The sequence below is a fragment of the Oryza glaberrima genome, chromosome 5, assembly GCF_000147395.1.
Source record: "Oryza glaberrima chromosome 5, OglaRS2, whole genome shotgun sequence".
Taxonomy (NCBI): Eukaryota; Viridiplantae; Streptophyta; class Magnoliopsida; order Poales; family Poaceae; genus Oryza; species Oryza glaberrima.
The window spans coordinates 1,687,335-1,806,100 of record NC_068330.1 but is presented as its reverse complement, the minus strand read 5'-3'; the positions used below and the strand labels follow the sequence as shown (position 1 = coordinate 1,806,100).

The 118,766-nt window shown below is 41.5% G+C and overlaps 14 protein-coding genes across 14 annotated transcripts; 4 read left to right on the top strand and 10 right to left on the bottom strand.

Moving 5' to 3' along the window:
• Nucleotides 1-7,405: 7,405 nt before the first annotated feature.
• LOC127772984 (peroxidase 5-like) lies at nucleotides 7,406-9,600 on the bottom strand. The gene is made up of 3 exons (XM_052298988.1): nucleotides 9,239-9,600; nucleotides 8,729-9,053; nucleotides 7,406-8,154 (listed from the first exon to the last, which is right to left on the bottom strand). Exons 1-3 carry the CDS (start codon nucleotides 9,494-9,496, stop codon nucleotides 7,703-7,705), a joined length of 1,035 nt encoding a protein of 344 aa, XP_052154948.1. The 5' UTR covers nucleotides 9,497-9,600; the 3' UTR covers nucleotides 7,406-7,702.
• A 5,083-nt stretch (nucleotides 9,601-14,683) lies between these two features.
• On the bottom strand, nucleotides 14,684-16,561 carry LOC127773032 (peroxidase 5-like). Its single transcript, XM_052299043.1, has 2 exons — nucleotides 16,209-16,561; nucleotides 14,684-15,865 (listed from the first exon to the last, which is right to left on the bottom strand). Exons 1-2 carry the CDS (start codon nucleotides 16,425-16,427, stop codon nucleotides 15,074-15,076), a joined length of 1,011 nt encoding a protein of 336 aa, XP_052155003.1. The 5' UTR covers nucleotides 16,428-16,561; the 3' UTR covers nucleotides 14,684-15,073.
• Nucleotides 16,562-22,439: 5,878 nt separating this feature from the next.
• On the bottom strand, nucleotides 22,440-24,038 carry LOC127773070 (peroxidase 5-like). The gene is made up of 2 exons (XM_052299081.1): nucleotides 23,669-24,038; nucleotides 22,440-23,565 (listed from the first exon to the last, which is right to left on the bottom strand). The coding sequence occupies exons 1-2, from the start codon at nucleotides 23,906-23,908 to the stop codon at nucleotides 22,807-22,809; spliced, it is 999 nt and encodes a 332-aa protein (XP_052155041.1). The 5' UTR covers nucleotides 23,909-24,038; the 3' UTR covers nucleotides 22,440-22,806.
• Nucleotides 24,039-28,557: 4,519 nt separating this feature from the next.
• On the top strand, nucleotides 28,558-32,778 carry LOC127773360 (wall-associated receptor kinase 4-like). The gene is made up of 3 exons (XM_052299424.1): nucleotides 28,558-29,569; nucleotides 31,332-31,394; nucleotides 31,485-32,778. Exons 1-3 carry the CDS (start codon nucleotides 28,558-28,560, stop codon nucleotides 32,720-32,722), a joined length of 2,313 nt encoding a protein of 770 aa, XP_052155384.1. The 3' UTR covers nucleotides 32,723-32,778.
• A 1,426-nt stretch (nucleotides 32,779-34,204) lies between these two features.
• Nucleotides 34,205-35,878, bottom strand: LOC127773069 (peroxidase 2-like). The gene is made up of 2 exons (XM_052299080.1): nucleotides 35,554-35,878; nucleotides 34,205-35,156 (listed from the first exon to the last, which is right to left on the bottom strand). The coding sequence occupies exons 1-2, from the start codon at nucleotides 35,800-35,802 to the stop codon at nucleotides 34,398-34,400; spliced, it is 1,008 nt and encodes a 335-aa protein (XP_052155040.1). The 5' UTR covers nucleotides 35,803-35,878; the 3' UTR covers nucleotides 34,205-34,397.
• Nucleotides 35,879-39,505: 3,627 nt separating this feature from the next.
• On the bottom strand, nucleotides 39,506-40,905 carry LOC127773066 (peroxidase 2-like). The gene is made up of 2 exons (XM_052299076.1): nucleotides 40,625-40,905; nucleotides 39,506-40,493 (listed from the first exon to the last, which is right to left on the bottom strand). The coding sequence occupies exons 1-2, from the start codon at nucleotides 40,835-40,837 to the stop codon at nucleotides 39,660-39,662; spliced, it is 1,047 nt and encodes a 348-aa protein (XP_052155036.1). The 5' UTR covers nucleotides 40,838-40,905; the 3' UTR covers nucleotides 39,506-39,659.
• A 2,565-nt stretch (nucleotides 40,906-43,470) lies between these two features.
• On the bottom strand, nucleotides 43,471-45,854 carry LOC127773067 (peroxidase 2-like). The gene is made up of 2 exons (XM_052299078.1): nucleotides 45,506-45,854; nucleotides 43,471-44,513 (listed from the first exon to the last, which is right to left on the bottom strand). Exons 1-2 carry the CDS (start codon nucleotides 45,719-45,721, stop codon nucleotides 43,689-43,691), a joined length of 1,041 nt encoding a protein of 346 aa, XP_052155038.1. The 5' UTR covers nucleotides 45,722-45,854; the 3' UTR covers nucleotides 43,471-43,688.
• A 6,712-nt stretch (nucleotides 45,855-52,566) lies between these two features.
• LOC127773068 (peroxidase 2-like) lies at nucleotides 52,567-57,588 on the bottom strand. The gene is made up of 2 exons (XM_052299079.1): nucleotides 57,218-57,588; nucleotides 52,567-53,809 (listed from the first exon to the last, which is right to left on the bottom strand). The coding sequence occupies exons 1-2, from the start codon at nucleotides 57,428-57,430 to the stop codon at nucleotides 52,994-52,996; spliced, it is 1,029 nt and encodes a 342-aa protein (XP_052155039.1). The 5' UTR covers nucleotides 57,431-57,588; the 3' UTR covers nucleotides 52,567-52,993.
• A 7,557-nt stretch (nucleotides 57,589-65,145) lies between these two features.
• Nucleotides 65,146-69,593, top strand: LOC127773358 (putative RNA polymerase II subunit B1 CTD phosphatase RPAP2 homolog). The gene is made up of 6 exons (XM_052299422.1): nucleotides 65,146-65,851; nucleotides 66,937-67,746; nucleotides 67,832-68,046; nucleotides 68,137-68,400; nucleotides 68,909-69,064; nucleotides 69,162-69,593. Exons 1-6 carry the CDS (start codon nucleotides 65,221-65,223, stop codon nucleotides 69,264-69,266), a joined length of 2,181 nt encoding a protein of 726 aa, XP_052155382.1. The 5' UTR covers nucleotides 65,146-65,220; the 3' UTR covers nucleotides 69,267-69,593.
• Nucleotides 69,594-71,135: 1,542 nt separating this feature from the next.
• LOC127773359 (probable protein phosphatase 2C 47) lies at nucleotides 71,136-73,795 on the bottom strand. Its single transcript, XM_052299423.1, has 4 exons — nucleotides 73,425-73,795; nucleotides 72,427-72,618; nucleotides 72,078-72,313; nucleotides 71,136-71,988 (listed from the first exon to the last, which is right to left on the bottom strand). The coding sequence occupies exons 1-4, from the start codon at nucleotides 73,581-73,583 to the stop codon at nucleotides 71,406-71,408; spliced, it is 1,170 nt and encodes a 389-aa protein (XP_052155383.1). The 5' UTR covers nucleotides 73,584-73,795; the 3' UTR covers nucleotides 71,136-71,405.
• Nucleotides 73,796-88,844: 15,049 nt separating this feature from the next.
• LOC127775197 (shaggy-related protein kinase alpha-like) lies at nucleotides 88,845-92,651 on the top strand. The gene is made up of 13 exons (XM_052301520.1): nucleotides 88,845-89,036; nucleotides 89,859-90,045; nucleotides 90,125-90,217; nucleotides 90,332-90,391; nucleotides 90,498-90,770; nucleotides 90,856-90,930; nucleotides 91,049-91,105; nucleotides 91,185-91,325; nucleotides 91,417-91,467; nucleotides 91,544-91,639; nucleotides 91,729-91,812; nucleotides 91,983-92,085; nucleotides 92,186-92,651. The coding sequence occupies exons 2-13, from the start codon at nucleotides 89,926-89,928 to the stop codon at nucleotides 92,266-92,268; spliced, it is 1,236 nt and encodes a 411-aa protein (XP_052157480.1). The 5' UTR covers nucleotides 88,845-89,036; nucleotides 89,859-89,925; the 3' UTR covers nucleotides 92,269-92,651.
• Nucleotides 92,652-93,026: 375 nt separating this feature from the next.
• Nucleotides 93,027-101,145, bottom strand: LOC127775196 (probable inactive DNA (cytosine-5)-methyltransferase DRM3). Its single transcript, XM_052301519.1, has 11 exons — nucleotides 100,725-101,145; nucleotides 99,388-99,430; nucleotides 99,164-99,277; nucleotides 98,094-98,190; nucleotides 97,912-97,958; nucleotides 97,390-97,503; nucleotides 97,212-97,305; nucleotides 96,872-96,969; nucleotides 95,873-95,972; nucleotides 94,807-94,883; nucleotides 93,027-94,504 (listed from the first exon to the last, which is right to left on the bottom strand). The coding sequence occupies exons 2-11, from the start codon at nucleotides 99,388-99,390 to the stop codon at nucleotides 93,206-93,208; spliced, it is 2,043 nt and encodes a 680-aa protein (XP_052157479.1). The 5' UTR covers nucleotides 99,391-99,430; nucleotides 100,725-101,145; the 3' UTR covers nucleotides 93,027-93,205.
• A 7,387-nt stretch (nucleotides 101,146-108,532) lies between these two features.
• On the bottom strand, nucleotides 108,533-110,527 carry LOC127774862 (GDSL esterase/lipase At1g09390-like). The gene is made up of 2 exons (XM_052301153.1): nucleotides 110,214-110,527; nucleotides 108,533-109,506 (listed from the first exon to the last, which is right to left on the bottom strand). Exons 1-2 carry the CDS (start codon nucleotides 110,446-110,448, stop codon nucleotides 108,644-108,646), a joined length of 1,098 nt encoding a protein of 365 aa, XP_052157113.1. The 5' UTR covers nucleotides 110,449-110,527; the 3' UTR covers nucleotides 108,533-108,643.
• A 4,627-nt stretch (nucleotides 110,528-115,154) lies between these two features.
• LOC127772809 (nitrogen regulatory protein P-II homolog) lies at nucleotides 115,155-118,126 on the top strand. Its single transcript, XM_052298786.1, has 7 exons — nucleotides 115,155-115,436; nucleotides 115,550-115,595; nucleotides 115,692-115,719; nucleotides 115,800-115,887; nucleotides 116,959-117,026; nucleotides 117,272-117,341; nucleotides 117,797-118,126. The coding sequence occupies exons 1-7, from the start codon at nucleotides 115,223-115,225 to the stop codon at nucleotides 117,907-117,909; spliced, it is 627 nt and encodes a 208-aa protein (XP_052154746.1). The 5' UTR covers nucleotides 115,155-115,222; the 3' UTR covers nucleotides 117,910-118,126.
• Nucleotides 118,127-118,766: the final 640 nt, after the last annotated feature.

Here is a 118,766-nt window from a genome sequence, read left to right as displayed (position 1 = left end):
AGACACTGTTTGAAATATATTTTTTCACAGATTATAGAGACGGATTGTTTGCTTGATTAATAAAAAAATATTTAGAAAATAAACTTCATATAGTAGAAGAAAATATTTTAGGAAGTAAATATTTTTTAAAGCGTGAAACTAATTCATTACCCAAATTTTGGAAAACAAGCTGTTTTAGGCAAGCAAGAGTGCATCTCGACCGGTTCATAATAAAAAAGACAAGAAAAGAGTGCTTCTCTACCGGTTCAAAAAAAAAAAAAAACATGAGAGAGAGTGCATCTCTACCGGAAGGTTTGAGAGCCGGTGATAATGCAGTACGATTTGAGTCAGAGCTAGAGAGTCAACTTCTCATAAACAGGGGGAGCATGACAAGGTCCAAGTTGTTCCTTCACCTTTCTTCCTACCAGTGCCTCCTGCCTTGTCGCCTTCATGAATTATCACGGATACATGTTTTCTTCATCTAAAAATATAAGTTATATTTTATGTTTAAAACGAACTTCGACAGTGGATGTTGCATATGACAATACTATGAAAAGTAATGGGAATTGTACTAGCAATTCTCCTTGAACTCAAATATGCCCCTTATTCCTTGGCATATAAGTGTTCCCGGATAACCAAGTCTAGAAGAACGTACTACACCCCGTCGCAATGTTGGTATTTCTCATGGCTGGTAGTCGACTGTCAATGCCGAACAGGCGACAAGGTCAAGGTTTGTCAGGTTTGCAGAATGTGTTTTAAGTGACCAACACGAGAAAACAATTGACCACATTCTAATCCAGTGCCCGAAGATGCTCCAGTTATGTTGGATGGTGATCTTGCGTGGTATTGGACAACCTAACTACTTTCCGGCAAACAAGCAATCCTTCCTCCTCTAATGGTGTCATAGCTAGGAAAAAAGCACGACGGCTAGAAGACGAGAATTTGACATTGTTGAATATTCTGGTAGCCTAGACAATTTGAAACGAGCAGACCAATCGAGTGCTCAACGGTGGTTGCAAGACCATACGGGAAAGTGGCGGAGCTAGAGGGAAGTAGGAGTGCCCATCCAGGTCCACTTGGTTGCCTCATGTATTGCGAGATATCGACCTATGTATATAGTTGATTTTTCTTTTGCTCCTTGTATATATAGTTGCTGTGCTCGTGTGAAACATCTAATTTCTGATTTTAATACAAATATACGGACTTTGTTTATTTTTAAAAAAAAGATTGGGCATGACAAGCAGCGAAAAGTTCCTATAATTCACGGCATAAGCATTAAAACACCTAAGATGATCATAATTTAGCTTGCGAATAAAGACAGAGGATTCTGTCCACTTGAAAATGTTGATATAGGTCTACGTCTCCATTTAAACTGGAGCCAAGTGTAGGCACCACTAAATATCGCATCTGTGAAGGTTGTGTCGTACATAGCTAGCATAAATTGGTACTGAGATCTTGCACATGCATCCGATCCTACATTCCAGATGCCCCCTTAGTTGGTGACAAGCACTGCAATTGCCAGCCTACTACAAATCGAATTGTCTCTTTAATCTTTTCTTTTTCAAAGTTATTTTGATGACAATTTATTCATATTGTGTTACTACATGAACTAAAATTATGTGTTATCTTGACAAATTCCGAACTCACTCTTCGCAAAATTCGCCTTCAAACCAGTTGCCTCCAACAATCCGATGCTCAGAGGATCAGGCAATTTTGGTGCAGTCAATTCTGTGTTGTAGATTGGAGCCGTTCCCAATCACTTATCTGGGCCTGCCGCTTTCACTCCGGAAGCTCATGAAGCAAGATGTTCAGCCTTTGTTGGATCGGTTCTCTAAGAAGTTCGCCGGTTGGAAGCCTAAGTTCCTATCCGCTGGAGACCGTCTGACCTTGATCAAGTCGGTTCTGTTCGCTCTGCCTGTTCATTACTTGTCGGTGCTCGAATTACCGCAGTCTGCGATCAAGGAGATTGATAGGAAGTGTCGGGGATTTCTGTGGAAGGGACATGAGGAGGTGAGTTGCGGGCATTGTTTAGTGGCATGGAAATCGGTCTGTATGTCATATGAAAAGGGCGGTTTGGGATCAAAAACCTAAACTTCTTCGGCATGGCGTTACGGCTTAAATGGTTGGCGAAGAGAGGAGAGCATCGCGACAGACCTTGGACAACCGTTGAGACTAAGCAGCCGAAGGAGTTACAAGACCTATTCTTCTCAGCCACACGGCAAGTGTTGGGAGATGGGGAAAACACAAAGTTTTGGCTTGTGGATTGGCTGCCAATTGGGAGCATAAAAGCGAGATTTCCGTTAATCTTCAGTCATGTGGAGCGCAAGGGTTTGACAGTGGCGAGAGGACTACAGAACCATAGGTGGGTGCGCGACATCAAAGGAGCTCCATCCAACCGGGCCATTGGGGAGTACTTTCAAATTTGGGATGCGATCCAGGAGGTGCAGCTGCGAGGAGGGGAAGAGGATGAGACAATATGGAAGTGGGCCTCGAATGGAAGATTTACCCCTTCCTCTGCCTATGACATGTTTTTTATGGCAAACACAGAGGCGCGTTGTGGCAATCTAGTTTGGCACACGAGAGCACCGACAAAGGTTAAGTTCTTTATGTGGTTGGCAGAAAAAGGCCGTTGCCTAACGGCCGACAACCTGAGCAAGCGCGGATGGCCACACCATCAAACATGCTCACTATGCACCAGCAGCGACGAGTACTGTGAGCATCTTTGTTTCCTACCCATACACCACCAGAGTATGGAGGATGATCAAGGGTTGGGCTGGAATTGGCATCCAACTGCCGGCTGAAGCAGGGTTAGAACTAGGGGAATGGTGGTTCTTGGTGCGGCAAGGAGTTCAGACTAGCTGCAGGGGCGCTTTTGACACGCTAGTTTTGCTTGTCTGTTGGTTGGTTTGGAAGGAGAGAAACGCACGTGTTTTCCAGAGTCAGAGCCAGACAGCGGGTAGCCTCTTTGCTTTGATTAAAGAGGAGGTTGTGGTCTGGAAAGAAGCCGGGGTTTTCAAAGTTTTAGGAGACTAACAACACCATGATGTAATTGTTTTTTCTTTCGGGAAGTTGCCCTTGTGACAACATCCTTTTACTTCGATAGCCTCTTATCGAAGTTGGAACCTTGTAAATATGTACATACCCCTTTCTTAAGTAAATTTGGTCCGCTTATCTTAGGCCGGCCCGGCTACAAATTCCGAACTCTTAGTTTATTTGTGTTTGTTTGATTTACTCTTATCTGTTTAGCTAATCTAGGGTCTGAGAGGAGAAGAAAATATAATCTGACTTTTCTACTCCATTCATGCATGATTTGTTAGTCATCCATTCCTGTCAACTCATTTGTCATGGATCAATCTACACCATCACGTGTTTCACGAGGCAGCATGAATTCCACTAATCCTCTTTCTGCCGATCGAGCTTGGCATGCTGCAGCTAGCTGACGAACAGCGTGAAAATTTCATTGATTGCTCCATCAGATTACTGATTCTTTTTTATATATACTTATCTTCTGTTTTGACATTGTCTATAGTTTGGTTGCTACAATTTCTGTAATAATTGGCCTTAACATCTGCTGAAGCAAAGACTGGGTTTATTCATTATCTAAAAATAATAATAATCAGGCTATCGATCAGCGGCAAAATGCTTCTCACAATCCGTTGCTAGTTAGTACTGAAATTCAGAGAAAGAACAGCAGAACAGCAGTGGCGATGCATTCAGACGTCAGCAGGAGGGCCAGCAACTGGAGCTGATGATGCTGGTGAAAGATCCCGGAATCCACCTGATTATAATCTGGAGTTTTGGAATCATAATTATACAGATGACATGACGCCACGTGTGCATCCACCAGATTATGTGGAGTGAGTCATTGTGCATCTCAACTACCAACTCTCATCAATCTTGGCTGCAAATTGACCATAAACGAATGCATGATTGGAGAAGAAAAAAGGTTGCAGGCGTCAGCCCAAGATGACTGACCGGCAATATTCAGTTTCAGTTCAGTTTCTCTGAACATTGTTTTCTTTCCCACCTTGTGCAATGATCCACATATAAACTACCTCAAAAAGAATCATCAAAGCAGCTACTACTTGAATTTCTGCTGTTCTATCAGAGAAAGATAACTGCAGCAATATAGGAGTATATATCAGCTCCAGGCTGTGCATGTAAAAATGTCTGAAATCAACAATTGTATAGCAACATGCATGTTCAGAGTTCAGACTTGAAGCTGGCGATGCTTTTTCTGAAGTCGTCTCCAAGCTAAGGTAATCAGTCTGGTGTGGTGGTGTTGCGTAGCTGAGTTAGGTAGCATGATAGCAAAGTACACTGATTAACCAACAAACAGCAAGTTCACCTACCAAACCAAACCAATTCAGATATTCAGAGAAGCTGGCAAAAATGGACCGACCTTTACATGAAAATCCAGCAAGCAGGCAAAAACAATCTCACCTTTTTTTTCTTTTTTTTTTTAAAAAAAATAAATCAAAGGCTTTCCATGCATGGATGAATCAATTAGAAAGGTAACAAGTGATGAACACTACCAAAGAAAGCTTCAGCATACATCAGCATTCAGAAAATTCAGAGAAGGAGGGTTTTGCTAGAGTTGGAGCAGGAGCTCCAAGAGATCCTCCTCCAACCCACACTCACCTACCGCATATTCATCACCCCTGTCTTATTCAATATCACTCAAAACTAATCAAGAAAGCTAATTAAGTATTTCTGTCTTAATCATTGAAACTGACATTTCACTCAAAACTGAACCACTTGGTAGTTGGTACTCCCAGTTGTCACTTGCATACAAGAAGCCCAAACAGTGGCATTTTTCCTGGGCTGTTCTTGGTTTGAGGTCCAGTGGAAAAGGTGTCACTGGATCAATCACCCACCAGGGCCCATCTGAAAGGCCCAATCTCTCATGGCCCTAGTAGTTTCCCGTGGATCGGGCCACGATTCCAGTTTGAAGTGGACCACGTAAGGCCTCAAAATGACATGGGCTTCACATCGGCCATCCGCACTTATGGGCCGGTATCTGTTCAATATGCTAATGGGCCAGGATCTGGTCCTCAACAAAAGGAGGCCTAAAAGGCTCTTAGTATGTGGGTCAGCCCATTTACGTGATTGTCTAGGCCCAATCAAGTTCTTGCTGCTTTTTCCTTCTTTATTTCCATTTCTTTGATTCTCTCTCTATGTTCTTCTTTCGTGAAGAGCGGTCCCTTTTATTTAAAGCACTGCAGTAGAAACAAAATACCACGCAGTTAATTTAAACTAGAAATTGTGGTAAGGCTGTGTTCTTGCCCCCATTTTCCCAACCCACCTCTCCCGTTTTCCGCGCGCACGCTTTTCAAACTGCTAAACGGTACGATTTATGCAAAAAAACTTTCTATATAAAAGTTGTTTTAAAAATCATATTAATCTATTTTTTTTAAAAAAATTAATACTTAATTAATCATGCAATAACATGAGTTTCATTTTTGCGTGACGGGGAGGATCTCCTCCCGAACACAGCCTTGCACGGTACACAAATTACAACACAAATAATCTCTTCAGGAGGAGAGGAAAAAGAAGACTAAGAAGATACACAAAACAATATTAGTCATTACATATAATTAATATAGTATTAATTGTTTTAAAATTAAAAATGAATTAATATGATTATTTAAAATACTTTTCAACATATTTTTTTTAAAAAAACATACTGTTTAACAGTATAATTAAGTATCAACATGCAGTCTACATTCTTTAGAGACCTATAACTGGGGTGTAGGTAAATTTGTATGCAAATCTGCAGAAGTCCATATACGTACTAGAAATAAACCAAAGGAATGATAAGTTACAGAAAAAAAAAACAATCTGTCTAATTTTTCAGGCCAATAATCTCTTTGTAGCTAATTTGCTTAAAAATACGACAGCGAATGCGATGCATCGAGATATCAACGGAGGAGTGTGGCTTCAGCCTTCACGGTGGTCTGAGCTTTTCAATGGCGATTTTATATATGTCGGGTTGTGCAAAATTTCAATTATTTCATCGGTGAAAGCTAGACTGAATAACAAGCTAGCTTAGCATATGGTTGGTGGCCAGGAGCTTTTCTTCAGTAGTAGTACGTGCTCAAGGTTCTTCGTTGACAGGAGAAAAGATTTTTCTAAATGGAGATCGACGCTGCAAGAAAAAGTGACATCCGACCTGTTATTCTTGATTAATCACCCATTAGATCGCATCGTCGATTCTTCTTTAGTTTATTTAACACGTAGTGCAGTGATGATCATGATAAATTTGGCACATAATTAAGTATGTATTATGTCAAATCATAGCTGAATGCATGTATATAGCTGATGGGGCAGTTCAGAAATGGTATTGCTGAAGCTACCAACTTAGTGCAATTCCAGAGAGGTAACTTGTTGTCATGCACACAAAGAGTCACATCTGAATGGTTAATTATGTTTTCTATCGGTATCAAAGAGAGAGATGGTAGTTTTTGAAGTTCACTTTTTATTTTTCTTATATATCCCTATAGATAATAACCATGGCAAACTCATGAGAGAGTACCGTTTCCTTTCAAATCTAATAACTATTTTCTAGGTAAAATCTGTTGAAGTATGTAGGTTGTTGGATCAAAATCACCTCACATCCTACCTTTTCTATAGTCATCGGTCCTACTCGAAGTCGAAGTCTGATGACCATTAGCTGGCCTCACTTATTGGTCATCGATATTTATCATATTTCACTAACGTTTTAATTACTCCCACCGTTTTATAATATAAGTTGTTTTGAGTTTTTTCTAGTCAAACTTATTTAGAGTTTACTAAATTTATTAAAAGAATAACAATATTTACAACACCAAATTAATTTCATTAAATATGATATTGTATATATTTGATGATATGTTTCTTTTATGTTGAAAATATTGTTATATTCTTTTAAACTTGATCAAATTTTAAAAGTTTGAAAAAAATATAAGCAACTTATAATATGAAATGGAGGGAGTAGCGGGAGTCATGACGTCGTGTATATATAAGTAGGACGATTATGTTAGCTAGTCCTATATTACTTTTTCAGATAATAAGATTAATCCTTTAATTTATCCACAGGAAGCAATTGCACCTGAATTCAGGCTGTAATTAACAATATCGGTCACTCATTCAGTAATGCCAGATCATGTTTAAAATGTGGAGCTGAAACAGCAAGCAACTTATAATCTGTACCATTTTCGCAACGAAAAAGAAGGAAGAACCACCATTATATTGTTGATATATTGGGGAATTTGGTGGCTAGTGCTTTGTCAACAGGTCGAATCTGATGGCCAATTAGGTGAAAGGCAGCGTGTTCGGGCTTCCACATCCAAAGTATTACAAAATTCAACCGATTTTAAATTTCCAATCAAATAATTAATGTGGTACCTATCTAGAAATGAAAGAATCAAATGAAATATTTACCAAAATAAAACATGAATAGCACACATTTTACTCCTTGAATAAATTCACCCATATATATGGTCAGAAGCACAATTTATTTTTGCCCAATTGGCACACTCAGCATCAAAAGGTAAAAAATGAAACTGAAAATAAAAATAAACAAAAGTTGTTGTTGTAGTAGTAGTACATCGAATCATGCACAAACATATGAAGAAAAATAAATCAAATGAGCCTCATGCATGCATGGCAACAGGGCAGTAGTGTGTGTATATATGTGTATGATCAAAGATCACAAACTTCACGCGAATTTAATTTGAGTTAATTAGTTGATTCTCGAGCAGTTGAGCCTGATCTCCCCTTCGCCGCCGGTGAGCACGTCGAGCTTGCTGACCTTGACCAGCGCGGCGGCGAAGCGGGCGAGCCAGGCGGCGGGGTCGCCGGCGGCGTAGAGCCTGACGAGCGCCGCCGTCTCCGGCGTGTCGAGGAGGGCCACGTCGGAGGCGAACGTGACGTTCCCGGCGAGCACGTTCCTGTAGTACTGGTTGTCCATCTTGAACGGTGTCACGTCGTCGAGCTGCACCATCGTCGCGTCCTGCTGCGCCGCCGTCTCCGGCGGGCACTTGCTCTTCATGTCCGCCGCGTACGCCGCCGGCATCGACGGGTCCGTGCCGTACGTGCCGTAGTACTTGTACAGCCGGTTTGTGAACGATGAGCAGTGAGACGTGCCGATGGAGTGCGCCCCCGACAGCGTCACCATCTCCTCCGCCGTAAAACCTAAGTAATCGTATATCATTAATATGGTATTAGAGGATATTCCTTCGTTGGTTGTATGTCATCTAAATAGTTACTAATTTTTTTAAAAAATTGACAAGATAATTTAATATAAAATATAGATATCTAAAATATATCACTCTATAAACATAAAAGTCAAATTCGACTCTACGAGTTACAACCAAAAGAACAAATTAAATTGAAAATAATTATTGAACATTTGCAGTTATATTTAATACAACTTGTAAAAGTTAAATTTTAACTTGTATGTTTATAGAGTGATATATATTATATTAATCTATCTTGTTAATTTTTTTTTCATACTTTTATAACTATTTAAGTGGCAATCATAAACGTTGGGATATCCTCTCGAGGGATAAAAACACTTTCCGTATATCAGAGCTAAACAACTCTCACTATCTTGCATTCATAACTCGCTCTATGATGATTTATGGGACATCGGTATGAGGGAGAGCATTAACAAGACTTTAGATAAACTGGCAAGTGCATATGATGACCCTATGAAATTATTACCGATGATATGCGTATCTATGTAGTACAAGTATATAATATGTACCTTTAGCGGTGAAGTTTTTGAGGAGGTCTTTGGCACCGAACTCCGGGTGAGGGACGTTGGAGAGGACCTCATCCTCCTTAGAGACGAAGCCATCACGACGACCTGTTGGGATCTCGAAGTCGAGCCCACCAGCAAGGTAGGCGCTATCACGAGCCACGAGAGAGAGGATGTCGGCGCAGGAGACGGTGTGTGGACACTCCTTCTCGAGGAGGTCCTTGGCATCATCGACGACGTCAAACCCATCCAAGCTAGGGTTGTTCGCCTTGTTGTCCCTCTCCGCCTTGTTCCCTGGTGTCGACTCCAGCAACACTGATGCGTCACATCCCTAGAGAGTCATATATAGCTGCCTAGTTAGAACACATGGCACGATATGGTGCGTCAACATAAGCTAATAGCCGACTTGTAAGTACACGTGGCACGATATGGTGCGTCCACGTAAGCACAAAGCTGCCTAGTGAGCACACGTGGCACGGACACGATGCATCCACGTAAGCGGGGTGCTATACTTACGCGGACGAAGCAGTCGTGGAAAAAGAGGCGGATGAGGTCGGCCGGCGTGCCGGGCGCCTTCTCGAACGCCTTGGTCACCGTGTCCCGGACGATCGCCTCTGCCTTGGGGCACGATTCGGCGTAGAACCCGACGGACAACCCGCCGGCCGCCTCCACCTTCATCTCCGGCGCCGACGACATCATCATCAGCATCCCTAATAGTGCCGCAGCGGCCATCGGCACATGCAGAGACGACGGCGCCGGCGACGAGACTGCCATTGCTTATCTTATCGTCGCCGTGCAGAGATCGAGATCGAAGGAACTCTCTCAGCTACCTGCTAGCTAAGCTGTCTAGTGAAATGGCTGTGAGATGTTGGAAAGGACAAGAGGTATATATATAGACAAATGGTTAGCTTGCATTTGATAGTTCATGGTGCCATGGCGATGGAGCGCCATTGATTGGTAGAAAGGTAGCTGCCACGTGAACAATTCGTTTCCTTGTGCGAGATCGATCGCTATATCGGTTGTTGGAGAAAGGACCAATGCATATGTGCATGGATGGCCCACACACGCCGGATGGTGTGCTGGGCATATCTGCGAAACAAAGCTGCCATCCAGAGCTAGCTAGCTGAACTCTCAAGCTATTAATTGATTTTAATTGTAGGTAACTTGTTCTGAATTCTGAAACTAATTTATTGTTTCAAAGGGATCTCGACAACTGTATTCTATGAATATTAATTCTCTCAAGAAAAACAGCTCTAGAGGAGAGGACACTCTATGGTACAATTAGCTTTCTATGTGTTCTTTTTTCCATTCTAAATAGTTGAATGAATGAATAGCTGAACGAATCTATGATAAAATTTGAGGGTACAGACGAATTAATTAAATATTATATTTTTGAAAGATGGATTTAAAATAATTTTAAAATAAATTCATATATATACAAAGTTTTTACGAAATCTGCACCGTATAGGAGTTCGGAATGTATACCGCTGAATTAAATAGTTCAATTCCTTTTTTTTCTTTAAAAAAGAACACGCTAGCTTATCATGGTTTAGGCTCTCTTAATTTGCCACAACTCCAGATCTAAATGCACATTCGATTTGAAGTTTGTATATTAAACTATAATGATTTAAAATTTTATATTTCATTTAAGATAGAAGGGGAAAAAAAAAATCCAAATAGCCCTTAATTATAAGTCAGCTGTTTTTCTACTCTTCTCACTTTCGTACATATAAAGGCCCTCTACAAGTTCAGTTTCTCTTTTTAATTTTCCCTCTTCTGCTAGTTTTCATTGATTTATCACCGTTGGTTCAACTCCTCGACTCCTCATGCCGCCTAGCTTCCAACATAGCGAGATGAGGTATCCCCATGCCGTATCAACAAGGGAGAATACCTCTTATCAACTAGGGATATCACACTGAGTTGTAGATGTTCCGAATAGCCGTGTTGTGTTTTCTGTTGAGGTTTATTGTCGCCGTCGCTGCGCTCGTGGAAGGTAGAAGGAACCCCACCCTTATCAAGATGACATGGCCAGGGCAACTCCATTTCTCCACGTTGGATGCCCACATGGCACAAGAACCTGAGCAAACAATGATGAATTGTGGAAAATTAGCAACATGCAGAACTTTGGAAGAGAAATCTAATTTGCAGAGGGTCTTTTGTATCAGAGTGGGTTGCAGGGGGAGTGTAAAAAAATAGTGACTTATAAGGGGGTTATTTGAATTTTCCCAAAAAAAATAAAGAAAACAATGTTCCATCCAGAACGTAATCGCATATTCATATATATCCATGAATTTTGAAGTTGTAATACACCGGTCCAGAAAATTTTTAGATTCGGAGCTGTGTCAAACATAACCTTAATTTCTAAAGTTCAACTTCTAAATCTGGCAATTATTGAAAAGTAATTTTTCATCAAGACATAATTGAGCAGATAACTAAAAGGTAGAATATTTTGAAAAAGTAGAATCTATGAACTAGCGCAGTACAGAAGAATGTCAGGGTGACAATGGATGTAGTGCAAGGTGTCACCAACTTGTCGATCGATAGAGCCCAACCCCTCTGCGAGAATTGCCCCGGAAATATCTTGCTTTTCCTTTTCTTTTTTTCGTTTTCGTAACAAGCAGAGCCAGCACAGCATGCACTTGCTTTTACTTAAATCAAATTGACTCCTTGATCAATCTATATATTTTCTGGCCTGCTGGTTGGTGCTCCATGTCCGTCATATCTTGCTTTATTTTATGCTTCCTTCTAAAGTGCAGGGACTGAGTTGAAAGGCATGTAGTATGCACGTAGCTTGCTTGTAGTAACCTGCATTGTTTTTTTTTTTAAAAAAAAATATGAAATGTGACCCCCTTGGTCTTGGAATATTGTTAATAACTAACCTATTAAACATGAAACCTGTACGTTAATACCATACCGTCTGTATAAAACTGTCTCGGCATATGTATTGATGTAGTACATACTCGTAGGCCATTTACGTGAATGGTTTACAGTTCACATGGAAGTATGGAACCATCGACACCATTGAAGAAACCATTGGCAATTGATTTTTTTTTTCTCTACATGCCGCGTAGGCTATTTGGTTTCACAGCTGACCTTGGTTTGTATTAGTGACTTGTAGTCCGCTAACTAAAATGGTATAGGGACCTTAACAATTATTTATTTATTTATTTTTAATTATAAAATGTGGCTCTAATAAGCAATTAAGCATAGTATCTCAGTCACACTAACAATCGAACATACATCATAGACTTGGATTGTATGCAATACTCAAGGAACAATGTTGTTCCCCGAAAAAAAAAAGGAACAGTATTGTTGACGAGATAGCTTGAACTTAATTGTAAGTACCATAAAACTTTATGAAGATCCATCCATGCACAAACATATTGTTGTGATCATCTCTAGTTGGCTTTGACTTCTAAGTCCGGATCGTTACGGTCTTATATATATGGACCGTTTATTACACATAGACACAGGCACACAACACACATAAAAGTCGTATTCATAGTTGTGAGATACTACAAATCATCCGACGATTTGGTTGCATTCTATAACTATGGTGTAAAAACATATATATACTCCTTATCTCAACATCAGCGTCTAATAATAATCCACTCCATTCCTCAACTACACCACGCTCAGATCCACATTGATCTTGTATTTGTACCCATCTACATCTCCTTTCTGGTACCGACATTGTCTCATATTTCTTGTCCATATACATGATTCGTGCCATCGAAACCGATGCAACCAAATATCCACACCTTTGTCATCCTAGTCACAAAAGCCTCGCCCATTTCCGCTTCCCTTTTCACGCTCTGACAGCACCAACTCAACCATCCATGACTTAAAATCCGATATACTTTTGGATTCCACTCGAATTGTTCTCCAGGATTTGTGCAAATTGTAAGGCTCCTCCTGTAGCTAGCCCTGTTAAGTGTGTCACCATCATTGGCATGCTCCACAAGCGGCAAATGCGTTCATCTGGTGATGTGTTCTTTTCATATGGAAGGAAAGCTTGGAACATAATAGAACCATACGAAAAGACGATAGATATCGAGCTCAAACAGAGGTGACACATTGGGTGTCAACGACACTAGTAGCTAGGGTTAACTAGCAACTTGAGGAAGCTAGCTAGCTAGAAAAAAAGAGAGAAAAAATGTCTCTATCTAACCTTGTATGGCCGAGTTTAGTTCTAAAATTTTTCTTCAAACTTCCAACTTTTCCATCACATCAAAACTTTCTTACACACACAAACTTCCAACTTTTCCGTCACATCGTTCCAATTTCAACCAAACTTTCAATTTTGACATGAACTAAACACACCTGCTGCTGAAACGACATCTTTTTTATATTTGATATAACAATGAGTGCCCTTTTGTAAACTTGCTTTTCAGAAAGAAGAGGAGAAAATGACATCAAGTTAGATATGATGACATGGCAAGAAAACCGACGGTTCAGATCGACCCGCACCGCCATCTGACGGTCCACGATTAATTGAATCAGAGCTGATGATCACATGCACACCCAGGAGGTCAATACATTAAGCTGGTGAGTTCCTTTCCAGGAGGGATGCGGTCTGACCGAATTTTTCCATGCTTAATTGATCGATGCCACAAAATCAAGATCCACCATAATTAGGGAGATAGTATAAAGCTAAAATGCACCAATCATATATCACCAAACTGCAGTTGAGTGCATGCATGATCGATCGAGCTCGTCAGTTACACGCACAAGAAATGGGTCTCGGTTCATCATCATCTCCACAGGAGGTTCGGTCGATCGTTCGATCAACCACGCACACGCGTTATCTTACATCGATCTCAGATCATCTATATATATATATATGTAATAATCGTATGTTTTGTACTTTGGTCTCACATGATGTAACAGGACATGCTTGTAGCCCAGACAAACCATGAGAGGGCTCTCGTGGGTCTCAGACAGAAATAGAAGTGTGTTGTATTTTTTTAAAAAAAAATAGAAAAAATGCCCATACGTTGCAGCGGGTGAAGGCTATTTTAATCTTATTATTGTTATTATTGTAATTCATCGTGGGAATTCGCTTGGATTTTTTTCTTTTACAAAATCATGAATTGCAATTAGGAGTCTGATCATCTCAATTTAGCATGCATTAGTATTAAATTGCATGCATGCTGGGTGTAATCTAATTTTAGGGATGCAAGTGGGTTTTTTAGCCTGCTTATCTCACTACTCTAGTTCATTTTTTTCTTCTAAATTTTGTACTACCATGTGAGAAATGAACTAGCAAGCGGGTTTCTATGCGGGTAGCGGGACTACCCACTTGCATCCCTTTAATGGAATTAATAATAATATGTGCCATTGTATTTTAGCCACACAATATACATATTTGTGTTTTGAAACGCGCATTTTGCAGGCAAAGTACGGTTAGCACAATTTATTTACTTTCTATTTTACTCAAATAATGGCCATGCAAATCTTTGCTAATTAATCATGGATGAAGATTTAGAAATAGATTTTTTTGACAGGAAACAGTAGTAGAGACTCCTACTGTGAAAATATATTAAAAATACAAGAGGTCATTTATAAAGGGAAACAAAAAATATTTACAAAAGATTTACAAAAATATTTTAAAATGATTTAGAAATAGATGCATGCTTCCTGATTTTTATTTTTTCAAGTTTTCATCCATTTTATGGTTTGTTTTGTTCCTTCATCTTTTCTATTGTTATATAAGAGCAGATAGTTGTCCTGCAAACTTGGTAGTACTAGTAATTACTATAACTTCTGTTGAAGTAAAGTCTGGGATTTCTTGTTATCTAAAAAAATTAACTCAAATATCCAGGATTCAAACTCCAGATATGTAAATGATATACCCTTCAGATTTACATCAGTTATGTCATTACAGTTCAAGATTATGGATGAGAGCCCAGCCAATTCACTGAACTTCCATAGCCCAGTACATAGCTAGCCCTTCCTGACACGTTACAATTCATTCGGCCCAGATTGATTTACTCGTTGTTATGTGGGATTTATAGTCATAAGATGGGCCATGGTATCAAAAAAACCATTCTACCTTTACAATATAGCATTTTCCTCATTTCTGATGTGAACTAAAATCTTCTGTTTTTTTTAGATAACAGTAAACTAAAATATTTTCTCCACTCTGATTTGAAACAATATAAGAAAATCTTCTCTTGTTTGAGTTAACAATAAAATCTTTTCTTAATCACAATTTGCCACACAAAACAACAACAAAAAAAATTCCACATGATGAAATTTGGGCGTGTACTATTACTAATTCTACATGTATAAACCAGCTGCAGATGAAATTATATATACTATAATATAAGCTTAATTATTGATTGACAACTAGTAGTGGTTGTTGACCATGAAGCACTTCTCTCTGATCTCTCCCTCGTTACCCGTGAGCACGTCGATGTTGCCCATCTTCACCATGGCGGCGGCGAACTTGACCTGGAACACCTTCTCGACGGCGGAGTGGAGCTTGACGACGCCGGCGGTCCACGGGCTGTCGAGCAGCGCCTGGTCGGAGTTGAGCACCACCCTGTGCTTGAGCACGTTCTTGTAGTACTGGTTGTCAAAGCTCACCGGCGTCACCGGGTCGAGCGGCACGGTGGTGGGGTCCATCTGGTCATCGGTCGCTGGCGGGCACCGGCGCTTGAGCTCCGCCGCGTACGCCGGGTCGATGGCCGGGTCCGTCCTGCCGGCCTCGCCGCTGAAGTTGTAGAGGCGGGCGGTGAAGGAGGAGCAGTGGGAGCGGCCGATGGTGTGGGCGCCGGAGAGGGTGACCATGTCGTCGGCGGTGAGGCCCTTGCGCTCGAAGCTGGCGACGAGCTGGGCGAGGCTGAAGGTCGGGGCGGGGACGTTGTCGGCGAGCACCTCGTCGGAGACGGAGACGCGGCCGTCGCGGCGGCCGGAGGGGACCGGGTAGTCGACGGTGGCGCCGGCGAGGTGAGCGGAGTCGCGGGCGGCGAAGGCGAGGATGTCGGCGCAGGAGACGGTGCGCGGGCAGTGCGCCTCGACGATGGCCTTGGCGTCGTCCACCACCTCGAAACCTCGCATGCTAGGGTTGTTCGCCACCGAATCCTTCTCCGCCACGTGTCCCGGCGTCGAGTTTATCAGTATCGACCCGTCACACCCCTGAAATAATCAATTAAATTCAGCACAATTAGTTTAATTTCGTCCCTCTTTATAATATGAGTCGTTTTTAATTTTTTCCATAGTCAAAAATTAATTTTTAATTTAATCAAATTTACAGAAAAATATAATAAAACTTTCAACACGACACAATGATATTATCAAAAAATATATTCAACGTTACATATATAGTGAAACTAATTTGGTGCTGTAGATGTTGTTCTATTTTTCTATAAATTAGTTTGACTAAAACAGAGAAAGTATCATCTAATCATGACTAATTAGAGGCCTTAATTAATTACACGCCATTGACAGCTTCTTCAAGAATGGCACGTGATGTACTTACTCTGACGAAGCAGTCGTGGAAATGCATGCGGATGAGGCCGGCGGCGAGGCCGGGGTCACGGGCGACGGCGCGGCGGACGGCGTTGCGGACGATCTCCTCCGCCTGCGGGCAACTGTGCTCGTAGAACCCCACCTTCAGCTTCGTCGGCACCGGCGACGCCGCCGCCACGGCCACCATCGCCGCCGCCCATGCAAACACCATCCACGGCGACCTCATCATGATCAATCGATCGAAGCTAGCTAGCTTAGCTATTGATCACTATTTATCTCACTATCTAGCTAGCTAGCTCAATTAATTACTTCTCTCTTGAGGTTAATTAATTGAGAGATCGATGGATGGATTTAGATTGATTTTGAGATGGAAGACGATGATATGGAGTGGAGTGGTATATATAGGGAGGCTACCAAAAGATCGTAGCAGTTGGGAGTTGGCGCGTTTGCATGCGTCCTCTTCATGTTTGCAATTAACCGAGTCAACAACACGACTAAATCTTTGTAGTAGCTAATGATCTCCATTAATTAGACAAGCTAACAAACTTGATTTGTTTGTTAAGAAAGCGTGTCAGACGCGTGCATGAACCTGTCCATGGACTTCGGGAGAAACTCCAAAGTTTCACGAATCTCGAGGAGCGATGGACGGCTTGATCTTGATTGATGATCATATATTCATACTAGCTGAATGTCCGTGCTTTGCTATGGATAAAAGAAAATTTTAACATAATATTTTTTTCACATCTTTTTTTTTCTATGGGAAATGTTCACCTTAATTCTACTTTATATGTGGCTATCCATTTAGATTTGTTTGCTTCTTAATATTAAAGAAGTTCAAAGAGTAATTTGTAAATTATATTAAAATAGGTGAGGTGGTAGATTCCAATAAATATTTCCATGCAGGTCTATGGATCAAGAAAATTTCCAACTTTGGGTCGGCTGCACTGAGAAAGTGAGAAAGGGATATGGGTATGAATGCAAATTGAATCGTGTCATATATTACTATATGCTTGGAATCGAAGGAAGAACTAGTAATAGATAGCTGTACATCAATTAGGCCGACAAAATAAGTACAAATAATATTGTAATTGTGTGTCACCATCCACCTAATGTTGCTCAGACTTTGTAGTAACAGATCGATCTACACACAATCATTTGCGTAAGAAGGGACATTAGAAATGGGCAAAGATGTGTGTAGGTTACTTGTAAAACATTCTTAAACCACTTAAAAGACAATAGCTTTTGGTTGAGAGATCAATATGATAAAATTTGACAAGGTCGATGGGGTGACCGGGACAAAGTCGTGTGAGTTTGGAGGATGACGCATGATGTATATATACATATGTTTAGTAAGTGTACATTTCGTTTTCCTAAGTTTACCTTTTGTCCCTGAAGTTAATTACCTGGTCAAATGATATCTCATGATCATCTAGCTTAATTAGTCTACCAAGTAGCTGCAGATATATATGTAATAAATTAGATGCATGGGGATCATGGCGTCATGCATCCAAGAAAGTCTCCAAAGGCAGCTAGAAAAGTATTTTAGTAGTGTGTATGCATGCTCTCTGCAATAGTTAGTTAGTTCACTAGGTGATATACGTACAGATTATTGTCGTTGCACAGTTTGATGAAGTTGGTGAATTAATTTGAGGCTCCCTTTTGACTATATCTTAGCACAAATATACACTCCAAAAGTCAAATTTAAACAATACGTGCTGGACTACTAGTAGAAATGGTCTGCCTCTAACTCTAACGTAAGCAAACAACTTGTCCTATAACCTATGCATATCTTCCTTTCAAAACATAGATATAGGCAATGTATTTTGTGTGATTACCATGCATGAACATGTCTTGCAAAAGTTAGCTGCATTGTTACAGGTATGAAAATACACTGATTTGCAAAAAAATTAAATTTCTTATGTAATTAAGTATGATAGAGAAAGAAATTAAATGTAAGGCAATTAAGAGTAAATGAATGCACAATTAATTTACAGGGACGCGTTTACTTTTGCAGCTGTTACATCGATCATTCGCATAGAACTTTTTGGTGGGGTAGTTGTAGAAGCCAAAACATACACAACAAACTTTTTTGGTGGAATACATGCTTACATGGTGTAGAGATGAATGTTTCTTGTTTGTGTTCTTTGTTTTTTTCCGTGTTGAACTTTCATCTCCACCGGAACCACCATCGTCAGTGGGCACGGCAAGCCAAGCGATAATAAGATTCGCAAGAGGGAACGCTCTCGCGTCGTCCTCCCCTGGGCGGCACGGGAGGCGGCGACCTGGCCGCCCCTCTCCCTCCCCTCCTCCCCCTCCGCCTCGCTGCCGCCCGAGCGGCCGCCGGCGAAGTCGGCCGGCCGCAAGGACGGCGGCGCAGGGCCTCTCGCGTCCTCTCTTCCAGGCGAGCAGGGGGCCGTCCTAGGCGGAGCGGCGGTGACCGCCAGATTCGGCCCGTTTCGGCCGGATCTGGCGGGGCGACGACTGGTGGCGGCGAGGGTGGCGGCAACGGTGGCGGGAGGGCAACGGCGATGCCAAGGGCGCACGACGCTGGGCGGTGGTGGCTGAAGGAGGCGGGGACGGAGTTGGCCGATGGCGCGGAGTCGGCGGCGGTGCGGTACCTGGCGGCGATGGCGACGGTGCCCCCCCAGATCCACGCCTCTCGCCCGGATCTGGAGGGTGGCGGTAGTTGGTGGCGGCAGTTGGCGACGACGGCGGCGGCGGCAGTGGGCCGGCGGCAACGTGGTGGCTACCGTGTCAACTGGCAACGGCGGTGGAAGCCATGGCGTTGGGCTGCTAGCTACTCGGTGGTGGAGGGGGCGCAGCGGCGGTTTTGCGAAGGCGGTGGTTGGCGTCGGTGGCAGCGGCGACGACGGCTGTGACTCTGGAGGCGGTGGCGACGTCGGCGGCGGGGAAGGAGTCGGGTGTGAGGTAGGGATGATGACGGCGAGGCGGCTGGGTGTTCGGCAGCAGCGGCTGTGGTGGTGGTGACCGTGTTCGCGATCACCGGACGCATGGCGGCCTCGGTTGACTAGCCGAGGGCGTGGGAGACGGCCGCATCTGGCCGGCGCGGCACCGTTCGGTGGAAGGGTTGGAAACCGGCTTGGTGCAGAGAAGCGCAGCCGATGGCAGCGGAGGCCGGCTCGGCGCGAGAGGCGCGGGCGGTGGAGATGGAGGCCGGCTTGGCGCGAGAGGCGCGGCCGAGGGAGAGAGGCCAGATTGGCGTGAGAGGCGCGTCTGTAGAGGAGGCTGGCTTGGCGCAGAGAGGCGCGGCCGGCGGTGGAGGAGGCGACTTAGGTGTGAGGAGGAGCTGCCGGTGGGTGTGCGCGGTCTCCGGCGCACGAACGCTGGCCGGCGGGGGACGCCGGTGCAGGGGTCCCACATGTCGGCAAAGCTTGTGTGGTGGTGGAGCATCGGTGCATCAGTCGTGGTTTCGCAGGGCGATCTCGTCTGTGCCTTTTGTTGGTCTAGTGGCGGTTGGTCACGCTTAGCGGTGGCCGATCCGGTGCTAGCCTTCTCCTGGTCGTGTGTGTTGGCGATGTCGGCGTGTGGGTGGTGGTATATTTTTTCCTTTTCCTGGTTACGACTCTCCAGGATTGTAATCTTCTAATTTTTTTCCTGCTCTATCAATAAAACTTCGCACTGTCGTTAAAAAAAAAACTTTCATCTCCATGTCTCGCATGGTAATACGATTTTCAAAGGGGCAAACAACTGATTAGTTAGCGTGTTGGGCCGGAGTAGCATTTAGAAGTCCATTAGACCTAGCTGATCAGAGTTTTGTTTTGAATGGGCTACGGAATTGAACGTGCCAGCCCGTACACGTGGATGGGCCACAATTTCGGCCTATACAAACGAGGCCCTAACGGGCTGATGATTTTAGTCTCTCGGCTCAACTAGGCCCAATTAGGTTGGATCTGTTCATATGCCTTTGCACTCTTGGATAGGTAGCACTACCACTACTGGGCAGTTGACTATCAGAGATGGATTTATTTTCAGTGAAAATATATAATTTTTTTAATAAATACGCACTCTTAACTACTTGTATTCCATTTATGAATGGGAAGCATATAGCAAATATTTGCTCGAGGGATTAGAATTCAATTCCATTGAGTTTATTATGCTAATTTTATATAGAAATTTTAAGGTTTTCCAGAGGTACCAAAAGACAATAATTTTTTAGCTTAATATACCGAGAGACATCAAATTTTACACTAGAAAGATCTTCATATCGCACTTTACAATTTACATAATGTTTTAAGGCAGCTCAAACAAAGGAATCCGGGGCAGTTCGATGGTTTGGCGCCAAACAGAGGCACACGAGGATTTGCCAGTCCAGTTTCTCACTGTCATTCATCATATCCCAATCTTCACAGTGACAAACTGACAATTATTAATTAGTTGGTACTACTTGTTAGCAAACATACAAAACAAAAAGGCACACAGATGAGTTCTCTTATCAAGACAAAGAACAGCCATGAGGAAGAACACAGTCCACAGGAACGACATACACAGTGTAAAGCACCCTACATTATTCTGAAGAAAGTGAATCACTCAAGTACAGTCTAGAGGGAGATTATACACACATAAATACAGATATGCAGATACACAAAAATGCATAAACTTACATACATGTTCATGAATGATTGAGCTGATGAGATGAGCGTGCTATGTCGGGCCACAAGAATCCAAAGTGTCATTACATTATTTGGCACTCAATCGCATGCGCTCCTGCAGCGATTAGTGGCTACAACAACACAAGCATCCAAAGATGGCAACACTGCTGCTCTGACGATTCAGAAAGTTAACAGGAGAAGATTCCCCAGCCACCATCGCCAGCAACTTTTGTTTTGTTATCTGATCATCTTCTTCTAGCCCATCTTGTAGTAAAGCTACTGTCAGAGAAGCTTCGCATGCTGTCCTTTCACAAGAACAATAATCTAGTCAGAGTTTCAGAAGAACAATAATATAAGTCAGAGAGTTTGTTCCAATCAGAACACATGCATCGAGCTGATCGAGCTACCAATATTTTCAAACAGCAAGTGATGATCACTCTTGTGAATTTACTACCATATAATCTCATGTTCTAAGTTGATCCAGCATTGATCAAGTTGGGGGGTGAAAAGATTCGCGTAGAAAAGGTTGGCGCCAATATACTGCAGAGTTGTGGTCGATCGGCCGGGTCGTCCTGCTTTGCTTCAGAGTTCAGAGTTGAATTTTTTTTTCCATTGGAGGCTATATGCGACTAAGTACACTACTAGTAGAGTAGTGGAGTAGTAGATTATTAATCTAATTGAGCTGGTCAATTGCATCCAGTGACACTAATTTTGTCTCTCTTCCTTGCTGCATGCAGATCCCGATGCATATGCCATTAACTTTCAGTGCAGACTGCAGTTGCAGTTTTTGTTACTGTTCAGTAGAAGTTTCCATAGCAATTAGTCATCCCCGTTCACAAATCTAACAATTTCTATTTATTTTTAGAAAAAATCAATACAGGAAAATTTCTTACTTATATGTACAAATATATTAACAAGGATTTTAAGGTTATTTAACCAAAATTTAGATTGACGAGAAAAAAATCTCAATGTCTCTGTTATGCGATAGGTAGGTGGGAGTCGAAGGATGGTAGAGATAAGATATAAAAAAAATAAATTAGAGGTGATCAATGAGATAAGTAGTACTTTATTTTTCTTATATACTTTTAGATAAACTTTAAATGTTTAGAATGCTTATATACTTTTAGATAAATTTTAAACGTTTAGAATGCTTATATCTGTGGGTAGAGAGGGCGAGAGTTTAAGACAGATGGTTTTGTTCTCCATCCAACCTGTAGCCCCATTGCTGTCCCTGCTTGCTCTGACTCTGAATGTATATGGACTGAACTGAAACTGCACTTGTATTTTAAGGCAGAAATGCTGAGCAGCTGGTGCCCATATTATTTGCACATGCACGCATGTTAGCCTTCAGTTGATCCCATATGTGTAAAGGAGAACGAAATGTCGAAATGTAGAGAGAGAGAGAGAGAAGGAAACAAAACATGCAACACGTTGGTTTGTGTTACAACATGCCACATGTGCATCAAGATACCATGTGTCTCTTCCATTGGGCAGCAGCTGGACCAGTTCATCTTCCTCTTCTTCTACAGCCAACAAACATCTCAGTGATCGATCGAATTATATGAGCAAGAAATTTCAGCAATACACACTGTAACAGTAACTGAAAATCAATGAACTATCATGCAAGAAAATTCAGACCAAAGGTCATGGATAATGACCCTGTTCTCACTTTGCTGTAGTTGAATATTTGAATTTGAAAGTGCATAATTGAAACTTCAGAATTAGAAGAAACAAAAAGACAGAAAAAGAAAACTGAAAAGCTATCAACACCTGAACTGAACAAATGCCGATGTGATAATTCTACCCTCTCTTATGTTACAACTTACAACAATGTCATCAAGTACACATGATCATTGTGTGAAGCAGCATGAAATCGAAGGTGATGTTGAATTTTTCGATGAAATTTTGCTGATCATGTCATGTACAATAATCAATCAATCAAGCATTATCGAAGTGCGTGCATGGCTGGATTGAATATCGATCGATTTTTTTTTATAATTAGTTCACTTTGTTGCAGTATTGCCGGATCTCGCCGGGTGGGCCGGTGAGCACGTCGAGGTTGCCCATCTTGACCATGGCGGCGGCGAACTTCTGCGACCACAGCTTCCGGCTGCCGGCGTACTGCGCCACCAGCGCCGCCGTGTCGGGGCGGTCGATCAGCGACTGGTCCGACGTGAACACCACCTCGTGCGTCAGCACGTTCTGGTAGTACTGGTTGTCCAGCTGCAGCGGCGTCTTGAAGTCGAGCTGCACGACGCGGTCGAGGCGCCCCGGCGCCGCGGCGCACTTGGCGCGCGAGCGGACGCCGAGCGTGGCGTTCATGGCGGGGTCGATCTGCGGGTAGAGGCGGGAGGAGAAGGAGGAGCAGTGGGAGCGGCCGATGGAGTGGGCGCCGGAGAGGGTGACCATGTCGTCGGCGGTGAGGTTCTTGGTGGCGAAGCGGGCGACGAGCTGGGTGAGGTTGAACGACCCGGGGGGCAGGTTGGCGAGCGCCTCGGACGCGCTCGAGACGCGGCCGTCGAGGCGGCCGGCGGGCATGGCGAACTTGATCCCGCCCATGATGCGCGACGCGTCGCGCGCCGCGAACGCGACGATGTCGGCGCAGGAGACCACGCCCGGGCAGCGCCGCTCCACGACGCGCTTGGCGCGGTCGATGACGCCGAAGCCGCGCAGGCTGGGGAAGTTGGGCGGCGCCATCTTCTCCACCGTGCCGTTGCTCGCCGGGTCGGCGTCGAGCAGCACCGACGCGTCGCACCCCTGCACGCATTCACATTGCGTCGAACACCTCTCGATCATCAACTCAACCAATTCGACCAAGTGAATTCAACCAAATTATTAACTGCAATGCTACATCACTGACCCTGACGAAGCAGTCGTGGAAGAAGAGGCGGATGAGGCCGGGGCCATTGCCGGCGTCGTTGCGGACGGCGCCATGGACGATCGTCTGAATCAGGTCCTCAGCTCCGGGGCATGAGTTGTTGTAGTAGCCCACCTGCAGCCCCGCCGCCGTCGCCGCGTAACCAAAGAAGATCGCCGCAGCAGCGACGAGCACACTACACGATCGGCGGCGAGCACCGCCGTCTCTGCTACCGGCGGCCATCGAGCACACACACACACACACACACTATCTCTTCTAGCTAGCACACTGAGCTAGCTAGATAGCTCAGCTAGACGAGGAGTCTAACTGATCAAGTGAAGGTGACTAGGAAGAAGAAGAGGATGGCCATCCAATTTATATGTATCAGCTGCCATGATCGATCCAAGAGGGGATTAGTATAATCTGATAGTGATTCGTAGCTAGTGACGACCTGCACTGGGTGATTAAGCTAAGCTAAGCTAGGTAGCAGCTGCATGCAAGTGTTGATCGATGCTACTGGGAACATGGCCAGTGTGTCATGAGGAGACAAGAACATGGGGTCACAAGTTGACCGGCCTGCCTCTCTTGAGCTAAGCTGATCACACTGACACTGTCTGTTCAAGTGTAGTGCATGGTTTAGGTGAGTAATTAATTGGCGACGATTAGTTTAGCAGCAGCTTGCTGCAGCGTGCATGTTAGTTATGGTAAATTGTGATCTTGTTAATTTGCAAGGCGCCACGGGTGCTGACCTGCAGCAGTGTTCGTCGTTGTCGTCGGCGGCGATGGGATGGATGGATCTGGACTGAAGATGTCTGGACTTTCTTGCACATTTCGGATACCGGATGAACATATCATCTCTCAATTGCTGATGAAAGAAGACGCAGCATCTGATGAAAACGACGACGAGGACGCCGTCAGTCATTTTGGCAGGGCATGTGTATAGATGAAGAGGTATCTAGCACGCTATGTAGTATTGCAGTCACTAAAATTAATTGAAGAGTGATCTTGGATCGATTTCGTCAGTTCTTTTTCAGCATCACTGTCTTCACTATCTTGGTGACTTAATTCAGATCCAATGTCAGCTTCTGCTCCAATTTATTATTATTGTTTATATATATAAAAACCATGCCATTGCATGGCCGTGGCACGATCGATCGAGATGGATCCAGTAGTTTGACAGAAAGTGAAAAATGTTTGGATTGAGTCTGATCAGATTTTGCTAGCTCTGCACTTCTGCAGTGAGCCATTGACCAATATCGCCGCAAGGCTTCAAGACGCTGTCCTGCGAAATTTGGGCAAAATTGAAGGCTAACGGACTCGAGACAATACTTTTTGGCCCATCACAAACTTCGTTTATTTGAGGCCTTAACACGATAAAATCCTTTAGCCCACACAACCATTCTTACTATGGGCCCAAAAATTGTCTAATCTGTTCGGCCCATAATATGAACGATCGGTAGCCCAAAGTAGGAAAGATTGTGGGCTAAACATTTCTGAATTTGGAGGAATACGTCTATTTAACCTCCCTCAACTCGTGCCCCTGGTTGAATCGCATCCTTCAACCACAGAACCGGGTATACCCATCCACTAACTCTCAAAACCGTTGCAAATCGACTCCCTAGGTGGTTTCGTCCTATGTGGCAGTTAACTCACCGAGTCATTAAGTGGGACCCATTTGTCAGCGGCCTCCACCTTATCCCATCTTCTCCCTCATCTCTCGCCCCCTCTTTCCCTTTCATATCTTTATCAGCGTGGCGGCGATGGTGGCACTCGGCACACGTGGGAGGAGTTTGTCGGCCGGCTTCACGTGGAGGAGGAGCTCACCGGCCGAATGCACGCGGGGAGGAGCGCAAGGAGGAGCTCGTTCGCCGGCCATCCGCGGGGAGGAGCTCGCCGGTCGGGCCGGCGCGCGCCGAGGAGGGCAGGAGAGCTCGCCGGCCGTCCGCGCGCGGGGAAGGAGCTCGCCGGCTCGAGCACGTAGAGAAGGTGTGAGGGCGCCAGGGAGGAGATGACTGTGGAGGACGAGGCGAAGGCCGCGCGGGCAAACCCCTCCACGCTGACGGTTGGTAGGGAAAGGGGTTTGACCCTCGTGCTCCGTCCCCCCGCCGCCACCTCCATCCATGGCGGAACCGGGTGGCGCTATCCACCTGAGAGTGAGAGAGAGAGAGAAGCTAGATGAGAGGGAGGAGAAAGGTTAACTGACATGTGGGTCCGATATTTATTTTTATTTTTACCGACTGACATGTTGGTCCTATTTATGTTTGTTTTTATTTTAATGCCACGTAAGCACCACGTTGATGTCACATGGAATAAGGACTAAGTCAATCCGCCACGTAAACACCACGTAGGATTACTCACCTATAGAAAAAAAAGTTATATAATTTTTACATGAGTTATCTTAATGCATGTAATATCATAGGATTTATTAATACTCCCTCCGTCCCAAAATAAGTGCAGTTTTGCACTATTCACGTTCAACGTTTGATCGTTCGTCTTATTTGAAAATTTTTTATGATTAGTATTTTTATTGCTATTAGATGATAAAACATGAATAGTACTTTATGTGTGACTAAATTTTTTTATATTTTTCACAAATTTTTCAAATAAGACGAACGGTCAAACGTTGGACACGGATATCCACGGCTGTACTTATTTTGGGACGGAGGTAGTAGATTTTAATTTTCCACTTGTTGAAAATGGAAATGAACTAAAGTAGATACGTAATTTATGATTATCAAATATTTTTCGGTTGAGACTATGATGTTTAACTTTGACAAATAATTATAGATGCTATTAGGAAAAAAAAATAAACAAATGATATGTTTTCTCAAAATTGTAGTGATTTCATAAAACCTAAAAACTTTGCTCATGATTCCTTAAAATTTGTGGTTTTAGCCAAAAATAAATGTATTATAAAATGAATGGTTTTAAATATATGACATAAACAATCCTTTACATTATTTATGTCATTTATTTTTTTTCTATTTTTTTATTTTATAGAAATGTAGGATATTAATGTGGTCAGCGCACTGGCTCAATTTTTAGTTTAACCTATATTGTGTGGTTTTTATGTAAATACTTTTTTCAAATTTCTTTGTAGTTTATTCTTCTTTTTTTTTTCTTGTTTTACTGCTTGTTTCTGTGCAAGGGGCCGTAGCGATCAGGCCCAGCTGCACCGACCAGCCCAGCTAGGTACCACCCAGCCAACCCATCGCTCGTTTTTTTTCTTTTCCTTCCTTTACTTCCGTTTTTCACGGCGCAACTTCTAGATTAATCGAGAGGAGAGGACCGAACCGATGCGCGCATTTACCCAATCGCTCGCAAATTACTGCGCGACGTGGACCAATTGAACGTTGGCAAAACCACCGGCTTTAGATTAGTACTAATATGAACACAGTTGTCATTCATAGCTAAGAATACTTATATTTTGGGACAGAAGGAGTAGATACTGAATTACTGATCAGTGCCTAGGTCACATCAGAATTTCAATCCAGCGTAAGTACGATACATGGCTTATGAAAATCATTTTCTAAGTAGTACTCCGTACTCTGTAGTACTGTACCAATCAAAGTGTGTTATGAATGGCGGATGAAAGTCTGATGTAAGGACGAGAATCGTGACGTATTCCGTATTCCATCCGTTTTATAAAAAAATACGACTAGGTTTGTTTTGTATGAGCTACATGTATCATATCTAATACTAGATTTGGTTTTTTAAGATGATGGGAGTAATCCCCTCGCACATAAAACAGAGCGTATTAGCGCATGATTGATTGATTTATAGCTAAAAACATGAAAAATTGATTAATATGATTTTCGAAACAACTTTCTTATAGTCTTTTGTTTGAAAAAAAGCATTGTTTAGCAGTTCGGAAAGCATATGCGTGAAAAATTAGAGAGCCGAAGTTTGGAGAGGAGAGTGCCGTACAGAGCGTAGGCATAGAGAGAGAAGAGTACATATAGGTAGCATACCAGATAAAAGCACTACATACATACAGCTATAATATGCGATAAAAACACTGCACCTAGAAATAAGAATCAACAAGAAAAAAAAACTTTGTTTAAAATTAGCAACCATCAAGTTTGTTTTTTGATACCCCTCTATAACCATCAAAGATCGTTAAAGTGGCTAATTTCTCTAACTAGGAGGCACTGAGAACAAAGAAATTCCTAAATTCCTAGAACTATCATTTTCCTATAGCATTGATATAATTTATTGGTATGAGTACTTCATTAAAAGTTCGTTTGGTATAGCTTCTACTTCAACATTTTTGTCTCGTAAAGTTGGAGCTGTACCTAACACTTCCAAGATCCGTGAGAATATAGAGTAAAGTTACCACGCCGCTCTTAAAAAGTTATACCAACTAATGCCAGTTAAAGCTATCACTAAAAGAATACTTAATCGTAAATGCGAGAGCCAGTACTAAGTCTAGTACATGAATCCGGATGGATAGTGGTCTAGTACATGAACCTATATAGGTTCTACCACGTGGAATCTAACCAGTTGAGCTATACTCATAGTGGTTTAGTAATTTATAAGCATGTAATAATTAAACATGAAATTAATTAAGTCATATGTGCATACTTGCATATATGCAGCAACGTAGTTGGGGAGATACAGAGGAAAACTACACATGCGACGCTATGAAATTAAGGCAACTGCACATGCGACGCTACGAAATGTTTAATGATGCATCCAATACATATACTTCGTACATTCTACTCATGCCTAGCATCGTATTGCTGTCATAGGACGGGTCAGGACGACCCAATTTTTCAAATCAAATAATTTATGGCCTTAAACAACCAAAGTACTTCTGAAATAGGGCTCAATCAAAAAGCAATAATGGAGTTGCGTCTTCCTGGTCCCTATACATAGGTATATGTTACACGATGCCATCCAACTACCAAACATCACAAATTCACAAAACATTGGCATATGCTCTCATTAGTTTAGCAGCGATGATATCCAATATCACACTTGTTTTCTTGTTGATGATGTGCTTGTCAGCAGCAGCAGCAGAATCAACCTCTGGAGTCGCCGGAGGCAATGGGCTCTTGCATACAATCCCTTCCAAAAACTCTCTGGCTCACTGCCCTTCTACCTGCGGCGACATTGGCTTCTCCTACCCATTCGGAATCGGCCATGGTTGCTTCCGTCAAGGCTTCGAGCTCATCTGCGACAACGCCACTCATCCTCCCACACTGCTCCTGGCAAACACTACTACTCAGGTCATCGGCCAATCAGGCCGGACACTAGAGGTGATAGAAATCCCAGCCATTGCCTTCAACATCGCGATGAACAACAGCAGCATCATCGACTACATCCGATACTGGGTGTCTCCTGCCAATGGTTTCACCATCGTGAACGAGAGCACCTTGTTCGTTATCGGATGTGGAATCGAGGCATGCCTGTTCGATCTTGACACGAACGAGACCATGGGCTCTTGCATCACCATGTGTTCTGACAATTTGGGGATCATGGAGATGCATGATGGGGATTGTACCGGCATCGGTTGCTGCCATATCATCGTGAGAAGGGAGCTGCGTCGGTTTTGGTTAAAGCTTGATCATCCGGATGATGAAAGAACAACACCGCGATCGTATCGGGTGTTGTCTCGTGCTCAGGTTTTCATCCTGCCAACAATTAACAGCTATCAGTTCAATACGAATGATCTTGTTTCGTCCAGCTGGATGAACACGAGCTCCATTGGTGGCACTCTTCTCCGTGGTGCCATCATGGACCAGGAGACTTGTCCAGGTGCATCAGCGAGCAAAGCAACCTATGCTTGCACCACTAACACCAATTGCTTCAATGCTACAAATGGAGGATATTACTGTTCCTGCCACGATGATGTCACTGATGGCAATCCTTACGTTAACCTAGGCTGCAGTGGCGACCCTGGTACGGCTTATATATTCTTTTCTATGTATGCATATTACCTGTGCGTTGCAACAGGATTCTAATTAGATAAAATTATCATTGATCCGTTATTACCTTTTTTTTCACAAATATTATTTCTTAATTTCTGTCCTTTGATCGCACACCATCCTTTTTCCTTTCAAAAAGAAAAGTACAGAGTTGCTGGTGGTGGTTGACATGTGGGACCTCTGTCCTCATAATGTAATTTTCCCTTTCAAAATAAAAGTAAGTTGGTGATGGGGGTGGTGGTAGATTCACCACCACCACCACTACTCCATTCTAAAGGTCCATTATAAAGGAGTATAGATGTTCCAGTTTTGTATTGCCTAGTGTCATGCATGATTGGAATTATGAGGTTTAGTTCTCCCCCTGTTTTTGGTTGATTTTTCGTGTAGAAACTGGTTTTAGGTGGGTGGCTATTTTTAGTGTGCGGTTTTCTTAAGTGGGGAACTACGATGGTGGAAGAGGAAGAGGACAACTCCGTTTTCAAAGTAGTAAATTTATAAGAATCAACTAACTGAGATACCCAGCTAGATAACATATACTACCTAGTAATAGAATCAGTAAGGCACACATTGGTAATCTTTCTATATACTAATTTAGAAACCCATGGAGGAGAGAGAAAAGTAAGGCCAGAAATTTTATTCAAGATGGTTCAAAAAGGCTAGAAGAATCTCATTATTAATAAGAAATTCTTATAATTCTCATATTGACCAAGAAATTAAAACCTAGATACATAACGCATGCAATTTGTTTTACTAATGATGAACCCATGCATCCACATGATGAGCTACTACCATTGCAGAAAACATTTTTAAGCATTAGAAATAATACATATTTGTAGTTGCAAATTCAAAGTTTACAGATATTATGCTTGCAATATGGTGGGCAAAAAATTCTGAAGGGAGAAGTCTATTTTAGGATTTTGGTTTTCCCCAAATTCCAGTTTTTACTCTATACTAAAAAATCATTCATTTTTTTTTTACACATATCTTTCAAAATCGGACCAGATATCAACCCAACGAGAGCTAATCTCACAATGGTCCAAACAGTGTCGTGCTTATCTCCTCTTGGATCTAGCAAGAGTTCACATGTCACCTTTAAAGATAGAGTTTTCACATGCACATTTTTAATGTTCTAGATTTTCAAATGATTAATGTCAATTTTAACTTGTAGAACTTCTAGACTTTCAAATTAATGTTGAAATTTACTTTTGATACCTCCTGGTAATAATATAGGAGCATGCAGGAGAATATAGTAAAGGGTGAAGATGGATTGCTTGATTCATTTCAATAACCAGCATATTGCACATAATTATTACTGATGTATGGATTCTCTGGCTCCAATTTATTGTTTTTTCCTTCCAAAAAAAGAAGGGAGTTAGTGGTGGGGGTGATTGACATGTGATCCTCTAGTCCTACAGTTTTTTTCCTTTTCCACAAAAGTAGCGAGTTTGTGGTGGGGGTGGTGGCACCACTAATTTCTTTTTAAAAAATATAGATTATACAATTCTAATATTATAGATATGCCATACCGTGTATACTCGCACTTACTAACACTGGGGATACAACATACCTATTTTTATAGGTAAAGGTATTACTAAGTATGGATAAATATATAATTCCATCCACTTAAAAAAGGACTTACCTTTGGCTAAGTTTTGTCATATGTACTTGAACCCCGATATTTGTCTCTAAAATTAACAGGTTCCACTTTGGTTTTTGCTTCCCTCTACTATTTACAGATATTGAGTGTTTAACAAAAGGAAAATGTACGGCATCAGCTAAGAGACACAATCTTATTGTAGGTAGGTCACTTCGAACAAAATATATTCAAGTATAATTCATAAAATGCATGACGTCTTCATGAATACAAGTGTTATATATTGAATGAACAGGTATGACAATTGGAATTGGGTGTGGCCTTGGCTCAATCATTCTTGCACTCGGTGCAATAGTACTAATCAACAAGTGGAAGAGAGGTGTACAAAAGAGAATTCGAAGGGCACACTTCAAGAAAAACCAAGGCCTACTCTTGGAACAATTGATATTAGATGAAAAAGCAGAAGATAAAACAAAGATATTCTCCTTGGAGGAACTAGAGAAGGCAACGAACTACTTTGATGCTACTCGTGTACTTGGCTCCGGAGGACATGGCACAGTTTACAAAGGGATTTTGTCCAATCAATGCATAGTAGCCATTAAAATGTCCAAAATAGTGGAGCAAACAGAGATAGATCAATTTATCAATGAAGTTGCTATATTATCGCAAGTCATTCATCGCAATGTGGTAAAGCTTTTTGGGTGTTGTCTTGAAGCAGAGGTGCCTTTATTGGTGTATGAGTTCATATCCAATGGGACACTATATGATATTCTTCACAGTGATGTAAGTGTTAAATGCTTGCTATCATGGGATGATCGTATTAGGATTGCAGTAGAAGCTGCAGGAGCTCTTGCTTACCTACACTCAGCTGCAGCAATTCCAATTTACCATAGAGATGTCAAATCTTCTAATATATTGTTAGACGACAACTTCACCACAAAGGTTTCTGACTTTGGAGCTTCAAGAACCATGTCACTTGATCAAACTCATGTTATGACAAATATACAAGGCACATTTGGTTACTTAGATCCAGAGTACTATTACACTGGCCAACTAACAGCGAAGAGTGATGTCTATAGTTTTGGAGTTATACTTGTCGAGCTTCTAGTAAGAAAGAAATCGATTTTTATAAATGACCAAGGTACAAAACAAGGCTTGGCTCATTACTTTGTGGAAGGGCATCAACAAGGAGTTGTCATGGAGATCTTGGATTCGCAAGTTATGGAAGAGGCAAACCAGGAAGAAATTGATGATATTGTCTCAATTGCGGAATCTTGCTTGAAAACAAAAGGAGAAGAGAGACCTACCATGAAAGAAGTAGAAATGAGGTTGCAGTTTGTTAGAACTACAAGACAAAGAAAGTGCCAACAATTTCCAGTACCAGAAGGAGAAATTGAGCATTTCCCATTCCCAAAAACAAGTAGCTCTTCAGATGGCAGGTTCAGCCATTCTACTGGTTTAACTTGCGACTCTGTCTCTGGAAGTTACAGCTTGGAGAAGGAATTTTCTTCATCAATCAATTTGCCACGATAACCATTGGTGCAACAATACATTTGACTTGTAGGTGCTTGTTAAGATGAATTTGAGTAAGGTACCCTATGTTTTAGTTCCATTAAATAATATACTTGCTCTATGTATATGTACTTCCAACATATTTTTACGTTGTTATAGGCTGGTATACAAACCACAACGTGAAAATATTAAGGTTTGATACGCTGATGAAAAAAAATATATTTTGTAGTGTTCTTCATACTTCGGGCCTGTTCACTTTGATGCCATTTTCAACCCTATCATTTTTTTGACAAAGTTACCAAAAAATATCTACATTTAATTTGTTACCAAATTTGATCAATACGTATGAAATCTTACCAAAATTTTGATAATATTGCTATCTTGCCAAAATTTTGGTATTGCCAAAACTTAATAAGGTTTATTTTGGATATAATCTGAAGAGGCCCTTCGTATCCAGAGGTCAGAAATTAGTCTGATCTGATCTGGCTGTGTCCAATAGGCTGTCCTAGCTCTTCTAAAGTTGGGCTTTTGCTGGATCGACAGGACGGCCCATTGAAGCCCAATAAGCTCGAGGCCAATACTTGTTTGGGCCATGACCAACTCTGTATTTTCAGGCCCGAACGTAATTAAACCATCCAGCCCACAATATTTCAAATTTGGCCCGCAATATGAATTCATCTTAAACTTTTGGGCCATAATCTCTTCAAATTGGCCCAGAATGGCTGCCTGTTTCGGTATAAATTTCAGGCCCATCTGAACTCGCTGAATTTGTGCACAACACCGAGTATCCAGAGGAAGAAACGAACACTATTACAAAGGAATCATCGAACAAATTAAATTTACATTGTTATTTGATACTCCCTCCGTTTTACAATGTAAGTCATTCTAGCATTTTCCACATTCATATTGATGATAATGAATCTAGACATATTTATCTATCTAGATTCATTAACATTAATATGAATGTAGGAAATGCTAGAATGACTTACATTGTGAAACGGAGGAAGTAACAGAAATGGTCTAACATCTTCAATCTTTGTTGTTCGGAACACAGCCAAAGGAATTATAATTTACATGCACAAAATGGAGTGAAGCAAACTAGGAAAATGACTGAAACTCAGTTCTGCAGAAACCAGAAAGTAAAATGTTTTGATTGAATCTGATCACTGATAAGGCTGGTGACCAACTTGGTGCAAGGCTTCAAGAGTTCCAAGACTGTTGGGCCTTTCCTACAATTGGGCCTTTCCAGGATCAATAGAACGGTCCATCAAAGCCCAACGGACTCGAGCCCAATACCTTCCTGGCCCAGCATATTTGATGAAACCATTTGGCCAGCAATCTTTCATTCTTTCAAATCTGTTCCATGATCTAAACTTTTCTGAACTTTTTTGGCACATAATCTCTCAAATTTGAAGATATTCAACTATATTCCACTTTTACATGTCATAGATACGTGAGGATTTGGCCCAGAACTGCAACCTGCTTCAGTTTAAATTCAGGCAATAGAACGAGAAAAGTACTAACCACTGTAACTGATCACTGAATATTCAAAGAGAGTGAATTACAATTCAGTTTTACAACAGCAAGAATCGATGCAGGTAACTACAAATTAAGAGATCAAAATAACAAGGAATATATATATTATGTGGTAATGATCCAGCCGATCGCTGGAGAAAGAGAACTTGTAGCTTAATTATCAGCTCGCCGTGTTGGTGGCGAAGCAGACCTTCCTGACCTCGCCGGCGTTCCCGGTGAGCACCTCGACGCCGCCCATCTTCACCATCGCCGCCGCGAACCTCGCCATCCACGCCACCGGGTTGGCGGCGTTGTCGTCGACCATCGCCTTGGTGTCGTCGCGGCTCGTCAGCGTCTGGTCCGACGTGAACATCACCTCCCCGGCGGCCACGTTCTTGAAGTACTGGTTGCTCAGCACGTTGGGGTCGGTCACCTGGTTGTTGCTCACCGCCCTCCCGCCGCCGCCGCTCGCCGGCGGCGGGCACAGCTTCTTGAGCGCCGCGGCGAACGTGGCGTTCATGGTGGGGTCGACGGTGGGGTAGAGCCTGCCGGTGACGAAGGCGCAGTGGGTGAGGCCGAAGGAGTGGGCGCCGGAGAGGATGACGAGGTCGTCGGCGGTGAGGCCCTTGGCGGCGAAGCTGTCGACGAGGTCCTGGAGGTGGAACGCCGGGGAGGGGATGAACCGGGCGACGTCGGAGGCGGAGGAGGCGGTGCCGTCGCGGCGGCCGGAGGGCATGGCGAAGGCGAAGTTGCCGTTGACGACGGCGGAGTCGCGGGCGGCGAAGGCGAGGATGTCGGCGCAGGAGACCTTGCCGGGGCAGACGGCCTCGACGGCGGCCTTGATCTTGTTCACGGCGTCGTAGCCGCGCAGCGGGATCGCCGTCTTCTCCGGCTGCGTGTTGCTGCTCGTCGGGTCCAGCAGGATGGACGCGTCACAACCCTATTAATTATTACAAATACACTTCCATTAATTACTTTTTTATAATTAGATAGTTAACATTTGTTTTAAAACAGGTAGTTTAAGTGGTTTTCTTGTTTTTAACCCAGCTGTGATTTTATAATTCTTAGCCATTTTGATTTGTAATATATGTGTTATAATTAATTGGATGCAGTTTCTTTGAAGTAAAGACTGGAATAGTTAAAAAAAAGAGTAAATTGCATCGTGGGTACACGAATTTGTTAGGTGGGTGCAATCTAATGTACCAACTTGTAAAATACTTGTTCTGGTATACGAATTGTTATTATTAAATTGAATTAAATCAATTCAAATATGATATATGTTCATGAATTTACTACGAAACTTATATGTTCCATAAATGATGGTGTTGTACACATACTCTGACGAAGCAGTCGTGGAAGAAGAGGCGGATGAAGGCGGCGCCCATGGTGGGATCGTTGAAGATCATCGGCTCAACGACGTTCCTCACCGTGTCCTCGGCTTTCGGGCACGACGACGAGTAGAAGTCGTACTGCAGCGTCGTCGTCCCCGACGCCGGCGGCACGGTGCTCATCATCACCGCAGCCGCCATGGCGAACGCCATGAGCATCACTGCAGGCCTTCTGCATGCTGCTGTCGCCATCGCCATGTTTCAGAGACTAAACTCCTCAATTAATTAAGCTATTTAGTTAACCAACAAGAGAGAATGTCTGATTGCGACCGTGGTGTGTGTGCATGTCTTGCTCATCTCTGCAGGTATTTATAGCATGACATCGACTGGAATGCAGTGTTAACCATGCATGGATGATGATGGATGGATCAATGATTATGAGGTAATTAATTAAGCTAGCTGCAACAAATTATTGGTATAGCTGAATGAGCTAATTAATTAATTAAGCTAGCTAGGTATATAGCTGGGTTGACATTGCCACACACAAGAGGGTACTTAATAATTATCTTGTTCCTATGGGATTAGACAAGAGTTATCTGGCCGGATATATGCAATGTTGGTTAGTTAGCATTTGACTCTATGGAGGTATGAACACTAGTTACAACTGCAACAGAAAATGTTATCAAATCTGGCTAGCTTTGGACACCAATATCCTAGCTAATTAAGTTGATGACTTTGAGAACTTTTAGCTAGCTACCGGCAGTTAAGATTAACAGAATGAATAGAACATAGTACTAATTAACCCGACCCCCAATTATCTAAAAAAGCATGGTTAATTTTATTTTGTAGGCCTGGAAATGTCCCTAGCTCCTCAATTTAATTTTGGACTCGTGATGATCAGTTCACGAGTTGAATTAGTAGGGAAACGAATTGAATCCTGTATTTAAAAAAACACACAAAACAATTTAATTAAATTTATATGTCCCAGCAGAACATCAAATAAAGTCTTGGATGGAAATAAAAAGGATATTCTAGTCTATGCAAATGTTATACATGCATGATTAAATGGACTTAATGCAAGTCTTTCATTGAAGGAAACACGGCTTGTCGACATTCTCTGCATTAACTAAGGTGTCTGTTTGTCCACAAGAATGTCAACTTGATAGGTACTTAATTACTGGCAGATATACTCCATACCATTTTTATATGTCTTTTCGGTGTAACAGACAGTGTATCTACTATTTGCTCATACTGCACGTTGTGCATACCCAACTGAAAAATTCTCGAGCTAGCGAATATTGTGTCGACCTAACTGATAACAGACAAATTAAATTAACAAGGATGACATATATATGTCCATGCATGAATGAAAAGGTTGTTAATTATATGGACATATATGCATGCGTGATTTATATATGAATGCTGCTAGCTGAGCTTGACGTTTATTGTCCAAGCAAAAAACAATAATTTTACTACACTTGCGAGCCAAAAGATGGGTGGACATCCACCTGAGTAATTAGAATCCATCTCCGTTACAAGCAGGAAATACTTTTAATCAGGTGGCCATCCACCCATTTGTTGCATGCTCATGAGGGTAAGTACATTTCGGTAGGTGGCTACATTAAGCCATTCGTCTGTGAAAACGAAGGCATTTTTATAGGCTGACGCCGAGCTCACCGTCGTCGTGCTCGATGGCACGCACGCAGCATCGCCAGGTCAGGCCACTTTCACTGCGCAAAGACGCGGGCGGAAGAAGCATGGGAGTATCATGCTGGCCGAGGCATTGGGGTTGAGCTGGCACACGCGCGCCACAACAAACGCCAAAGGTGAGGAGTAGCATTATCCAAAGGAGTAATGTCTACTATGATTGTAGGGTTCGGATTCGGAAGCCGAATCATGTGTGTCAAGTTTCCACTAAATCGATAGTTACCTTCACTTGACGAAAGATCGGGCATCCCGTTGCCATCACCAGCCGACGCCGCCGAGGAAGTCCGCGATGTTGGAGTAGACGCCCCGGCTGCACCTTGGCCCAAACATCATACATGGCGGCGGAACCGATGCTCGGGGGGGCGAGAAGGTGGTTGACGGACAGGACGACGGTTGAGCGCGTCGTAGGTACGGGAAGCTGCGGAGAACAGTGTGAAACCGCCGCCATGGAAGTAGATGACGATGGGGCGCGGCGACGGCAAGCGCTCCGCCACGGCGTTGAAGATGGTGATGTCCGTGGTCCGTCCAGCCGACTCCGGTGGTGTCCGGTCGGAAATAGACCGGTGCTTAACGGTTGAACAGAGAGAAGGGAAAACGGTTGACACCGTCATCTCTATGCCGCGTCACGTCGATGGTGGGCGGCGACGGCGCGGATGGTGGCTAGCTGGTGGCAACTCGCCGGCTTGGAGGTGACGAGGAAAGTAGTGGAGGAAGGAGAGGTGGCCAATGACATGTGGGGCCTACACCATTTTTTTTTTTGACTAGGATACCACGTCAGCTAAAACAAACATACCTCCACACTACTATAGGACCTTATTTAGACTATTTTGCCGAGAAGAGGGGTGAAGATTTCTGGTAATCAATTAAGCTAAACTCGACGTGAAGATGAGGGATTACAAGTGGACTTATTCCTCGTTTGGGCCGTAACCAGGCAAAACAGCTGGTGGTCGGATGTAGGCCGAAAGTTACCTGCACCTAATCAAGGCCCATATACATATTCGTCTAGACCTATAAGCCCATACGGGGAGAGGAACGAAATTGAACTATTATTCAATTTGGGCTTAAAAAGTAGGTCTAAATTGGACAATTAATTTAAGCCCAACTTTAGAGCCAATTTGCATCCATTACAGATTTCAAAAGCTTTGATTTTGTGAATTTTGCCGCTTGGGCAAATCTATGCCTAGATTTTCATGCATCCGATCTAAATCTTTAAAGAACTATTAATATTTTAACTTTTTTTAATGTTTGACTTGAAAGATGCGTGTCTAAACTCCAAAATAATACTCTCTCCGTTTCATATAACAAGACGTTTTGTCTTTTTTTTTAAAGTTAATTTTTTGTTTTGACTTTGACCAAGTTTTAAAAAAAGTAGCAACATTTTCAACACAAAACATATATAGTATCAAAATATATTCGACGTTAGATTTAACAAAACTAATTTTTTATTGTAAATATTGCTACGTTTTTCTATAAACATAGTCAAACTTAAAAACGTTCAACTTAGAAAAAAAACAAAAGTGTCTTATAATATGAAACTGAAGGAGTATATTTATGTGACCAGTGGTAGTATAACTTTTGGCGAGAGCGCACCCGCGTACTAGTATAAAGAGTAATAACATTATAAATTTAGAATCGAATTACTTGCATCCCAATTTTTTTTTGAATGTGTGGCAGTACAACGAATTGAATTTGAACTACTTCATTCGTTCAAAAATATAGCTACCTAGTACAGGATGTGACATTACTTATTACTAAGAATCTGAACAGGAGGCTGTCCAGATTCCTCCTGTCCAGATTCTTAGCACTAAGTAATGTCACATCATATACTAGGTAGCTACATTTTAGGACGGAGGAAGTATTAGCAGTGGAAAAGGACGGAGGAAGTAGTAGCATTGGAAAAGAATAAAGTACAATAGAGTTATAGGGATCATATCAGAGTCAAACATTTAGAGCGAGAGAGAGAGAGCTACTGCATCGATCATCTTATGTCATCGTCGTCAATGGTGGTAGCTGTTGACGGCGTTGCACTTGGTCCTGATCTCCCCCTTGCTCTCCGCCGGCATCACCACCAGAAACTATTTTAATTTTTGAACAAAATTTGAACAAATATTTCCAAATTCACAAAAAAATGTTTTCTTTAAAAAAAGTTCCGGCCGAAATAATATGGGCGTGCGTCCGGAATTACGTCCTAAGCGTAGAAAGAGACAGAGCGCGTGCTTGTATAAAGAGCAATATTAGAAATTTACAATTGAACTACTTTGCATCATAATTATTTTGAAAAGTTTGCAGTACAACGAATTGAATTTGAACTAGTACTCACGCGGGCGAAAGAACAAAAATACAATAGTTACAGAGATCATATCACAGTCAAACATTAATTCAGAGCTACTGCATCATCGTCGTAGACGTCAATGGTGGTAGCTGTTGACGGCGCTGCACTTGGTCCTGATCTCACCCTTGCTCCCCGCCGGCATGGCCAGCTTGCTCAGCTTCACCAGCGCGTCGCCGAAGTCCACGTTCCACAGCGTCGCGTTCTTGGCGTACTCCACGACGTGCCCGCGCGCCTCCTTCCCGGTGAGCAGCGCCCAGTCCGCGTGGAACGTCACCGCCATGGCGAGGTTGTTGTGGTAGTAGCTGTTGTCCAGGTAGTCCCTCGCCTTCCTCACCCTCGCCGCGAACCCCGGCATGGCCCTCGCCACGGCGGCGCCGTCCTCGTCGCGCACGTTGTTCACCACGACGTGGTTGTTGGTCGCCGTCGGCGACACGCCGCCGCACTTGGACACGAGGAGGTTGCGGTAGCCCGGGTTGATCTGGGCGTCCGGGGCGGTGAGGCGGCCGGCGAAGGAGGTGCAGTGGGTGACGCCGATGGAGTGCGCGCCGGAGAGGATGACGAGCTCCTCCACGGTGAAGTTCTTGCGGCGGAAGTTGCGGACGAGGCCGGTGAGGTTGGCGGCCGAGTCCGGGAGGAACGCGTCGGCGTCGCGGCTGCGGGAGACCACGCCGTCGAGGCGGCCGCCCGGGACGGGGAAGTCGACGCCGCCGCGGCTGAGGTACCTGGACGCGTCACGCGCCGCGTACGCGATGATGTCGGCGCAGGACACCGTGTTGGGGCACCGCGCCTCCAGCGCCGCCTTGATCGCGTCGATCACATCCATCCCCCGGATCCCGATGTTCGCCTGAGACTCCTTCTCCGGATGCATGTTCATCTCGCTCTTCTCCAGCAGCACGGAGGCGTCACACCCCTGCACGACGAAGCAAATTAACAACTATTAATCATCAAACCCGCCATTGCTGCCTAGCAAGCGAGCGAGCTCTACGTGCATTGCATGCACGCATGGCGTTCGATCAAATTACTAGCTGGATCGATCCTTACCCTGACGAAGCAGTCGTGGAAGAGGAGGCGGACGAGGCCGGCGCCCTTGCCGCGGTTGGACTTGATGGAGTTGACGACGATGGAGTTCACGATCTTCTCCACGTCCTTGCACGTCTTCTCGTAGTACCCAACCTTCAGCTCGCGATCGGCTCCGGCCATCGCCGCCGCCGCCGCCATGAACACCACCACAACAAAACACACAAGCTTCACCATCTCCGATGATGATGATGATGTGTGTAACCAATCAAGAAGATATCCGAGTGTGAGATCGATCGATCGATGGATGGATGGATGGATGAACTCCAACGTTGATGGGTGCACGTATATATACCGATAATTTGGGAATTTTTTAGCATGTAGTGGTTAATTATATAATTTGTGAACAACTGATCATGCATGCATATACATGCAATATGGTGATCATGCAATGTCTAATTAGTTGAGGAGAACATGGAGATGAGCTCAGAGATGCAGTGTTCTCAACTGGAATGTCGATGGAAAAAATAACAAAACAAAATAGCAGCAGCAGGTTGACCTTACCCAGTTGGAGAGTTTCTTATATCTGACAGCAGCAGAGAGGGAATTTAATTGCATTGTCTCTTCAAAATAGCCCAAATTCATTGGCCATGACAGTGGAATTTGCTCAATTAATTGCAGATGGACCAAGAGTTTGTTACTTTATTAATCCAACACACAATCGATGGTACATTCTGCTTTGGATATAATACTGGCCTTTGAAATGTTTTTTTAGTATACATACATGTATCTCTGTTTTTTTCTTGGAAAAGTCTCTTCTGTTCGATCGAACCCATAAGGGCATGTGCCTTTACTCCCCAAATGTCAATCAAGTAGTTAAAAAAAATTCAAATATAATGTGGTAACAACCCAGTATGATAATCTCTATCACTTTGAAGTCTCAAAATTCAAAAAATTGAAGTCTCAACTGGATATATATACACATTAAAGGGAAAAAAGAAGACATTGATGAACAAAAGGCTTGTATATAATTATTCATGGCAGAATCTGTGTTAGCTAAGCTCATGTGTTTAAATATTAAATTGTTTGCGAAGTGAGCGTAGCTCAACTGATTTGATATCTTGTGCGGGAACCAGGGTTCAAGTTCCAGACTTGACACGAATATTCGCATTTACGGCTAATTGTTCTTTCAGTGGTATACTACGTATTATGAACGAATATGTTTGTACTATGTTTCTAAAAAAAATTGTTTGCAAACAATTGTCAGAAATTTTTACAACTAATTCTATATATAGCATTTGAGGAATCAGCACAGGTTCCTTAATCCAATCTTCAGTTTTTTTCTTTCTCATTAACCTAAATGATAAAACAAAAAGTCATGTTTTTGACGGATGAAGATCAACTTCTGGATTTGGGAGTGTTGAATCCAACTTAATTAGGAACATAGTTAATTAAGGCATCTTATATATTGTAGTACTATCAATAATACTAATTTAGAAGAGGGACAGACGTGTGGACTGCTGGCTAGCAGTACTGTGCCTTATACTACCTCCTTCCCTAAATGTTTGACACCGTTGACTTTTTTAAACATGTTTGACCATTCGTCTTATTCAAAAACTTTTGTGAAATATATAAAACTATATGTATACATAAAAGTATATTTAACAATAAATCAAATGATAGGAAAGGAATTAATAATTACTTAATTTTTTTTGAATAAGACAAACGATCAAACATATTTAAAAAAGTCAACGGCGTCAAACATTTTGGGATGGAGGGAGTATTTGAAGTTTGACATGAAATACCAAACACGATGGAAGCACATGGCAAATGGGACAATCATAGTAGCTTGTATCCATGTTTCAGCGGTTGGGTTTGCAATTATTTTGTCCCAATATTCCATGCATATCAAATTATCAATGCATGCATGCAACGACCAATGAAGGAAATAGCAGCACTTAATAATAATATTAAGGATCAATTTATACATATTATTGATTCGTAGTGAAATTATTATCAACATGATCATAGATATAAATTCAATAATTAAACTTAACATATAGTTTTAAACAAGAAAGCTAAGCTAACAATACATTAAAAAATTTTAGAAAACATATATTTAAAAACGTGGAGCAAATAATCTGTGGTGAAGTATTACTTATTTAGATACATGAGAGGTGCGGTAGTACACTCATACTACCAAAAAGTAGTGTCATTCTCCTTCCATCTCCTCTCACCACGCACGTAGCACGTCCGTACGTTTTGTATAAGTAAACACTGATCCAATGTTTTATCCTCAGTTACTCTTTTAGTCATCCCTAATTATACGGACCTAAAATAATCACCGGATCCAATATTTTATCCTCATTCACCCTCTTAGTCTTCTTTGATTATATGAACCTGTTACAATATTGGGTATGTGACATGTTACTAGTATACGAGAAAATGTGTAAATACAAGTTAATTTAATGGGTATATATATAAGTATCCAAGAGGTTAATCCTCGATTCCTCCAATAATTTGTCATAGTGTAAATAAAGGCTCACACATGAACGAGTGTATGTTTGTGTAAGTGTAGCCAGGGTCTGGATTAGTTCTCAACTTTTTTTTTAAACTTTTAACTTTTTCATCACATCAAAATTTTCCTACACACAAACTTCTAATTTTTCCATCACATCATTCCAATTTTAATTAAACTTTCAATTTTGACATGAACTAAACACACCCCAGGTTACATTTTGCGAGTGTACGTGCCGGCCCGCAAGCCATTTTTTGGCCCAACCCGTAATCTGGCCCACAAAACTGGCATATATGACTGATCGTGGCCCAAGCCACTTCCATCCAACCATGTGACGTTTATAATTATAGAATGCTAGAAATGAATTGCATTATGAGCCCTTATTATACATTAGCTACAAAATTAATCAAAGACTTAAGATTAACGATGCAGTAGTAATAATTTTAAACCAAGGTGATATTACAGTAGGTACGTACAAGTAGTCGTATTAATGTACGTACACTACGCGTATACTAGTATAATACTGTCGTATTTTTTTCCGCTGACTCGATCGTTGACTAGTTACTACTACTAGTAGTAGTTCTGGTTGGTGCATCTGCAAGTCTTCCTGATCTCGAAGTGGGTGCCCTCGGCGGGGAGCTTGCTGAGCTTGGCCATGGCGGCGGCGAAGTCCACGTCCCACTTGGTGGCGTTGTCCCTGTACTCGGCGAGGTCGGCGGCGGCGTCGCCGTCGGTGCGCAGCACCCAATCCGACTTGAACAGCACCCGGTTCTGCAGGTTGTTGTGGTAGTAGCTGTTGTCCAGCGCCCCCACCGCCGCCGTGTCCACGCCGGCGGCGTCGTACCCGGCGGCGCTCTGGAACGCCGCGCCCATGTCGCGGATGTTGTTCTTCTCCGCCGGGTTGTCCGTGTGCTGGACACCCTTCTGCCGCTCGACGTCGGCGGCGAGCGCCGACGCGTACGTGTTGTCGATGGGCGTGGCGGTGGCGGCGGCGAGGCGGTCGTGGAAGGAGGAGAAGTGGGCGACGCCGATGGAGTGGGCGCCGGAGAGGATGACGAGCTCCCCCTGGGTGAGCCCCTTGCTGGCGAAGTTGTCCTTGAGCTGGGCGAAGTCGAAGGTGGACTCCGGGAGGACGGCGTCGGCGGCGGCGGCGGAGGAGACGACGCCGTCCTTGCGGCCCGTGCCGACGTCGTAGGTGATCCTGCCGCCGCTGAGGATGGCGGAGGCGTCGCGGCCGGCGAGCACCACGATGTCGGCGCAGGAGACGGCGGCGCCCAGCTTGGATTTGATGGCGTCGATGACGTCGAAGCCGTCGAGGCCGATGTTGTTCGCCGCCGCCTTCTCCGTGCTGCTGCTGTACGGCGTCTTGTCCAACAGCACCGATCCATCACAACCCTGCATATTGTTTTAAAAAATTCTTTATTAGTTATTCGATCCATTCTAAAATATAAGTATTCTTAGCTATGAATTTAGATAACTATTTATCCAGATTTATAGTTATAAATTATTATATTTTGAGACCCACTATATATAATGATCATGCATGCTACTCCCTCCGTCCTAAAATATAAGTATTTTTAGCTATGAGCCAAAAGTTATTGCATTTTGAGACGGAGATAGTAATTAGTAGTAGTAGCTAGCTATTTGTCCAAATTAACTCAGTAAGAGAATCACTTTTCAAACACCACATCAACATTATCTAACAATTTAAAAAGTTGTCCCTGCTTTTTTGTTTTTTGTTATTATCCATTCATGCTATATATAGTATTGTTCATGCATGTGGCTATTTCTCCAAACTCATTACGAGTCACTTTTCAAGCACCACATCAACATCATCCAACAATTTAAAAGGTATTTATTACCATTTTCAGGTGAAAAAAAAGAAAAGTTATTGCTACTTACTATCAACTTAGACCCAAAAAAGAAATGCTCATGCAGACAAGTATGACAAGTTCTCTTATATAAACCCCAATTCAAAAGAAAAACAAGCCAAACTAAAAATGCCATAAGGCTATCTAGCTAGCTCCACCGAAATTTGCATTATATTACAAGCCAAGCTGCGTATATATTGGACTTCAGGTTTACTTATGCATTTCGCAGATCCAAATTTTTTGAGCGTGTGTTAATTAAAGACAATATATTTAAAGGATATGTACGTGCAATTGTAATATGTGTAAAATATACGTGTGGAATTGAGATCCCCTATAGTCAAATGCACGTGTCTTATCACTGACATCATGTGGATCCAGCGATCATTGGGTTCACATATAAGTGACAAATTAAGTTACGTGACTTCAACTGTAAAGGATGATGATCCATACGTGTGTGTCTATATGTCATTCATGTAATCGAAAAAAAAAACCGTAAATGGTGGCTAGTATACTTACGTTGACCCAGCAGTCATGGAACACCAAACGGACAAGGGCGGCACCCACGCCGGGATTGTGTTTGATGGCCTTCTCCACCTCCTTCCTCACCGTCTCCTCGATGCTCTTCTTGCCGTACCAATCGCCGCCGGCGTCGGCCGCCGCCGGATGCACGGCGACCACCACCAACAGAGACAGCACGACGGCCGCCGCCGCGTTAAGCTTCACCATCGCCATCTCCTCTATCCAAATCCTTAGCTAGAATCAGATAGCTATAGGTAGCTGAATTAGTAAGTGTGTGTGTGCTTAGCTAGCTTAATTTACTAGCTACTGCTTAAGTAGGATGGATTGATGGATTAGCAGCTGTGCATCCATGGGGTATATATACTGCTGATCACCTCTCACCATCACCATGAGCATCAAATAATTAATTAGCTACTAGCTGCTATAGTTGAACACTATGACTATGCCATTGTATGGGTTGAGTTAGGCTAGCTTAGCTAGCTTGCATGCACACACCGGATAATATGCGTCACTATTTTATATGAGCGATATATATGCATGTATGCTTGCTTAATTTGCATGCTTGCAGTTGGTAGATAAACGTTGATGCCGATCATGTGTTGACCAAAAATGAAGGAAGGTCGACGAACGACAACGTGCATGCATGGCAATTATATGACGACTATGAACGATGATGCGTTTTAGTCTTGGGCGTCTATTCAATATTTATATTATTATCTTAAAAAAATTCAATCTTTGTATTGTCAGTTTGGCGCCGCTGTCGAATGATAAGCTTAGTTTAATTAGTTGCGCTAGTCAAATGGAACGTTTATATATATATATAAATAGTACAAGTTGGGACGAAGTTCAATTCGTTGCCAACTTCCTTCTCTTCCAATCCATTTAGTTAATTCGGATGATATATACGATGATCGATTATCATCATCTCTTGCTGGTCAGCTTGACAACTGTACGCGTTTGTTTGTCACTGATTAATTAAATTTGTAGTTTTAATTTAGAGCAAAATTAAAGGACCCAACACATTGCTTTTGTGGTTAAAAAGTTATCGGCCTTCTAGTCTAGGTTATTAAGACTATTGACAAGAAGCGCCGCACCTTCCTGTGGATGGGTACGGACTCGGCTCAATGAGGGTAGTGCCGGGTGTCCTGGATGAACGTCTGTCGTCCCAAAGCTTTCGGTGGTTTGGGAATTCCTGACCTCATGATGGCAGGGTTTGTCCTGTGTGTTCACTAGCTCTGGCTTCAGCGCTCAGGGCATCCCTACTGGGATGTTCTGAAGGCCGGCCAGCCGAGCAGGCCGTCTCCGACATGTTCACGGCGTCTACCTTCTTCATCCCAAGAGATGGCAAGTCAATGCTCTTCTGGTTTGACCATTGGACCGGCGGCCGCTCGGTGGCCTCCTTGGCTCCAGATATCCTCTTCGCCATGCCCAAACGCCTTCGAGGTTCGTGCACGGTTGCATCTGGCCTAGCGAACAATTCCTGGATTTCTGATATCCGCGGCGCCCTCATTGTCCCGATCATCTCCCGGTTTCTTCTTATTTGGGATGCGGTGCTTCACATATAGCTCTCGCCGGGTGTAGGGGATCGTCTTGTTTGGCGCTGGACGACCGACCAACGCTACTCGGCGTGTTCAGCGTACTAGGCATTCTTCTATGGCCAGCACTCCTTTGGCTGTATTGATCTTCTTTGGCACGTGAAGGGTCCTACTAAACGTTCTTCCTTTGGTTTGCATTTCAGCAGCGTTGCTGGATGATTGATCTCATCCAAAAATGTGGCATTGATAACCACTCGGCTTGCCCGTTTTGTGCTCAGGAGCTTGAGACGGTGAGCCACATCCTTTGTGTCTTCGCTTGGCAGGTCTGGCTTCCTGTGTTGTCGCCTCTTGGTTGGGCTTTCCTCCCCCCCTGGGGCAGCTGGCTCCAGGACTGGTGGCCTTCCTCCAAGGCCTACTTACCTATGCATCCCGCGTCGGTTTCAACTCCCTGGTACTCCTGGTCTCTTGGCAGCTGTGGAAGGAACGAAACTCCAGGATTTTTCACTCTGCGCTTTCTTCGGTCTTAGTGGTTTTGGAGTCCATCATCTCGGATGGTCATCTGTGGTCTTTGGCTAGGGTTGCCGCTTTTGGTGATTTCTTGGGAGTACAACGTGGCTCTGTCCCTTCCCGCTGTTAGGAGTTGCATTTAACCGCTGTAGTAGTTCCTAAGCTTCAGTTTTTGGCTTTGCTTTTTCTCCCTTCCTTTGGCATAAGCCGGTCTGGCTGATTGTGTTGTGTAACAAAAACTCTTTTTTTTTCTAATATATTGACGTGCAATTCTTTTGCGCGTTCGTAAAAAAAAATATACACACACCCTTTGACTATCATTAATTATCTTCTTTTAGAATAGTGTAGATATTGGTCCATTTACACGGTCATATATATATATATATGACCGTGTAAATGGACCAATATCTACACTATTCTAAAAGAAGATAATTAATGATAGTGGCAATGAATTTTTGCCCAAAAAAGTGTTTGTATTTTCACTATAACTACTCTTTCAATGCCTTTAATATTTCAAAATAGAGCACATAAGTTTAATCTTATTTCATCTCTCAACTACAAGTTTATCCTGAAAAGACGTCTACACACAGACAAATCTATAAAGAACATTATCACAATCGATTCTTTCCAAACATGCAAGCACATGCATAATTCATATTTATCTGTAGAAAAACTATTTTGCTTAGTAGCTATATACAAATAAAAACACATTTATAGAAAATAGGAGAAATAATTGTATATTGACTCTAATTCTGCTTTTTAAATCTAGGTCAGTGGAATTGTGGAAAATTCTATAGTTTTTCAGGCTTTCCCTTGAAATGGAGGATTTTCAAAAGGAATTTCACCGAAACTAAACTTACTTATGTAAAAATCCTGTAAATTTTTCTCACATCAATCGTCCTTAAAGTGAGCTGAGCTTACAACAATAATATATGAATTACAACTTTTTCCACATTTGATAACACATACGACTGATTGTCAAAATATTTTCGCTAGGTAATGGACTAATAGTGGATATCGACGCAGCACCCTATTGCTAGCCGCGCTAACTAAATTATACTATTAATTAATTTGTTCAGTCATTCCATCTTTCACGGAGAAAAACCTGGCTCTTAATCGACCAGAAGTCATCTCAGAAGTCAAGAGTTTTTTTTTTTTTTTGCGAGGGAAAGAAGTCAGAGTTAATCTGCCAGTCGCTAACTTCTTCTGTTCATCAGGCCAACTGCAACTAATTGGGTAGGAGTAGCATATATATGTTAATTAATTTGAATAAAAAAAATTGGTTGGTAGTTCCATAGGCACTATAGCTGAATTAGCGCCTTAACTCTTCCCCTCATCCTGATCGTAGGAAAAAAAAATCCGAGCATATATAGATATAAATTCGAAAGTGGATTCCATGTAGATAGCATATCCAATCAAAGTAGTAGAATGATCGGCTGGGATGCTGGATGCATGTGCAAGGGTTAGTTGCAACTAGCTGATGAACTAATCTGTACTATATTAAATTCATCAACTTGTCTATTGTGTTCTTAATTATGTAACTTGGAGGTGTTCTGCATAGTTGTCTGATTGTCTCCAAAAGGAGACATGCTCGGCCTGAGTTAGTTCATGTATATTACTATATATATATTAACATATGATTTAAGTATTCCGTTAGATCGAGCACATGTACAATAACTGGCTATAAGCATTCCACATCAGCTGTTGCAGTAAGCTAGAGGAGAGAGTTTAGACGCGAGAGCGCAAGCTGCAGATAGTTGCTAGCTCAGCATTAAAACTCCAACTAAGAAAGAGTGAAAATTAAGCAGCAATATCCACCACTAACATCATGAGAGAGAAGATGAATGAGAAAAGTAATAATTTAGAGTAAATTAAGTATCAAGTGTACATAAAAGCTAGCTTTAAACAAGTTATAGCTGACATAGCAAAATTTTAGAGTAAGCAGCTGACTGCATTATTGGGCTTGCTCAGTAATATCAGTTACCCTAATGTACATTGAACCCGGAAATTAATCACCTAGAAAACAAGAGACCGTTAATTGGAGGGCTCCGGCCCGGAGAAGAAGAATGGTTTTTACAATTCAAATAATGCTTGTGCAACAATATTCTGAGCCATTAGATCGATGTTTTATTGAGAATCGAATATACTGTACTGATAAGAGGATATAATATTAGTATTATGCTTTTCTTGAAGTATGTATTTGATGATAGTGGATGTAGGTACACATGCACTTGGGTTGTAATTAAATTGACTAATTTCTCCTCTCATGTTTGATAATATTTTACAGTTAGTACTTTTCATTCCATTTCATCCTCCCTGGCTCCCTGTAATATATTCAAGAACCGGATCTTTCGGCACGTTCTCTCAACAATATACTAGAAGGAAATGTTCTATTCCATCTTTGTTTTGCCTTCGTCGTTATCCCCAATATATCCTAACCATAGTTAATACCATTATATTGTTTTCAAAGTTGCTGTTAAGTGGCCTACGTGCAAATTAAAATGGACAAGACAAGTCATTTCAATTCGTTGGTACTTGAGCAATATACTATATAGTTAGAGCCCTGGAGCTGAAATGTGCTAGCTCCATAATATCTATCTCGATCGATCGTCTGATCAGTTGTCGAACGGAAAAGGATCGATGGGCGTTCCTGTAGTGTCGGCAAGGCAGATGCATTATTGGATCTTAGGGCCGTTTTAAATTGAAGCCAAAATATATTTATACCAGTATTTTGATAGTTTGAATAGTAGATATGGTGATTTTAGTTCGAAGCCAAATCATTGGCGTTACTGATATTCAATTCGACACTTTCTAAATTCTTATTAAAGTTTTACTAGCTACTAATTATGGGCCTGTTCACGTTGATACCATTTTCAACCTTACCAAATTTTGATAAAGTTACAAAAAAAAGTGGCTACATTTAGTTGTTTGCTACCAAATTTTGGTAATTATATAAGAAATCCTGCCAAAATTTTGGCAAGTTACCGGTAAGGTTTTTTTTGGCATCAAAGTGAACAGGCCCTATATGTCCGCTTAGTCTTTTGGAGGTGCTCATAGGAGTATAGTGTGCGTGTGTATTTATAGGGGTGAATGTACACGCGTTGTGAGCATTTATGTTTGTACCGTATTTCTAAAAAAAATATATTAGTATCAAACCAAATACAACTATCAAACCAAATACAACTTTATACTACCTTGTCCACATTTCCTAAACAGTTCAATTGTTGTTGGATGCTCGATTAAACCACAATAAAAATTAAAGTCCACGTGAGTTGCTGATAAGCAACGAAAAAAAAATATCAAGTAAGCAATGTTTTTAACGAATTAAAAACCAATGCTTAAAAGATAAATTATAATGAGAAAAAACACAAAATCAACTATAATTAAATAGTAAATTCATTTTTTGGTCGTGGCCGATAAGATAATAACCAGGCAACGGGAGAGAAAATGTAGCCATGATGGACTTGTTTTAACAGAGAAAAAAAGCTTGTGTACATGGGCAATATATAGTCGAAATTGTGAATAAGTTGAGAGAAAACTAATGCGTGGATGGATGAACTCTGAATTTGACATGGAAAATTCTTTGAGACATGCTGATCAGCTTTCGCGGCAAGCAAGCAAAGCTATAGGCTAATACTAGCTAGCAGCTAGGAAAAATGAGGGACGTCCAGCTATGGCGATGAGTTGGATGGTGGTCAGATCATCACCAATTCCCATCTTCTCTGAAACTGGAGCTGGTCTACTGCTTGCCGGGAAGCACGCACACACCCACGTGCTAAAACTAATCGGGATACAGTGGTGGCGTTTCTCCTCTTCCAACACCCCTCCTTGTACTGTACTCCCTCCGTTTCACAATATAAGTCATTTTAATATTTCTCATATTCATATTGATGTTAATAAATCTAGACATCATCAATATGAATATGGAATATAAATATAGAAAATGCTAAAATGACTTACATTGTGAAACGGAGGAAGTACCCCTCTTCTACCTTTTGGTGCTTGAGGTGGTTATCGGTGCCGGCGCTCCTTGTTCTGATGTGGTGATTAGCACCCCTGCAACTCTTTCTGGCGATTGGTCACTGCATCTTTGGATTTCTACTCCTACGCCATGTTTAGTTTCGAAATATTTCTTCAAACTTTCAACTTTTCCATCACATCGAAACTTTTCTACACACATAAACTTTCAACTTTTCCGTCACATCGTTCCAATTTTAATTTTAGAGTGAACTAAACACAGCCCTAGCCGTCGGCTAGGAAACCTCCGAATCTGGGAAAGGAAAGGTTGCGCCTTGCTCATGCATTCGACCCGGTAAAAACCGGATGAACTGGACGGTTTTTGTGAAAACCCGCGAACCGGGGCTAATAAGAACCGGTGGTTCATTGTAAGTTGGGTTAACACTTGGGCTGGCCTTGTAAGGCCCATCATCCTACTCCACGGCCCATCAACCATATAATTTTCTCTTGGACCGAATAGGTAGCGGGCTGGTCCAGGGGCTGGCCCAAACCTGGGTCCGCTGGCCTCGTCGATGTGTGTTGGAGTCCAGCTTGATTAGAAAATGGGCTGTGATCTCTCTGGACTGCACATATGGCCCGTGTATCAAGCATGAAAATTTGGGCCAACAATTGGGTCTAGATGATTAATGGGCCAGTCTAAATTTCATGAATGGAAGTCACATTTGAGCCCAATACGTTTCTCATGGTCCGGTCCAAATGGCCCTAGGCTTGCGCTCTAGATGACAACAATTTGGGCCCATCGAATCTTCCTGTGGTTGGGTTCCAGGAAGTGTGTGATCAAAATAGATTTACTGTGATAATAATCCAAGAATTAACATTTTGATCCATTTCGCCATTGAAATCACTATGTTTAACATGGAGTAGAATAATTTTGTTCTTATTTTATTTTCATTTTTCCTTTTTGCTAGAAGCAAATCACATCCATTAAAAACAGAGGATCTGGACTAGCAATGACAACAGGGCTGCTTAATTATCACAATTAACTAGAAATTCGGAATATAATTGAAGTGGCCAGTGCCATATATCGATCTTTCTGTAATCCCTTATTACATGAAAATGGAGAAAGTTTTGGATGGATGAATACAAATCCAATCCAAACAATAAAAAAAAACAACAACTAATTAACTTTCTTTCTTTTTGACACCAATAGACAGAGAATGCGACAACACAAAAGCTACTATACACCATGAATTCTCGCTGTACTGGTGTTCTCACATACACATGCGCGTAGAATTCAACACAAAATTAAACCAATTCAACACAAGATCGACGAGCACCAACAAATCAAAAAAGAACAAGATACACAAAAATAAACGACGATGATGAACCAACCATGCGAATAATGAAACAAAGAATTATTGAAAATGAGGATGCAGATGAGAGCTCAAGATGGAAGGCTTGATGTTGGGATGATGAGGATGAAGAATCAGTAGTGGTGGGTGTTGACGCGGCGGCAATGGTGGCGGATCTCGCCCTTGGCCTTGGGCGGCAATGGCAGCTTGCTGAGCTTGACGAGCGCGTCGGAGAAATCCTCGTCCCAGAGCGTGCCATTGTCGGCGTACTCGTGGACATGGCCGCGCGCCTCCTTCTCCGTGAGCAGCTGCCAATCGGAGTTGAAGGTGACGATCCTCGCGAGGTTGTTGTGGTAGTAGCTGTTGTCCAAGAACTCGAACTTCCTCAGCTTCGGGAGGAAGGACGGGATGGTGGCGGCGACGGCGGCGGGGTCCTCGTCGCGGACGTTGTTGGGCACGATCGGGTCCTCGCCGGCGGCGCACTTGCCGGCGAGGAGGCTGCGGTATCCCGGGAGGATCTGCTCGGGTGGCGCGGTGAGGCGGGCGCGGAGGGAGGAGCAGTGGCCGACGCCGACGGCGTGGGCGCCGGAGAGGATGACGAGCTCCTCGATGGTGAAGTTCTTGCGGCGGAAGTTGCGGATGAGCTCGGAGATGGTGAAGGTGGAGTCCGGGAGGTCGCGCTGGGCGTCGGCGGCGCGGGAGACGCGGCCGTCGAGGCGGCCGGCGAGGACGTCGAAGTGGACGTGGCCGTTGCTGAGGAGGATGGAGGCGTCGCGGGCGGCGTAGATGACGATGTCGGCGCAGGAGACCACGCCCGGGCACCGCTCCTCCACCGCCGCCTTGATCTCGTCGATGAGCTCGAACGCGGCGAGGCCGATGTTGATCGGCGCCGTCTTCTCCGTGTGCGGGTTCTCCGGCGTCGGGTCCAGCAGCACCGACGCGTCGCACCCCTGCACCACCCATTCCCAATTCCAATCGATTAGTAATTCGCGCGTTTTTTTAAATTAGTACTAGTAATCAGCGATTGAATTTAAAATTTCTCATGCATTATTTTACATTCTAATTAATCAATGGAGCCAAAACAATTCAAACACAAAAAGTTTTCATAAACTTGACCAAAATTTTTTAAAAAAATTTGACTAGTAAAAAAGTCCAATTGTTATACTAAAATTTGTTCGAACTTTGAATTATTTTTGGGAAGAAATATTTTAGAATCTCCTGGGGAAATATTTTGGGTTTCCGCAATGTACAAGTAGAACCATAGTAGGATAATCAGGAATAAGAAGGATGATAATCCATAATTTGACTTGGTAACAATTAGATGGTTTGGGATTAGTGAATATCAGGGTAAGATTTAAATGTATGTCATAGTTATGTTAGCTAGCAGTATTATTGAAGGTAATTATCACATGATTAGATAATATTGATAAAAAATTAAGCACGCGCAATGTAGTCAATTAATAATGCCTTAAACACACTGCATATGTTGAAGTTCTCTATATACCCCAATTTTTAGGTAGTTAGTTAATTAACACTCTTCCACACCATAGTATTAAGACGTTTTTTCTGACCTATGTCAAACTATATCAAGTTTGACCAAGCTTGTTAAAAACTTAGCAACATATAAAACACCTAATTAGTTTTATTAAATCCATAATTAAATATATCTTTATGGAGTATTATATTTGTTTTGAATTAAAATGCTATTATTCTATAGTTGTTTCATCTTGCTTTATTCCCTCAACTAATGAGCCAAACAGTACTAGGCCGAATCATACCGTCCTTTGGACCAAACATCTCCACGGAATCGTTCAATTAATTCCACACCTCATCGATCTCATACTCATCACTGTTAACTACTACTCCGTATTATAAAACTTTCTAGCATTACTCATATTCATATATTTAGATTTATTGACATATATATAAATATAAGTAATGCTAGAAAGTCTTATAATATGAAACGGAGGAAGTACTATACAGTAAAGTGTGCATAGCAAGTCATTTCATCTGTACTTTGAGCACATTTAATTACTCCCCCTTCCATAAAAGTAACACTACTTTTGTCGCGGAAACTAAGAACAAATTATCTCATCTTGTATTTAACAGAGATTAAAAATATATGCACGCGTGCAACCAATGAGTACTGAGATGGTTTTTATGGTTTTAATTAAATATTTAATTTACATCATTATTTTAGTCTTGCATATATAGAGAATACAAATAGGAACAATTTATTTGAAAAAACTTAAATATAAAATATATCAACTCTTGTGAATGGAGAGAGTATATTATATTAGAGCCCCTTGAGAAAAATGTGTGATAGATCGATCGATCGATTGATCATCGTCAGCTGAGTTGTTGGAAAACGATATGCATATATAATTGCATATGTAGTGTCGGTGAGAGGGCAAATGCATTATTGGTTCTTAATTACTTGAACAGTTCTATTGCTGCTGATGCTTAAACCACACAACGAAAAGTCCATGCATGCTACAACTTGTATGTACATCATCTTCTTTTATTATTTTCTTAAAAAGAGGAGAACAAAAAGAAAGACTACCGATGCTATTGCTACCGACCGTTTCGTCTATAATGTACTCATTCAATTCCGTAGCCACTAATGACCTATACTGTATTCTTGCATGTCGAAATAAAATAGTTTCACTCTATATTTTTAGTCTAAAAACATGAACACACATTGACTCGCTCAAACCAATCAAAATATGTAATTAATCAGCACCAATGCAACTCCAAGAACTTTTAGAGCTAATAAGTAAGGATGCTTGCTTGGATGAGAGTGCTGAAACTCTGTCAGAACATGCCCTAATTACTTGTTAATCAAAAGGGTAAGTAAAAAAAAGTTCAATTAATTACTTTTACTCTCTTTTCTATTCATGACTGAGGAGCTAGACCTAGCTAGTGGTACCAATTATTGATCATGACTCTGGAAAGATATAGGTATGCTTTCTCTTTCTCAACACAGTGTCCCCTTTTCTCTCCCATATGTGTCCTTTTCCTCTCTCTCTCTCTCTCTCTCTCTCCTAGACAATCAGCACAAGTAAACAATTTGCCCCATAGGAAGCAAAGAAGCTCTGGCCCCAAGCACAATCCATACATAATCATATCCCACTAATTGAGCTTACCTAGAAATCGAACACCAAGAAAATCATGTTTAACTACTACTACTACTAATCTGATATACACGAGAGTCTAATTAATTAATTATTTGTGTGTATGCAAAACGTACTGATGATGCATGAACCAATTGAATTGGTAGTTACATGTTGCTTGTCAATCACAGCAACATCAGCAGCAGCTGCATCTGGCTGGCACCCATGCAGAGAAAAGAAAGGAGAGGGAATAAACTGACGACAAGGGCATAGTGCTTCTGGGACCCTAGAGCTAATTAAGCTAAGCTAATGCAGCTTAATTATGTGTTTAGCTAAGCAGCCAGAAGGGAAAAAAAAGGTGTAGCATGCATTGACAGTCCAAATGATGGACGCAAGGAAAGTATCACATTCGATTCCAGCATGCATGTTGCAGATGCTGAATTGCTGGCTACCAATCTCTCTCTCTCTCTCTCTCTCTCTCTCTCTCTCTCTCTCTCTCTCTGTCTTTCTTTCTTTCTCTCTCTAATCTACCTTTAGTTTCTCTCTCTTGCCATGTTGGATTAGTAGTGAACTAGTAGTAGTCAAGTAGCTCACGAAACTAGCTTAGCTTAGCTTAGCTAGGTCTCCATTGAACTTTTCTTTTCTTTTGTGCATGGAAAGAAAGGAAGAGAAAGAAGAAGAAACTGTCTCTGGATGGAGTGATGACAGTGTCAAATGCAGTGGCGTGTGGCTGCTAACTTGCTGATAACTATCTGTGTTGATCTTGACAACAACCAACCAAGTGGGGTTCAGAGACTTAACTAAGAAGCTGTGTTATGTATATTAGCTTAAAATTTGATCATTTCTCATACACGCTTATGCGGCGACGACGACGTTGGTGTAAGATAAGATGCTGATTGAGTAGTTGCTTAGTTAGTTTGTGTAAATGTTGCTGTTATTTCCATCAAGAGTAAAGTTGTTTTCCTTATTAATTAATCAACTAACCTAGCTAGAATGTGATAAACTTTTCTCGTTGGATTGATCACCTGATGAGTGATTCTGAAGAATGAAACCAACTGTAACACAACTAAACTCTGCAAAGCCAAGTTGTACTATGTACACACACAACTAACTAACATTAAGCTAGCTAGTAAACCTTAGCTAGTACGTACTGCAAATGTAGATTGATATATATGGATGGATCAATCATGAGCCGCTACAATAATTGATATGCAAGAAAGTTAATTATCTGATTGAGATAATTACCCTGACGAAGCAGTCGTGGAAGATGAGGCGGACGAGGGCGGCGCCTTCCTTGCGATTCGCCTTGAGCGCCTTGGCGACATGGTACCTCACCACGTTCTCCACTCCGGGACAACTCTTCTTGTAGTAATCCACGCTCAGCTCCGCCTCCACCGACATCGCCGCCGCGGCCACCACCACCATCACCACCACCGCTGCCGCCAACCTCATCGTCATCCTCCTCCTCTTCGGCAACTTAATTTCTCGCTGTCGATGCCTCTTCTCGCTCTCCGGCCACGCGTCACCTCGTGTGTAGCGGTGGTTGGTCGGCGAGACGAGGTTGGGCAGTGTGGAAGGAAGCAGAGGGGGGTGGAGAGGAGAAGAAGGGGTGGCAGGTGGTATATATATCGTTGCACGATCGATGGGAAATTGCGTTTTAACGGTCAGCTTTGCTAAGTGATGATGTGAGCGGGGTCATCATGTGTGACAGTGAAGTGCCACCGCGCAAAAACGCTTGTAATTTAACTTTAATTCGCAGATCAGTTTAGTTTACAGAGTTTTCACAAAGAGAGAGAGAGAGAGAGTGATGTGCTCTGATGCTTCAGTAAGACAGTAATCACTACTGCTGCTTCTTCTTCTTCTTCTAGTAGGAGTATATCTTAAGAATTAAGGAGGAGGAGAAGAAAAAGGAGAGAAATGAAAGTAACTAAAAGGGGTTCGATTTATGCTTGTTACTATCTCGCCACCTAACTGCAGTTGGGGCCTTGACGGATCGATCCGTGCGTGCCATACTGCCATGGCGTGTCACTGATCTCTCTGATGTATGATCGATATCAAATATGGAGGTAGTACGTACGTCTTGCCGCTTCGAGAAATGCGCGCAGCCCACGCCACAGTCGCCGGCCGGAACCCCTTACCGTCGTTACGCCGGCGTGTCGAGGGGGCCAGCATATCTCAAGATTATGAAGTTACAGACACAACGCAATCGGCCAGACCGACTTATGTTAGAATAAGGGAGAAAAAAACAAAAGAAAAAGAAACTTAAGAGAAACTACGGCGGCTAAAAACAGACTCCCAACAAATCCCCAGAAACAGCGACGCCAGCTAAAGGCCACATATGGCTCTCTGAATGAATGGACTCCAGAACCACTGAGACTGAAGAGAGAGTGGATCAAGGAAGCACCCGTGTCAAATATATTGACGTGCAATCCTTTTGCGTATTTGTGAAAAAAAGATTATGAAGCTATCAAGGAAGCACCCGTGTTAAATCTAGAATTTAAATCTGGGTAGACTGATTCTACCACAAAGAATCTAACCAGTTGAGATACGCTCACTTCATAAAAAAGAAGCTGTACAATTTACAAGACAAGTGTAAATATTAAGAACAAAGGGAGTATGATTTATTTATGTACAACAATAATTATCGAATTACTTTTATACATGTGCGTCGACTGGTTTTGATATAATCCTACCATCTCCAACATAAGTATTTAATGTTTATGATAATATTTGGTCAAGCTTTTAATATTTTGATCATTAAAAATTTTATGCTGGAATAAGTTTGTAAAACACATTAAGTTTATGATATCTTGCTTCCTAATTAAGTCAAATATAGACAACATATAATTCTTAAAACACATTAAGTTTTTGAGAAATCGTCGATGGTTTGAGTTTTAAAAATCAAATATTGTACTAAACATCAAATATTTTTATGAGTATGAAACATGTTATGTTCATACAAAAGTACAAGTGAATTTACCAATCGTCGCCACTCATGAATAGCTTGATATTTGCTCATTAGCCTCTCCTTCTCCTTGAACTCCGGTCGGTTGTTGGCGAGGCGTTGTCGGTGGCACAAGAAAACCGTGCACACATCACGCATGATCGATACATCTATCGACATTTCTAACTGGAGCTAGCATAAGGTTAAATTTCGATCCAACCTCAATTACGAATTCAGATAGATGGATGGATGCAATCGTGTTGAGCATATTTCGAATCATATCCTGGTGGTTGCAGAGTTCCATTCCATCCCATCGTTTTTCCTTTTTGTTGAGATCATTAAACAACTTAATTTCTCGTTTCTTTGACACGCACACATAGATCAATGCTCTATGTATATGTACGAACAGTAGTGACTCCATGATCCGTCCATGCCAACGTCCCTCCCTGCTGGCCCTTTGCCTTCTCAATTTTTAGTCGCTTTCATGCAACCTCCTTGTACTGCCATACAACATATGCATCTGTCTCTTTGTCTCGTTGTCTTTTCGATTAACTAGACGAAACCTCGCACGTTTACGCGGGAAATTATATGAAACAAATATCAATTTTGCTAAATACCTATAATATGTATGATATATAAAAGTAATATTTTTTTTAGGAAGAGGCAGGTGCTCTGCCAATTTTATTATAGAAGGAGAGAAGAAACGAAGGTTTACCGACAAGTGGTGTCACATAGTAGGAACATGAGGGGGTACAAGAATTTTGAGAAAGTGCAAAACAACTTTCTGTTGGCTTCTCGACGCGGCCTCACGCATAGGCTTCTTTACCGGAGTAAATGATGTCAGTGGTTTGTAACTATATAATACATTATTTTCAAAAGTATTCCATGTTTATGTGTACTCTCTTCTTCATGTTACAAATCAGTGATGTGTTTAGTAAAATGCACAATTAATGTATGTAAATTCTGATCATCATATCTTTGCAATGCTTCGATTCAATTTCGAAAACGGTGTGGCTAGATCTGTTTTTGGGTACATTTTAAAATATATTTTGCATTTTGTACTAGCAATTAAAAATAGAGAAAATTTCATAAAACCCTGCATATTATGGTCCAAGTTGTAGAAAACTACGTGGATTTTGGCACGTGGCACATAACCACAGGTATTATAGTATTAAAGTTTCACAAACCACACCGTTAACTATTTTGACATATTTTTATATTAAAATTTTATAAAGCAGATGTAACATTTACATGATAGATAAAATTCTCATAAATTTTAGATGCGATTGTAGAACTAAAAAATATATTCGATCAAACTCAAAATGATTAATAGTGTAGTTTTGTGAAACTTTAGCACCGTAATACCTGGGGTCATGTTGCCACATGCCAAAATCCATGTGGTTTTGTGTAACTTGAACCATAATATGTGTGGTTTTGTGAAATTTATACATACGTGATCATTCATATCACTGTAGTACAAACTAAATGCCACTTATTTGTAACTGAAGTTAGTATCATATACACACTCTTCCAATCAATCTACTTCTACCCATCCATTTTTTCTTGTCTGTATACATATCCTATCATGCATGGCAGATTGATTGCACAGAAAGTAAGCAACAGTAGCTGAATTAAGGCCATCCAGAATGATGAACAGTATTATACAATGTGGTAATTAGCCTTTATTTGGAGGCCAGTACACAAACACAATAATATTCAGGCTCATCAATGACCAGCAAGTGTCTGCAAATGGTTAGGCACATTACATTTGGCCGTATCTTCTTGCTGTATGCATAAACTAGTTTAGATCTACTAATATATACTGTTCATGATGCCATGCACTTGCAGGTAGTAGCTGCAGGTGACATGTCAATCTCATACAAGTAGGAATATATAGCATCATGGAAATATTAAAAACTTAACGATTTCTCTCAAGTCAATATTATAAATATAGATGGAACTGATCTGTCATCTCTCTTCCTCCTCCATCTTTAATCAATTTCTCCCGTTTTCTTAGACCGACCTTTTGATTAATCTTTTCTTGAGTTCTGCAATGCCGATGCAGACACGCAACTTGTTTAATTCGTGCCTGAATTGAAGCCTAGTGGCTTGCAGGCAGCTGCAAGCAAGCTTCCAATTCAGAACAGGTCTTCAATTCAGAACAAGTCTTCAGAACTTAACAACCATCCTTGCAAGCTAGCAAGCTAGATGCATATATAACCTTAATTGGCCATGAAAAAAATCTATGCAAAGGTGGTCCATGAATAATAATTCCAAAGTTTATCAAGCACGCAGGCTGCTCTCCATGCTAGCTTGGATTATTCCAACTTTGCCTTGAAATTGAATAGACTGTTCACTTGCTTTTGCTTTCTTTGCAATATGCCATACTGCTAGCTCCAGCTATATTTGCTCATTTTTAATTGAAGCCTTTGATACATGCTGGAGTATTAATGAATTAAACTAGCTAGCATTGGGGGGCTACAACTTAGTTAATTAGTAGTTACATGTGATCCCTACTTTTTATATAGATACTTAGATGATCAGTGTTAGATACTAATATTACTCATGCTGTGTACTTGAGTACCACTTTGTTTGATTAGTGTTGGAGTACAGACAGAATATTCATCATGGAAAGTAGGTAGGAGGAGTACATGGGAGAAAATAAATTCAAGGGTTGTCAGGCCCAACAGAGATTGCATATTTAGTAGAGGACTTAATTAGTTTTTTTTAAGTAAGAGTACTTAACTATAGATAATTTGACCATGCCAAAAAAGCTTGCACTAATAATTAATGTACTTCCCTAAAAAAGTTTGCCCCAGTAATATTAGTAGTAGTATTAGTATTTGATAGAGATGCTCCAACTATGTAGCAGATCAAAATAGCAGTTTTAATTTATAGATCATGTGCATCAATTCATATAGCCATCATTCTTTATGGGTATTATACTCCAACTTGTAAGTGTGATACTTACCTTAATCTGCAGTAATGATGGTGCCGTGTGTATATACACATCTCCTCCTATATTAGTCAAAGATTTGTGTCTATGCAATGTATTTGTACATCTCTGGAATGGTTGGGGCAGGATCATCTTGACACTGATCAATGTCCCCTTGTTCGTTTGTTTATTTGGATGCAATGTTTCTTTCTTTCCAACTCTTTTGTGCGTGTTTGGACATGATTTAGTAAAAGCTGATGATGCAATATGGACCATTCAAATCAATCAAGGAATTTGGATTATGAGAGAGATGATCATAGAAGCCGGGGTTGGTCCATTCCTAGCTTTCGCCATTTTTCCTTTTCGTAAGCTAGAACATCACTGTTAGGACCATCTTGGGTTACTATGATAATGTAAGAGCAAATAGTAGCTACCAGACTAAGATCCAATTTTTCAATTAATTATTAATTAATTAACCAAAATATTAATGGGGATAGACCTAGTGTAATGACAAAATTAATTGTACTGGTGAATGAGGAGATGACAAGCTATATAGGCAGATAGAGAGGTTGTTGACAGCAGTAGGAAGTACTGAAGGGGTAGCTTGTTAGAAAGAAACCGATGATTTAATTTTGTAATTAGGGCTTCGGCCGACACACGGCGCTCAGGTAATTGGATGAATTAATTAGTTTTAATTTATACCCATCCATCTATATAATATAACACTCTATTCTGTTTGTATTCTGTTTCGACCCGTGTATATGTGCTGGTTTCGATTTAGGCACATTAATTAAACTCAAGTGCTCGTTTGGTGACCTTATATATGAAAAGTCTATACAGGTTTACACCAGCTTATTTCAGCCATTGCACATTTCAGATTAACCCTTTTATATAAAATAAGAAATAACTTGTAATTAAGGTCAGTGATTACAATTTCGGTTCGAAATCTCGGTTATCTCAGCCAAATTTTTTGGTTTTTCTCAAAAAAAATTTACAAATTTGATCAAAATATAGTCAAATTATCAATTAAATTATGTTAAAATTTTTAAAAAAATTCGGTCCAATAAGTGCCGAAAATTCTCCCTCCGGGTTGATAATACTTATCGTTTTGAACAAGAGCACAGTCTCCAAAAATTAACCATTATTTTTCATTATAATACGTATAAAAGTGTTAACAAATATATGATTTTATTAAAGTACTTTTTAGAGAAAATTCCCTACATACCCCTGAAAAGTTTCGCGATCTCTTCTATACCCCTGAGTTTTGCCTCATCCCCTACATGCCCTTGAGTTTTCATTTTGATCTCCTCTATCCCTATTCCGTTAGTTGACCGTGAGTTGACTGTTAAATTTTTCTAAAATGACCATATCGCCCATTTCCCATTCTTACAGTACATGTTATATACTCTACTTCATAATTCACAATGTGAAAAATTGTAACTCATGATAAAATCAAATAGGATAATTATTTATTGAAAAGAAAATTTAAACTATTGAACAAATTTATTTTTTTTGACAAAATCCATATAAGAGCTTTAGCTAGAAATTGTGAACCAAAATTATTTATTTGTTGGGTTCAAATTTTGATGAAAACAATGTACGGATATCATAAAAGTTAATTTAAAATTTATTTTTTTTAAAAAAATGTTGTCAAATAATTATATTCCCTTTGTTTATTTACAAACAGATCTTTTTTTCATATAATAATTGTGTTTTTGTCATTAAACTAGCACATAAGTATAAGAGAGGAGTAATATAGTCAATTTCAATAACATTTAACGGTCAACTCACGGTCAACTAACGGAACTAATGGGCATAGAGGAGATCAAAATGAAAACTCAGAGGTATATAAGGGATGAGGCAAAATTTAGGGGTACATAAGGGAGTGGATGAATTCTCAAGGATATATAGGGGGTTTTCTCTACTTTTTAAGACTAATCTATACATATAGTCACCATTAGTCACTATATGTGAAAGATAAATATTTTAAAAATGATTCATAATCAAAAATTATAAAGTTTGACCTCACCCTTATTTAAAACGATAAGTATTATTAGCCCGGAGAAAGTACCGAAATTTCGGCCAAAATCGAAATTGAAAACCTGAATCAGATGTTATGTGTAGTGAGCCCACTCCTACAGAAGAGCAGAGAGCTAGGTTTTGTGGATTTGGAGGCTAATTGTCTTACACGTATGCTAGCTTAATTAACTGGTGATATGAAATGTATTGTCGGTCACAGTGTTGATACCTAGTTTTGGTGGTGATTAAATGATGAACATGTGTACCTGAGATGAGCTTAACTGTTTTTGGGTAAGTACAAATAGAGACAAAATGTGCGTGAGACACGCGTGTCATATATATCTACAATGTAACAAGGTGAGGTGTTGCTGGCTAGTGTGGTAGCAGCATGTGGTTGTACATCTCCATTTCTTGATTGGCCTGGCCCACCCACCATTGGTTGCTCTCATTGGCAAAACACTATTTTGCACTTATTTCCTGTGATAAGAGGGGATCCATCAGTTGGTTAGATCAGCATATGCGAAATGCTCTCGACTTCCAAATATAGGGAGGGTTCAGCAAGCCGGCTGCAACGGCTAAGGCTACGGCTGCACACGGTGAGTGTGACACTGTTCATACCGGTTACCGGTTACGGTGCAACCACGAAAGTAGCAGCCAAATAGACCATAATGTAATGACTTCTAAATGTATCAATATTTAACACTTTGAGTGTATAACTGTAATGACTTTTAAACATTACATTTGATCATCTGTCTTATAAAAAAACTATATAAATATATTATTTATTTTGTTATGAGATTTATCGTTAAATGGACTTTATTTTTTTTTGCATATTTTAATATTTTAAATAAGACATATTATCAAATATTATGTTTAAAAGCCAACTATTACAGATTCAAAAAGAAAATGATATATTAAAGTACAAGTGAATTATCCCTCTCCATTCATTAACAGATGCAATCTGATATGATATTAACGTCATATCAGGTTGCACGGAATATAGTCATATTTTCTTTTTCTGAATACTGACACATCAGTGGAACCAGCCATCATAATACTATTGAATCTAATTTAACCCGATTTTATGTATCCGGTATCGCGTTTAGGGATACGATTTAAACTCGACGGAAATACAACGAATGTAAAGTGGACTTATCCCGCCCGAATTTACAAGGCCCAAGCCCAAAAGGCCCATCCAACTCACATCGGGCTACGTGGGCCTCCCGGCCCACACACAACCCAGAAAACCGCCTTACTACCGACAATGTTAGCTCCCTCTCTCTTCCTCTTCGTCTCGACTCTCAACTCCTCCCAAAATCCCTCGCCGCCGCCGCCGCCGACGACGACGACATGGGCCCCACCACGGCCACCGACGCCGGCGCGAGGATGAAGCCCACGACCGTCGCGTCGGCGGTGCACCGCGTCCAGATGGCGCTCTACGACGGCGCCGCGGCGTCGAGGGAGCCGCTGCTCCGCGCGGCGGCCTCGCTGCTCTCGGGGCCGGACTACGCCGACGTCGTCACGGAGCGCTCCATCGCCGACGCCTGCGGGTACCCGGCGTGCCCCAACCCGCTCCCCTCGGAGGACGCCCGCGGCAAGGCGGCGCCGCGGTTCCGCATCTCGCTCCGGGAGCACCGCGTGTACGACCTCGAGGAGGCCCGCAAGTTCTGCTCCGAGCGCTGCCTCGTCGCCTCCGCCGCCTTCGGGGCGTCGCTCCCGCCCGACCGCCCCTTCGGCGTCTCGCCCGACCGGCTCGACGCCCTCGTCGCGCTCTTCGAGGGCGGCGGTGGTGGTGGTGGTGACGGTGGGTTGGCGCTAGGGTTTGGGGCGAGCGGCGATGGGAAGGAGGTGGAAGAGGGGAGGAAGGTGGAGATCATGGAGAAGGAGGCGGCTGGGACGGGGGAGGTGACGCTGCAGGAGTGGATTGGGCCGTCGGACGCCATCGAGGGCTATGTGCCTCGCCGTGATCGCGTCGTTGGAGGTGAATCGCCTTTTGCTGACCTCTTCTATTTCTATTTGCATTGAGCATTGATTGGTTTTTCTGTTCAAATTATTTACTCGTTTGGTTTGATTGTGCTGCCATAGGTTAGTAGTACGATGAGTGAGGTTTATGGCGGTGGCATTCTCTGTTATCCTTTGTGCTCAAATTAGGTAGAGAAAAAACTTTGGAAGATAGAAAATGGAGGAATTTGTAGTGTTCGTAGTAAATTACTTTGAGTATCAACAATTGTTGTTGCTAGTAGCAGTTAGGAAAATTCTCTGTAACATGTACAACTACAACATTTTGGTGAACTAGTTATAAACTCCTTGTGTAAAATCTCGCTACCTGATTAGCAAATTAGTAGCATTTGTGTATGACTAGAAACAATCAACTAGGTAATAATTGAGAGCTATCAAATATGGTAAGGGACAGCTGAAGAATAGACATAACCGTGGTGCCATATTTTTTGGTTGCAGTCATTCAAATTACAAGAGGACAACTAGGCAATTCACTCATTTTGTTTAGACCTACATATTGTTGTTGATAAGGGACGCTAGAACGAAGATAGGAGATTGAGAGAGTAATTAATTTTTGGAAGTACGTTACAGATTTTAATGGGAGGTAGTGACTTCTTTTTTGAGAGATTAGAGGGGTGAGAGATGAGCTGCTTACTTTGTCAATGAAAAGCGCTCAGGTTTTGTTCAATATTTCCCCGAAGAAATACAAAAATCATGTCTTTGTAAGCATCATGTGTTGTTCCTCTTTTCTCACTGCTCACGGAGGTGCCTAAACCGCCTAACAAGGTGGCAAACTGGTCCCTAGTGCCTAAACACCAAGCCACCAAGGCAGTGGTGGTTAGGTGGGAGTGTGGTGGTACTTAGCTCCTACCTCCTAGGCACTGTTTGTTTTTCTTATATTCAAATAATGTTCTAGAACTAGATGTGACAATGTTACAAGAGTAACAATAGTTTTACTTGCAGGCACATTTATATATATGAAAAGGATATGCTCATTCTTGCTCTTTGTTCGACCTGTCTTAGTTTCGAACAATTGAAGAAACAATGAGCTTGTGTTCTGTATTTCAGGGCCAAAAAAAGAGGCTAAACAGAACGATGCTTGTAGTGCTGAGCAGTCCAGTAATATTAATGTGGATTCTAGGAATGCTTCTTCTGGTGAATCCGGCATGGTTCTTACTGAGAATACAAAAGCAAAGAAAAAGGAAGCAACCAAAACCCCATTGAAGATGTTCAAGCAGGATGAAGATAATGATATGTTGTCGTCTTGCATATCGGATTCCATTGCGAAGCAGCTGGAGGATGTAGTTCTCGAAGAGAAAAAGGATAAGAAGAAAAATAAAGCAGCTAAAGGAACATCGAGGGTAGGTAAGAGTAAGCCTGCAAAAAGACCAGTTGGGCGTGATGGACATGAAGTGGACTTTACAAGTACAATTATTATGGGTGATCATGGTTCAGAAATGATGGATCATGGTGCTCTGGGTCAATATAATTTCTCAAGTTCTATATTAGCAAATGAGCAGCCTTCATCATCTCAGTATGCAGCGATAGGTTCAGTGCAAGCTTACACTGAAGAACTAGATGAATTATTTAGTAATGCAGTTAACATTGCAAAAGACGAGACAAGTGATGATAGTGGTAGATGTACACTAAGATCTTCATTGAAGGCTGTTGGATCCAAGAATGCAAGGCGTTCTGTGAAATGGGCAGATGAGAATGGAAGTGTGCTAGAGACAAGCAGAGCATTTGTAAGTCACTCCAGTAAATCTCAAGAAAGCATGGACAGTTCAGTAAGGCGTGAATCTGCAGAAGCTTGTGCAGCTGCGCTTATTGAAGCAGCAGAAGCTATTTCATCTGGCACATCGGAAGTAGAAGATGCAGGTGAACACTTATTCCTTAACCCTGTGGTGCTTTGACATGCAGCTTTTGTTTTTGATATGTATTAACCTGTGCCTTTTGGTAACAGTTTCAAAGGCAGGAATCATCATACTGCCGGACATGGTTAACCAGCAACAGTACAATAATGATTATGACAATGACAAAGATGCAGGGGAAAATGAAATATTTGAAATTGATAGGGGTGTTGTGAAGTGGCCGAAGAAGACTGTGCTTCTAGACACAGATATGTTTGATGTCGATGATTCTTGGCATGATACACCACCAGAAGGCTTTAGTCTAACTGTAAGCATTCTTGAGAAAAAATAAAGTAGCACTTCTTTTTTTTTTTCCTTCTGGTTGAATTTGGCATGTCATGCCTTTTTTCCTTTTCAGCTGTCCTCCTTCGCAACGATGTGGGCTGCATTATTTGGATGGGTATCCCGGTCCTCATTGGCCTATGTGTATGGGCTTGATGAAAGTTCTATGGAAGATTTGTTGATTGCAGGTGGAAGAGAATGTCCTCAGAAGAGAGTTTTAAATGATGGCCACTCATCTGAAATTAGAAGAGCTTTGGATACTTGTGTGTGTAATGCCCTGCCAGTTCTTGTATCAAACTTGAGGATGCAAATTCCAGTCTCAAAGTTGGAGATTACTCTGGTATGGATAAAGCTAGTTGAACAAACTAATTAAAAAGTTAAAACATTTTTTAAAAGAAAAGAATAAGGACTCCGCAATTGGTTAGTGACCTAGTTGAACCTGGATATGTATTTACTGGCTAGTACATATAGTTTTTCAGCAGCGGCTGTGAAGAGGCTTTTCGTTGCATTTTGTTCTGGTATCTAGACACCTTTGACTGAGATCAATCAAGCTACTAATATCTTGGTCAGTTTAACAATAATTTCTTAGTCATTTGGGGTTCTCTCTCATTCATAAGTGTGGGTGATGAGCTGCGCATATCTGGAAATAGATAAGACGAAGTGGAGGCTGTACGTTACAGTTATTCTGAATTAGGGCCAGTCTCTTTTTTGTTGATTCTATTGAAGACAGCTTAACTGCTAGATGTTGCCACCAAGAATTTTATTTGTTAGTTTGATTACAGTTTCAGTAATTAACATTTAGAGCTATAATTAGTGTGCATCTAATGTGTTTTTCCCCTCCCCACTAGGGATACTTGTTGGACACGATGTCATTTGTTGATGCACTGCCTTCTCTGAGATCAAGGCAGTGGCAATTGATGGTTCTCGTGCTGCTTGATGCGCTCTCACTCCATCGGCTTCCTGCTCTTGCTCCAATAATGTCAGATTCGAAGCTTTTGCAGAAGGTGATGATGCCTTTCCCTGCCTTTCTGCTATGCAAGTAGACGGATGCACATATTCTTTTTAAGAAATCTGATCTTTCTTCCCTTTTGTGTGCTGCAGCTTTTGAACTCGGCTCAGGTTAGCCGAGAGGAGTATGACTCCATGATTGATCTCCTCCTCCCTTTTGGAAGATCCACGCAGAGCCAGGCATCCCTGCCAAGTTAAACCTCAAGCAACACAAGTATCTAAATACATGTTTACACAGCGGAGTAAATAGAGAGAGGTTCTACATATCAGCGTCAGCTTGGCAGTCTATTCGGATATACTATCATAATGGTGCCTCTTGCGTCTGGTTGTTTAGGTTTCGGAACACGTCTTGCAAAATATCGGTTGCTCCCAGTTGCTTCAACTATCCCCTTTGCATTGGCGTCAGACGTACAAGCGGAGCGGGCACTGATTCCTGTCATTCTCAGGAATTGTTAGCTTTAGTGAGGAGAGCAAAAGATAACTGCCTCCAGAACAATTTGGTCCACTATGGACTTTTATCTCTCATTGCTAGCGCAGTTCAGAATTGTAGTGCATCTTTGGGTTTTTTTTTTTACCTCTTTTACCGGTGTGCAGTTTGTCAGGTTAGTACAGCCGAATTTGACCAGCTAACAACCCACTCGTGAGTCCTAATAGGTGAGTGCTAGATATCAAGTGGTATAGTAAACCCACTGTTAGCATCTATAAAATTCTGAATTTTATGCCTGTCAATCTCGCATTCATGGTCAATCGGAGACTTGCAGTGGCTGTAACTTTCTACAAGTTGGCATCTCATTGCAGAGAGAGAAGAACAAGAGCAAAAAGGTTGGCGGCTGATGGCTGAAGTGCGAATACATTGAAAACCCAGGTGCTGCCTTATCGCAAGAGACTTAAAAGGGAGGAGCCCAAAAGGAGAGGTTAGACCATTATTAGCTTGGTGTGAAGTGTGAACAGAGCTGCCTGAGCTTGAGGATTAGCAGCAAACTTAGTAGCTGTGCCGCTTTTTTCCATGTGAAATCGTCGCTAATTTGGATTCATGTCCTGATTGGCTCCTTGTCTCGATAGGAATTTGACAATCCTTTAGGTATTTCGTCTGACCGGTTGCCTAGATTATCCACTCTATAAATGATAGCAGTATCAGCCCCAACGCCCAACAACTAGCCTAAACGCTTTAACACTACCTAGGTTTTTGTTTTGGTGAGCTGGAGATATGTGTATGCATCTAACACTGATATTCCATCTATTCCAAAATAAATATAACTACGCCTAGTACTTAAAAAATATATTTATTAAAATATAAGCGGTTCTAGCACTATTTAATGCAAGTTACCTTTCATCTAAACTTCTCATCTTACCCAAAGACTCCCATCCTCAGAAATATCCATATTTTGAAAGTAAAAATTCAACGGAACGTATTTTCTGCTTAGCTCGTTTCATTGATTCTTCTACAATTAGCAAGGAAATAGTATTTTCCTGCTTAGCTAATTTCATTGATTCTTCTACAATTAGTAAGGAAAGAGTATGAACTGCTTGGTTCACAACCCAGGAAGAGCCTGTTTTGCTCTCCAGTCTTACGTGGTGTTTGGATTAGTCCATATATTTAGAAACTAATTTAAAGTACTAACTTACAAAATTAATTACATAAATGAAAGCTAATTCGTGAAATAAATTTTTTAAACCTAATCAATTCATAATTAGAGAATGTTTACTGTAGCATCACATAGGCTAATCATGGAAGCTAATTCGCGAAATAAATTTTTTAAGCCTAATTAATTTATAATTAGAGAATGTTTACTGGAGCATCACATAGGCTAATCATGGGTTAATTAGGCTTAATAGATTCATCTCGCGAATTAGTCCAAGATTATAGATGGATTTTATTAATAGTCTACGTTTAATATTTATAATTAGTGTCAAACATCCCGATGTGATAAGGACTTAAAAGTTTTAGTCCCATCTAAACAAGGTCTAAATCTATGTCAACGAATTGGTCTTTCAAGAATGGGACAATCAAGAATCTCACAGCAACTTGGTAAAAGAGCATTTCACACAGAGAGAGAGAGAGAGAGAGAGAGTAGTGCTCAAGGCAAGCTAGTCCATCCATACATGAACTCAACAGAGATATGTACAACAGCAATGGTGTGAACAATAGCAGTAACATGTCAACAAAACGCAGAAAAATAATAATGAGGAAAAAAAATGGCCTACAAAACTGCCGGCTGCTCACCCTCCCTGCTCCACCTCAGCAGCCTCTCAACAAATCAGAAGAACAAAAAACAACTAATGTCAGAATATGTACACAAGTGTGAAGTGGCCACAACCAAACACCGGCGGCTCGCCCTAGCGATCAGTCTCCAGCCAGCTCCTCAGGTTGCACAGGGCCTCCGCAGAGAGGCTCTTGCAACTCCTCGGCCTCGCCACCCCCGCCTGCCCCCCCACCTGCTCCCGCCGCGGCGACCCAAGCTCCGAGACGAAGCAGACGACGATCACCGTCAGGTTGTCAGCGGTCTCGAGCCTCTTGGCCTCCATGACAAGCTCCCTCGCGCACCTCTCGGGGTCGTCGTGCTGCCGGAGCCCCCGTCGGACGATGCTCACCGCGTGCTGGCTGGTCATCACGTCCCAGATCCCGTCGCACCCCATGATGAGGAACTCGTCGTCCTCCGTGAGCATGGTCTGTCGGAACTCTGGCTCGGCGATGAGAGGGGATATCGAGCCGTCGGGCATTTTCATGTCCCAGTCCCCTAGGGCCCGTGTCACGGATAGGACTCCGTTGAGGTAGCCATCCTCGATGTATCCTCCGGATGCAGCAACCCGTTCACACTCCTCGGCATAGTTTGCTCTGTGATCTCGAGACATCTCCATCGCTACGCCTCTCCGGCAAAGGACCGCACGGCAATCCCCCGCATTTGCAACCAGCAATTGCCTGCAAGACAGTTCAGCAGAACCTCGAGTGAGCATCCACACTGAAGCATGAGATGTGCAACTATAGATACTGGATATGTTTTTTTTTACCTTCCGAAGACTAATGCGGTGAGTGCTGTAGTTCCGGAAGAGCGGCTGATATCTAAATCATCAGCTAAGGCAAGATCTGCTTGCAAGAACGCTCTGCGCACAGAGTTCTCAACTGACTGAACATATGTTTCATCTACTTGCGATGCTTGTGGGAACTCACTGTCCTCAAACAGGAACCTCATTGCATGCCTTTTCATGTAGGCTGCAGCATCCAGGCCTCCATGGCCATCGAAGACCTAAAATTGCAAAGGGAAGAAGCACGGGCAATAAGTTCAACCATTGTTGCTGAGGAAGTAGCATTCACAAATCACAAATCAGGGTAGGCATTCACATAGAAGATTACACTTACCCCATAGAAGGCACTAGGCAACGGACACACCAAGAGCGATCCAAGATGGGCAGAGAGATCATCTATCCGGATGTGCTCATCTTCCATGTACCTCCTAGGTCCAATATCAGCAAAGCTACCAGATCGAATACTGGGAACAAACTGTAGTGCATCAACTGATATGCTCGGTGCACCAGCAGCACTCTCCAACCCCTATTAATAATGAACAGAAACACAAAAATTACTAATCTTATTTCTCAGACACAAAACAAACATAAAAAACCAATTCTTCTTTAATCTGCTAAATTATATACCCAGCACTGCCACTGACCTACTTGCGTAGTTATGTTTCAAACATAATCCTATCCTGCCACTCACGCAGCACTATGATTTACCCCACCACCCCACTCTACACTGAAATAAGATACTGAACAAGAGCTGAAAAGTTTCAGCTACAGCTATAGAAACAGGACAACACTTTTAGGCTAGATAAACAATCATCTGCGCAAATTCGTATGATAAGTTGAACTTGCGCGAAAGCGCATAAATACATACTACAACTCAACTACCACTAGCACTATCTACACAATGGATCCAATAATATCAGCACCCACCTTCTCAACCTTCTGGCCTACAACCACCACCCTATACCCCCTAAAAAGGGACTACTTTTTTTCTTCTTACAAACTGTGTCAGTCTTTTGCATCCACGAACAGAAAACAATCTCGTGTAATAAACAGAAAGGCAGTAAACTCCATAATAAACCTAAAATCCAATAACAAGATGACAGCAATAATTTACATAGAGATATCTAAAAATCAGAGCTGATTACAACAACTGAAAGCACCTTTTTCACATGAGTAGTATTAACAAACAATCCTAAAATTACTGAAAAACAGCTGCTAAACTGCTAGTAATACTTGCTAGATTCCATGATATTTCCCACGAAATTCTTCGATCTCCCAACTGAAATACTACTGAAAACGTAGAACTACAGAACACAAAGTTGAGCAACTCACCATGTGAGGCACCTGGACGGCGACCTCGACCTCGACCACCGGCGGCGGCGCCACCGCCGCCGCGGCGGCCACCTCCTCGACACCCTTGGCGACGCACCGGTGGTACGGCACCTCCAACACCGGCACGGGCTGATGCATCACCTCCGCCTCCGCCACCATCTCTCCCCTCCCGATCCAAACACCACCGCCTCTCCGGTCACCGGAGAAAAAAAAAGAAAAAAAAATCAAGAAACCGAGCAGCGATCGATCCGCGCGAGAGGCCGCTATCCGAGGGGGAGGAGGGCGATCTCGATGGTTTCTAGGACACGGTTTCTTGATCTGAGGAGGAGGAAGGAGAAGAGGAAGGGGGAAGAAATGGGGGAAGAGGAGGAGGGGTGGTTGGTATTTATCCGGTGGCGGTGACCGGCGGCGACCGGCGACGATGCGGACGGGTGACCGGGTGGTGCCGGTGGCCTCACCGGACACGTGGCGGTCTCACGCCCGTGTGATTGCGCTGCCGACCTCGCCTCCCTCTTTCTTCTAGATTGGATGGAGGCCAAGGGAGAGTGATAAAAGATGTGTTTTTTTTACTAATCTAGAGTTCTAATCAAATGATTTACTGCTTACAGTGTTAATTACTGGATTAGTTAGAGGCTTGGGAGTGATGAAGAATGTGTCTTTTTTTTTTGAGTGGTAATCAAATGATTTATTGAAATGTTTGTGTTAGAAGGAAGAACAAGCTAAAACAGGATGTAATTTTTTTGCAAGAATGATTTGGATTGGAGGTGGTGAGATGCACTTTGGTTTGAAAAGGAATGTGTCTATTTGGAGTGCTAATCAAATGAAATGGTCTATGGAAATGTTTGTGACACAAGGAAGAACAAGCTAAAAAAAATGTAATTTTGCAAGAAATATTTGGATTAGAGGGAGTGGTTCTTTTGCATATGGGTGATGGTGGTGGTGTTTATATATGCACTTGTTTGGTTTGATCAGCTTTGATTTTCGGGAGGTGTGGTCAATTTGAGTGTTTTTTGTGCTGGTTTACAGTTTTTGTTGCATATGCTGTTTTTGGGTGGTTAATTTGAGGTTAGGGGTGTTACAAACTTACAGTACATTGATTAATTAGCTTGTGTTTTAAAGTGTTTAATTACTAACTCGTGGTAAATGCATAGCAGGTTTGCTCTTTTCCTGTTTTTAACCAGGCAGTTTTGGTTGGGAACAAAAGGCAGGTTATTCTTACTTTTTTGAAGGGAATATAATGAGAATCACACATGCTAATGGTACAAAGATTACTAATTTTTTTAAGGGGAAAAAATGGCAATCACTTGTAGGAGTGAGTGACTGTTTCTTGCACGTCATCGACTGAATCTCTGTCCACGTGTTCGAACTTGCTGTTAATCACTGAACAGCAGAGCAGCTTAAGTAGCAAGAAGGAATCTTTGTAACCCTTTGTCATCTTATCTCTTGGGCAAGAATAAGATGGCAAATTAGATTGTTGTCTACTGCCTGTCAGTGGAATCACAATGGAAGATATCAAGATAAGTACATGATTAAGAACAATTAGAGATTTAGAGGATCTGAGAGGCATCAATCAAATCTTATTATGAAAATTTAGCCACTATTATCTTCCTGAATATGACATGACAAAGAGAGACGGTGGATCAAATCAAAACGGATATAAGAAAATCGAGTTTTTTTAGTAGGGTATGTTTTATCCAGCCTCTACATGCAACCAGATATATATAGCCTTTTTAAATCAGAAACTTAGCTTCTCAAATAACATAATCTGAAATCGAGTTAGGAAGTTGATGCTTTATGGGCATGATTAGTTACTAGTTTATTTTATACTACAGTTCCTGCAACAGGGTGGTGTGATCATTTAAAAAAGAAGGTGGCCAATCCAATAAATAGATTGTACTAGAAATATTAGTGAATAAATTACATTTCAAAGTAGTTAGAGGCCTAGAGGACGATCATGTCTGCAAAATTTAAGTAAACATATTCCAACAGAAATTTTGCAAGAAAAGTATTTTTCATAACACTATAATGTTATGAAACATACTTTTCAAGACAATTCTTCTCATATGGTTTTCACACGTTAAATCTGAATATTTAAACTAAATTGGCGAAGAGAAGTTGTTCTTCCTTCATACACCCAATTAAGTTATAAGATTGACTGTGATAGTGTGATATCTATCCCCATTGGTGTCTACAGTACATGTAGCTTATGATTATTTTTTTAGAAGAAAAGGAGTGAAGTAAATGAAAAAATTGCTTTCCAAATAACAGACACAAACGGTGCAAGATTTATATATAATGTTGACAAAGCAGTGGCACACCGGACAGCCTGACGTAATTGTGATCCAAATCACTGTTCTAACACAGGATGAGCTAATCCGATCCACTTCAAGTTCATAAATGACACAAGATTGCTTCATTTGGGGATAAACTAAATAATCCAAATATATAATTTATAATTGCAATGCTATTGCTTGCAGTTCCCTTTCCTTTTCGTATCACTTTCTTCCTACAAGAAGCGAACTCTTGTGGCTTCATTTGTTCCTGACGCATCTTCACTTTGTACAAGTTGACCAAAAGAAATAGACAACATAAAAAGATCTTTTACAATTGAATGGTGGATAATTTAAGGAATTGTGAAGTAATATTTTTTTAGTCAGAGATTGTGCTCCATTTCTTTTGACAAATTTAATTGGGAATTTGGGATTGCTCTTTATTTTTTATCGAAAATATTACTTGTTTCTTCAGTCACAAGATAAACAAAAACTTATGACAAATGATTTGGAATAGTAAAAAAACCCAAATATCAGACAACTTCACTAACACCACATATATAGTACTGAAAGAAAATGTTGGAATCTCACGCAGGCCTCAATTGAAACAACTTTATATTTTTTGTCAAAACTATTACTTGTTTCTTCCAATCACAAGATAGTAAAAAAAAAAACTAGTGAGAAATGATTTGGAATAGTAAAAAACCACATACACAAAGTATCAAACAATTTCATTAACAGCATTTATAGTACTGAAACAAAAATGTTGGAATCTAAAGTGAAACTCTACCAGCTCTCAGGTTTAAGTTAGTTAATTCATTTTTCTTGAAGTTTCTTGTGCTGGAGCCAATGGGAGGGCAACAGGTCATCTCCTAAGAATAGTGGTGACAAAGAAAGTTGGCCCCTTTCTTCCACTCCTGTCCTCTGGAGCTCCCTTTCTTGTCTGTAGTTGGTTGAGAAAATTGGCAAGCAAGACTGTCTTCTTGTTTTTTGGGGCCTCATCATCACCATCACTACCATTCATTTTAAGGTCACCTTTGCAAGAACTGAAAAAAAAAAGCCAGGTGGCAGTGGCACTAATCACACTCCAGCTAGTTTGTGGATTGTAAGAAAAAGAGGGAGAGAAATGCAGCATATATGTATTCTGGATTTTTTTGGGGGCCCCTTCTTGTTGTTCAGCCACAAATTCAGGAAGCTTCTAGATGTTTGGTCTGATGGAAGACAACCAAAATGGCCTGATGAGTTTCTGGTCAGGAAATCAAATCAATTTTGTTATTTTCCAGTGCATGCATGATTGAGTAGTTGGTTAGGGATGAGCAAGCTTATGAAATATGTGGTTGTTTTATCTTGTTCAGCATTATACTACTTGTGTATATATATGTAATTAACTTATTGTCATATGCACAAGAATACGTAACAGTTAGACAGGATAAGATTTCTTCTTCCCACTGCCTTAATATTATTGTTTTTGGTTCACTAATAAAAGTTTTTTTTTCTAGTCTTCCTTTGGTTTCTTTCCAATTTTAATGTTTTATGTTGGGTGTAGGTATGCATTCCTCATTGTATCCTACAAGCCACACCTGAAAGCAATAGGTGCAAAATCTGAAAACGTTACAGGAGTACATCATATGACAACGCAATCTAACTACCATTGTGAAAAAGATAATGCAATGCAATGGGATTAGCAATAAATGAATACTAAGCAAAACACATGAGTATGTCAACATATCAAGAATGATAAGTACCAGTCAGTAGGCCAGGCCCAGCCCACAGCCCAGCCCAAAAATAAATTCATAACTTGCCCTAAACAAGATTTAAGTCTATCTCACATTGTGCACCACTGGAGTACAATAGCATAGGCTCAGGCATAATCTGCAAATTTCTTTTATATCATTGTCTTTTTAGAGGATAAGAACATTGATCAACTTATTATCTAATGGCATAATAATATTTCATAGTATTAAACAGGAGGAAACAAAGTCCAATCTCACTTTTACATCATACTAGCTTCTTGCTAGTAGTACTCCTTAGCAACCTAATCCATTTAATTGACTACTTTGAGAAAAACACACAAAAAGTCTATGAGCATGTTTCTTTTGTCAAGTTTCGTGTATTTTTGACATTAAGAGTCTAACCACCAAAGTGTACTTGAATAAAAAGTCGTCCAATTAAGCTGCTATATTCAACTAATCCATTCAAATTTTGGAGTTTGAATCAGACCGACTCACACTGGCCCATATATGCATACCGCATAAATTTCTCACCAATCAAATGTCAGAAATACTTCAATAGGTTTTGAAAGTTTGAAACAACAAACCGTGTATACATTTCATCCCCACACACATTGATTGCACGCAGCTGACAAATTCATTGAGCATTGCACCAACGAGTTGAAAATTTCAAATCCATGGAACTGATCAGTTCGTCCGTAGTAAGTACTAGAGCTACTGCTAATTAATTACTACATGATGCAGACTTTATCAAATTAATATTGACTGTATGCTCACATGAACATGTGAGTACTATACATGGCCAATCATATAGAGACAACCATGGTAAAGATAGCTTTTGTATTTTTAGCCAAACCTTCAATATTTTTAGAACTGCATGATTTGGTCTGAAATTTGACCGATTTAAGGTGCTACACCAAATAAAAAATGACACAAAATGTGGATTAGACTGAGTAATTAAATTAAGATGGTTTGGTTTGATCGGGTCGGTTGGACCTGTTGAGCCGTAGCGTCCTGCCGGCCGTCCAACAGCCTGTCTGTCGGCCATTGCTTCCGATTAATTTGTCTTAGGCTACATCATTACCAGCTTAATGCTTAGCTACTTCTCATTTTCAGTGAACACGTTTTTCGACGGATGCATAAACGAGTACGTATTTTATACTCCCTCCATTCCAAAATATAAGGCACAACCAATTTTCTTACATGTTCCTGTAAAATCAAAAGTGTTTTTAATTATTATTCTGTGATGAACAATTAAGCATTGGAGATTAGTGGTTTTGGAGATGATTGGATTCACAGGTGATCGCAGGATTCATTATTTCATGTGACCGGTCAGACCGGGCTCTGGTAGCCGGTCGGACCGGCGGTATGCGCGTGGTCAGGTGGTCTGACCGGCCGACACTGTGTTGGTTTCGGTTTCGGGTTGTTTGTTTGGATATCCGTGATTATTTCATGATTATGACTTCTAGATGGATACTATACTATGTAATACTGTTGTTTGCTACTAATGAGTCAAGTTGAAGATAGCTTGGTCTCGGAATATGGTTTCTTTGTTTGTTCCATGTGTAGGTGACTCGATGTCTCGGGAGAGTATTTGCGGTGATGGACCGGGAGTCGGCTTGGAGATAAGGCGACATCCGTGGTGGTCAGAGATCATGCGGGATACTTAGGCTAGAGTTGATGCACGTGGTTGATAGAGATTCCATATGGCATACGATGGAGTTATTGTGTGCGTATGGGATGCGGAGTCAAATTTGGAAGGAGTCCAAATTTGGTACGATTGGTTATGTAAAGTTTCTTTCTTGTACTAGAGGGTTTCCTAATGTGTTTAGGACTCTTAGTATGAGTTTAGTTCGTGGCTTTAGGCTGCCTACCTCATGTATAAATAGAGGGGGAGCGTGAAACTTCCCGGTATCGCTTTTGAGAGCAATTGAGTTGAGTTTTGAGTTAGGGTTTCGAGTTTAGTCGAAATTTTTGTAAGGAGTGTTGTTGGTGCACTTTGTAAACACAGAGAGAATCAATAAAGTTGTCATCTACTGTAAGAGTTCTTCGATTTGTGTTTCACCGGGTTTCGGCAGTCTAACCGGCGGCACACCGACGGTCAGACCGGCGGCATCGCGGTGGTCGGATCGGCGGGTACACGGCGGTCAGACCGGCGTCGGTGACAGGCGTCAGGTGCAGATCTTGGAGGTCAGACCGGAGATTCAACACCGGTCAGACCGGCGGCTACGCTTCGGTCAGACCGGCTAATCTACTCCGGTCAGACCGATCTCATCGGAATTGAGGGTAACTTTTATTTCCGCTAAAAGTTTTCGGTTTTTGGTTATACCAACCATTCACCCCCCTCTGGTTGGCTTAGTTCTTGTGATTTGATCCTACAAGTGGTATCAGAGCCTTGTTTTCTTCTTTGGATTTTTATCGATCTAGAGTTTTTGCCATGGCTACTCCCGCTAGGTTTTCAACTAAGCCTCATGTTTTCGATGGAACGGATTTTTCTCATTGGTGTAGTAGGATGCAATCTTATATTATGGCTGAAGATTATGATATTTGGAGAAAAGTTTCTCATCCTTATGTGATTCCTGAAACTATTAATACTGCTGCTGAAAAAACTGCTTTTGAACAAAATTGCAAAGCTCGCAATATTCTTTTGAGTGGTATTTCTCGTTCGGATTATGATCGTGTTGCTCATCTTCAAACTGCTCATGAGATTTGGACTACTTTGACTAATTTTCATCAAGGAACAAATAATATTAAAGAACTTCGTCGTGATCTTTTCAAAAAGGAGTATATTAAATTTGAGATGAAACCTGGAGAAGCATTGGATGACTATCTTTCTCGGTTTAATAAAATTTTGAGTGATCTTAGATCTGTTGATTCTTCTTATGATGCTAATTATCCACAATCTGAGATTTCTCGCCACTTTTTGAATGGTCTTGACATGTCTATTTGGGAGATGAAAGTTACATCTATTCAGGAATCTGTTAACATGTCTACTTTGACTTTGGATTCACTTTATACAAAATTGAAAACACATGAGATGAATGTTCTTTCTCGAAAAGTTGATTCTAAGTCGAGTGCTTTGGTTTCCTCTTTGGATGTTGATGCTTCTTCATCTAAGTCTTCTTTTCTTGCTGTTTTTAATGCCACATCCGATGATCAACTCGAACAAATCGAGGAGGAGGATTTGGCTTTTGTTGCTAACAGAATTGCTCGAGCTATGAATAATGCCAGGAAGAGGAAAAGAGGTGGTCCAAATCGTTGCTTTGAATGTGGTTCAATTGATCATCTTCGTTCGCATTGTCCTAAGCTTGGGAGAGGCAAAAGAGAAGACAAAGATGGTGAGAAGATCAACAACAACAAGCCCAACAACAACAAGCTGAAGGGTTCATACCAAGGGAGGAAGATGGAGAATCTTAGGAAGGCTTTTCAACAAGTTTGCACCGCCTTTGAGCCACTAAGTGATGTAGAAGGTGAAAGTGGAGATGATGATAAGGGAAAGAACATCTCCGATGTTTGCTTCATGGCGCGTGGTGAATCTGACACAGAGTATGAAGATAATGAGGTGAGTGCTTTTGAGGAAGCTATTAATATTTTGAGTGCAAAAAATAAGAAGTGTGAGAAGATGTATAGAAAACAAGAATTTATCATTGGACATCAACCCAAAGTTTCACATTTGCGTGTTTTTGGTTGCAAGTGCTTTGTTTTGAAATCTGAAAATTTGGATAAGTTTGAGGCACGTTCTACCGATGGATTGTTTCTTGGCTACCCTGCACATATTCGTGGCTATCGTGTACTTGTTTTGGAGACTAACAAAATTGTTGAGACTTGCGAAGTTTCTTTTGATGAGGCTAGTCCAGGTACTAGACCCGATATTGCAGGTACACTGTCACAGGTTCAGGGGGAGGATGGTCGTATTTTTGAAGACGAGAGCGACGACAACGACGACGACGAGGTCGGCTCGGCCGGTCAGACCGGGCGCCAGGCCGGTCAGACCGCCGGCACACCTCCGGTCAAACTGACCCATGAGGAGCGGTCAGACCGGCCAGGGTCGTCGGGTTCGGGTACTGTTGATGCTGTTCGAGATGGTCCTCCGGAGATTACAACTTCGACCAGTACTAATACAGAGCGTGGATCAACTTCAGAAGTCGCTGCTCCTTTGTACATTCAGCGACAACATCCGCCGGAATAAATCATTGGTAATATAGGTGAGCGGAGTACAAGGTCTAAGGTAACGGCTCATGATGTTTGTGCAAATTCTGCTTTTGTTGCTTCTTTTGAACCCAAAGATGTGTCACATGCATTAACTGATGAATTGTGGATTAATGCCATGCATGAAGAACTTGAAAATTTTGAGAGAAACAAAGTTTGGACTTTAGTTGAACCACCTTCTGGACATAATATTATTGGAACCAAGTGGGTTTTCAAAAATAAACAAAATGATGATGGTTTGATTGTAAGAAATAAAGCTAGACTTGTTGCTCAAGGTTTTACTCAAGTTGAAGGTTTGGATTTTGATGAAACTTTTGCTCCTGTTGCTAGAATTGAGGCAATTAGACTTTTGTTGGCTTTTACTGCTTCAAAAGGTTTTAAATTGTATCAAATGGATGTGAAAAGTGCTTTTCTAAATGGTTTTATACAGGAAGAAGTTTATGTCAAACAACCACCAGGTTTGAAAATCCAGATTTTCCCAACCATGTTTTTAAATTGTCTAAAGCTTTGTATGGCTTGAAACAAGCTCCTAGAGCATGGTATGATAGGCTTAAGAACTTTTTGCTTGCGAAAGGTTTTACAATGGGAAAGGTTGACAAAACGATTTTTGTTCTTAAGCATGGTGATAATCAACTTTTTGTTCAGATTTATGTGGATGATATCATCTTTGGTTGTTCGACTCACGCTTTGGTTGTAGATTTTGCTGAGATTATGCACAGAGAATTTGAGATGAGCATGATGGGTGAGTTATCGTACTTTTTGGGATTGCAAATTAAGCAAACACCTCAAGGTACTTTTGTACATCAAACGAAGTATACGAAGGATCTTTTGAGACGGTTAAAGATGGAGAACTGCAAGCCAATTTCAACACCAATTGGTTCTATAGCTGTGTTGGATCCTGATGAAGATGGTGAAGCTATTGATCAAAAGGAATATAGAAGTATGATTGGATCTTTGTTGTATCTAACTGCTTCTAGGCCAGACATATAATTTGCTGTGTGTTTGTGTGCACGCTTTCAAGCTTCTCCTCGTGCTTCACATCGTCAAGCGGTCAAGCGAATAATGAGGTATTTGAATCATACACTTGAGTTTGGAATTTGGTATTCTACTTCATCTTCTATATGCTTAAGTGGATATTCTGATGCTGATTTTGGAGGTTGTAGAATTGATAGGAAAAGTACTAGTGGAACATGTTATTTTCTTGGTACATCATTGATTGCATGGTCTTCTAGGAAACAATCTAGTGTTGCTCAGTCAACTGCTGAATCTGAATATGTTGCTGCTGCTAGTTGTTGTTCACAGATTCTTTGGCTTTTATCTACTTTGAAAGATTATGGTCTTACTTTTGAGAAAGTACCTCTCTTTTGTGATAATACTAGTGCTATCAATATTGCTAAGAATCCTGTTCAACACTCACGCACAAAGCACATTGATATTCGTTTTCACTTTTTGAGGGATCATGTTGAGAAGGGAGATGTTGAATTGCAGTTTTTGGACACAAAGTTGCAAATTGCTGATATTTTCACTAAACCTTTGGATTCTAATCGCTTTGCTTTTCTTCGTGGTGAATTGGATATAATTCATCCTTTTGGCATGGTTTAAGGGGGAGTTTGTACCTCATGGTTTTATCGAGCAATAATATGACAATGAGAAAAATTGAGAAAAGAGAGCTTTGTTTATACATATGGTATTTTCTTGTACATGCTAGCAATCCTTTGAAGGTTTATTTGTCTCTAGCATAGCTTGTACGTATTCTAGTCTTTTCATGAGATTTAGATTTTGCTTTTAAGGGAGATGATGCATGACACTTAAATTCTATACTTGAATTAAGCAAATATGCAATGTTGATGCTAGCATATGGTTTGATATATAAATGCTCTATATATATGCTTTATTGACTTGTTATTCCTCAAATAGCTTTAATTGCTCATTGTGAAAAGAGAATAAAAAATATGAAAAAATGAATACCGAATCCTTGGAAACAGTCTTGACGACAAGGACGTATTCAATGTGAGCAAAATAATGGGTGCCGAATTCCTGGAAACAGTCTTGACGACAGGGATGTACCCGGAATAAAAGAGAAAAATATGAGCAAAAAGGCTCAAGAAAAAGAAAAAGTTAAAAAAATTCTCTTGGTTGTTTTGTGCTAAAGGTTATTTGAGAAAGAGTGATAAATGCAATAGGTATATGTGTTTAGTGTTTATTTTTCAACCTATGTGCTTCTTAAGATGTTGTATTATAAATCGTATGAAATCATGAATTTTGATTGTTGATTCAAGCTTAATTGTAAAATCTTTGGTTCATGGTTATACTTTAATGCATGCTTGTTATATTATAGATGGATTTATCTTCTTTTTATTGCAACACATGACTTGATATGCTATATGTATGCTAAGCTCTTGAACATTAATGAACATAATTCCTATTCTTGATGAAATCATTGTAAAAAAGGGGGAGAAATAATGTGAAAATTTTTGGATTTTTGGAGAAGCAAGGTGAATTTTTGGAGAGTTGTTGAGAAGAGCATGTTTTTGGTTCAATTGGGAATTTCTTTCTTTTTAAAAAGGGGGAGAAGTTTTCTTTTGGATTTTTAAGCATGATGTGTACATTTGTACGAAGTGTGCTTTTTACCACTTTTGTTTTTATTTTTCCAAACACCAAAACATTTTTTATGGGTTTGCCAATGTGTTCATCAAGGGGGAGATTGTAAAATCAAAGGTGTTTTTGATTATTATTTTTTGATGAACAATTGGGCATTGGAGATTATTGGTTTTGTTATTTGGAATTTATTCACGAAGTGGTTTTGGAGATGATTGGATTCACAGGTGATCGCTGGATTCATTATTTCATGTGACCGGTCAGACCGGGCTCTGGTAGCCTGTCGGACCGGCGGTATGCGCGCGGTCAGACCGGCTAGCCCGCGGTCTGACCGGCCGACACTGTGTCTGTTTCGGTTTCGGGTTGTTTGTTTGGATATCCATGATTATTTCATGATTATGACTTCTAGATGGATATTATACGTATGTAATACTGTTGTTTGCTACTAATGAGTCAAGCTGGAGATAGCTTGGTCTCGGAATATGGTTTCTTTGTTTGTTCCATGTGTAGGTGACTCGATGTCTCGGGAGAGTATTTGCAGTGATGGACCGGGAGTCGACTTAGGGATAAGGCGACGTCCGTGGTGGTCAGAGATCATGCGGGATACTTAGGCTAGAGTTGATGCACGTGGTTAATGGAGATTCCATATGGCATACGATGGAGTTATTGTGTGCATATGGGATGCGGAGTCAAATTTGGAAGGAGTCCAAATTTGGTACGATTGGTTATGTAAAGTTTCTTTCTTGTACTAGAGGGTTTCCTAAGATGTTTAGGACTCTTAGTATGAGTTTGGTTCGTGGCTTTAGGCTGCCTACCTCATGTATAAATAGAGGGGTAGCGTGAGGCTTCCCGGTATCGCTTTTGAGAGCAATTGAGTTGAGTTTTGAGTTAGGGTTTCGAGTTTAGTCGAAATTTTTGTAAGGAGTGCTGTTGGTGCACTTTGTAAACACAGAGAGAAACAATAAAGTTGTCATCTACTGTAAGAGTTCTTCGATTTGTGTTTCACCGGGTTTCGGCGGTCTAACCGGCGGCACACCGACGGTCAGACCGGCGGCATCGCGGTGGTCAGACCGGCGGGGTACACGACAGTCAGACCGGCGTCGGTGACAGGCGTCAGGAGCAGATCTCGGAGGTCAGACCGGAGATTCAACACCGGTCAGACCGCCGGCTACGCTTCGGTCAGACCGGCTAATCTACTCCGGTCAGACCGATCTCATCAAAATTAAGGGTAACTTTTATTTCCGCTAAAAGTTTTCGGTTTTTGGGTATACCAACCATTCACCCCCCTCTGGTTGGCTTAGTTCTTTTGATTCGATCCTACAGTTTCATAATATAAAGCATACATGCAAGCATGCAATTAACTATGACATCTTTTCTATTAAATTATTACTTTTTTAAAATCCTCCACCCTCATGTTATCTAATTATATTGGATGCATGCATTAGTATTTATTAGGATGATCCAAACTATAAGATAATAATAATTATTTCTTGGTCTTTGGATTAAGGGTGGTTGTGCCTTATATTTTAGAATGGAGGGAGTATAAACCTTTTATATATAACTTTTCTAAAAAATAAATAAATCTATTTTCAAGCATGTAATAGTTAATGTTTAATTAATCATGTTTATCTCGGTTGCGCGCTATTAAAAAGTTCACACAACTTCTCATTCGAACGCAGCCTGACGCCCAGCTTCAGTTAGATCATGTCAGGTTAATTAGTATACTTTGATTAATTGATTAATTGTTGGTTGGTTAGGCTGCAGGCATATCAGGATTCCATGGGTTTATCGAGATGATTAAAAGAGTCAATATATTTTAGTCAATTACTGACAGATCGAAGACGACGTACGGTTTACTCAAATATACAGGTGTATTATGTATGTGTGTATTGGCCTGACGTATATTATTCGTTGTACAAAAAAACAATGTGTATATACTCCGTATTCGTGAGGAGTGACAAACAACACGGCACGCAAGGCTCTAAATTATACAAAGTTCATTAATTATGAATAGAATCCTTGCGTTCCAACTCCTTGCTATAGGTTATGATTAAGGACATGTTTATTACGGCAATTTTTTTTTAAAAAATAATATGATACTACTATATGTTACATAGGAAGTTCTTGTCATAACTCAAACTTTATAGTTGTGTGCATTCTAAATGCAAAGATGGGGATGTAATCATCTCCCTTATCTAGAAAAAAAATTAGATGTGACAACTGACCAATTAAAACTTAAACTAGAATGTGTCTGCAACAGGGAGGTATGTCTAACTTCAAATCTTGATTATGGTTGTCATAAGTATTATGGTAGATTTGTAAATTGGATGAGAATGCAGCTGGAAACAGAATGCTATATAATTCATTGATATCTTTGCAAATTGAATTAAAATTAGGGTCAAGTTAGACAACTTTTTCTTGTAAAGATGCCATGAAAGTGTATAGTGATCTATAGTGCTAAGTGTATAGTGATCTATAGTGCTACATCTTCTTTCTCAGACAGTCATGATCGGCCAGCATCATCATAGGTAGGACGGCCACCTTTACAAGATAGATACATAAAATACATTTTTACAAATATAATAAAATTGCAGGAAAGGGGGAGACTCATAATGATATGAGATAGCTCAAAAGATGTCCTTGGATTCTAGAGTAGCATGCATACCAATCACTGAACCCTCCCTTTACAGGTTTTTTTTTTCAAAATGTAAATTGTGCCTGTGAAATTTGATTACTGGTTCCCTCTTTACTCCTGATTTATAATCACAGCTCATGTTGATTTATATGAGCATAAACTCATGTTTCACAAAGATGTATATCGAAGATACTTGTCAGTTTAAAATTCGATTAAACTATTTTTTAAAACATAACAGTGTAGCACAAACGTGCTCGGTAGATTTATAAGTAAAAATACTTTACTAATACCCTACATTTGGAGGTGCATGCTTTTGTGCTGATTAAAAGCAACAATCAAAATTAGATTAATCATAGTCAATATGCTAACTGGGGGAGTACATATCATGGTTGTTTTCTTTGATCAACGAACCATCCCCTTAATTTCATAGTCTCTGTGATCCCGACCAAATTTCGACTTAAGAAATGGAGGTAGCAGCAGCAGTAGTAGATGGCCACCTAGAGCTAATTAAGCTCCAATAGTGATCTAATTAGGCGGATGGTTATCATAAATTAATTAGGCAGGAGGTGTATTTGTTTTTGTTGCCTGCTGGCAGTGAGGCAGAGTGGGTTCCATGCTCCGACCATGACAGTCTGTCCCAGACCCCCAATCATTTGCTTTCATTTTGTTTTGTTTTGCTTTCTTCAAGGTCATCAATATTCTCAACAGTTTTAGAGATTTTTGTATGCTCAACTTTGTGGATCATGCATACACGCAATTTTGTTACCAAATCACCAGATATGTATGATTTGATTCTGTGATGGAGTATTTGTGTGGATTTGGCTTTTGGAGTGCATCCAATCAAATACAATGTGGTTTGGCACTAGTTCATGGATTTGGGACATGTGGTTAACCTTGCATATTTTTTAATTAAGATATCTATTTGCAACTTAAATATGACAAATGATCATATTATTGCACACAATGATATAACAAACTTGGCTTTTATTGGGAAATAAAATAGCAATGAAAAAGTGCAAAGGAGAGTATTGCCAATTTTTAATATGATGGACATTACGTTACGAACAACCATACCTATTTTCACATTAGTATGATAAACATGCTGCATTATTCTGCTACGCCAACATGAAAGATCATCCTTAAATAAGAGAAAAATAACATGGAAGATTTGTCTTGACTATATGCTTTTATTTACTTAATGAAATATCTATTATCTTGAAAACTATCTGCCAAGTTCTTTTTTAAGGTTTAGCACCTATCAAAGGTTTCATCTCGCCGATAGCCTAGCTTAGGAACCAGTTTTAATGACACTGCAATATTCAGGGCACATCCTATTTCATACCGGTTGAACTCTATGTGTTGACATATAACAACTATATTCATATATCATACAGACGCGAAAGAATTACACGTTATTATATTAGAGAAAATAAAGTTTTAGTTATACAACACAACGGTCAGAAAGGCCATTGTCGAAGGACATGGGAAATAAACTGCTAAGTTAAAAACTACGAAAAAGAAGTTGCTCCCAGAGTTTCATATATCATACAGTGATACAATAACACTATTTCAACATCAAGAACTCACAGTATAACATAATCCAGGGTATATTCATATTTCACAATTCTACTTACTGTCACCACACAAATAAATTTTACAGCCAACCACAGCAAATTTATTTACAAGACCAAAAATTTCCCCACCACAAAATTCAGTAATACACTACTACTAGTCTACTATGTATATCAAGCAGTACAAAGGTAAAAATGACCATGAAATGAAAAAAAAACAAAAATCAGAGAGATGGGCCCCACACGAGATGAGATTGGCGCCACGGGACCGGAACCTTTCAACGGTCAAACAGACAAGTTAATTACTTAAAACAATTAATAATCAATTAATTAATTAATTAATACTAAGAGTAAACATAAAAATTTCCCATTTTTTTATTTTTTCTGTGTCGCAATCTCTTCTTCCTCCTGTGTATTATAGAAGGCAGCGAAGCTCCTCCTTCCTCTCTCCCTCCGAATCCTCTCCCGCATTCCGCGCCGGAGCTGAGGAGGGAGAGCGAGCCAGCGAGGGAGGTGGGGCAATCCAGCGAGCGCCAGATCGTGCCGCCAGCCCCGCTCCGTCCTCTCTCCGGCGACCCTCCGCCCCGCCTGATCCCGTGGTAAATCCCTCTCGCCTCTGTTTCTTGGATCCCGTGGTTCTTCTCTCTGCTTGTTCTTGCCCGATTCGACGGTTGACGCGGCCGTGGTTGCTCTTGGATCGTGGCTTGGTTGGATTTTTCTTTTTCAAGGGGTGGAAGGGAAAGCTGGTTCTTTTTTTTTTCCTTTTTTTTTCTTTTTTTTTTTTGGTGTGTGTGTTCGTTTGTTCTTGTGATTTTCTTGGGGGTGGGGAAGATGGTGGCGGTTTCCGAGGTCGGATCGGATACTTGTTCGTCCTGCTGATTTTGCATTTTGATCGGTGATTCTGGTGGCTTTCTTCTATTTGGATGATGCGTGTGATTGGAGGGAGATGAGTTGATGGGGGAAAGATGGTTTAGTTTGGTTGATGCAAAATTTGGTGGTCTCTGGATCGGTGAAATGTTCCCTTCTCTTGGCTGTTATGGATAGCAAGCATGGGTGGATGAACTGGTTGATTCTTGAAAGCTACCGCCTCGGGATAATCTCCCAATGATCGTGGTTGAATATGTCATGATAAACGGGGGGTAATTGGTACAGATTAGCATTCTAATATCTTCAGATTCTGTGTTTCGATTGAGCTAGAAAAGTAACACTCCAGTTTTGACAACAACTCGGCATCCATCATGGATTCCCAAAGTTTCATTTCTTCTTTTTTTTTTTTCTTTTCCTGTACCTTCAAGCCTACCTGCCAATTGCCAACACAAACTGTCTGTGAATGTGCTTCTGGCACCTAATCTCATCACATCTTTCTTAAGTAAAAACACTGTTGTGACTTTGACTTACCATTATTATGCTGTTGTTTGCAGGTGGATCAACTACAACTCATCTTTAGGAAAGCCTCTTGAACATTAGCCTAGTGTGCCTTTCAACAGTATGGCCTCGGTAGGTGTGGTGCGTTCTTCCTTGGGGTTTCAGAACGAAACAAGTACAAGTGGCGATGCCGACCGACTTCCGAATGAGATGAGCAATATGAGTATAAGGGATGATAATAAGGTATTATGCCTAAGAGTGGTGGATCATAGTTGCCTTTTGCTGTATTGTCAGTTGCTGATTTGATTCACAAACGTCGCAGGACATTGACGACATAGTTGTCAATGGCAATGGGACAGAACCTGGTCATATTATTGTGACAAGCATTGATGGAAGAAATGGACAGGCTAAACAGGTACTGTTCACAAAACAAGCACAAGTGATATTATGCTGATCCTTTTGTGTCCATTTAGTGTTGCCTGGGAACACAATAAGTTTTTGTTCACTGAATTATCTATCTACATTGCAGACCATTAGCTACATGGCCGAGCGTGTCGTAGGTCATGGATCCTTTGGAACTGTTTTCCAGGTTTGTCTTTAGACAGATCGATTTATGTTGCACTTGTTCAGTGTGTTAATTTGTGTGTTCTGGTGGCGATTGATGAACCCTTCATTTCTTGAATGATCTTGTATAGGCCAAGTGCCTGGAAACCGGTGAGACTGTGGCTATAAAGAAGGTTCTTCAAGACAAGAGATATAAGAACCGTGAGCTTCAAACAATGCGAGTTCTTGACCACCCAAATGTGGTGTCACTAAAGCATTGTTTTTTCTCAAAGACTGAGAAGGAGGAGCTTTACCTCAATTTGGTGCTTGAGTATGTGCCAGAGACTGCTCACCGTGTAATTAAACATTACAACAAGATGAACCAACGCATGCCATTGATATATGCAAAACTATACATGTATCAGGTAACGTTACACACCTAGATCTGCTAATCTATCCTAGCACAATTATGCATTGAGTATAACATGGAAAACCTATTATAATTGACAGATATGCAGAGCTTTGGCGTACATTCACAACACCATTGGCGTGTGTCACAGGGATATCAAGCCACAAAATCTTCTGGTATGTTACATACTTGCATTTAGTTATAATCTGTTTTCCACTCATTGAAGCTTTGTGGAGTTAGTCAAGTACTAAGTTTTATTTAGTCAGATGGTTGCTAAAAGATTATTACTTCCAGGTGAACCCACATACTCATCAGCTGAAATTATGTGACTTCGGCAGCGCGAAAGTCTTGGTATGATCACTCATTACCAGATACTCACACGAACATTGCCATTGTCCGCTGTACCTAATCTTTTGTTCTATTATTATAGGTAAAAGGAGAACCAAATATTTCTTACATCTGTTCAAGGTACTACAGAGCTCCAGAGCTCATATTTGGTGCTACTGAATACACAACAGCGATTGATGTTTGGTCTGCTGGTTGTGTGCTTGCTGAACTCCTCCTGGGGCAGGTAAGAGATCACATTATTTACATGAGGCTTTTGGACCATCCAGCTCATTGCAACTGTCTGCCTAAGCTTTATCCTTTTTTTGTTTTAAAAGCCTCTATTCCCTGGCGACAGTGGCGTTGATCAGCTTGTTGAAATCATCAAGGTAAATTATATCTTGCTTCCATCGAAATCACTCCCTTTTTGTTGTTTACCTCCTACTTAACTGACTATTCTCTCAGGTTCTGGGTACCCCTACACGAGAGGAGATTAAGTGCATGAACCCAAATTACACCGAGTTTAAATTTCCGCAAATCAAAGCTCACCCATGGCACAAGGTAGAAGAAAATAATCTTATGTTGGACTGTTTATTTTTTATTTTAGGGTTGAAACCTAATGTAGCTTTCCTTTTTTTTTTTACCACCAGATCTTCCATAAAAGAATGCCTGCTGAAGCAGTGGATCTCGTCTCCAGGCTTTTGCAGTATTCACCATACCTCCGGTCCACTGCTGTGAGTGTTGTCGTCGCACTATTTGAGCCAACACCATTTTTTCGAGAAAGTTTTAGTTCTTGGCATCACTGTTGTGTTACATTTTTCTAATTACTTCATCATACAAACATGCACTGCCTTGCCAAGTACTAGTAGTTACTGATTGTGCATTTCTTTATTTGCCATTACAGTCGGAAGCATTGATCCATCCCTTCTTCGATGAACTCCGTGATCCAAACACCCGCTTACCGAACGGCCGTTTCCTTCCTCCTCTCTTCAACTTCAAGCCCCATGGTAAGCTTGCAACACCGGCTGACATATGACATGCGTAGACGAAAATTTCTGAACCACCGATCAACTTATGAATATCTACTAATCTGGCCGATTTGAACAGAACTGAAGGGTATGCCAATGGAATTCCTGGTGAAGCTTATCCCCGAACATGCTCGAAAGCAATGCGCGTTTGTAGGATGGTGATTTCTGAGGTCAGCATGAAAACTAGTTCAGAATTTCTTCACCGTCCTCCATTAGAAAGCAGAGATGAACCCTGTGTGCAGCCATTTGGGAAAGCTGGTGCATATGGAAGTGGAACTACATTTTTTTGTCCGAGATTCTGACGCCGCGTATTCTTTTCCCCCCTCCCACTTTGCTGCTGCCGGTGTAACCAAAAAATCATCCACGGTTCTGTAAAGCTGATGAAGAAGAGTGTAAAATCAGGTTGAAAACTGAATTCGATCGGTTTGTCAAGATTGTAGCAACATGCAAGGAAGGATGTTGCACACTTTGTATGGCAATGTTCGTTCGGTCCAAATATTTGGACATGGATCGAGAGGCTATTCATTTTATTGTACTTGCTGCTACATGTTCTTACATATCAGTAATCTTCTGAGAAGCTTGTGAAAGAAAGCAAGTAGGTGATGTGTTGCTGTCTATGCACCAGTATCAGCAAAGGTATGATGAATCTTTGCTACTATGAACAAACTTTTGCCAGGACAACACAAGTACAGCATGCAAACTGATCAATCTGTGATATTGTGCAAGGATGGAGAAGCAATTTCAATTGTAACTGAGCATTTAGAAGCTGAAAAACGAATGTAAGTTTGCTGTAAGGTTACCCAGCAAACTGATCGCTTAGTCCCAATCTACTGAGCGATTACAACCAGGCAAACATAAAACAACTCTAGAAGCAGCATAGAAAGCAATTATAATCAAAGAATGGAGCATAATGCTACGAATACCAGGAACATGAAAGGGTAATTAATGCAATGTAACGAATGCTAACAGCCATCGCAATGTTTCTGCGGAGATCAACATAACATTTAAAGTTGTCTGAGAGCAACTGCTCCATGACACATCACCTACAGATCCACATGATGCTATGCTAATGCTACACCATCCTACAAGGCCAGACAAGTCAATTTGATGGAGAGCGATGTCGATGTCGAGCAGATTCATGCGCCCTCACCTGGAGCCGACCCATTATATGCTTCACTCTTTGAACAACACGAACATACTCAAAAAACTGGTTGGAATCCATGCCCATGGTTGAGTTTACTGTTGTACCACCTTTACAGGAACTGAAGTTTCCACCAATAATTATGTCAAAACCACCAAATTCTTTCACCAGGTCCTCAAGTACATTAATCTTCAGCTTCCAAATGGTATTTATCTGCCTCAGTTGCCCCTTTTGTTCAGTATTACTCCACCACCTTCTCAAAATTTTCCTGTTCGTATCAGATTGGTCAACAGATACTACACACTGTAGTGGTATCCCTAGGCGATGGAGGGCAATTGCTGCACCTCCAATTCCACTGTAGATTGATAGCACCCTTAGCCCATCTGGATACAGGTCCTTCAGGACTGACAAAAGATAGCCGAGTGTGTCAGTCTGGAAACTGTACCTCATGGCTTCTATTCTATCTTGTGGATTCAGGCCAAACAGGTTTGTGTGTTTCCGTGGGTAGCCAAGTATCCGTTCCACTTGTTGTGGATCCAAAGGACTTAACCTATCTGGGCCAACCCAGATGAGGTTAGCCAGCTTGCACTGGTGCATGATGTGCGTTTTCTTTTCTTGTGAAAGATAACCTCCTGAGTCTCTTACCATCTTTCCCAGTCTCTCACACAGCTGCTCTATTCCTGCAACTTCTGTAGCAACACTGTTAAGTTGTTTTCTTGTGTCCCACGATGGCCAGCACTGCCTTGTGAATGGGAATGCTTCTTCGATAGTCATTGGTGACCTAGGAACCAGGTTACGCCTTCCCTCTGTTGGAAGGTTATGAATGTAACCCTCCTTTCGTGAGAGAGCCGAGAAAAACTGGCTATTTACAAACTCTGGCTCCACATTATATAAGAACTCTGACAGCTGACGCCATGTAGCTTTGGGAATTTCTACAACATTTCCATATAAGAAATATGGGGGATTGGTGACATCACTGCGAACATTTCTACGGATGCCTGGTGTCATTGCATCAAATTCTTCCTTGACAGACCCATCACTAGTTGTGGCACGGTGATCCTTAAGCCATGGATCTAAGTTAGGTTGATTTCCAGCACGACTACTGGAACCCGCACTGTCATCTATAAACATATGCTTAGCCCTTTTAATCCTTATGTTGTCATGGTCGTCATCATAGTACCTTAGACCAGAATTTGAGGGATGGTATGCTGAATAGCTGGTTTCTGTCTCATCTAGAAAGTCAGGCTCAACTTTCACCTGTGCACAAGAATGCAAATGCAGACAAATTAGAAATCATAACAGTTGTGACTTGTGTATAACAATATGCTGTACAGCCATATGAGCAGCATTTAAAGAAAAACATTGGTTTGCTGAGAACGGTATAAGTGTTTGGTTAGAGGGATATTTTGTAATTCAAGCAAATTGTTTATATAAAAAGGTTCCTACTAATCTGCTGTGCGCTCTGCACAGTTGTCATGGACAATGCTACCAAGCAACAGATGACTGTAAATTCACAATACAAGCTTATAGCTGTAAGAATAAAATGTTGACGAAATTACCTCTTTCTGCTCAATGCTACTGGCAATTCTACGTGCAAAAATGGTGTCAGCCAGCTCCAAAACTGTTGCTTCTGGACCTGAAAAGGTAGGAACAAGGAAATATGGCATTAAGTTTGCTAGAGGTAGGAACTCATTAAAACAGTATATTCTAGTACATACAACATAGAAACTGGTAACTAATGAGAGAATGGAATATTGATATAGAAAATAATCAAATGTATTACAAGGAAGATTGAAATTTTTAATACCATAAATTTGGGGGCTAAAACTATAACTACAATGTGAAATATGAATTCCCTTTTACCACTTGCATGCAACGTTTTATCCATGTACATGAGTGAGGCACCTGCGGATGCCATGTGCGTGCAATCAGATGCTCTGGATGAGACATGAGATTGAATTTACAGTCCTTTTAGCTTAAAATGGCATATATGTATCCATGGGGAGCCACCTTATGTACAAAGCAGGCATGAATCATACATAGAAAGTCTGAAAGGTTCGTCCTTGACAAAATCTATGAGCAAGGTTAGGATTCGGTAAAATAAGTAAAATTAAGTATACTGTTAACATGAATAAAAACACCCTTTGTTACAAATATTTGTCAGAACTGATCGTTTCAATCGTTCATATATTTTGTTACTCATGCTTTTCCAAAGCATATTTTTCATAACTTTTTCCTTGTTAATTTCCTTTTTGCATGCTCCCCAATCATCTATTTGATGCGACAAAGATTTATCGATCTAGTTCAATTGAATAAAACCAAAAGATTGCTTAGAAAAGCTTTGCAATGGTAAAGGTTCAAGAATGACAAGTGTTTGTTGACAGGTACAGTATTATCAGAGATCAGGTGCCAATGTACTGGTGCATGCTGTGGTATTAGATTTTAAGGATTTCACTTTGTGAAACTCCCTCTAGTCACATTTATTTGATGCTGGGAGTACTAAACTTAGTACACCCAGCGTCAAATAAATTTGACCGGAGAGAGTACTTCACCATATGCTGTGGACTGTGGTCATGAAGCTCACAGATCTGAGTAATTTTTTAAAGCATTTTTATTTTCACTTACCAGCTTTGTCAATGACAGATGACACTTCTTCCTCCGTAAAACCCATCTGGAGTAAATGTAGTGTTTTATCCATTACTCCAAACAGTGATTCATCCTTTACCTGAAACAAATGTGATTTTAAATATACAGTTCTGTTGTTGCTCATTTGTAGCCAATTACAAATATCATTTATCAAAATTAAGTGTTAAAGAAAGAACACAAAAATATCATAAACATGATTGATAACCATGATACAGATCCCATCTATCAAAAATAGAATGTCAAAGAAAGAACACATATAACTATAAGCATGACTGAAGAAAAACATGATGCATGCTCCAGGCTAAGTATAGTTCATGTCATTGTAGTATCAAAAGGAATTAAACATCTATACTGCAGACTGTAGTAAGAAGTTTCTAGGGTACACAATAGGAGACCTAGAAAGCATGGCTGACAAGACAATGTGAGTACCAACAAGCACAAAATAATGTGATCCTGTGGTTTACATGTTGTTACATTATCGACTACCAAGTAAAAACACAGAATTAAAAGGAGAATTCTCAATTGTCGTTGATGCGAAATATAAGTAGAAAATTTGGCTGCGATTTCATAACTGGGATAGTATGAAGCAGAATGTCCAAGTGACAATCTGGTATGAACAAGGATATTCTGTAACTGGATGCAACACATAATAAACTAGAGAGATTTGGAGCACCAATTTTTGTGATTGGATAAGTACGGAATAGACTCTGGAACAACTTTTCCAGAGTTGGATAATGTACAATGTTCTACTAGTCTCATAGCAGTAACACCAGTTCACTGAATAATGAGTCTTTCACAAAGCTACATATTATTAAAAGTTATTAAGTGTGTTCTACATTTAATGTCAAAAAGAAAAGTGTGTTTTACATTTCATAAAGGAGTAAAGATTCTTGGAGCAGCGAGCTCAATATTTACTTCATGTACTCAGACAATGTTAGTCAGATGTAAGAAACAGAAAACAAAAGAACTGGCGAAAACCTCATTTGAAGCATCTCCATTTTCGTTTCCTCCAGAGCAACCTGACACTTGACCAGTAACAATGAAATCTACAAGCTGTTCCAATGATGCTTCCTCACCTGAAACCAAGCAGGTCTGGAAGTTTACAGTATGCTGGATATGACAAAGAATAGAATGACTATCAAACAGATCTAAAATGTGTCCTGAACACATTCTTGTTCAACAGTGTCTTAAAAATTGTGTAGTACAACTGGTTGAACTGATATCAACACCAAAAAAAAAAAGAAAAGGCAACAGTACAAGATCTAGACAATTAAAAAGATAAATTGCTAATTGCACAAGTCAATGCAGCATCACCTACCTAGCTGGTTGAGTGCCAAATCAACTTCTCGCTGCGAGAAGTTCATTGTACTCAGTAGATATGATCTCTTTTCTGAGGATGAATCAGCTTCAACCTGAAAATAGAAATGTCGTGCAGATTGGTCTAAGGAGTTCAAAATGAATAGTACCATGATTAACATTTTGAACCAGAACATCACCTTAATGTCTTGGATAACTTCTTTCCTAGGTGCAAAATGAGAACTATTTTCTTCATTATCAGAATCAAAGAGATCTCCCAATGAACCTGATTCAGACCCAGATTTTTGAAGAGCCTATAACATATGAAAATTGAAAAATAAATTCAAGTATTGTGAATTCCACAACTCATTATCTTCCTCTGCAAGTAACACAACACACTTATTGACTACTGTAGCAATGCCAACAAAATTAGATGGAAACTAAAATTCCTGATACCAAATTGAATATCAGTCATTTAAGTAAACATCAATCCAACTACATGAAGGTGTACTTAAGATAAAATTACACTAGCAACATTAAAGTAAATGGAGGATCATAATGGGAGCTTTAATGGTAAACTATTCGAGTCATAAAACAATAACACAGAAAAATATAAATAGGTAACATCAAGGTTAGGAGAGGAAACCATTTCCTAAAGAAAGAAAACCAGAATATTGAGATTAACGGGACAAATGTTGACATGCAGCTGGGGAATCACTTACAGACTGTGACAAAAGAGCCTCCAGTATAGTATCTGAATCTCTGTCACCTGCATGAGAGAGATAAATGTAATCAGTTCGTAAACTCTAAGGTGTATAAAATGTTTGGATTTAACTGTGTTTTAACTGGTGCAAAAGTTTTATATCACTACATGCATTTGAAAAGGCATGTCATAGGATATTACCGTGTTTCTGAAGCACCCTGTCAACCAACATTGGTGAAAACCCCATGCCAATAAATTGTGATCTTACATGACTGGAGGAAGAGCTTGGCTGTCCTTCCTACAATATATGTGAAGAACATTTTGTTGGTACCACAACTTTATTAAAAGGAACCCCCGCAAAAATAAATAAAATAAAATATTAAAAGGAACCAAAGGAAAAGTTAACATGTCAAAAGGAGTATTAACTATTTAAAGTTGTGGACCTCTGGTTGTTAGCAATATACCTATGGTTAGGTCAACACCCAGTTACTTTCAAATATTTAACACCATCAATCAACTGCATCTTAGATGTACTACTGTCAATATAGATTACATCCAAACAAACGTCAAGTCTATTAAAATTGGTTGTATTTGTAAGTCATCCTGGTTTGGTGTTTGGCAGATGTGTTCGCCTCAAATCAAAGCACAATACCAAAAAAAGAGGCTCAGTTAGAAAGTAGCTCACAGGGTAGGGGAGAGGGGGGGTGCAATCTAGGATTATATTGAATTTGGGTCTAATGCCCAAAGACACAGATGATTCTATTGTTGTTTCAAGAAATAACTTCTTGGTACAATGCAAACAACTCAGGTGCATATAGCGATTAGCAACTGGAAGCCTGTGCACAAAATTATAGCTTTGCTTTCCACTTCAAGCACGACATAACAGACAGCACATTGCCGCCATAATAAAACCACACTCTACAAGTGGTAAATGAGAAGCGCTCAACCCGCCTGGCCCTAAAATAATAACTGCCCAAATTTCCCGCGTAATTGCCATTACTCATTAATCGTATTTGACATGGAGACTTTGTTTTAACCTCGACTATAATAATATGGACCCCACACCACAGTCAACAGCATAGATACTTTTTTTTCTGTGAATAACATGGTAACTTCTAGGCATGGAAAGCAAAATACGGTGACTCCTTTTCGCCCTTGTTTTAATAATGTAATATACATAATCGATTCATCCAAATAGTTTAGCATGCCATGCAAAACACTACTCCAAGCAAAGATTAATACACCAGAAGGTTTGGAAGCAAAATCACCACCTCCTCCTTAACAGTAGCACGCAGCAGGGCAGGCTGTGGATTGACAGCAGCATCCCCGAGATCACCAACAGAAGCGTTGATGCCACTGCCCTCCACATCATCTTCTACTTTAACCTTTGTGTACCAATAAAAGCCAGCATATAGTGAGAGACAGAACAAAATCAAAAAACACAAAATAATAGAGAGAGCTAAATAATAGAGGGAGCATAGATGCCCTCCATTACCATCTCGATCAAGTATCAACTCCGCCTCCAAAATCGCATGCCCCTGCAAGAAACAAAGACGATAGCGCGATGAGTATCTTATAGCAGCATAAACTTGGATTTCCATCACCCACAGGTTTGGATCAACTCAAGGGTGCGATTAAACCCATAGAAATGGAGACAAAAAAAACACAACCCAAGAAGGGTGCCGCATATTGCGTAATGGCAAAAATCCTATCTATCTCAACATATAATGGAAGAAGATCCCAACAAAAAGTTTGGATTCCCATACCACACATAGTCTGAATCCACCACCTCTCACAGGGCGACTAAACCCATAGAAATGGAGACAACAATACAACCAGAGAGCGGCGCAAACTAAACGCCCGCAATCCTAATCATCCAAAACGATTTAGAGAGGATAAGGAGGCGTTAAACTAAACCCTAATCGGTTGTTCCTCGCATGAGCTAACCATTTCCAGCACCCAAAAAAAAAAAAAGGGCAAAAATGGCCACACCACATAGTTTGGAAGAAGATCCCAACAGAAGTTTGGATTCCCATACCACATAGTTTGAAACTTTGAATCATCTCACATGGCAACTAAACCCATAGAAATGGAGACACCACTACAACTGGAGAGGAGCGCAAACAAAACGGCCACAATCCTAATCATCTAGATCGATTTCAAGAGGATAATGAGGCCTTAAACTAAACCCTAATCGGTTGTTCCTCGCATGAGCTAACCATTTCCAGCACCCAAAAAAAAAAGCAAAAATCGCCATACCACATAGTTTGGAAGAAGATCCCAACAGAAGTTTGGATTCCCATACCACATAGCTTGAAACTTTGAATCATCTCTCACATGGCGACTAAACCCATAGAAATGGAGACAACACTACAACCGGAGCGGAGCGCAAACAAAACGGCCACAATCCTAATCATCTAAATCGATTTCGAGAGGATAAGGATTCGTTAAACTAAACCCTAATCGGTTGTTCCTCGCATGAGCTAACCATTTCCATCCCAAAAAATTTATAAAAAAAACAAAAAACAAAAATCGCGAGAAAACCCATGGGCGGTAGGGGATCGAGCAATCCGAGTAGAGAAATCGCGAGCGGAACAAGCAAGGAAGAGAGGGCAAGATGAAATGGTTGTTCCTCGCATTTCGAGAGGATAGCGAGGCGTTAAACTAAACCCTAATCGGTTGTTCCTCGCATGAGCTAACCATTTCCATCCCCAAAAAATTAAAAAAAAAATAAAAATCGCGAGAAAACCCATGGGCGGTAGGGGATCGAGCAATCCGAGTAGAGAAATCGCGGGCTGGACAACGAGGAGGAGAGGGGGAAGACGAACGAACCTGTAGGAGGAAGGGGGAGGGGGAGCAGCAATGGAGGAGGAGGAGGAGGAAGACGCGTCTCCCCGCTCGGCTCAGGTTGGCGGCGGAAGGGGGGCGGCGCGGTGTATATATATAGAGGCGAACATGGCCAGTGACAGGTGGGGGCCACCCCGCCTCGGCGTCGACGGCGGCTGGCCTGAAATGGTAACGATGGAGAAACCCCCACTCCCGCTCGCCGCTCGCGGCAGCGGCTTCCCTTCTTCCTTCCCACACTGCTGCTCTGCTGCTGCGTTGGCGCGGGGGACGGAGGTCGGACGGACTCGGCGGCGGCGGCGGCCGCGCGCTCCGATCCCCTCCCGCTCGACGGCGGCGGCGGGGAGGCGCGCGGCGCGCCTCGGGGTTTGGTTCGAAGTGGAGATGGGGACCGGGCGATTCCAAAAGGGGGAAGATGCGCAGATTGACTGTACAGGACAAGACTGACTTATACAGATTTTATCACGGTTTTTGTTAGCGTGTTTTTTAAGCTACGAGAACACTTCGATTTGGAGAGGAAAAACATATAAACTGAAGATACCCCGCGCGTTGCTGCGAGATATAAGTGTAAAAAGTAATACCGAACTATGTAATTTTGAAAAGGGTGATAATATGAACAAACACATTCTGAAAATATGGGAAATCTCTTATATGTTTTTGTAATCGAGGAGTACTGGTATTATAGAATTGTAGTACAGATAATGCTATAGCTGCAAGATGGAGAACAGAATGGGACCCTAATAAAATATAGCAAGTCTTATGCATATGATATAATGAAGTCTTCATATGGAAGAAAAATATAATAAGTCTTCCGCATAGTGAAATTACCGTAGGTCAAACAGCATGTGTTCACCTGTATTTTGTGTTGGAGAATATATTAGTAGTACAACAGGGATGTGCTTGTAAGATAATGGAGTAAATCTTTAGGAATGTGAAGAATAAGTACCAATTTTATTATGTAGATTGGTCAGGCAGATTGGTATGCAATGCAGTTTGTAGCTCTATGCTGTTTGGAGTGGTTCATAAGATATTGCAGTTAGTGTTAAAGGCAAAAGTATTGCAAATCATGAGTGGATTTATCTATCACAAAAATCAATATAAAAATAATGAAATGTGTGGTGTTATAAAATAATGTATACCCTTTGGTTCCCTCAATGGAGTCTTCAGGAAAATCAGCCTTTCCCTCTGTATGCTATAGTTTTTTGCTGCATGAAATAGTTCCAAAAATATTGTAGTCAGTATTATAGTTGAGTTATGTTATTCTATGTATTTTCCAAAGTAGTACATGCCCTTCTTTGTAATGTTTGAGAACAGGGAGATCTAGTTTTTTGGTAGTGTAAAAGGAAAAATGTTCCAAGGTTAGTTGTGAGTTGATATTTGTTAATCAGAAAAGGCAATATAAATGGGGTTATAAAATATACCTTCTGGTTTCCTCAATGGAGTCTTTAGTGAAATCAATGGCTCTCTTTGTAGTTGAGCTGCAGTAATGGATAATAATCATATGAATGATTTTATTAAGCATATTTTTTTTTGTATATTTACCTGGTTTTTTCAGTTGGAGTTTTATCAGCCAAAGATATTTCAGGAGGTGTACTTTTGCTTGATGCTCCTGTATTATGAATAGTTGTGCTGAAATTTATTTGGCATCAGCAGTTAGTACTATATATCTAATGTGATGTAGAGGCTGGTGTTTTAATGAAAATCCTTTATCTAAAAAAAATTATGGTGTTGCACAAATGTAATGAATAGAACATTTGATAGAACAACAAACCTTGGGTTATCTGTATGTGGTGCAGGTGGTGGAAGCTGTAGTACCTCTTTGTTCTTCAAAGGCTTGATTAGTTTTATATTTTAATTTAATTAGTTTGAAATATTTGAAGTAATATGGAACAAGATATCTGAAGTAATATGGAACAGTAGTATTTACTAACCTCTCCATCTGTGAGCATAGGGATCGACATAGTAGGCTCAATTGTGAAACTCTTCTTAAGCACATAGCTGATAGGGAACTTAGAAGATGTATCAGTATTCATCCCTATAGCAAAAATTTTTGTTTTACCAATGGCATTATTGAGTGTTGTTGGATGATCAGCCGGGTCTTTCTTCATGTTTTGGGAAGCTTGGGCTGCATCAAGCTCTAGCAAATCTTCAGCAACAAAAGAAAATGCTACTGCATCTAAACTCCCTAATTCATCTGTAATCGTGACAGGGAGTTTGTACCTGAAGCATTGTACATTAGTTAGATACATCTAGAGTGGTTAGCGTTACAGTAAACTATTTTAGTTCTTCGAATGAATGTATAAGAGTAGGAGATTGTACATTGGTTTGCGGAATGAAACTTCGCAAGCACATCTTGGTGAATCAGAATTGTTGCTGTACCCTTTATCACAACGATGGCATCCTATGTAATACCACTTAATTGATGACAGTATGGCATTTATTTTTGCAGTAGCACTGTATGTAGCTCCACCCTTATGTAATAAAAAGTATTAAATCTTGGCGAAAGGAATCTATGGCATGGTAATAACAATATAGTTTTTTTTTCTTTTGTATTGAGTTGTACCTGAAAGGCTGAAATAGGCATAGCTGATATCTCACTTAAGGTGTACATTTTTCCTGCTGCTTGGATCGGGGTTAAACATATAACCTTAGGGAGTTGTTGCTCAAGAGTTGGACGTTCCCATTGGTAGCTTCAAATTGCAAAGAGATAGGTTGGCATCTTTTGATGTGAAATATAATACATATTGAACAGGAATATTCAAGTGCAAATGGTTTGAAGGGGTTAAAGAGAATTACCTAGTGCGAAACTCTCTAACTTGAGGTGTGTCCAGGTCAATATATATTTCAGTAGCAGAGTTTGAAGATGCTTCTGTTATAGCTGCAGGTGAAAGTGAAGTTTAAATGTTTTGCATTCTTTGTATGGGAGGGCATTTGTTTGGGTCAAAGAATGAACCTGAAAATTTTCCTGCAGTAAGGCCAGCAAAGATGGCTACTACAATTCCATCCTTTGATTTATGGAGTGTTGCATCTTCGTTGAATGATTCTCCATATTGTCCCTAGAGTAGGACATCTTGAGTCTGTTCCCTGCAAAAAATGTTGCATATAAACAATTGCTGAGATTACACAAAAGTAATTAATGAGAGCATTGATTTTAACGATCAGGTTTGGAAAAGGTACGTACTCTAGGTTTTGAATTTTAATTCTCCTGAGTTTTTTGTCTGATGTTGGGCTTGCAAAATCATATGGACCAATATGACTGATTACTCCAATCAAATCTGGAGGAATATTCATTCAAAAAAATCTGGAGGAATAAGCCAAAAGAATGTGAAATGTAATAAGTATGATTCAATGTGGAATTAAAGATAGCATTACCTATGAGAGGTTTGGAACTGATATTTTCCCCTAGAACTTCATCAAATGAGCAGAAGTCAAAAAGGAACTTTGGTATGGTTAATCCTCTAGATTCCAGGGGTTGAATTCTTGTGTCATGTTTAAACTGGAGAATGTAGTTCTGGCACTGGTATATATAGGTCTTTCTTTTTGCATCAATGGCAACAGTATTACTAATTAGGTAGACAGATCCTTTATTTAGCAAGGGGCGGAATTGCTTTGCAAACCTTTTTGGCACAGTGATCTGTGCTATTGAGCCCTGAAAAATTATTGTGCAACAATTGATATGGCTAGTATTAAGTATAGCAAAGAAGTAGAATCTAGTATTAATATTTGGTGGAACACATAGGAGAATGACATACATGTTCATCCAATAGGATGCCGTCAATGCTGATGAGGGGATCTGCAGATTTTGATCTCATGTTTATAGCATCCCATAATCTTATTAGACGTCCAAAAACCTTACAGTTTTGCTGTCCAACAGATATATCTTTCAATGATGTAGCTGGGTGGCAGCCATATTCTCCCACCTTTGCAACACAAATTATATGATGGATTTGAAGTATGTCTCTCTCTACGTGTTCGCTCCTCATACCAAAAAAAAGCACTACGGTGGCTGCAAGAATGATGTGGACCACCAAGATTCAATGGTTCAAATATAGTGCCTGAAAGGTGTGTCGTGGGTATATGTGAAGGAATCTTTACAGCAAATGGATACCTTAAAGTGGTTAGATCCTAGGAGTAGAAAAGACAACTTACGCCTGTGATTGAATAATTGATTGGATGTAGATGAACCAATATGAATATGGGGTTCATTTTGTGCTATGTGATTAGAATTAGAAGATTCACCAATTAACCGTGGGCGTAATATTCGTTGATCTGCAGAGGTTGATGCTAGGGAAAAATGATGAAATTGATAATGTGAGTCATTTTTTTTTGTCTGCATAAAATACTGACAACTTGTAGGAATGTTAATCTTCTAACAAACCTCTGTTCCTATTTGCATCGATAACTTGCCTACGCCTATGTCGAGATTCAGCAGCAACAGTTTGATTAGGACGTGGGATCGGGATATTAGAAGGCTGCCGGCGTGGTCGACCACGACGACGTATAATTGGTTGAGAAGAACCTGCCGTATTATCCATTCTACCCGAGAGCATAAACCAACGAATCCTATAAGTCGAAATAAATAAGTGTACTATTACTGAATAAAATCAAACTGAACTTATCTTGTAAACAATTGTTGAACTTACAAAAAGATAATAGGTCAAATTGAGCATTCATCATCAAGAGTAGAAAGAAACAAAAGCCGGGTGAAAGCATAAGGGAGAAGAGGCACATACCAGATTTATCTTTCCTGAATGAAAATCCACAGAAGCCACAAAACAAATTCAAAAGGAAGGCCGTCGGTACCACATAAACAAATACCCTTCTGTAGACATGAAAGATTCAAACTGATGAAAAAACCTATCAGAAGATCATTGTACTCCGAATAAATCCAATAATATGTACCTATGCAATGGAGATTCAGATGAAACAAAGCAGTTGGTGGAGGTGGATTGCAGAATTTCATTGGCAATATAAGCGAAGGGCCACAATGATATCGCCATGGCGTTATGAGCAAAAAAAAATTAATGTCTTGATGATGGTGATGAAGTCTGGTTTTAGTGGGCGGCGGTCGTTTCGCTTCTCTCGGATATGGAATCGGAACGGCGCGGGAGAAGGACAGGCAACCATCATTGGGGGCGGTGTGGGTCGCACAAGCGAGGGCTGGGTGGCACTGAGGGGGGAAGGGGGGAGGCGAAGAGTGGCGCAAGAGGAGGAGGCGAAGCGGGATGCGGCGTGGATGCGGTGCGGCGTGGATTCGGTGGGGGGGGGGCGGCGGCGCGAGATGCGGGAGAGGGGAGGAGCGATGCAGGAGAGGGGAGTCGATGCGCGTGGGCCGGCGAAGCAGCGCGATGTGGGAGAGGAGAGGAGGGGAGCGATGCGGGAGATAGGAGGAGGGGAGCGATGCGGGAGAGGAGGTGGGGCCAGCGTGTAGCGATGCGGGAGAGGGGAGGAGAGGAGCGATGCGGAAAGAAGGAAGCGCTCGATGCTTATCCAACGGTGGGGATAAAAAGGGTGACGTGGAAGCACCAGGAAGCAGAGAATTGTAGTAGTGGGGATGATTTGTATAGGTATATAGGATTTTAGAGGATATTTATAAAAGCCTTTGAATCAAAGGATTGAATCATATCTAATCCTTTAAAATTCCTAAGAAATTGACAATCTTATAGAGACTTTGCAGGAAACTTAGCAAGAGGGAAATTTTCTTTTGAGTCTATATCTCTCATCTAATTCCTGTGTTTTTCCTACTGTCCAATCAAATGATCATTTATGTGTTTTACAATCTTTTGTTTTACATTTCCATTCCTATTATAATCATGTGTTTTTTCTATTCCTTCATTTTTTCATTCTCATTCCAAGGATTCAACGGTATTTTTCGTGTAAACAGTTTTATATATAGAAATTACTTAAAAATATAAAACAGATATGTTTTTTCTAAATTTGTAATAGTTAAAACTCAATTAATCATGCACTTATGTTTTTTAGCGCCCAACTTTAACCTTCATCCACCGTGAACTCACATGGGATGTTAGTGCGCGTTTAGTTGGGTGGAAAGAGATAGATGCGAGATGGGCCCTGTTTGGTTCCATGGGCTAATTATTAGCCCCCCCATCTTTTAGTCCTGAATTAGCCTCCAAGGATCCAAATAGGTAGACTAATTTGTGGCTAAAGTGAATTAACCCTACCTCAAAACATTAGCCCCTCCAAGGGATGCTAATGTGGCTAATTTTCTGTGAGGACCATCAAAAGGCAGCCCTATCACCCTCTCTCTCTCCTCTCTACTTTCTCTCCACCTTTTAGCCCTAAATTAGCTCATGAACCCATACATATCACCTTAAACTAATGTTTAGCCTACCAATTCAAGAGTAAACATTAGCTCTCAAAATTAGCCCTGGGCTAATCTTCCAAACAGGGCCATGGTCTTGTGGTTTTTCTTTTATGTGTTTGGATATAGAGATCACTATAGTGGTGTGGCATTTGTTTTTTTTTCTACTGTAGTTTTGATAGAGAGAATTAGATTGTAACTTAGGTCACTTGCAAAAGGATCAAGTTTTCTGAAAATTTTATTCCCTATACAAAATACCATCTACTTTGTGAAATGTAGACACAATAAATCTTAAGAATAATTTTTCCCATTTGGTTTATCCGTTTTCTTTCTCCCAAGCTCAACTCATCCTTGCACCAATGAGTCCACCTAATATTAGCATCATCGGATGTTAGCATCGGTGCGAGCACACTAGATAAGAAAAATGAAATCCAACACTTGTTTGATATTCTAATGATGTGGCAAATTTAGCATCACCTACAATAGACATGCCCTAAGCCAACAACAAGCACAAACCGAGAAATACTTAACATCGTCAGTGACTGCCAAGTATGGGAGAGCCTATGTAGGCGGTAGAGGTTTCTTGGCAGGTGACGACCTTTGGTAGAATGAGAGAGACATAGCCAACGGCGCACTTAAGGGTACAAGGAATGGGAAATGGGTTATGATTGGCAACTACTAGCGGTCGTCTGTTTTCTTACCGTTGTCCACTATGATAGACGTAGAGAAAAAATAATGAAGGTAATGAGGAAGAAGGGGGAAGATAGAAGAAGAGGAACATATTAAATTGTCCATTAAGACATATTAACCGATATTTAATCACTAAATTAATATATAACGTATATTATCAAACCTAAACTATAATTTTTTAAAGATGATGAGGAGACCGAAAACTAGCTGGATGATTTTGTGATTAGCGTTTGAGGATATAAACGAATTAATTAACTGTTATGAAATATAAAATGGATTTAAAGCATTTTCAAAGAAATTAGTATATAAAGAAAGCTGCGTAGAAATCGTCCAGTTCTGGGAAGTGTGTCGCATTACTACTGTTAGTTTTCCAATCATATAATGGAGCACTTTTTACAATTCGAACTCGTTAAAAATGTTTGTTAAAAATATTCTAGCAACAAAATAAAATTCTACTAGTAGTTATGAATACCAAGCATGGAAGGGATCATATCGCATAGAACTACAGTGATCCATGCCATTAGCTATTTATAGCCGTTGGATCAAGTTTGGATACACGAGATCAAATTGCTGCGGTAATTTCAATAAAATAATTAAACAGTACTCTTCACTGTTTCGCTCCTCACATTTTACTGTTTGTCTCTACCATTTACCCCCAATAGTAGCAGAGGATGTGAACCCAGCATGGAACTATGACATGTGCCCTTTTTATACGGCAATACATAAGATGCACTGTAAAATATGAATCGAGATTGTTCGCATTTTATTGTGACCGAAAGCAAATTCCAGTCATTTTATTCATCTAATTAATTTCTTAATTAATCACAGGTTAACATGCAACCTCGGTTAATTATCAACTTAATTAATTTGGTCGTCGGTGCAGAAGTCTTCTTCATCACTTGCAGAGCGCCTTGAGCTTGGTGCGCGGCGAGGAGAAGTCGCCGGAGAGTATCTTGCGGGCGACGATGGCGTTGGCGTCCTCCGTGTAGTGCACGCCGTCCCAGATGACGTGCCTCTCCCCCTCCGGGCACGCCGTCGCCGTCGGCTGCCCGCACGTCTTGAGGTTGGCGTAGTTGTACGGCGGCCCGCCATGGCCGCAGCACGCCATCAGCGGCCGCTCGAAGCCGTACCTGCTGTGGTTGGCGAACAGCTCGTACTTGATCGCGTACATGTCGGTGCACACCACCGTGGCGCCGTCCTCGCCGCCGCCGAGCTCCGCGGCGAGGCGTCGGCACGCGGCGGCGAGCTCGGCGTTGAACGACCTCGCCGCGGCGTTGTACTCGGCGAGGCAGCCGGCGGCGTCGAGCTCGTCGCCGGGCTTCTGCCGCAGCGCCAGCGTCTGGGGGAGGCAGCCGATGGGCCCCGTGTTGTACACCCAGAACTTGCGGGCGCCGCTCGCGCGCAGCGCGCGGACGGCGTCGGCGACCATGGCGGCGGAGGCGGCGAGCTCCCGCTCGACCTCGGGCAGCGTGAGGTTGGCGAGGAACGCGAGCGTGATGTCGTTCTGGCCGATGTCGATGGCGTAGACGGCGTCGCGGAACTCGCTCTCGGCGATCATGGAGCCGGCGCCGCGCGGCCGGAGCTCGCGGGTGCGGTTCTTGAAGTGGAGGAACTGGTTGACCTGCGTGTCGAGGCCGAGCGGGATGGCGCTCTTCTGCGTCACCGCCGCTCCGGCCACCGCGAAGTTGACGCCGGAGGTGAAGTCGGAGCCCGACGACTCCATGTACGGGCTCAGGTAGCTGATCTTGAGCTTCTCAGCTACACACATTCAGATGATCGAATGATCAGAGTTGATCATGAATTCATGATGTTGGTAGCTTTGATCCGTGTTTTAAATAACGGGTTAAAGATATTTAATTAGAGGTATACTCTTTCAAACAGTTAATAATAAACTAAATTGTACTATATTTATTTTTTTAATATATGACGCCGTTGATTTTTAATAAATGCTCGAACATTCGTTTTAGTCAAAAAGTTTTGTGTAAATATAAAAAAATAAGTCGAATATTTAATGATAAATCAAATCATAATAAAATAAATAATGATTATATAAATTTTTTAAATAATATGAACGATCAACTGTATTTAAAAAGTCAATGACGTTATATAGTATACTAGATAAATTAGCTAGACCTTGCTCAAACAACTATCTTCGAATATAGCGGCAGCTATATATGCTGGAGATTTGAAACCTGGCTTTGATAGTTTGATTGATTTGTACTCCATCCATTTTGAAATGTTTGACACCGTTGATTTTTTAGCACATGTTTGACCGTTCGCCTTATTCAAAAACTTTTATAAAATATGTAAAATTATATGCCTACATAAAAATATATTTAACAATGAATCAAATGATAGAAAAATGATTAATAATTATTTAAATTTTTTAAATAAGATGAACGGTTAAATATGTCCTAAAAAATTAACGGCATTAAACATTTCAAAACGGAGGGAGTAGTACTTACCGATGAAGTCGATGTAGAGGCGGCCGTCGGACCAGCGGCCGGTTTGGCGGTGGAAGAAGCGGCGGCCGGCGGGAGGGCCGAGGTAGAAGCCGAAGGCGGCGGGGAGGGAGCCCGTGTCGGAGTTGGAGTCGCCGAAGTTGAAGACTACGCACCTGCCGACGGCGATCCCCGGCAAGCCGCCGCACTGCAGGAGCATCAGCAGCAGGAGAGCAATCCTACTGCCTCTCATTCTCATTGCTAATCAAATTTTGCTAATTCTCGTAGTTATATTAGTGGTAATTTTGCTGGTACCTACCTAGCTGTCTCTTACTGATTTGGAGCTCTGATCGATCGATTGGAGCATTTGGCATTTTATAACCTGAAGATCTAGAGTGAGGGTGAGATGAGCAAGCAATTGACTTGACTTCAGCAATTTAATTTGCTTGCAAGTCGCCTAAGTAACTAAAAATAATTATTCCTATATACGGGGGAGTTGACATTTTACTGTCTGCAACGGAGAACATGTGCATTTAATTTGACCGCCCATGTGATCGTAGGCTCAGGCTCGTAGCGATGACTTACATACTCAGTCGCACCCGGATTGGGAAGATACGCAAAACGAGGTGAACCATTAGCGCATGATTAATTGAGTATTAACTATTTTAAATTTCAAAAATGGATTAATATGATTTTTTAAAGCAATTTTCCTATAGAAAATTTTTATAAAAAATACACCGTTTAGTAGTTTGGAAAGCGTGCGCGCGGAATACGATGTGCTTTCTCATCCAATCCCCCAGGAACAAACGCACCCTAAGTTACTATATGGTGTAGGGTCATTTTGTTTTGGCAAAATCTGTTAAGGACACTCAAAGTTTTAGTCTTTGTTGTGAGACACTCAAAAAATATGTATCTTCTCGTGGACACTATAAAAATGTGGTAATTAGCAGCTGGACACCCAATGCATTATTTTATTATTTTCAATGAAGATAGAGAGAGAAAGAGCATTGAAAGTACCGAAATGCCCCTGGACACTGTTCTTCTTCCTGCTTCAGCTCTCTTTTCTTTTCCTCTTTATCAGCGAGCGAACGTGGCAGAGGGCGCCATATAGAGTGGGTAGACGCTGGTCGGGACGGCGGCGGGCGAAGGTGGTTCTTGACCGGTGGTGGTCTCCCCCCCCCCGGTGCGGCGAGGGCCGATGGCCTCCTCACTACTATGAAAACCATCTTTCGTGGTGGCCATTTTGGGTCTTCGCTAGCGGAATTTAGAGCCGCCACAAAGCAAAGGGCAGTGAAGATCAAGATCTTCGCTAGCGGTTATCGACGGTCAGCGAAGAAATATTTTCACTAGCATCTTAAGTCAGCTGCCAGCAAAAACAGATTTTCGCTGGAGACAGCCGCCAGTGAAAATTGTCTTCGCTAATGGTTGCCTTATCAAGGCAGCCAGTGAAAATAGTTTTTGCTGGCGGTTGTGTTATGCTAACCGCCAGTGAAAATAATTTTCCATAAAAAAATAAATCCCTTTCTACCATCTCATCCAGAAAGTTGAAAAAAAAAATTGAAAATGGACATTAACGTAGCATTCAAGCATCACAATATCAACACATTAACAAAAATTTGAACATCATTCAAGCATTACAACTATCAACAGCAGCAGCATTACAAGACATCGTCATCACAAAAATCCTATGGCCACCGTTGGCCCAAGCAAACCCGTCGCCGGCGTTGTCGCACTCGAGGTTGCCGTCGTCGTCCTTGAAGTGGCCGTCGGATCCGCCTCGACGCCGCCGCTGCCGAGTTTCGTCGGCCTCCACCACCTCCGTCTCGATGCCACCGCTGCCAAGCCCCGCCATCGCCTCCGCCTCGTCGCCGCCATCGCCGAGCCACCGCGACGGGAGAGAGCCTCCCCGTGGTCCGGCGGCGGTAGATCTGCTCTCCCCATGGCCCGGCGGCAGCGGATCCGCCCTCCCTACCCGTGCTCAAGCACCGCCGCCCACGTCGCACCATCCGACAGCATCGTCATTGTCGTCAGCTCCGCGCCGCCCGCTTGCTGTCACCGCCGCGGCGGCTGCTGCCCCCTCCCTCCAGCTAGATCTGGGGGAGGGAGGGGAGGAGGAGGAGGCCCTCCAGTCGTGGCTCATCCGCCCCTTCCCGTTGCCACACATCCGCCGCCCGTGGCTCGGCCCGTTGTGGTCGCCGTCGTCGCCGTCGCCAGTAGGGGCGCAGGGAAGGAGTTGACGAGAGGGCGTGGGTGGGTGGGTTTAATTGTGGCGCGTGGTTTTAAATCGGGTCAAAAATTTTTAGCGGGGCTCTGCTTTTCACTAGCGGATCTCTTAGTAGCTGCCAGCGAAAACGCCGATTTTCGCTGGCGGACATTTAAAAGGTCCGCCTCTAAAAATATAGTATTTTTTATGGCGGACCTCTTAAGTTGGCTGCCAGCGAAAATCGGTTTTCGCTGGCGGTCCTATATCCCCCACCCCTCCTTATGTTTTTTATGGCGGTTTTAGCATATAACTGCCAATGAAAATTACAGTGTGACGCCATGAAAAATTGTTTTTCTAGTAGTGCCTCCTCGGTGACACCATCCGTGCGCCATAGCTTCGCCTCTACAACTAGGCCCCCAGGCCTCGGTGGCGGCTGCTCGGTGCCGACACGCTGGGCGGGGCGGCGACTAGCGGAGCAGCGGCGAGCGATGGTGGTTCTCCTCCCCCGCGCGCAATGCGGGCTGCTGGCCTCCTCCTCGGTGACACCACCGGCCTAAGGGTGACCTCACCGTCCACAGGCCGTAGTTTCGCCTCTGCAACTAGCCCCCCAGGACGCAGTGGCGGTTGCTTGGTGCCGACGCGGCCTCTTGTTGTCTCCTCTCTCGTGCACGTGGTCGCCGCCGTGGCCATGGCCATGTGGCTAGGTTCGTGGCCTCTGCTTCAGAGGAAGGCAGCGAGGAGACTGGAGAGCCGTCGGAGGACGAGGCGCAGAGGAAGTGGGAGGCGGAGATGGTGCGGCGGCTCAAGGAGGCCGAGGAGATGGAGGTGCTTTAGCGCACGGCCAAGGAGCGATAGAGCCAAGCCGTTGCCGAGGTCCCCTGACGAATTCGAGGAGGAGAAGCACGAGTGCGTCCGCCGCCTAACTCCAGAAGCTTCGCCGGCCTACTCTACCCACTATCGCTCCGCCGGTCGGCTTCGCTCTGCTCCTCCTCTAGCCACCTCCTCCATTGCAACGTCGACCAGGGAGCAAGTTCGACTAAGGGCAAACTTGTCTTTAATGAGTGTTTATCTCTCCTATTTTGGTGCCGTGAGTGTCGGATAGCTAATTACCAGTTTTTGTGCCCAACAGCAAATTCACGTTCTTGCGGTATCTACCAGCTAATTACACATTTTTTCAATGTCATGTAACAAACTTTGCCCCTTGTTTTAAACCCATATATGATATAGGGTCTATATATTTAGTTAGTTACAATTAGATACTCTCATCATCCCAAAATAAACCAACCTCATATTAAAATATGACATATTTTAATACAATAAATTTGGACATCCTAGTACGAGGTTGGCTTATTTTGGGATGGAGGGAGTACGTACAACCCATTCATACCACACTCACATTAACATACACCTACAATATACCTCTTTTACACATGTTACCTCCACACAAACTCCAAAAATAGTGTGAAAATATTAAAGTTATTGATATTTATGTATTAGAAGTGACACATCATATATGTTGTCTCTTAATTTATGAGTGAGTGATATGGATAAAATTGAAGGTAGTAGTCACCTCTATTATGGCACTTGTTGTAAATAATATTAGGTGGTTCCCCACACTTTCCTACGGGAATTACTAAGGGCCCCTTTGAATCGTAGGAATGAAAAAATGGAGGAATAGGAAAAACATAGGAATCTGATAGGAATGTAAGTGTAAAATAGAGGATTGCAAAATATAGGAAAAACACAGGAATGATCGTTTGATTGGACCACAGGAAAAACACAGGAATCGGATGAGAGAGATAAACTCAAAGGATTTTTACCAAGAGGTTGGACCTCTTGCTAAAGGCCCCTTTGATTTGTAGGAAAAATGTAGGAATTTTGGAGGATTTTAATCCTATGGAAAAAAAAAATCCTATGAAGGCTTTTGAAACAAAGGATTGAATCCTATTCAATCCTTTAAAATTCTTATGGAATGGGTAATCCTATGCACATTTTGGAGGAAAGTTAGCAAGAGGTCTAACCTCTTGGAACATTTCCTCTAAGTCTATCTCTCTCATCTGATTCCTGCGTTTTTCCTGTGGTCCAATCAAACGGTCATTCCTGTGTTTTTCCTGTGTTTTGCAATCCTCTGTTTTACAATTGTATTCCTGTCAGAATCCTGTGTTTTTCCTATTCCTCTGTTTTTTCATTCCTACGATTCAAAGGGGCCCTAAGTTTCCTCCAAAACCTATATGCAACAAGCCATTCCATAGGAATTTTGTAGGATTTGGAAAACTTCAATCCTTTGAATCAAAGGGCTACATAGGAAAATTTTCTGCAATCCTATGAAATTCCTTCATAATTCCTTTGATTCTGCAATCCTATGAAATTCCTTCATAATTCCTTTGATTCAAAGGGGCCCTAAGTAATCTTAAATATGTCTTTTAAGTTAACAAAATTTTAGTTATTAATAACAAATAAAACTGGTTTGCCAAACTATGTTTGGAGATAAAAAAAGTTTAGGAGACTTCATAAGTGATTGTAGATGAAATATTATGTTGTTGACAAAGATTTGCAACAAGAAGCTTAAGATAGAACAAAGTATAAAAATCCATGGTTTATTAGCACTAATCATGAAACGGACTAGTAAATGATACCCACTCTTTGATACGGAAAGCACGCTTTTCATACACACGACACGAACAAGCATGCCTCCGCTTTCTGAGAACGTTTACGTAACTACGAATAATACGCCTTCGCACTGACTTGTTCAGATCAAGTCAACTCCTAGCCGACGACGACTCACTAGTCATCACGCTCCACATCCTCCTCCATCGCCGACGGTTCAATCATGTCGTCGCCGGCGACCGCCGCCGCGTCCTGTGGCGTCCTCCGCCACCACCATCCTCCGGCTTCCCCGCGGCCTCCTCCCACCACCACCACCACCTCCCGCCTCCTCCTCGCCTCGCGCTCGCGGGGCCTCCAGCGGCCACTCCGAGTCAACCACGCGCCCCCTCGTCGCCTCCCGCCCACGGCCGCGCGCGCCCAGAGTGCCGCCGCAGCAGGTGAGGATCCCTCTTCGCCTCGCCATGATCCCCGAAATCGATCGAGATCGGTTTGTTGGATTGGTTATCGCTGATTGGGTCGTCGTCGTCGTCGTTGTCTGTTCATTTTTCAGGGTACCAGCCGGAGTCGGAGTTCTACAAGGTGGAGGCAATCCTGAGGTGAAATTCGTTTGTGACCGATTAGTATCGTGATCCGTGTTGATTGTGATTACATTTTTTGGTTGCTGATGAAATGTGCCGGGTTGATTCTTGCAGGCCATGGAGGGTGCCTTATGTGTCATCGGTGAGTATAGTGTGTGTTACTGCTGTAAATCGTGTTCTTCCTGCACTCGAGCTGTTAGGTTGGTCAATTGGGGTTTGCAGGGTTTGCTGCAAATGGGGATCAGAGGCGTGACGGTGTCCGACGTGCGGGGTTTCGGCGCACAGGGCGGGTCAACTGAGAGGCATGAAGGTATACATGCTGGCTCTGCTCATGGTTTTATCATTGCCTATTTTTTTTAGTGTTGGTGGTTGTTTGTAGTGTGTAGAAATTTCATCCTGTTGATTGTGAGCCTAGATTTGTAGTTACGGATACGTTTCGTAGGGCTAGCAATGCGATAGAATGGATATACCTGAATCTGCTCACCGGTTTCCACTGAATAAACTGATCAAAAATTGTTGATGCGATGTGTTCCATTTTGTATATTGTACTTTGATTTCTACCGTAGTTTGGAATAGGATATTGCTATGTCTATGCAATGACAGACGACTTCTGTCCAGAATGGGGATTGCTCAACTCATAAAATTCCTCGCATGGTTTGTACCATTGTATGCTTCCAGTTAAAAAGATAAGGTTCGCCTGTTGGAGCCTAGATGAACTGAGAGCACCCTGCTAGCCCTTACGATTGGTAAAGTTGTGCTCTTGTCTCAAAGAGGCATTCTAGCAGCAGCATCTTGTGTTGTACTCTGTTACAACACCTAGGTATTATCGAGCTTGCCAGAAATCTTGAAGGTCTCCACGTGCAGAGTGCAGTAAAGTAGCAAACTAAAGGGCTGCTGATGTATCCAAGAAGTTGATAGCACAGGCAGACTGCACTTAAAATGATGCCTGTTCTAATCATACCTTCCATAGTCTCGCTCCTGAGAGCTTCAAAGACGGGTTACAGCCAAAGATGCACACAATATCCTCATTATCTTCAATATGCTTTAAATGCCACTGGTGCAAGGAGCAACTGGGCACTGGCATAAACTATTTGTGCACATACTTGAATCAACTACTATCACTATTTTTATCCAAATAGTTTGCTGCGGTTATATGATTGGAAAAGAAGCATGGATTTGGGAAATGTTAGGAATAAGAAGATTACTGTGATAAGGGAGGGTAGTTTAAGCATTTGTATCAATAGCAACATTGGCATGTTAATTATGGTTCAAAGAAGTTTTGGTCTCTGCGCAACTGAGCATGCATGTATGCTTGTATTATTGTGTGAAGGCTAGATTAATCTGTACTGATGGTGCTTCTTTTTTTTTTGTTGTCGTGCAGGGTCAGAATTTGCAGAAGATACATTTATTGATAAAGTTAAGATGGAAATAGTGGTGTCCAAGGATCAGGTGATTTCTTCATTACTATTTTGTAATGTTGAAATTTGAAAAAACATATACCTAAACTTTCCCAGTATTCATCCGAGATCATTGACTATGTGGGTACGATCACTACTACTACATTTCTAAACATGTTTTGCTGTCCCTCCGTGATATTATTACTGCCTGTTCTGCATGTTTTTGTGACAATTTAAAAACAACAGCTTAAACAGCCTATTCTTCTTTCTTTCTTTTTCCCTTTTGGCATTCTCTAGGTTGAAGCTGTTGTTGACAAGATAATTGAAAAGGCAAGAACAGGAGAAATTGGTGATGGAAAAATATTTTGTAAGTGCATGCTGTTTCTGATGACCTTTTATTGCTCTGTTGTTACGTTCAGATCATTTCCCAGTTTCCCACTGTTCACCTTTGTATCAAAGTGAGCTTCTATTGCCCTGAGCAGGCATCTATGGAGTTCTGTTGTTCTCTTCATGTGCTCTATGTATTTTATCTCTGACATAAAGAAAATATATGTAACTTAAAAATATTGAGTATCAATTGCACTAGAGCATAGAGTAATCTAATCAGGCTTTCACCATACCATTCTGGAAAAAAAGTTATTTAAAATTGATTTTTCAACAGAGGCAGCTACTATAACGAATTTATCGACATGCCAACATAAACGCCCTTTCAATCCTAAAGGCAATAATGTTCCGTGCAACCAAACGTCGCATTCTTTTGCATATATCATGTAATGTTTCTCTGCTATTACGCCTGACTTGTATGGTGTTACATTTTCTCAGTGATACCCGTGTCGGACGTGATCAGAATACGCACCGGCGAACGAGGGGAGCGAGCGGAGAGGATGGCCGGAGGGCTGGCGGACAAGCTGTCCTCAGCAATGCCGATCTCATGAGAGAGCATGTTTCCTGTAGGTACCACTACTGCACTCCCCTGTTGATTAGTGATGATGATGATCATGCCTGTGTGAACTCCAGCAGCAATAATAAAGCTGGAACGTAATGCCCCTCCAGTCCAGGGCTCCAGGCATCTTACACTGAAAATGTTGTTGCCAGAAACAAACTCATGAACTGGATTTCATTATGAACAAAGATGGGGGAAATTCATGTGAATTCTGCCAGAATTTGATGGGTGATGTGCAGAAGTAATTCTAGATTGGGCTGGGCTTTTGGGCTTGATGTGGCCCACTTCAACAAGGCCCAAACCACGGAAATGCTAGAAGACACTAGTTACTGGAAGCATCGAGAAACATCCAACAAGGTTTGACCGTTTGACTCCTCTCAAAAAAAGAAGAAGAAATAAAAAACATGTTTGACTACATGAGCCGTACGTGACAGATACTGGTACATTGCTGCACGATGCCACTTGTGCAAGTACACGATTGACCGGCCAGAATTGATCAAGGTAGGTACAGGTGCAATTTTAGCCGCAGCTGGTATCGTATCGTACGTGTCGTCACCACGTACTTGCTACAGCCTGCCACGTGTACATATACAAGCGTGCGATTTTTTTTTGGCACGGTGACGTGTCAATTCCTGACGTGGCCACACGTACTACGGGTTCGAATGTTCGATACGATGCGGCTTCTCGCTAGGGTATGCTAGTACGACTGTAGTGGATAATACACGGTTCTTAGCTTGCGTCATTTTTTCTTTGGGTGACTCACAGCATCACCCAGAGATCTAAGCAACTTATTTTAGCAGCTAAATGGATTTGTTTAGAGTGATAGCTTTAGCGGCGAAAATCAAGGGG

Excerpts from the sequence above, each read along its gene's own strand:
- LOC127775196 (XM_052301519.1), bottom strand. Across the intron at positions 97,959-98,093 it reads CAGGGTGCTTCAGAAACACG|GTGACAGAGATTCAGATACT; the intron begins GTAATATCCTAT and ends TCTCTCATGCAG. Across the intron at positions 97,306-97,389 it reads AAGTTATCCAAGACATTAAG|GTTGAAGCTGATTCATCCTC; the intron begins GTGATGTTCTGG and ends TTCTATTTTCAG.
- LOC127773359 (XM_052299423.1), bottom strand. The coding sequence starts at position 73,583 with ATGGTGGCGGAGGCGGAGGTGATGCATCAGCCCGTGCCGGTGTTGGAG. Across the intron at positions 72,619-73,424 it reads CCGTCCAGGTGCCTCACATG|GGGTTGGAGAGTGCTGCTGG; the intron begins GTGAGTTGCTCA and ends CATTATTAATAG. Across the intron at positions 71,989-72,077 it reads ACCGCATTAGTCTTCGGAAG|GCAATTGCTGGTTGCAAATG; the intron begins GTAAAAAAAAAC and ends ACTGTCTTGCAG.
- LOC127773032 (XM_052299043.1), bottom strand. The coding sequence starts at position 16,427 with ATGATGAGGTCGCCGTGGATGGTGTTTGCATGGGCGGCGGCGATGGTG. Across the intron at positions 15,866-16,208 it reads TCCACGACTGCTTCGTCAGA|GGGTGTGACGGGTCGATACT; the intron begins GTAAGTACATCA and ends TGATTATTTCAG.
- LOC127774862 (XM_052301153.1), bottom strand. The coding sequence starts at position 110,448 with ATGAGAATGAGAGGCAGTAGGATTGCTCTCCTGCTGCTGATGCTCCTG. Across the intron at positions 109,507-110,213 it reads CCTCTACATCGACTTCATCG|CTGAGAAGCTCAAGATCAGC; the intron begins GTAAGTACTACT and ends GAATGTGTGTAG.
- LOC127773360 (XM_052299424.1), top strand. The coding sequence starts at position 28,558 with ATGCCATCCAACTACCAAACATCACAAATTCACAAAACATTGGCATAT. Across the intron at positions 29,570-31,331 it reads AGGCTGCAGTGGCGACCCTG|ATATTGAGTGTTTAACAAAA; the intron begins GTACGGCTTATA and ends TACTATTTACAG. Across the intron at positions 31,395-31,484 it reads GAGACACAATCTTATTGTAG|GTATGACAATTGGAATTGGG; the intron begins GTAGGTCACTTC and ends TTGAATGAACAG.
- LOC127773067 (XM_052299078.1), bottom strand. The coding sequence starts at position 45,721 with ATGGCGATGGTGAAGCTTAACGCGGCGGCGGCCGTCGTGCTGTCTCTG. Across the intron at positions 44,514-45,505 it reads TCCATGACTGCTGGGTCAAC|GGTTGTGATGGATCGGTGCT; the intron begins GTAAGTATACTA and ends AACAATATGCAG.
- LOC127773069 (XM_052299080.1), bottom strand. The coding sequence starts at position 35,802 with ATGGCGATGGCGACAGCAGCATGCAGAAGGCCTGCAGTGATGCTCATG. Across the intron at positions 35,157-35,553 it reads TCCACGACTGCTTCGTCAGA|GGTTGTGACGCGTCCATCCT; the intron begins GTATGTGTACAA and ends AATAATTAATAG.
- LOC127772984 (XM_052298988.1), bottom strand. The coding sequence starts at position 9,496 with ATGGCAGTCTCGTCGCCGGCGCCGTCGTCTCTGCATGTGCCGATGGCC. Across the intron at positions 9,054-9,238 it reads TCCACGACTGCTTCGTCCGC|GGATGTGACGCATCAGTGTT; the intron begins GTAAGTATAGCA and ends ATGACTCTCTAG. Across the intron at positions 8,155-8,728 it reads CAAAAACTTCACCGCTAAAG|GTTTTACGGCGGAGGAGATG; the intron begins GTACATATTATA and ends ACGATTACTTAG.
- LOC127773358 (XM_052299422.1), top strand. The coding sequence starts at position 65,221 with ATGGGCCCCACCACGGCCACCGACGCCGGCGCGAGGATGAAGCCCACG. Across the intron at positions 68,047-68,136 it reads CAGAAGGCTTTAGTCTAACT|CTGTCCTCCTTCGCAACGAT; the intron begins GTAAGCATTCTT and ends TTTCCTTTTCAG. Across the intron at positions 68,401-68,908 it reads CAAAGTTGGAGATTACTCTG|GGATACTTGTTGGACACGAT; the intron begins GTATGGATAAAG and ends CCTCCCCACTAG.
- LOC127773066 (XM_052299076.1), bottom strand. The coding sequence starts at position 40,837 with ATGGTGAAGCTTGTGTGTTTTGTTGTGGTGGTGTTCATGGCGGCGGCG. Across the intron at positions 40,494-40,624 it reads TCCACGACTGCTTCGTCAGG|GGGTGTGACGCCTCCGTGCT; the intron begins GTAAGGATCGAT and ends TTCGTCGTGCAG.
- LOC127773070 (XM_052299081.1), bottom strand. The coding sequence starts at position 23,908 with ATGGCCGCCGGTAGCAGAGACGGCGGTGCTCGCCGCCGATCGTGTAGT. Across the intron at positions 23,566-23,668 it reads TCCACGACTGCTTCGTCAGG|GGGTGCGACGCGTCGGTGCT; the intron begins GTCAGTGATGTA and ends GAATGCGTGCAG.
- LOC127775197 (XM_052301520.1), top strand. The coding sequence starts at position 89,926 with ATGGCCTCGGTAGGTGTGGTGCGTTCTTCCTTGGGGTTTCAGAACGAA. Across the intron at positions 90,931-91,048 it reads TCAAGCCACAAAATCTTCTG|GTGAACCCACATACTCATCA; the intron begins GTATGTTACATA and ends TATTACTTCCAG. Across the intron at positions 91,468-91,543 it reads AGCTTGTTGAAATCATCAAG|GTTCTGGGTACCCCTACACG; the intron begins GTAAATTATATC and ends CTATTCTCTCAG.
- LOC127773068 (XM_052299079.1), bottom strand. The coding sequence starts at position 57,430 with ATGACGATGAGGTTGGCGGCAGCGGTGGTGGTGATGGTGGTGGTGGCC. Across the intron at positions 53,810-57,217 it reads TCCACGACTGCTTCGTCAGG|GGGTGCGACGCGTCGGTGCT; the intron begins GTAATTATCTCA and ends TGGGTGGTGCAG.
- LOC127772809 (XM_052298786.1), top strand. The coding sequence starts at position 115,223 with ATGTCGTCGCCGGCGACCGCCGCCGCGTCCTGTGGCGTCCTCCGCCAC. Across the intron at positions 115,437-115,549 it reads CCAGAGTGCCGCCGCAGCAG|GGTACCAGCCGGAGTCGGAG; the intron begins GTGAGGATCCCT and ends TTCATTTTTCAG. Across the intron at positions 115,720-115,799 it reads GGGTGCCTTATGTGTCATCG|GGTTTGCTGCAAATGGGGAT; the intron begins GTGAGTATAGTG and ends TGGGGTTTGCAG.